The sequence below is a fragment of the Rhinopithecus roxellana genome, chromosome 2 (assembly GCF_007565055.1).
Source record: "Rhinopithecus roxellana isolate Shanxi Qingling chromosome 2, ASM756505v1, whole genome shotgun sequence".
In the NCBI taxonomy this organism is placed as follows: domain Eukaryota; kingdom Metazoa; phylum Chordata; class Mammalia; order Primates; family Cercopithecidae; genus Rhinopithecus; species Rhinopithecus roxellana.
In genome coordinates this window covers 145377170-145521348 of record NC_044550.1, presented here as the reverse complement: position 1 = coordinate 145521348, position 144179 = coordinate 145377170, and the positions used below count along the sequence as shown (strand labels likewise).

The following is a 144179-nucleotide window of genomic DNA, read 5'->3' as shown; positions in this document are numbered from 1 at the left end:
GGCCCTGCCAAGAGATGAGGAAAGGGATATAAACATGTATTCTAGTCTTTTTTTTTTTTTTTTTTTTGTACCAGTGACATTGATTCTTTCTCCTTCCTAGCAACACAGAAGCATTTTCAATTCAATATAAAAATATAATAATTCTATTTGATTGTGGCTTAAGTTGTGTTTTCTATTAACATGTGCTAAATAATTACCCGTTCACTTTCTGGTATATATTTGGATAGACTTTGTGTGTGTATGTGTTTTGAGACAGGGTCTTGCTCTGTTGCCCAGGCTAGAGTGCAGTGATATGATCATAGCTCACTGCAGCCTCGAACTCCTGGGCTTAAGTGGTCTTCTCACCTCAGCCCAAAAGAGCTGAGACTATAGATGTGTGCTACTATGCCTGATTAGTTTTTTTGCTTTTAATAGAGACAAGGTCTCACTATGTTACCCAGGCTGGTTTCAACCTTCTGTCCTCAAGTGGTCTTCCTGCCTTGGCCTCCTGAAGTACTGGGATTACAGGTATGAGCCACTGCACCCAGTGGATAGACTTTTTTTTACAGAAGAATGTCTATGATAGCTTTAAAATAGGTAAAGATTGGGGCTTTTCCTAATCCTTTCACATTTATCTTTAAGGATACATAATGAGGAAAATCTTCATGAATCTGTGGGGAACTACAAACATTTGTTTAATGAAGAATTTGTAATACTGGTGAAAAGTATAAAGGATGCCATTTCTTTGAAGTTATCAGTAATTGAGAAGTTACGGATAGAAGGAATTCAGAGATCTTCTAGTTCAGCAAGTAATTACTATTACTTAAGAAAGTAAGGCATGGAAAATTTAAGTAACCTGTTCACGTTTATGCAGCTATTAACTAGCAGTGCCTGAATGAATATCAAAATAATATAGTCCCCCAGAACCATAAGGTTTTTACAGCCTTTGCCCAAATTTATTGGTGTCTTCCTTTTTCCCTTGGCTGCTAGGAAGCCCAGTGTTAAGTTATACAAGTTGATTGTCAACTGCTGCATCCCTTAGCTCAGTTTTTCTGATACACTTATTCTCTACCACTGTCGGCCACCTTTTTCTTTTGTTGTCTCTGCATTTATTGTTAAAAGTTTGCTATAGCAGTGCTTTCTTATTATAAGCTGCCTGTTTTCCCGTTGGAAGTCAGTGAAGTGTAGAAAATAAGCATATTATCATGCTTTCTGGAACATAAATTGTAGGAGTCAAATTCCTAAGCTAACTTCAGAAATAAGACATCTCCCCCACCTTTCCCTGCCACCTACTCCTGTTACACACACACTAACAAAAATTTCAAATTATTTGTTTCCACTTACCTATCTGGAATCTATCTTCTCAACCGTGCTATCTTTTTCCCACCTGGGTTCTGGCCCTTCGTTGTAATGAAGATAAGAGTCCCGTGGATAAGCAAAAGCTGGGAACTTGCGAGAGGTGAGGACATATGAAGTCCAGGACACCTGATCCTTCCCTCCTTGGGGTCCTAACAGGGACCCTTTGAGCAGAGCAGGGTCTGAACAAATGTCTGTTAACTCATAGGAGCTGGAAGGGGAAGTAATGTAGGGAGTGAGAAATCACTGTGGTTTTAAGCTACTGAGGTTTCAGGGTTAATTTGTTACAAGAATGATTCTAACCTTTTGGGTCAAGACAAAAACTAGGGAACCTTTCCACGGAAGAACATACACTCTGGATGTTTCAGGAAATTCCAAGGGATTCTTGAATGTCCTGATACTTATCCATGGTCTCATGTTAAGAACTCCTAATCTAGAGTTCTTCTCTGCTTAGAGTCACTTTTTCCCTGACAGTTTATCTTAACAATTTTTCATTTCTTCTGATAGCACTTACTGACTACATAGAAAGGCATTGTAGCAGGATACACTGTTCTAAACTGTTAAAATGAAATGCCAAAATTATTATTCTAGAAAGAGGGTATCAGAAAGACAAATGGAAGAACCTGTTCAAACAAATGAAAATTCTAGTATTAGCAAAGCATTGTGCGGTCGGGCATGGTGACTCATACCTGTAATCCCAGCACTTTGAGAGGTTGAGCCGGGCGGATCACCTGAGGCCGGGAGTTCGAGACTAGCCTGACCAACATGGAGAAACCCCGTCTCTACTAAAAATACAGAATTAACTGGGCATGGTGACGCATGCCTGTAACCCCAGCTACTTGGGGGACTGAGTTAGGAGAATCGCTTGAACCAGGGAGGCAGAGGTTGTGGTGAGCCGAGATCACGCCACTGCACTCCAGCCTGGGCAACAAGAGCAAAACTCTGTCTCAAAAAAACAAAAAAGAAAAGTATTGTGCAACAGGGAACACTTCTACACTGCTGGTGGGAATGTAACTAGTACAACTACAATGAAAAACAGTGTGGAGATTTCCTTAAAGAACTAAAAGTAGAACTACCATTTGATCTAGCAGCCCCACTGCGGGGTATCTACCCAGAGAAAAAGTAGTCATTTTATAAAACTTGCACATACATGTTTATAGCAGTACAATTTGCAACTGCAAAAATATGGAACCAACATGAATGCCCATCAATGGAGTGGATAAAGAAACCATAGTGTATATATATACACAATGAAATACTACTAAGTCATAAAAAGGAATGAATTAATGGCATTTGCAGCAACCTGGATGAGATTGGAGACTTATTCTAAATGAAGTAACTGAGGAATGGAAAACCAAACATTGTATGTTCTCACTTATAAGTGGGAGCTAAGATATGAGGATGCAAAGGCATAAGAATGACACAATGGACTTTGGGGACTTGGAGAAAGGATGGGAAGGGGGTGAGGGATAAAAGACTACAAATTGGGTGCAGTGTATACTGCTTGGGTGGTGGATGCACCAAAATCTCACAAATCACCACTAAAGAACTCATGTAACCAAACACCTCCTGTACCCCAATAACCTATGGAAGGAAAAAAAGCATTATGCTACCATCCTTACTGAAATAAAGCAGTTTTATTCCCCCCACCAAAATGCCCTAAAAACTAATGCATATACCTTCTCAAAATTATGCCAAGTCTTAGTCTGGTGAATTCTTTAATATTAAAAACAGTATACTAATATATTCGTAAGGAAATAGTTTTTGAGGACACATTTTCCATACCGGAAGCAATCCTTTCCATTTTGTTACCCAGACAGGCTTGCCCATTTATATTGCAAACAGGCACACACTGCAGGCTCAGCTACCGACATCATTCCCTGCATGTTCCTGCCCTCCACTCCCTCCCCTTTGTTCTTATCAGAAAAGCAAATGGAATTGTTGGAGTGTCTTTACCTTGTGCAATGGTATCTGTTCAATGAGCAGATGTCTCTATTGCTTAGGCAATAGGTGCCTAACCAGGAAAAGACTTGGTGAGAATATTTAAAATCTGTCCACTTAAATTTGTTCCTAAAAGAAAACTGTTTTTACAAACCAGTAACCATATAATAATCCAATGATTTGTAAAGTAGCTTTTAAATCATTGTTTCTTGTCTCTTTCTGCTCAGGTTCTTATCCAACAATGAATAAAAACAAACCAGTTCCATCTCCCTTTATCTTACAATTTTTCATTTATTCTTATAGCACTTACTGACTACATAGAAAGCTATCTGAAGCCAGACACTTATTTTATTATATATATTTTTCTTTTCTTTCTTTTCTTTTCTTTTTTCTTTTTTTTTTTAACCTATTTACTATGTAAGTGGTCCGCCCCGGGCCCAGGTTCCATGTTCCCAGTTCCCATCACTGGGAACACATATAGGACATAAAGGAAATGTAGTGTGATTGTTTCAGAACAACACTGGGTCACCTTTTACATCAGATGCAGTTGAGCTTCAGACCAGCAGTCTCAGTTTGGGAAGAATTGGAAACAGCCCCTGTAAGACCAGGTCTTGGTGAGACAGGGAAGTGATCCTCCTCCACCTGATAGCAGGCCTGGCTCAGCTTCTTCCAGGAACAGCTCATGATGAATGTAAGAGGATCTGAGTGTGCCCTTTACAGACTGTAGGTTACATTGTTTTTAGCTTATCTTGGTAAAAAAAAAAAAAAAAAAAAATGTATACATACCCACTCTAAAACAGAGTACCTAAAGTGAAGAGATTTTTGGTTTGTTTGTTTTTTCTGAAGTTCTATGGCTAAAGTCTGTGTTATAACAAAAAGTTCACAGTAAATCTTCATTCTTAAAAATCATTATTCTTTTAACAGTGTGGAAAGGAAAGGATAAATAACTTTCAAAATAATTGCAGGTGGCAGCCCTTCCTACTCAAGAGACTACACTAAAATAGCTTGTAAAAAAAATCACTTGTACTAGAAATTAACAAATGGAATTTGCAATTAATAACACAATACCATTTATATGAGCACCCCCAAAATGGAATACTTGGGTATAAGTCTAACAAAATATGTACAAGATCAATATAAGAAAAACTAAAACTCTGAAGAAAGACATCAAAGAACTAAATTCTTGTTCATGGACAGGAAGACTCAGTATTGTCAAGATGTCAGTTCTTCCAAACTTGATCTATAGATTCAACAAGATTCCAATTAAAATTCCAGCAAGTTATTTCCTAGATATTGACAAACTGAGTCTAAAGTTTATATGGAGAGGCAAAATACCCAAAATAGCCAACACAATATTGAAGAAGAACAAAGTTGCAGGATGACACTCTCTGACTTCAGTACTTATTATAAAGCTACAGTAATCAAAATAGTGTAGTATTAGTGAAAGAATAGGCAAATCAATAGAACAGAATAGAGAGCCCAGAAATAGACCCACATAAATATAGTCAACTGATCCTTGACAAAGGGACAAAGGCAATACAATGTAAAATACTAAAAATCTCTTCAACAAATGGCGCTGGAATAACTGAACATGCACATACCAAAAAATGAATCTAGACACACCTTATATCCTTCATGAAAATTAGCTCCAAGTAGATCACAGACCTAAATGCAAAACACAAAACTGTAAGACCCCTAGAAGATAATATGTAAGATAATCTAGATGACCTTGGCTGGGCGCGGTGGCTCACGCCTGTAATCCCAGCACGTTGGGAGGCTGAAGTGGGTAGATCACAAGGTCAGGAGATCGAGACCATCCTGGCTAACACAGTGAAAACCCATCTCTACTAAAAATACAAAAAATTAGCTGGGTGTGGTGGCGGGCGCCTGTAGTCCCAGCTACTCAGGAGGCTGAGGCAGGAGAATGGCGTGAACCCATGAGGCGGAGCTTGCAGTGAGCCGAGATTGCACCACTGCACTCCAGCCTGGGTGACAGAGCGAGACTCTGTCTCAAAAAAAGATAATCTAGATGCCCTTGAGTTTGGCAATAACACTGAAGACACGATCCCTGAAAGAAAGAACTGATAAGCTGGATTTCATTGAAATCAAAATTTTATGCTCTGTGAAAGGAACTGTGAAAAAAATAAGTCACAGACTGGGAGAAAATATTTGCAAAAGACATCTGATAAATAATTGCAAGGGTGTTATCCAAAATATATAAAGAACTCTTAAAGCAACTATAAGAAAACAAACCACTCAATTAAAAAATAGGCCAAAGACTTCAACGGACTCTTCACCAAAGAAGATATACAGATGTAAACAGGCACATGGAAAGATGCTCTGCATCATATGTCATTAGGAAACTGCAAGTTGAAACAACAATTATAAATCATTACATACCTATTAGAATGGCCGTAATTCAGAATGACAAACACCAAGTGCTGGTGAACATGTGCATTAATAAGAACTCTCATTTGTTGCTGGTGAGAATGCAAAATGGTACAGGCATTTTGGAAGACAGTTTGGCAGGTACTTACAAAATGAAACATACTCTTACCATATGATCCAGTGATCATGCTCCTTGGTATTGATGCAAATGAATTGAAAACTTACATTCACACAAAAACCTACACACAAACGTTTATAGTAGCTTTATTCATAATTGCCCAAACTTGGAAGCAACCAAGATGTCCTTCAGTAGGTGAACGGATAAATAAACTGGTACATCTGGAAAATGGAATATTATTCATCACTAAAATGAGCTATCAAGCCATGAAAAGACATGGAGGAAACTTAAATACATATTACATGTGAAAGAAGCCAGTTGGAAATGGCTGTATGATTCCAACTCTGACATTTTGGAAAGAAAACCATGGAGATAGGAAAAGGATCAGTGGTTGCCAGGGGTTAAGGGGTAGGGAGGTATGAAAAGACAGAGCACAGAGGATTTTTAGGGCACTGAAACTACTCTGTATGAAACTATAACGATGGATACATGTTATTATACATTTGGCTAAACCTATAAAATGTACAACACCAAGAGTGGACCTTAATGTAATCTGTGGTCTGGGTGATAATGATATGACAATATAGGTTCTTCTGTTGTAACAAATGTGCCACTCTGGTGGGGGATGTTGATAATGGAGGAGGCTATGCCTGTGGTGGGGGGGAAGGGGTATCTGGGTAATCTCTGTATCTTCTTCTCAATTTTGTTGTGAACCTAAAACTGCTTTTAAAAATAAATGCAATAAATAATAACTTGAGTCCAAGGATGCTAAAATTTTAGGGATTTTTAATTACTAAACTATATTACTTACTGTCAGCTTCTGGCTTGGTGGCTCTGTGATAGTTTTAAAGTCTTCAATATGCTGGTGAAATAAGAAAACAGCTATTCCCATTGAATATGTGGATAACAATGAATAGCCGTGAGAACACTCTGGAAATTTAAAAGGAAAATAAGCAACATAATCATGATACCAATTTTCTTATGTGTGTGTATGGGGGCAGGGGAGGTTTGTATTTATCTTCAAATTGTTCCAATAGGTTATCCTGTTATGTCATGGTATTGTTTTATTCATAGCACTTATATGACAATGTAATTATATATTTGTATGATTCTTTATATCAAGTCTGTATCCCCCATGAGATTTTAAGTGGTACAATATTAGGGGACATAATTCTTTACTTTCGTGTATCTTTTGCCTGGCACAATACTTGGCATATTTGCATGGGGCTCCAAAATATTTTTTTACATTTTCAAAGTGTACTTTGCCTATATACGTGTGTACAAAGATTATAAGCACAAGCAAGAAGTTAAGGTTTGAAGAGGTTTGTGGAAATTGACAGGCTGTCGCTGTGGTGGGAAGACATTGCTGTACAGCAGACTTTCTGGTTGCTAACACCATCTCATTCTTCTCCCTCATTTGTAGAGAATTAGGCATATCCTGGCCTGTGAAGGAGAGTGAAGAGAGATGGGAAAACACTTAAAAAATGTAGCTTCAATGTAATTTGAAAAGTGAGAATATATTTTAGTTCCACCTGCACATAGAAATTTAAGTGTGAATCATATGCACAGTTGATAAAGACATGTTTAGCTTGCACACGCGCACACACTCCCACACACACACACACACACACACACACAGAGTACATTACCTTGGCCTTAAATAAAGTTCATAGACTTGGAAGACATATGGAATATGAAACCTGAATTCAACTTCCAGCCCCAGTACCTCCTGGGTGTGTCATCTTGGGAAAGTTATTTTAAAGCACTGTCAGTCTCAATTTCCTTATCTGTAAAATTATTTCTAGATTAACATAAGAACTAAAACTAACATCTTATTTGCTTTTTGTCTCCTTCTTCCTTATTTATTTCCTTGGTTTGGATTAATTCAGTATTTGCAATTATTCCTTTTTATCTTCACTGTTGGCTTATTAGCTATATCTTTGTGTGTGCGTATGTGTGTTTTAGTGGTTGCTCTATGATTTACAATATACATCTTTAACTTACTGCAGTCTACCTTGAAATAAAGTCATACCAATCTATGAATAGTGTAAGAATCTAACAACAATGCATGTAAATTTCCTCCCTCCTGTCCTTCATGCTATTGTAGTTATATCTTCTAAATTTCCATGCTATAAGTTTTTAATTAAATCCCATTGTGGTTAAATAACATGTTTGGTAAGACTTAAAATTATGTTGACTTTATGAGACTTGTTTTATGGCCAAGCAGATGGTCTTTATTAGTAAATATTCTAAGGGCCCTTCAAAAGAATATGTGTTTTGATATTTTTGGGTGGAAGGTACTATAATTGTCAAAAAGGTCACACTGTTTGATCACATCTTGTTGTTCACATCTTCTCTATACTTACTGATTTTTCTATTCTATTGATTATTGTGAAGGAGTGTTGTGTGGGTTTATCTTTTTCTCCTTTCAGTTCTGTCTGTCTTTGCTTCATGTATTTTGAAGCTCTGTTTTTAAATAGACGATAAATACTTAGGTTTATTATGACCTCTTGAAGAATTAAGCTCCCTTTTTTTGGAGGGGGGAGGGATGGAATCTTGCTCTGACGCCTAGGCTCGAGTGCAGTGGTGTATGATCTTGGCTCACTGAGGTCTCCACGTCCCGGGTTCAAGTGATTTTCCTGCCTCAGCCTGCTGAGTAGCTGGGATTACAGACACCCACCACCATGCCTGGATAATTTTTGTACTTTTAGTAGAGACAGGGTTTCACCATGTTGGCCAGGTTGGTCTCGAACGCCTGACCTCGAATGATCCGCCCACCTTGGCTTCCCAAAGTGCTGGGATTACAGGCATTAGCCACTGTGCCTGGTCCCAGCTCTCTTTTGATTGGTGTTGGTCTGGTATAATTTATTCCATCCTGTTACTCTTATGTGTATCTTTATAATTACAATGAATTTCACAGGCATCATATAATTGGGTCTTGCATTTTTAAATCTAATCTGACAATCTCTGCCTTTTAGTTGAAGTGTATGGACAATTTACATTTAATGTGACTATTGATACAGTTCAGTTTAAATCTACCATATTGCTATTGGCTTTAGTTTCCTTTTTTCCCTCTTTTCTGCCTTATTTTGGATTGTATACTTTTAATGATTCCATTTTATGTTTTTTGTAGATTTATGAGGCATACCTCTTTTTTTTTTTTTTTTTTTTTTTACTGATTGCTTTACAGATTAGAATACATATCTTCAACTTATCATAGTCTGCCTTCAAGTAATGTCATACCACCTTACTGTCATAAGGACCTCCTAATAGTATACTGTTTTTTCTTCTGCTAGGACTCTGCTGTTTCTTCTTCTGCTAGGACTGCTAGTACATGTTTCTTCTCTGCTAGTGCTATTATCATACATTTTATTTTACATTTGATATATACCACACAATCTAATGTATCAGGATTTTTGCATTAAGCAGTTAACTATCTATTAAAGTAATTTTAAAAATAAGAAAATATCTCATATTTAATCACATATGTTGGTCTTATAATTCCTTTGTGTAAATGCATATTTCCATCTGGCTTCATTTTCCTTCTGCCTGACAGAGTTACATTTCTTGTAGTATATTTTTTGAAAGTACTTTAACATTTCTTGTGTATAGGTCTGTTGGTGATGAATTCTTGCAGCTTTGTGTGTCTGAAAGTTTTTTTATTTTACCTTCATTTTTGTAAGTTATTTTCACTGAGCATAAATTCTAAGTTGAGAATTTTTCTCATTCAACATTTTTTTTTTTTTTAATGGAGTCTCACTCTGTTGCCCAGGCTGGAGCACAGTGGCACGATCTTGGCTCACTGCAACATTCGCCTCCTGGGTTCAAGTGATTCTTCTGCCTCAGCCTCCCAAGTAGCTGGAATTACAGACACACACCACCACACCCAGCTAATTTTTGTATTTTTAGTAGAGACAGAGTTTCACTATATTTAGCCAGGCTGGTCTCAAGCTCCTAACCTCGTGATCCACCTGCCTCGGCCTCCCAAAGTGCTGGGATTACAGGTGTGAGCCACCGCACCTGACCTCGTTCAACATTTTAAAGGTGCCATTCATTCCATTTTCTTCTGGCTTGCATAGTTGCTGATGTGAACTTTCCTATATTTTTAATCTAAGTATTTCATGTCTAAGTATCTCTGTACCCACGTGTCCTTTCTTCCTCTGGCTACTTTTAAGAATCTCTCTTTATCACTGTTTATCAAGTTTGATTATGATCTGCCTTGGTGTGGTTTTATCTAAATTTCTTTTACTGGGGTTTGTTGAACTCTTGGATCTGTGAGTTTATATTTTTCATCATATTTGGAAAAATTTTCAGTCACTATTTCTTCAAATATAATTTCTGTCTTCCTTCTTCCTCCTCTTTTTCTGGCACTCGAATTACATGTTGTGGAAAGCAGAATAATGACTCACCAAGATGTCCACACATGTTAATCCCCAGAATTTGTGAGTATATTAGATTACAGGGCAGAAAGGATCTTACAGGAAGATTATCTTGGATCATCTGGGAGGGCCCAAAGTAATCACAAGGGTCTTAAAAAGAGTAGGTTTGAGTGATGCAATGTGAGGATCCCATGCTGTTTTTGAAGATGGAGGAAGGAAGTCATAAGCCACAGAATACTGGAGTCTCTAAAAGCTGGAGAAGACAAGGAAATAGGTAGAAGTATAAAATAATTTTGTGTTATTTTAAGGGGCCAGGTTTGTCGTCATTTTTTACAGTAGCCATAGCAAACAAGTACACACATATATTAGACTGATGGATATTTTCCCACAGATCACATGGACTCTGTTTATTTCTTTTCTGTCTTTGCTTTATTTTGGATAAAATATCCAAAATATTTGTGTATTGCTTCAAGTTCACTGATCGTGTCTTTTGCTATGCCTAATCTGCTGTTAATTCCATCCAGTGTATGAGAGAGTGTCACATCTGTCCTTATTATGTTTATATCTTCATTTACATTCTTGAGCAAATTTGTATTTATATGGCTTTGTTAAGGTCATCTTGTATTCTATCAGAAAAAAAAATTTCTCATCTTCAATAGTTGTTTCATTGTTGTTATAAATTATGTCTCTTCGTTAGCAAGAGCTCTGCTTCTCAAATTTTAACCTGCTTTTAAATCACCTGCAAATCTTGTGAACGCAGATTTTCTGATTCAATAGGTATAGAGTGGAGTCTGAGATCCTATGTTTCTGACAGACTCACTGAGTGTTAAGAACTAAGTTTATTTTCAAATGTGTGGATATCCAGCTTGCTGGCTCAAGAAAAGCTCACCTTTTACACTGAAGATGTAGGGATAGTTATTGTGGTTGTAAAACAGAGACAACTTTTTAAAGAAAGATCACTATGAATTATCTTGTAAAGGAATACATTCTTACCTACTTTATTTTTTGGGTAAATCTGTAATTGTATCCAAAGTATGATCATAAAATAACATCAGTAGTATTTTTAACAAACATGGAAGAGCAACTGAGTATTCCTTTAAAAATAATCTCTTATGAGGCTATCATCTTTTTCTAACAACGTCATCATCTTTAGGATATGTTTAAAATACTGCTTGGGAGTTACCTGAGGTATGTGGGACCAATTTTTAAAATAGGCTTGATGGAATAATGGATATCTTTAGTCTTTTGAAGATAAATTTGATTTTTTGGAGGCAGTCAAGACTAGTTGGACTAACGACTGATGAATATGGTAGATTGGTAAACTGGCTATTATTATTTTGGGTTAAAAATAAGGAACACTGTAATAAAACTTATTTTGTGTTTGTGACTTATCAGTACGTTTTGTAGGAGAAGGCCCTAACCATTCTATGAACGTTTTTAAGATCATGTTCTTACTTCATGTTCTTACTTCAAAATATATTATAAAGCTACTATAGTAGCCAAAACAGCATGGTACTTGCATTAAAAAAAATGTCCAGAAATAAATCCACACATCTACAGCCAACTGATTTGCAACAAAGGTACCAAGAACACACCTTGGGGAAAGGATAGTTTTTTCAATAAGTGGTGCTGAGAAAATTAGATACCCACATGCAGAAGGATGAAACTAGACCCCTATCTCTCACCATATAACATAGTCCCCCCATCCCAGTTTTCCTTTCTGTCTTTCTTGTTTTTGTTTGTTTGTTTGTTTGTTTGTTTGTTTGTTTTTGAGACAGAGTCTCACTCTGTCGCCGAGGCTGGAGTGCAGTGGCGTGATATCGGCTCACTGCAACCTCCGCCTCTCGGGTTCCAGCAATTATCTGCCTCAGTGTCCCGAGTTACAGGTGCCACAATCACGCCCAGCTAATTTTTGTATTTTTAGTAAAGACGGGATTTTACCGTGTTGGCCAGGCTGGTCTTGAACTCTTGACCTCGTGATACACCCGCTTTGGCCTCCCAAAGTGCTAGGACTACAGGCAGGAGCCACCATACCCAGCCTCCAGTTTTCCTTTCTGAGGTGTCAGTTACTCACGGTCAACCACAGTCTGAAAATATTACATGGAAAATTTCAGAAATAAGTAATTCATAAGTTTTAAATTGCACACCCTTCTTTTTTTATTATACTTTAAGTTCTAGGATACATGTGCAGAATGTGCAAGTTTGTTACATAGGTATACATGTGCCATGGTGGTTTGCTGTACCCATCAACCTGTCATCTAGGTTTTAAGCCCCACATGCGTTAGGTATTTATCCTAATGCTATGCCTCCCCTTGTCCCCCACCAGCTGAGAGGCCCAGTGTGTGATGTTCCCCTCCCTGTGTCCATGTGTTCTCATTGTTCAACTCCCACTTATTAGTGAGAACATGCGGTGTTTGCTTTTCTGTTCCTGTGTTAGTTTGCTGAGAATGATCCTTTCCAGCTTCATCTACGTCCCTGCAAAGGACGTGAAATCATTCTTTTTTATGGCTGCATAGTATTCCATGGTGTACATGTGCCACATTTTCTTTATCCAGTCTGTCATCGATGGGCATTTGGGTTGGTTCCAAGTCTTTGCTATTGCAAATAGTGCTGCAGTAAACATACGTGTGCATGCGTCTTTATAGTAAAATGATTTATAATCCTTTGGGTATATACTTAGTAATGGGATCGCTGGGTCAAATGGTATTTCCGGTTCTAGATCCTTGAGGAATCGCCACACTGTCTTCCACAATGGTTGAACTAATTTACACTCCCATCAAGTGTAAAAGCATTTTCTCCAGCATCTGTTGTTTTCTGACTTTTTAATGATCGCCATTCTAACTGGGGTGAGATGGTATCTCATTGTGGTTTTGATTTAATTGCTCACCCATCTGAGTAGTGTGATGAAGTCTCATGCCATCCGTCAGGAACATGAATCAGCCCTTTATCCAGTGTATCTGTACTGTATATGCTACCCGCCTATTTGTCGTCAACATCGTGGTTCAATGATCCAGGATCAGTGAAGCAGATGATCTTCCTTCTGACCTATCTTCAGAGGGTCAGTAGTAGCCTAACGCTACAGCACAATGCCTACGTCATTTACTTCATTTCATCTCATCATGTAGGCCCTTTATCATCGCACTCAAGAAGGGTGAATACAGGCACAGTAAGATATTTTGAAAGAATCCACATTCACATGACTTTTATTACAGTATATTTTCATAGTTGGTTGATTTTATTATGGTTGTTAATCTCTTACTGTGCCTCACTTATAAATTTAATGTTGGTATAGGCATGTACATATGGGAAAAAGTATAGTATAAATAGGATTTAGTACTATCCATGGTTTAAGCATCCACTGGGAGTCTTGGAATGTATCCTGTTTGGAAAAGAGGGGATTACTGTATAAAAACTAACTTGAAATGGATTAAAGACTTAACTGTAAGACCTGAAACTATGGAACTAATAGAAGAAAACAGCGGAAATGTTTCATGATATTGGTCTGGGCAAGGAGTTTTTCTGACCTCAGAAGTACAGACAACAAAAGCAAACTAAAAAGCTTCTGCACAGCAAAGGAAACAATCAACAGAGTGAAGACACAGCCTACAGAATGGGAGAAAACATTTGTAAACATTTGTGACAAGAGGTTAATATCTAGAATATATACGGAACTCAAACTGTTGAGTTCAATAGCAAAAAAAAGAAACAAAACAAAAAAAAAACCCCAAAAAATCCAATTAAAAATAGGCAAAAAACCTGAATAGACATTTCTTGAAGCAAGACATTCAAATAGCCAATAAGTATATGAAAAAATACTCAACATCACTAGTCATCAGGGAACTGCAAGTCAAAATCATAATATCACCTAACTCCAGTAAGAATGGCTATTATCAAAAAGACAAAAAATAACAAGTGTTCGTGAGGATGTGGAGAAAAAAGAACCCTTACACACTGTTGGTGGGAATGTAAATTATTGTAGTAATTACGGAAAACAGTTTGGAGGTTTATCAAAAAAATAGAAATACAGCTACCACATGACCCAGCAATCCCAACAGTAGCTATTTATCAAAGGAATTGGAATCAGTATGTGAAACAGACATCTGCATGCTCATGTTTATTGCACCGCTATTCAAAAGAGCCAAGGTCAGGAATCAACTTAAGTACTCATCATCAGATGAATAGATAAAGAAAATGTGGTATATATGCACAATGGAGTACTATTTCACCATAACAAAACAGGAAATGCTGTCATTTGCAACAACATGGATGAAACTAGAGGACATTATGTTAAGCATAATAAGCTAGATAGAGAAAGACAGATACCACATGATGTCATTCATATGTGGAATCCAAAAAAGTTGATTTCATAGCAGTGGAGAGTAGAACCATGGTTATCAGAGGCTGGGGGAGAAGGGTGGGAGGTAAGGGAGGGGAAGAGATGGGGAGAAATTGGCCAACAGGTGCAAAGTTACAGTTAGATAGGTGGAATAAGTTCTGGGTCCTATTGCAAGTAGGGTAACTATAGTTAGCAATGTATATTTCAAAATCACTGGAAGAGGATTTTGAATGTTCTCACCACCAAGAAACAATAAATGTTTGAGGTGATGGTAAAGTAATTACCCTGATTTGATCATTACACAATGTATACATATATTGAAACATCAGATAGTACCCCAAAATGTGTACAATTATGAGTTGATTAAAAAAATTTAAAAAATAGTGAAGCTTATCATTATTAAGGAAAAAATAATTCAAGAATTAAGTGTTTAGGAATGTAAATCTTCAAAAATATTGTAGCTAAGTTTATTTGGATTGGAGATAGGTATCAAGAAATTAAGTAAAGAAAATTGAATTCTAATCTGAAAACATTGCCAAGCCTCGATAGGAGGTCCTGTTGCAGCACCGGGCCTGTCTTCTGGACACACAAAGTCCTCAGAGGAATGCAGGTAGCTGGAGACCCCTGGAGGAATCTTGCAGGGCTGGAGCTGTAAGAGAGTCCTATGGAACAAATAAGATAGAAACAGCTGCGACATATATTTTTTCCTTTTAGAGATCCAACCTTTTCCCAGTTACATCAAATATAACTGCCTATAAAATTTTAAATTGCTTCAATCTGAGTTTAACACCCACCTTTCCTTTCATCTCTTACCAAATAATCTTAAAGCTGTATCTAAAATTCAGTAAGAAAAATTACAATAAAAATGGGTTTTGGAGTTTTTTCTAATTATTTAATATTTCTACAGAGAATGGATAAATCACAATTTACAACTCCAGCATGAAACGATATCTTAAAGTCACACTTATGAGGAAACAAGTTAAATATACTGAACCCCCAGAGACTCTATACCATTTTTGAAATAGGCATGAGACTCATCCATTGTGATTCTTCAGATTTGGCAGAAATGTGGCAAAAGGGAATTTATTTCACATTGAAGGCTAGAGACAATTTGTTTCAACACAAGGGAAAGGGTCCTCAGGAATGAACACACTCTGATACTCTTGCTAGAATAAGATGGTGTTCACCTAATTAGACATAGTTATCAACTGAAAGTCTAGCCATCTATTTGTACATGTCCTCTACCTATTACCTAGCACACTCTTCACCCTTCTTTTTCTCTGTGCCTGGCCTTACAAAGGGTACTTCCCCAAGGAGGATTTCCTACCCCAACTGCCTAGGTAGTTAGGAGGTAGCACAGTGCCCAGTGACACAGACACTCAAAAAGGATTTGTCATATGAATGCAATAATGGAAGTCTATTTTTAAATTTTCTTTTTCAGTTTTCCAACTTAATAGGACAATTGTCCTACTCTTCTCTGACAAATATGCTGTTTTTATGATGTTCCACAGTGAGATTTAAGATCATTTCAGATTATATCAACAAAAAGTTGAGCAAACGACCACATTGAGTTCCAACAGCATATGCCATATTACTAGGGTTGGAAATTGAGAGTCTAGTGGTATTAAACCCAAGTTTTATAATTCAAAGAAACATGCTCATCTTCAGTCTTTTCCCTTTAAAACTTTTGGTTGTTACCTCCTCTTGAAAGTAGGTATTAAAATTAAAATTCTAATTAAAAAATTCTCATACCTTAGTTTTATGACACTCAAATATCTTCAGTTATCCCAAGATTGAAGAATTGCTTGTCCTTTTTTCTTTTTCTTTTTCTTTTTTTTTTCTTTTGACATAGAGTCTCACTTTGTCACCCAGGCTGCAGTGCAGTGGCGTGATCTCAGCTTACTGCAATCTCCACCTTCTGGGTTCAAGCGATTCGCCTGCCTCCGCCTCCCGAGTAGTTGGGATTACAGGTGTCCAACACCAACGCTGGCTAATTTTCTAATTTTCGTATTTTTAGTAGAGACGGGGTTTCACCATGTTGGCCAGGCTGGTCTTGAACTCCTCACCACAGGTGATCCACCCACCTCAGCCTGCCAGAGTGCTGGGATTACAGGTGTGAGCCACTGTGCCAGCCTGAATTGCTTGTCCTTTTAAATTAACTTTTTATTATAAAAGACAAACTCATTGTAGAAAATCTGTAAATGACAGAAAAAGAGAGAAGATAAAAATCATCCACGTATGAAATTGTTAATGTCTAGTGTATTTGCTTTTGATCCTTTTTCTATGTACACATTGAAATTATTCTGAATATAGTTATGTATCCTGTTTTTTCACTAGAAAATGAATCTTAAGCACTTTTTAAAATTTAAAAAACTAATACCTGTTCATAAAAATGTCTTTTATGTCCCACTCCAATCTCAAACCTTAGCAGTAACAACTTGAACTGCAAGATGTATATTCTTTTCTTTTTTTTTCTTTTAGACAGTCTTGCTCTGTTGCCCAGGATGGAGTACAGTGGCGTCATCTTGGCTCACTGCAACCTCACCTTCTCCCACCTCAAGTAATCCTCCCACCCCAGCCTCCCAGATAGCTGGGACTACAGGTGCATGCCACCATGCCCGGCTGATTTTTGTATGTTTTTGTCTTAGAGGCCAGGTTTCACCATGTTGGCCAGGCTGATCTTGAACTCCCGGGCTCAAGCAATCCTCCTGCCTTGGCCTCCCAAAGTTCTGGGATGACAGGTGTAAGCCACCACGCCCAGCCCAAGATGTGTATTTTTACATTTTTCTCTATCATAAGCATTTTGCCGTATAAAATATCCTGCAAAAAATGCCTCCAAAGACTGTATTCTATCCTACCTTACAAATATGCTATAATTGCCATCATTTATTTAACTATTCCCCTAAATGTTTCCTAATTTTTTCATACTGAAGCAACTCTTTTATTAGGCTGTATTTCTAGAAGTAGAATAAATAGGTCAAAGGGTATGACTATTTTCCAGACTCTTTTTTTTTTTTCTGGAGACAAACCATTGCTATATTGACCAGGCTGGTAACTTCTGGCCTCAAGCAATCAATCCACCCACCTCCTCCTCCCAAAGTGCTAGAACTGCAGGCATGGGTCACCACGGCCAGCGGTATTTTTCCAGACTCTTAATATCTTCAGCTATAGTACCCCTGACATAGCTGGGCCTACTTCACACTTCCATCAGCAGCATAGTGGAATGCCTATCTCAAACCTGGAGATGTCAAGTAGGCAGCTGGACATTTGAGTCTGGGATTCAAAGTGGAGAATCAAGGTTTCAATAAATAATGTTTTTTTTTTTTCTTTTTTGAAAGCCATAGGACTGAATCAGTCAGTGAATGAATATAGACAAAGAAAAGACACAGTCCTGGGATATGCCAATGTTTGGAGGTAATGGAAATGAGGAGAAACCTAAAAAAAGAGACTGAAGGCTGGGCATGGTGGCTCACACCTGTAATCTGAGCACTTTGGGAGGCTGAGGCGGATAGATCACTTGAGGCCAGGAGTTCGAGACCAGCCTAGCCAACATGGTGAAACCCCGTCTCTACTAAAAATACAAAAATTAGCCAGGTGTGGTGATGCACACCTGTAGTCCCAGCTACCAGGGAGGCTGAGGTGGAAGAATCGCTTGAACTCGGGAGGTGGAGGTTGCAGTGAGCCAAGATTGTGCACTGCACTGTAGCCAGCCTGGTGACAGAGCGAGACTCTCCCCCCGCAAAAAAAAAAAAAAAAAAGACTGAAAAGGAATAGCCACAGAGGTAGGTGGAGAACCCAGAAAGTAGAATTCTGGAAGCCAGATTCACTGTGTCAAATGCTGTTGACAGGTCAAGATGGGAACCTAAGATTGACAATTTTATTTAGCGGTATGGAAGTCAAGGACAGGGTTAGTGGAGAGAGTGACAAAAGCCTGATTGGAATGGGTTTTAGAGAAAAGGAAACAGAGGCAGCAAATACAGACAACCCCTTTGAGTTTGCTGTAAAGGGAAGTAAAGAAATGAGAAAATAAGTGAAGGATTTTTTTGTTTTTACGCATTTTGTGTGTGGTGGCGTGGTTGTGGTGTTTTAGTCTGTTTTTCTAAGATGGGAGAAATAACAGCATGTTTAAAAAAATTTAGAAATTCTGTAAATATCTTATACATTATGAAACTTAGTTAGGAAGCTTAAGGAAACCTGGAAAAGCAAACACTAATTAATTATGGGCATTTCCCAGGATACCTCCCATTAAGTGGACTCAAATTAGGGTCCCAGCATCTTCTATACTTGAAATCACTGGCCCATGATGGATGAAGAATTGCTTGGTTCTGATCAAGGCAGGCCTTATTGACCTCAAGAAGGACAAGAGGCCACAGCCGTGAGTAATTCTGTCCTGGTTATTGGATGAGGGGATTATCAGGATGGGACATCCCCCACATTGACCATCAGGAATGATTATCTGGTTGACAACACTGCCATCATCTTCTGTCTTCTAAGGGCCTCATGGGCATCTAGTATGTCATAGCTTGCATATAGTAAGTGTTCAATAATTGACATGGGCTGTCAATCCATATAGAAAATGTCATAAGGAAATTCGATCAATTTAATTCCTTGGAACTTCAAGCAGTGATGATATTAGACCATCTATCACCCAATCTCTTAATGCTCTTTTAACCTCAATGTGATCTGTCGTAGTTCCAGGAGTAATCTAGAATTCATCTTATAAAATCTCTTTTAAATAGATTTAACAAAATAGAAATAATCATACATTACGGGAGGATTCTTTAAATTGTGAACTCTTCTAGTGCATCTAAAAATAGATTTAGAAATATTTAATTTACACAATGTCCAGGAACTTATTTTTCGTTTTTTTCTTTTTTTTTTTTTTTTTTTTTTTTTTGAGATGGAGTCTTGCTCTGTCAGCCAGGCTGGAGTGCAGTGGCACAATCTTGGCTCACTGCAACCTCTACCTCCTGGGTTCAAGCGATTCTCTTGCCTCAGCCTGCTGAGTAGCTGGGACTGCAGGCACGTGCCACCACGCCCGGCTAATTTTTTGTGTTTTTACCAGAGATGGGGTTTCACCGTTTTAGCCAGTACAGTCTCCGTCTCCTGACCTCGTGATCCACCGGCCTTTGCCTCCCAAAGTGATGGGATTACAGGTATGAACCGCCGCGCCTGGCACAGGAACTTATTTCTTGTATAAAGTGTGGTACTGGTACCAAAACAGAGATATAGACCAATGAAACAACAGAGTCCTCAGAAATAATACCACACATCTATAGCCATCTGATCTTTGACAAACCTGACAAAAACAAGAAATGGGGAAAGGATTCCCTATTTAATAAATGGTGCTGGGAAAATTGGCTAGCCATAAGTAGAAAGCTGAAACTGGATCCTTTCCTTACTCCTTATACAAAAATTAATTCAAGATGGATTAGAGACTTAAATGTTAGACCTAATACCATAAAAACCCTAGAAGAAAACCTAGGTAATACCATTCAGGACATAAACATGGGAAATGACTTCATGTCTAAAACACCAAAAGCAACGGCAACAAAAGCCAAAATTGACAAATGGGATCTAATTAAACTAAAGAACTTCTGCACAGCAAAAGAAACTACCATCAGAGTGAACAGGCAACCTACAGAATGGGAGAAAATTTTTGCAATCGACTCATCTGACAAAGGGCTAATATCCAGAACCTACAAAGAACTCAAACAAATTTACAAGAAAAAAACAACCCCATCAAAAAGTGGGCAAGGGATATGAACAGACATTTCTCAAAAGAAGACATTCATACAGCCAAGAGACACATGAAAAAATGCTCGTCATCACTGGCCATTAGAGAAATGCAAATCAAAACCACAATGAGATACCATCTCACACCAGTTAGAATGGCGATCATTAAAAAGTCAGGAAACAACAGGTGCTGGAGAGGATACGGAGAAATAGGAACACTTTTACACTGTTGGTGGGATTGTAAACTAGTTCAACCATTATGGAAACCAGTAGTGGCGATTCCTCAAGGATCTAGAACTAGAAGTACCATATGACCCAGCCATCCCATTACTGGGCATATACCCAAAGGATTATAAATCATGCTGCTATAAAGACACATGCACACGTATGTTCATTGTGGCACTATTCACAATAGCAAAGACTTGGAATCAACCCAAATGTCCATCTGTGACAGACTGGATTAAGAAAATGTGGCACATATACACCATGGAATACCATGCAGCCATAAAAAAGGATGAGTTTGTGTCTTTTGTAGGGACATGGATGCAGCTGGAAACCATCATTCTCAGCAAACTATCGCAAGAACAGAAAACCAAACACCGCATGTTCTCACTCATAGGTGGGAACTGAACAATGAGATCACTCGGACTCGGGAAGGGGAACATCACACACTGGGGCCTATTATGGGGAGGGGGGAGGGGAGAGGGATTGCATTGGGAGTTATACCTGATGTAAAGGACGAGTTGATGGGTGCTGATGAGATGATGGGTGCAGCACACCAACATGACAAAAGTATACATATGTAACAAACCTGCACGTTATGCACATGTACCCTAGAACTTAAAGTATTAAAAAAAAAAAAAAGTGTGGTAAACCTGCACCTCCTTCCTTTCTCACCACCTGGGCCCACCAATCCCATATTTTGATCTCTGAGACCTTTAAGTGATGAATGGTATCATACTTATTTAGCCCTTTGCTTGGCCACAAGATAAACTAACATGAACATTCAGAATCATAATTTATCAACTTGGGTAAGAATTTTTGATGGCTCAAGAACACTTTTGTAGGGTTCAATTGTTCCCTAATGTTCAGAATGTATAGTATGCATTTGAATGAGAGGAAGTCAAATTCAAACTCTTCATTTTGAACATGAGAAATGTATTAGCTGAAAGCAATGCTTACCAGTTGGTAGCCTTAAGTTATAGCCCAAGAGCTATTTGTATTGATACATGTCTAAGAGATAAGCCAGAATTTTATCCTCCTGTCTCCAACAACAAAAACCAGGCACGCTAATGTTGTGCACTGTACAGACACTCTCAAATATTAAAGAGAGATTAGGATTACTTTAATCCACCACATCAGGACTGTCCAAAACAACTTTCTGTGATAATGAAAATGTTCTGTATCTGCAGTGTACAACACAGTCACTGGCCACATGTGGCTACTGAACACATGAAAATGTGGCTAATGCAACTGAGGAACTGAATTTATTTTGTGTAATTAATTTAAATTTAAATATCCCCATGTCACTAGTGGCTACTATATGGTAAAGCATATTGTGTGTTACTTCCTGTTGATGTAGTAATTTTCAGTAAACACAACTCTGGAAATAGGCTGTGTACTTAAATTATCAGAAGGTTCATTTATATATATACTATTTTATTATCTTTGTAGAATAGGGGAAATATGTAAAATAAACATGTATATATGAATATATACATTAAATATCTATAAGGATATATCACAAGCTTATAACATTAGTTGCCTCTGGGAAAAGAAAATGGATAGCTGGGAGCAAGGTTGAGAGAATGTTTCCTAAAAATCTGTTTGAACATTCTGAATTTAGAATCATGCGAATGTTTTATCTATTCAAGTACAATTATAAAATATAGTCAGCTTTTCGTATCCGTGGGTTCACATCTCTGATTCAACCAACATCATATTGAAAATACTCAATAAATAAAAAATTGTGTCTGTACTAAACGTAAACAGGCTTTTTTCCTTGTCATTGTTTCCTAAACAATACAGTATAACAACTACTTATGTAACATTTATATTGTGTTAGGTATTATAATAGAGATTAAAGTATCCTTGAGGATGTGTGTAGGTTATATGCAAATATGCCATTTTATATAGGAAACTTCAATATCCTTGAATTTTGATATCCCAGGGATATCCCCACAGGGTATTCCCACAGATACCAAGGGATGACTATATATATAAATTTTTTTTTTTTTGAGACGGAGTCTTGCTGTGTCGCCCAGGCTGGAGTGCAGTGGCATCATCTCGGCTCACTGCAACCTCCACCTCCTGGGTTCAAGCAATTCTTCTGCCTCAGTCTCCCGAGTAGCTGAGACTACAGTTGCACACCACCACGCCCGGCTAATTTTTGTACTTTTAATGGAGACAGGGTCTCAGCATGTTGGCCAGGCTGATCTTGAACTCCTGACCTCGTGATCCGCCCGCCTCGGCCTTCCAGAGTGCTGGGATTACAAGCATGAGCTACTGCGCCCGGCTGGGATAACTATGTTTTTGAAACTTCTGATTAATTCTAATTTTTACACCTCTCCCTGAATTTCTTTCCTACATGGTTCAAATCAATGACTGACATTTGAACAATATATTATCTTCTGGATATGTTTATACATGGTAGTAATACTTAAATATCATGTAAAAAATAGACCGGTGCGATGGCTCACGCCTGTAATCCCAGCACTTTGGGAGGCCGAGGCGGGCAGATCACAAGGTCAGGAGTTCATGACCAGCCTGGCCAATAAGGTGAAACCCCGTCTCTACTAAATATACAAAAATTACCCGGTCAAGATGGCGGGTGCCTGTAGTCTCAGCTACTCGGGAGGCTGAGAGAGGAGAGTCGCTTGAACCCGGGAGGGGAAGGTTGCAGTGAGCTAAGATCGCGCCATGGCAATCCAGCCTGGGAGACAGAGCGAGGCTACTATGTCTAAAAAACAAAACAAAATAGCCTAAAATAACAGACAAGACCTCAGCGTCCATAAAAACCTTAATGAGGACCGTGCGCAGTGGCTCACGCCTGTAATCCCAACACTTTGGGAGGCCAACGGGAGGATCACGAGGTCAAGAGATCGAGATTATCCTGGCCAACATGGTGAAACCCCATTTCTACTAAAAATACAAAAATTAGCTGTGGTGGTGCATGCCTGTCGTCTCAGCTACTCGGGAGGCTGAGGCAGGAGAATCGCTTGAACCCGGGAGGCGGAGGTTGCAGTGAGCCGAGATCGTGCCACTGCACTCCAGCCTGGCAATAGAGTGAGACACCGTCTCAAAAGAAAAAAACCCCCAAACCCCCCCACCCAAAAAACAAAAAAAAAACAACTCAATGATCCATGCCCTACCCCACCGGTCATCCTCCTGTCCCAAGAGGTCTGGGTTAGATTTAACTAACTATTCTGACTACAAATTAGGTTACTGTATAATAATATAATGAATATTTCCTTTCTACTTTTTATACAGTGTTACTTCTTTTGGGCTTTTCTGTTTAGCAGAAAGCTTCCTTGCGAGTTCAAATCCTGACTCTGCCTTTTATTGGATGAGTAGCCTCAGACACTAATATTAACTACTGTATGTTTCCTCATCTGCAAAAATGTGAATTACAGACCACATTTGATTGGCTCTTTGTGAGGATTAAATGTGTACATGTAGGCCGGGCGCGGTGGCTCATGCCTGTAATCCCAGCACTTTAGGAGGCTGAGGCAGGCAGATCATGAGGTCAGGAGATCGAGACCATCCTGGCTAACACGGTGAAACCCCGTCTCTACTAAAAATACAAAAAAAATCAGCCGGATGTGGTGGCGGGCGCCTGTAGTCTTAGGTACACCGGAGGATGAGGCAGGAGAATGGCTGAACCCAGGAGGTGGAGCTTGCAGTGAGCCAAGATTGTGCCACTGCACTCCAGCCTGGGTCACAGAGCAAGACTCTGTCTCAAAGAAAAAAAAAAAAAAAGTGTACATGTAAAACAGTACCTGGCAAACAGACCTCAAAATATTGTTAATAGCTATTATAATACTAAGAAGTATATATTTCAGTCTATTTAAAACCCTTTTCAAAGAGTTTTATTCTGGGCCTTAATGACATATACAATTCTTTCTTTTCCTGTGCAAATCATAAACTGTAGTGGTTCTACTTTCAATAGGTTTTGAATTTTGGGAGGGAATTATACCCTCTGAAAATACCAAATTACTTTGGTTTAGTTTCTCATGAAAAAGAAAATACAGTTGGAATTCCTACAGGATTAGTATAGAGTTCAATTTAGATCACAGTGCAGGCTGGCCTTAGGTTGAGGGTTTTGATGTTCCCATATTTTGCATTTTTTTCTCTAAATATACTCTCATAGACACATCTGAAACAAAACAGCCTAATTAAAATCTAGTTATGTCACAATGTACTGATAATATATATCACTAAGGAATATAACTTTCCAGATTTTGTTTTACCAAACACATATTAATAATAGTTAATATGTTAATAAACAGTATATTAATAACAGTTCTTTTTAAACTGAAACTGATTATAAAATGATTATTATGGTTTGGTTTCATAAAACCAAAAAATAGTTCTCTTTAAACTAAAACCGATTATAAAATGATTAAGAGTTATTATAGTTAGGTTTTGTATGACCAAAAAGAATCTTAAAAACTAACAGGCACACTGAATGAGTAAGAAATTCTGTCAAAAACATAGGCATAATTTTTAGGGTAAAATATATCAGATTATACAGTTTAGTTCTTAGCATATGAGGTAAAGAAGAATTTATGTTCAACAAACATTTATTTCTCAAGGGAAAAAAAATCCCAAACTAATAAATGAGTTGCCTTTATTTACATATGACATTTATTAAGGGAAAAAGTATCCTGAGGGACCAGGACCATGTTAATGTGCCAGGGAAATCAGACAGATGAAATACAATAAAACAAATGAAATTTTCTTTTTGCATAAAGCCAAGTCTAAGGATGCAAGTAAACTTAACATGCAAATATAAAGGCTATCAGACTAATCTTCTATATAAATGCCTTCCAAAATTCCATTTCAGAGACAGGAATGAAGGATTTAGGGGATACAATCTTTGAATCAACATTTTACCTTCGATTCTTTGCTTCACTGACTTCTGACAGTTTGGCAAATTGGGGGGTCATCACGTTTAAAATAAATGCTGCCAAAGCTTGACAAATGCAATCTAAGATAATACAAATTCTAAATCCTGTGCAGTTTTCTGTAGTTCCCAGCATTCTTCCTCAAAAAGTCATCAGATTTAAAACATAGGCACTCTTTAGATGGTATTTTAGCAAAAATCATTATCTAAATTATGAGATAAGGTAACACTGAAAGCCATATACCAAAAACTCAAGCCTTATGATATTTTGTTATTCACTTTGCAGTATGTGTGTGTGTGTAGGGGGATGTATGCAGGGATTAACTTTGCTTTTGAAAAATTTTGAAAATTTTTCCATCTGATCTCACGGGTTCTTTAGTATACGTTCAGGAACCTACCTCTTTGGAGTTGGATACTATAGGGCCCCAGGATAGTCCACTTAAAAACAGATCACCGGGAGCAGTGGCTCACACCTGTAATCCCAGCACTTTGGGAAGCCGAGGAGGGCGCATCACCTGAGGTCGGGAGTTCGAGACCAGCCTGACCAACATGGAGAAACCCTGTCTAAACTAAAAATACAAAATTAGCTGGGCGTGGTGGCGAATGCCTGTAATCCCAGCTACTCGGGAGGATGAGGCAGGAGAATCACTTGAATCGGGAGGCGGAGGTTGCGGTGAGCCAAGATTGTGCCATTGCACTCCAGCCTGGTCAACAAGAATGAAACTCCATTTCAAAAAAAAAAAAAAAAAATCTCCACCCCTCATCCTCCCACTGCTATGATGAAAACTGTGCACCTTATATAGTTTGGGGCCTGCTACTTACAGTGAATTAGATCCATTCTCAACCAAAGCTAAAAGTAGGTACAGATGCTTTTTGACTTACGAGGTTATGTGCCAATAAACCCATCATAAACTCAAAAATTCTTAAATGCAACCATTGTAAGTCAGGGACCACTGTATACCTCATGTTTGATAAATCCTAGATTTTAATTTTGGACAAGAAGGACTCCATCATAGATCCTTGACTGCCCCTCCTCTCTGTCCAGAATTATTTTTGTAATTATTCTCCTGCAGAGAATATTTTTCTTAAAAATGATTTATATGCTTTAATATTCAAATGCCATATGCCAAAATAGATGCAAAGAAACATTAATTTGGTAAAATAACAAGAAACCTGAGAAACTAAATATAGCGTTATTTTTGGAGAAAGAGATCCAAATTCTCTGATTTTTTTGAGACAGGATCTCACCCTGTTATCCAGGCTGGAGTGGCATGATCATAGCTCATTGCAGCCTTTACCTCTTGGGCTCAAGTGATCCTCCCACCTCGGCCTCCTAAGTAGCTGGGACTACAGGTGCTGATATGCTTTGAATCTGTGTCCCCACCAAATCTCATGCCGAATTGTAATCCCCAGTGTCGGAGGTAGGGCCTGGTGGGAGGTGACTGGATCATGGGGGCAGAGTTCTCATGAATACTTTAGCACCCTCCCCTCTTGGGTACTGTATAGCGAGTTCTCATGAGATCTGGTTGTTTACAAGAGTGGCACCTACCCTGCGCCTCTTGCTTTTCCTCTGGCTATGACTGCTTCCCCTTCGTCTTCCACCATGAATGAAGTTTCCTGAGGCCTCCCCAGAAGTAGAAGCTGCTGTTTCCTGTTCAGTCTGCAGAACCATGAGCCAATTAAAGCTCTTAAGTCTTGATTACTCAGTCTCAGGTACTTCTTTATAGCAGTGTGAGTATGGACTAGCACAGGTGAACACCACCACACCCGGCTAACTTTTTTTAGTAGAGATGAGGTCTCGCTGTGTTGTCCAGGCTGGTCTTGAACTCTCGAGCTCAAGCAATCCTCCTGCCTCGGCCTCCTAAAGTGCCGGGATTACAGGCATGAGCCACCATATCCAGCTCAAATTCTCTGATTTTAAAATTCAATGACTCTAGAAAAATTTCCTGATTCCACATAAATACTCAAATTCCTTGATATGTTGTACTCCTTTATTTCTTATTTTACATAAACAAACTTTATGTAAGTTTATCAGTGCAAAACAGAATTAGAAAAAATGGCAACATAAACCTTCAATTATTATTTAAGAATGATATGACCTCAACCAAAATCAGATTTAAAAAGAAATATCAGAAACTGGCTTTTTTTAGGGAATTCTAAAAAAAAATTACCATTTGGAATACCTGCTGCACATTAACTTTGAGGGTCGTCTTGGGAAAAAAAATGAGTTAATTATTCTTGTCTGGCTTTGTGAAATTTTTCAGAGTAATATCACTAAGAGGAAACTGGATATAATTTGGTACTTTCCCATATGGCAATGACATGAAGTAACAAATGGCAAGTGGTAAAGGGGAAGGAAGAAGAAAAAAGTATAGAGTGAATCGTAATGGGTAAAAAAACCAAGTTTTTTTTTTTTTTTTTGTAAAGAAGGGGTAAGGAATTTGAAACTTTAAGAATAGAGTATCAAATTATATATATATATATAAAAACACAATTTTCTATCTTAAAAATAAAACTGGAATGTTATTTCACTTAAAATGTACAGTATGCAAAATACTCTAACAGTAAAAAAAAAAAAAGTACACAAAAACACCAATGTAAATGCTTGTAATTTTTCCAGTAAATGAGATTTCTAGATCAAAAATCACCATTACAAACCCTTTAACCAAGGATTTATTTTTTGTTTCCAGCATTACAATTTGTAATAATTCATAAATTTCCATATCAGTACGTTTTAACACACAGATCTCACACAGGCAGTTGGGTCCACATGTTAACAACTCATTTATTCAGCAAAGAGATCACCCAGCCACCATTCTCATATAAACAATGCTCATTGCTACCCGAACATTTTAAAGTATGTTATGAGTTGTTTTGATGATGACAACTGTAGCTTTTCACCACATTTTCGATTACTGAATTGCATGTTTTTTTCACCTTGATAACTTAGGGTCAGTAGAAAGCTATTTACTTACATGTTTTGACAATATTCTATGCTAAATGCCCATTTGTAAGTGGAAGAAACTCACAGACACACTATGAACTATATTATACAAAATCATGACCATGAGTTTCAGTGAGAGATTCTGTCTCTCTTAAAGCAAGAAATATCCCACAGCTCAGATTTACATAAGTAGTGCCGCCTTTTAAATAAATTAAAAGTCAAATGCTGTCCTGCCTGTAAAATTATAAATATTTCTAAACCATTTTACAGAATTTTAAAATGTTTATAAATGCATTATCTCCCAGTAAATAAACATTATGGTAATGAACCTCATTTAAAAAAAAGTCATCACACTGGCCCATGGGAACATCTAGGACTGTACCTCCTAACATTAGAAAAATTAAACCAAATAAGGGGAAAAGAGCAAAGAAGAAAAAAGAAATTTTACAAATTGGCAACTACCATGACCTAAAAGTGTATACTGAGATGTCGTCATTCAATTCAGTAACTAAACATTTCTGGAACGAACATCTGTAGATAACTAGGCAAGGAGAGTGATTATCTTAGCACTCAGGTCAAAATCACGAAGTATGGAGAAATAATTTCCACATTCTATAAGGAAAGACAGACTTTGAAACGGAGTGGTTTAAAAACTACATACCAAGATTTAGCCAGAATGTTCAAGATTGGCAGATTCTGATGGAGTGAAATCTTCAGTGGCAACAAATTAAAAATCATGATCCTATGGATGCCACTTATTTTTACCAATGTGAAAAAAAGAAAGATGATTGCAAAGTACAGCATACACTGAACAGGTGAAATATGGGACATTATGAACAATTTAAATAACCAAAATATTCCCTATGGAAGCATAAAAACATGATTTGCAAATTGATTCAACTTGTAGTGTTTCTCTTAGATGTAAGAAGTAGTTTTAGTTCTGTGTCCTGCTGAATTGCTCTTTACATAAAAGATTTCCTTCATCTTAAAAAAAAAAAAAGGCTTCTGCATGGCACTGTGTCCTTCAGTGTAGGAGAGGAGGAAACTTTGTAGAGTGGACGGACAAACTTGTTTCCAAGGTCCCCACCCAGGTGATTCATTCCATCAAACTCACAGTATCTCCAAATCTACATGTCGAACTTCAGGATTTCGTTTCTGGAAAGAAAAATCACCACCACATTATTTGTAGCAAAATAAAATCTTGTTTCTTTTTATTCCTCTTGATCATTAGAGCCAATGAAAACATTTGCAAACTATTTCACTACAGCATACTAATAAGAGAAACAGTTGCATAAGAAAAAAAAAAGATCAATAGGTAAATAGACATACTATAAACAGTACAATAAGTAGTCCCACATTTCCTAAGTTTTTTCATGTGTTCGTTAATACAAAAATGCATTAAGGATCTAGTACGTGCCAAGCATTGCAAACCACTGGAAATATACATTTTTGTGTGGTGAAAAGAAAATCACTGCAAAGCAATAAGAATCAGAAAGAGTAAACTGACACCCACTCATTTTATATACTTCAGCAACAATCCATATATTCTTGGGCCGGGCACTGTGCTAGAAAACAGAGCTATGATTATTAAATAAGACTGTTCCTGACCCTAAGTGGCTCAGTTTAGCTAGGGAGACAAGCATAGCAGTAACCATCTACAAGTTAAAGTATTAGAGCTAATAATAAAAAGTTAACATTTATTGGGTACTTACTCAAGTATCAAGTACTGTGTTACATGTGCACATGTATGTGTGTTTTAAAAGCCTAATAACCTAATTATTATTTCCATCTTATACATGGGAAAACTGAAGTATGAAGAAATTAACTAACCTGTCTGAAGTCACACTGCTAGTAAGTGACGGAACCAGGACTGATTCCAGGCCTGACTCCAGACCTGATTCCAGACCCCAAGCTCCTATTACACTGTACTAAATAATAACACTAGGAGCAAAAATGAGACAGCCATTTTGCTCATGGGTTCTAGAAAGATTTCAATGAGGATATAATATCTAAGCTAGGTCTGCATATGGTGAGCCTTCCAGGTAGATAATGAAGAGTGTCTAGACAGAAAACACAACATCAGCAAAGTCAGACAGCCTGCAAAGTGTGCAATGGCACTATGGTATAGCTAGCACAGAAGCTGCAAAAAGGGTAGGGTTGGTAATGAGGCTGGAAAGACAGGCAGAAATCAGGTTACTAAAAATCTTATATGCTAGCTTAAGGAATTTCAATTCAGTAACAACCAATACTGTCTACTATTACATGCCTACTCTGTGCCAGGCATTGAAGTGTATATGACAATGAACTGGAAACAAACAGTATTTGCCTTCAGTGGACTTATGTTTGGTAGTGAAGTGATACGGGTAAATTAAGTAGCCAATTACAATACTCGGCTACCACAGAGCAAAGTAAAGATTTGGGGTTTCTTTTTCCTGTGAGTGCACAAAGGAAAGGCACCTAAATCAACTTGAGGGGAATTACAAATATAATAAAATGTAATATATTAATATTGAGAAGGGAGGACAGAAAGTAGTGTATAATTACACCTATCGAAGAGGAAATACTGTTAAATCAAGAGAAGAACTTTTATATAAGACTTTTATATAGAAATATGGCAGTAAATAAAGACATACTAAAAGTATTAAAAAATTATTTTATCTCTTAAAATATAAGTAATGAGGTAGGTGAGGCAGTGATAGTTATTTCTGTTATAATCTTTTCAGTTCTATTTGACTTTATAAACTTTGTGCATTATTTGATAAAAATTGCAAAAATAAATCACAAGGGGAGAAAAGTTTCTGTAAATGATTCAGTTAGGATTAATAATTCCTAGCTTAAAAAGTAATATCCTAGGACCATGTGCATACTACTCGTATTAAAAGCATCCAGTTATAAAAACAAAATCTGGCAGAATACTGGAGTTTTGCTCCAGCAAGAACACTCTATTGAGTGCACACAGGGATTTTTCTTATAACTAGTGTCGTTCAAGTGTGCCTGGGGGTACTTTCCTCTTAGATCCTAATGTGAGAATGACCAGGGACCTTTTAACAAGGAGAGTATGCTTTTGTTCTTAACCTAGGATTCCTTATTTAAAACCATTCCCTGTCTCCAGAACTCTGTAAACTCAACATGGAATTAAAAATAAAATTCTCCAAACAAAAGTGAAACTAAATTTTATCTTCCTACTCCAATCAACCCTTACCTATCCTAATATGACTTGAAAACTTTACCTGTTCATTGAAAGTTTGACATTATTCTATCTAAAAAGCACGATATAAAAAATGTGTACTAATAAAAGCTTTATCTCAAAAAAAACCCTAAAAATTGGCTCTGCTTTTAAAAATCAAATTTTCAGAGTAAACTAATCAAATTTGTAAAAATGTATGTGCACAATACAAGCACACAATATATGCTGAATGAATGAGTAAATATGATTAATAGCCTTAAAACTCAATGTTCACTGCCTAACAAGATATCATGTGTATAGCAGAAACCAGTATTTATTGAACAGAACTGAAAATCAATAACTGGTATCCAACATAAAATTTTCATTTACTTATTCAACAAATACTTTAAAATCTACTATATTCCTTACATTGCTCAATACCGATTAGGCTATTTTACACACCATGAGGATTTTATTCCAATACCTGCACAGAGTTAAAACCCAAATTACATGATTTATTTTGCAATGCTGCAGATTCATTAAAAACAATGCTATAAGAGAAACTGGAGAAACAAAGGCAAAGCAAAGAACAGAGCATTTAATTCAGACATTATTTATAAGGAATTTACAAATGCTACAGCAGTCTCCCAATGAACTAATTTCCATTAATCATCATGAACAAAAAACTTAATGGAGGGATAGGAGAAAGGTTTATCTATACTCTGAAATATAGAGATAGGACAAAAAAATGTTTAACAGATCAAAGAATTTCAAAATCATAACAAGATATATTTATATTAATTTTGTAGTTCCCATCTTGTAATACGGGAATCTACGAATTAGTCTCTATTATTTTTAACACCTTTACAAAGAACTATACAAGTTCTAGAATTTTTTTTTTTTTTTTGAGATGGAGTCTTGCTCTGTTGCCCAGGTTGAAGTACAGTGGCACCATCTCGGCTCACTGCAACCTCTGCCTCCTGGGTTCAAGCAGTTCTCCTGTCTCAGCCTCCTAAGTAGCTGGGACTATAGGCGCCTGCCACCACGCCCAGCTAGTTTTTCTATTTTTAGTAGAGACGGGGTTTCACCATATTGGTCAGGCTGGTCTTGAACTCCTGATCTCAGCTGATCCACCCACCTTGGCCTTCCAAAGTGCTGGGATTACAGGCATGAGCCACCACGCCCAGCCACAAGTTCTGGAATTTTAAGCCAAAAATATAGTCTATTTCAACACTCAATGGCATTACTCAACAGAGATGGCTCTACTGGTACAGAATTACATAAATGAGTGTGACCTTCCAAAATAATCCAGTAATAATTACAATTTAAACTTGGAAGGCAACCATGAGATACTAAAAATGAAGGAATATGCCAGTGAACAAAGTTTTAGTTTTCAAAAGAAAATCAGCTTATTTTCATGACTAGGAAAAACAATTACATTCGTGCATTCCCTTTTGGTTTAGCACCTCAACTATGAAGATGTCTTTTGACTTAAGATTAATTATGCTTTATCATCTTAGCCAAAGATGTTTCCACCTGAATGTATAGATTATACTTAACTTCCTGGTTTGAAAGACTTACATAATTCAAAAACATTATTAATGATTTAATAGCCTCTAGTTAAAGTACAAAGTTAGCTAAACAAAAACAATAAGGTCTGATTGTTATAAGAGTAAATATAGGTGAGAATGACCAATTTGTTGATTATTCTTAAATCTGGCTTCTGATTTCTTGTATCTACTAAAATGTAAAGCAAATATTTAGTCCATTATTTTCCTTGCCAGCAAAATAAAAACAAATAGAATAAAGAGCAAAATTTATTCAATCTTGTGCTACCTTGCACAAAAATAACCATCGTCTCACATTTTATATAGATTAGATGTTCACAAAGTGCAGTTCAAAGACTGCTGGGGTCCTGAGACCTTTTTAGGGGGACTCTAAGGTCAGAACTATTTTCAGAGTAACTCTAAGACATTCTTTGCTTTTTTTTTTTTTACTATGCTGACATTTCCTGATGGCATAAAAACAATGGTGGGTAAAACTGCTTGCACCTTTGCACAATTCAAGGCAAATGGCATCAAACCATACCAGTAGTCATTGTCTCTACTGTCCCACACTGGACATAAAAAAGAAAAAAAGCCGGTTTCATTTTTAAAAGTCTTTCATGAAATAGCAAATGTATCCATTTTACAAGGATAACCTCAACCCTCGAGTTCACTTTTAAAATCCTGTGACAAAATGGAAAGTATGTAAAAGTACTTCTGTGATTGCTTGAGTTGTGAGCTGAATAAACTGCTTTTTAATCTAGAATATATTTTTATTTGAAAGATTAACAAACTCGGTTTATTCAAATTTGGGTATTTGGCAGGCATCTTCTAAAAAATGAACAAAATGAGTCTTATTTCAAGGAAAATAACAGTATTTGTTGCTAATGATAAAATGCAAGCTTTTAAGTGAAAATTTAAGTTGAAAAACATACCCACCCCATTAGCCTGAGAGTGTACCCATATTTAGAAATGTATCAACATCTGAAAGATCTACGTACCTCAGTGAACCAGTATTTTCCAGAATATTAATTCATAATGTTATAGAATCATGGGGAAAGGATTCATTCAGAGTATAAAGATAGACCAAAAGATTTTAATATAACAGTGTATAGTAGAGAATTAATCTTACCCAAAGGGAGGTTTGGCTTTTGTTCTCCATAACCGGGAGGGAATTTCTAGGCCCTTGACATGTCCTGCCTAAGAGTGTCTTTGTTTATCTGGGGGCATTAGACACCAGACAGTCTAACAATGTGATATATGATGGGGGCCTTTGACCACACAGTATCTGCTCCACCTCTAGAGGGGCTAGAGACAAAAGGTCAGCCACTTAGGCAGTCAACTATGGAGCCTCAATAAAATCTCTGGTCAAGTCTCAGATGAGCTTCCTGGTTGGCAACACGTCATGCTACTGTCAAACTTCACTGCCAGGAGAGTAACACTGTACATTACAGAGAAAAGACAACTGAAACGTCATGTTTGGAACTTTCCTGGACCCTGCCCTATGCACTTCTTCTGTTGGCTGATTTCAATCAGTATCCCTTCCCTGTAATAAACCAAACCATACTGGGTATAACATGATTTGGTGAGTTCTAAGAGTACTAGTGAATTATCAAACCTGAAGTGCTCTAGGGAACCTCCTGAACTCACAGTTGGTATGAGAAGGAAGGACAGTCTTGTAGACTGTGCCCCCTACCTTCACAAGTAGCATATGAAAAGAGAGTATCACAATTATCTCAAAAGGCTATAGGAACAGTTCTCCTTTTCTTTCATATTCTTTGACCAAACAATCAAATCACTACGACAGAAGGAGAAGCAGATATGGGACTGTAGCTGTCTTCTACTAAGTCAGGCATAAGAAACTTTTGCAAAAATGTGAAATATCACTCTTCTAACTATGTTTTTTCATTTTGGAAAATATAACCATTTATATAAAAATGTGGGCTTGGCGTGGTGGCTCACGCCTGTAATCCCAGCACTTTGGGAGGCTGGGGTGGGCAAATCACAAGGTCAGGAGTTCAAGACCAGCCTGGCCAACACAGTGAAACCCCATCTCTACTAAAACTACAAAAAAAAAAAAAAATAGCCAGGCATGGTGGTGGGTGACTGTTATCCCAGCTACTCGGGAGGCTGAGGCAGGAGAATCCCTTGAACCTGGGAGGTGGAGGTTGCGGTGAGCTGAGATCATGCCACTGCATTCCAGCCTGGGTGACAGTGCGCGACTCCGTCTCAACGGAAAAAAAAAAAAAAAAATGTGGCCGGGTGGGGTGGCTCACTCCTGTAATTCCAGCACTTTGGGAGGCCAAGACAGGCGGATCACTTGAGGTCAAGAGTTCGATACCAGCCTGGCCAACATGGTGAAACGTCATCTCTGCTAAAAATACAAAAATTAGCCGGGCATGGTGGTGGGCACCTGTAGTCCCAGCTACTCGGGAGGCTGAGGCAGGAAAATTGCTTGAACCCAGGAGGCAGAGGATGCAGTGAGCCCAGATCGTGCCACCGCACTCCAGCCTAGGCAACAGAGTAAGACTCTATCTTAGTTAAAAGAAGTTATTTGTATTAAATAGGTGTATGTTTTTAAAAGTAAATTATAAATATTTAAAAATTTATCTACTTTCATGTATGATTTGGTAAATATCAATAACTATAACTCAAATAAATAAAATCTCTGTGGGGTCTGCAATAATTTTTAAAAATGGAAGACTCTTAAGATCAAAATATTTGAGAAATGCTCATCTAGAAACTTCAAAAATTGTCAGATAAAGCTCATGAACTATAATATTAACAAAATCTTATTTGAAGTACTTGTATTAATCTAATCAGATATCCAGATTCTCAAAGGAAAACTTATAGAGATGGAAGTTTTTTCCTTCCATTTTTTACAAAATTAAAGAATGGTCAATATCAACTGAAGAAAAAGCACTGCCTTCAACAAACTATATACATTAAAGATCATTTACAAGTTTTTATTCATTGCAAACAGAATTCAAATGCCAATAAATGGCAATTTGAGAACACTGAGACATTTTAAAAGACAACCTGATCCAGATCAGGTAGTATTTCAGTAACATAACCAATAAATTACAATAACCTCCAACTGAATAGAAACAAACAAAAACAGAAAATAATTTCAAATGGATTAAAAGCAAGATACACATTCTATTTTTTCTAGCTTTTGACAAGAGTCTAAAGTTTCCTTTTCATCTTTCTCTAGGAACTTTCAAAATGCTTATTTAATAACAAACAACAAAAATCCTTTGACTATTTTAGAAACTAAGCAGGCAGCATAAAATAGTGGTTAAAAGTGTTCCAATCACAATTTCCCTATTTCCTTGGGTAAATTATTCAACTTCTCTAAACCAGTCATTTTCTTGCTTATAAATACCTACACATTGTGGAATTATGAGTGGGTTAAAGCATGCATGTGATAGATGCATTTAGTGTCTGCTGTAGATTAAGTACTCAAAAAAATAGCTGCCATTATCATTATGTTATTTTTATGAATACATCTTACTTTCAGTTCCTTCTCAAGTCTATCTACTTCAGCTCCTAAAGTATCAATAATATTTTCTCCATGTTTAAGCATAAAGGTCTCTAGTTCTTCAGGAGTTTTCACTTCTTGAATTTCCTATAAAGAAAATGAAAACAGGAAAATAAATTTTTTAAAAACCATAGTGGTACACTGATGACTCCTTAAAAAAAAAAAACCTTATAACAAACATCATTACGTTTAGTGAACATTTTTAAAACTTAAAGCCACGGGCAATGGATTACCTATTTCCAAAACAATTCAGATCAAGAAAATTGAGTACAATACTACACAGAGGTAGCACTACAAAATTACTGGGGAAATAATATAGTCAATAAATAGTGTTAGAATAATTACTTTCCTATAAGAAAAAAAAATTTAATCCCTATCTCAGACCATTAAAATAGTCGAAGTGGATGAAAGACATAAGGGTAAAAAACAAACCATAAAACTACTAGAAGAGAAGATAATATTTTTATGATAATGGGATATGGAAGGATTTTTCATGCAAAAGAATAAAAAGCACAGAGGAAAAGATTACAAATCTGACATTAAAATTTAAAATCATATTAAATCTTTTGTATAACAAGAAAAGGAAGCTACAAACTGGAAAAAAATAATTGCATATATACAAGTAAGAATTAGTATCCAGGATATTAAAAATAAAGAGCTTTCCAGGAGTTTAAGACAAGCCTGGACAAGATGGTGAAACCCCGTCTCTACTAAAAATACAAAAATTAGCCGGGTGTGGTGGCGGGCACCTGTAATTCCAGCTACTTGGGAGGCTGAATTGCTTGAACCTGGAAGCAGAGGTTGCAGTGAGCTGAGATCGCGCCACTGCACTCCAGCCTGGGCGACAGAGCAAGACTCTATCAAAAAATAATAATACCATACAATAAAATAAAGAGCTTTCAAATCTATAAGTGCAATACAAATGAACTTAAAACATGGAAAATCAGGCCGGGTGTGGTTGCTCACGCCTGTAATCCCAGCACTTTGGGAGGCTGAAGTGGGCAGATCACGAGGTCAGGAGATCAAGACCATCCTGGCTAACACAGTGAAATCTCGTCTCTACTAAAAATACAAAAAATTATCCAGGCGTGGTGGCGGGCACCTGTAGTCCCAGCTACTCGGGAGGCTGAGGCAGGAGAATGGCGTGAACCCGGGAGGCGGAGCTTGCAGTGAGCCAAGATTGGGTCAGGGCACTCCAGCCTGGGCAACAGAGCGAGACTCCGTCTCAAGAAATAAATAAATAAAACAAAAATAGAAAGAAAAATCAGGGAGCAATGTAGAGGAAATCCCACTGGTCAATGAACTTCAATGTTTATTAACCTCAGTGCTCCAAGAAATAAAATTAGAACAAGATACTATTTCACACCTATGAAACTGGCAAAAATTTAATAACTCTATCAATACAATCATGTAAGAATATGAAGCAAGAACTTTGATATGCAATGATGGAAGTTAAATTGACACACTTTGGAAAATAATTTGGTAAGACCTAGGCAAGCTGAAGATAAGTATACCCAATGGCTCACCTATTTAAAGCTATCTATATATATACCATACTAAAGAAACTTTCATATATGTGAACAAGGAAACGTGAGAATGCAATCATGGCATTGTTTGTTTTTTTTTTTTTTTTGATGGAGTCTCGCTCTGTTGCCCAGGCTGGAGTGCAGTGGCGTGATCTCGGCTCACTGCAACCTCTGCCTCCCAGGTTCAAGCGATTCTCCTGCTTCAGCCTGCTGAGTAGCTGGGACGACAGGCATGTACCACCATGCCCAGATAATTTTTGTCTTTTTAGTAGAGACGGTGTTTCACCATGTGGGCCAGGATGGTCTCAATCTCAATCTCTTGACCTTGTGATCCGCCCACCTCAGCCTTCCAAAGTGCTGGGATTACAGGCGTGAGCCACCGAGCCCGGCCATGGCATTGTTTCTAATAGTAATACAAATGTCTATCAACTGGAGAAAAAATAAATTTAAATCACAGCATATTCATAGGATGAAATACTCTGTAACAATGAAAAATTGACTAGAGATATATAAATTAACATGGAAGAATCTAAAAAATATGTTACTATGCAAATTGTAGAGATGCATACAGTAAGGTACCATTTATACCAATTTTTAAACATTCAAAATGTTACACATTATACTAAAAAATGCTGAAAAGTATAAAAATCTGAATGGAAAAGACAGGTACCAAATTCAGCATAATGTTTAATTCTAGGGGACGGAAGAAGAAGAAGAAGATCTAGAAAGAGAAAATGGGGGCTTGAACTGTTTTTGCAATGATTTCTTTTTTTAAGACCTTAAGCAAACACACTGCAACCAAAATGTTAAGATTTGACAGGGGCAAGTGGTAACATCTGTGCTGTTCATTATATTCTCTTTTATAAATTCTCTTTTAAACTATTCTTAATAAAAAATTGATTCTGGAGTCAGGCAGATTTAAATTCATATATGACTCCATCTCTATGACACTACAATTTCAGGGAAGTTACTTAATTTCTCTGTGTCTCAATTTCTATATATGTTAAAACAAAAATGTTATTTCATTGTTGAAATAACAGGGTAGTTGAAGGTAAATTAGATTTAAAAAGATTAAATGCACATAGCAAGCACTTAATAGTAAGTTTTTTCTGCTGCTGTCTCCTCTGCACGCCTCCATAGTAAATATAAAGGTCTCTGTTAAATTTTGGAACCTAACAAGTTGAGAGCTAAAGTGTCTTTAAGATCTATAAAAAAATTTCATTTTGTTTACCTTAAAAGTATTTTTCTAACCCTCAGTTATGTAAGAAAATGAGAAACAAACTTACTTGTAACATTTGGTCAAAATCTTGTTTTTCCAAATATGATCTTGTAACAACTCGCCCATCAAAATCTACTTCTGCCTTAAATCTTACTTTACCTAATCCCAGATCTGTGGCTTTAACATCATGAATTGCCCTGCAATCAATAACAATGCATACAAATTTATTTATACATACATACACATATATATACTTTAATAGCACAAAGGCTTGAATTACTGGTTTTTTCCCTACTAGTTACGAGAATGGACTAAGACGGCTTCAGAGCATTCACCATTAAGTACCACCTAACATTTTCTAAGGTCTGTCCATTTAGCTTTTTTTTGGCATGGTATCACACAAAGGTGCAAACTTAACAAATATTATTTTATGGTAATTTACACATATGAGTTATAAAGCTTGTGTATTAAAAATTCATTAACTCTGCTGGCCGCAGTGGCTCGTGCCTATAATCCCACCACTTTGGGAGGCAGAGGCAGGAGGATCACCTGAGGTCAGGAGTTTGAGACCAGCCCGGCCAACAAACTCTGTCTCTACTAAAACTACAAAAATTAGTCAGGCGTGGGGGTGCATGCCTGTAATCCCAGCTACTAGAGCGGCTGAGGCAGGAGAATCGCTTGAACCCGGGAGGCAGAGGTTGCAGTGAGCCCAGATTGTGCCACTGCACTCCAGCCTGGGCAACAAAGTGAGACTCTGTCTCAAAAAAAAATAATAAAAATAATAATAATTATATATATATATATATATATATATTCATTAACTCTAAATCACTTTTCTAAAATATCATGTTATCTCATAAGCCTTTGCTCCCATATATCCATTTAACAATTTCCTAAATGCCATATAAAAATTTGTTTTAATTTATAATGGTGTTTTAGAGTACATTAACCAATTGTATGTTCACTAGCTTCTTTAAAAGTCTTCATACAATGCTGTGAAGTTCTCTATTAGAATGAGGTTAATAGTAACTGCCACATGGGACTGATGTGAGGAATAATGAGCTAATACATATATAAAATGTTTAATATAGTACGAACTATAAGGCAGGCATTTAATCAATGGCTTTCATAGGTGGATAGGGTGACATCTTTATTTTACAGATGATAAAACCATCCCAGAGGGGCATTAAGTGACTTGCTCAAGGTAATTCAGCTAGTAAACAGCAGACTAGGACTCCCCAGCCCAGCTCCTCAGATATCCAAGCCCAGTAGTCTTTGCATCATACCCTTCTGCCTCCCAGACAGGAAAGCAGATACTCAAGCATAGCTACTTTTCATTCCTCCTGCTCTAACCCTCAGGAGTCAATCTTCCCTAGAAACTATTGAGAAATTCTCTTCTTTCTACATTGATCACTGTAAGCTCTTTTCTGTACAGCTATATAAGAAATACTAAAACACTCTGAATTCTGAGGACATACAGATCTACTAGAAAAGCAAGCCTAAGTAAGACTCCAAGTATTCTTAAAACATTAGACCCTAATTTCTGAGCAATCCTGAGCAAGTTACTAAACACTGAGTCCAAAATTTTTTATCCATATAAAGAACCTATATTTTAATCAACCATCAAGGGTGAAATAAGAATTAATGTTTTAATATTTATAAAGTTACATGTGCTCAAGTTAAAACAAAACTTGTTCAGATTGGCCGCAAGAGGCTGTATCATTTATTCTTTTTTTTATTTCCTCTCGTGGTAACTCACAGAACATATTTATTCATTTTAAAAAATCATTTTTACTTTAGTTTTCACAGAGTATTAATACATTTCATTATTTGGCTGGTATGTAAATAGCAACTAATAAATATATTTAGATATACTTTTTCCTTATGTTCTTACATATAACTAACAACAGACAGATAACTGTTTGGAGGGCTCCCAATGATTAATCCTTGCGTCTATACACAAGCCCTTCTGTGACCCCCACTCCCTGAATGTGGGCTATATCCTACCAAATATGGCAAAGATATCATTTCCAAGATCAGGTGACTCATCTGTGACTTTTGTCTTGTTCACACTCACTCTCTATTGCTTCATCAGCTTACACTCTTTGATTAAGCAAGCTGCCATGCTGAAGAGGCCCATTTGGCAAGGAGGTAAATCTTGCCAACAATCATGTGAGTAAGGTTAGAAGCAGCCCCTTCCCCAGGAGATGGCTGTAATTCCAGTCAACACCTTGATTACAGTCTGTGAGAAACCCTGAAGTCGAAGACCCAGATAAGCTGTGCCCTGACTCCTGACTCACAGAAACTATAAGATGACAATATGTTGTTTAAACAACTAAGTTTTGAGCCAATCTGTCACACAGCAGTAGGTAACTAATATACTGTTTAAAAAATTGTATGAATTTTCTGGATTACTAACGTATTTTTTCCAATAATTGAAACCACAGATTTTCACTCTTCCAGAAAATTTCGAATTTGCTGGTCTTTCAGTTTATAGCTCTTTTTTAGACACTACTTATTAAACAATATATGCAAAATTATAAACATGTTTGTACCAACAACAGAACACCAAAATATATGATGCCAAAACTGAGAAGAAATGAAGGGAGAAACAGATAATACAACAACAATAACTACAGGCTTCAATACTTTCAATAATGGATACAGGCCGGGTGCAGTGCTCACACCTAGCACTTTGGGAGGCCGAGGCAGGTGGATCACCTGAGGTCAGGAGTTTGAAATCAGCCTGGCCAAATGGCCAGTGATGAAACCTCGTCTCTCCGGAGTTTGAGACCAGCCTGGCCAACATGGCCAGTGGTGAAACCTCGTCTCTACTAAAAATACAAAAATTAGCTGGGCATGGTGGCAAGCACCTGTAATCCTAGCTACTTGGGAGGGTGAGGCAGGAGAATCACTTGAACCTGGGAGGCAGAGGTTGCAGTGAGTCAAGATTGTGCCACTGCACTCCAGCCTGGGCAACAAGAACAAAACTCCATTAAAAAAAAGGATAGAACAATAGAGCAAGAAAGATAATTAGGGAAATTGAAGTCACTATAAACCAATTAAACCTAACAACCATGTACAGAACACTCTATACAACAACAGCAGAATATATATTCTTCTCAAGTGCATATGAATATTATCCAAGACTATATGTAAGGCCATAAAACAAACCCTCAGTTAATTTAAAAGGACAGAAATAATATAAAATATGTTCTTTGACCACAATAGAACAAAATAATAAATCAATAATGGAAAGAAATCTGTGCAACTCACAACTACGTAAAAATTAAGTAACATACTTTCCTAAATAACTGAAAAGAATAAAAAAAAATTAGAAAATACTATTAGATGAATGAAGATGGCACAATATATGGAAATGTATGGAATGCAGAGAAAGCAACATTTAAAGGAAAATTTGTAGCTGTAATTGTCTATTTTAAGAAAGAAGAAACATCAACTTAAAAGCTTAACCTTAAGAAACTGGAAAAAGAGCAAACTAAACCAAAAGCAAGCAGATGAAAAAAATAATAAAGATTAAAGCAGAAATTCATGAAAAAGAAAATAGAAAAACAACAGAGAAAGTCAATTAAACCAAAAGCTGGTTCTTTAGAAAGATCAAGAAAATGAACAAACCTTTCGCTAAACTGATGAAGAAAAGAGAAGATTCAAATTACAGAAATGAAAGATGAGACATCTGTACCAAAACTAAAGAAATAAAATGGATTACAAAGGAATATTATAAATAGCTGTATACCAACAAATTAGGTAAATTAGAAGTAAAAGACAAATTCCTAGAATACAAGCTACTTAAACGAAGTCAAGAAGAAATAGACAATCTGAACATATCCATAACAAGAGACAGAATTACGAATCAAAAAACTACCCACACAGCAACACATCCAGATAGTTGAATTCTACCATTTAAAGAAGCTGACATCAATTATTCACAAACTCTTCCAAAAAAATAGGAGAGAACATTTTCCAACTCATTCTCTGAAGCCAGTATTATCTTAATACCAAAACGAGACAAAAACATCACAAGGAAAGGATATTAATTTGGATTATCTCACATTATGTTACTAAATCTAATACTGATTTTCAGAATGCTCAACTTCTAATCTTTTTTTTTTTTTTTTAAGAGACAGGGTTTTGCTATGCTGCCCAGGCTACAGTGCAGTAAGTGGCTATTCACAGACATGATCAGACATGGTCATTGCACACTAGCCTCAAACTCTTGGCCTCAAGTGATCCTCCTGCCTCAGCCTCCCAAGTAACTGGAACTATAGGCGTGTGCCACTGTGCCCATCTCTCAATTTCTAATCTTGTTCCAATGAGATAGTTACTTTTCTAGATTAAACATATAGGGCGCAGAATATAAATCTAGTAATCATTAATATGTTTTACTAATTCAGATACGCAGGTCATTTTTAAAAGATTTAACTTAAAGATTTCAAGTATAACACACCAAAAAATCTTATTTTAAAGTTTGAAAAAATATATAACAAGTTAGTAGAAAACTGGGTTTTTAAAGATTTGTTCTTTCATTTCATTATAAAACCACAATGCTGCTGGAATTTCACTGAAAAGCACTATTAGAATTCTATATCTCTTCTTCTGATTATCTCCTAAGTCTCCAATCTTTAGTTTTAAAAATTTAAAAGAGAAAGATTATAAGAAAAATATTTAAAAATAAGTTAAAACAAAATCTATTTTCAAAATAAATATAAATTATATTTAATTTGGTAATCATTTCTCAATGAACAAAAATCTTTTTAAATTTGTAATTGCAATGCAAATATAAGGCAACTCTACAGGTTCCATATTAAGTATTTCCACATTAAGAAGACAACTACTTTAAAGATTCAATGCCATCCCACCAAGCTACCAATGACTTTCTTAACAGAATTGGAAAAAACTAAAGTTCATATGGAACCAAAAAAGAGCCCGCATTGCCAAGACAATCCTAAGCCAAAAGAACAAAGCAGGAGGCATCATGCTACCTGACTTCAAACTATACTACAAGGCTACAGTAATCAAAACAACATGGTACTGGTACCAAAACAGAGATATAGACCAATGGAACAGAACAGAGTCCTCAGAAATAATACCACACATCTACGAACATCTGATCTTTGACAAACCTGACAAAAACAAGAAATGGGGAAAGGATTCCCTATTTAATAAATGGTGCCAGGAAAACTGGCTAGCCATATGTAGAAAGCTGAAACTGGATCCCTTCCTTACACCGTATGCAAAAATTAATTCAAGATGGATTAAAGACTTAAATGTTAGACCTAAAACCATAAAAACCCTAGAAAACCTAAGCAATACATTCAGGACATAGGCATGGGCAAGGACTTCATGTCTAAAACACCAAAAGCAATGAGAACAAAAGCCAAAATTGACAAATGGGATCTAATTAAACTAAAGAGCTTCTGCACGGCAAAAGAAACTACCATCAGAGTGAACAGGCAACCTACAGAATGGGAGAAAACTTTTGCAATCTTCTCATCTGACAAAGGGCTAATATCCAAAATCTACAAAGAACTCAAACAAATTTACAAGAAAAAAACAACTCCATCAAAAAGTGGGTAAAGGATATGAACAGACACTTCTCAAAAGAAGACATTTATGCAGCCAACAGACACATGAAAAAATGCTCATCATCACTCGCCATCAGAGAAATGCAAATCAAAACCACAATGAGATACCATCTCACACCAGTTAGAATGGCAATCATTAAAAAGTCAGGAAACGACAGGTGCTGGAGAGGATGTGGAGAAATAAGAACACTTTTACACTGTTGGTGGGACCGTAAACTAGTTCAACCATTGTGGAAGACAGGGTGGCGATTCCTCAAGGATCTAAAACTAGAAATACCATTTAACCCAGCCATCCCATTATGGGGTATATACCCAAAGGATTATAAGTCATGCTGCTATAAAGACACATGCACCCATATGTTTACTGTGGCACTATTCACAATAGCAAAGATTTGGAAACACCCCACATGTCCATCAATGATAGACTGGATTAAGAAAATGTGGCACATATACACCATGGAATACTATGCAGCCATAAAAAAGGATGAGTTCATGTCCTCTGTAGGGACATGGATGAAGCTGGAAACCATCATTCTCAGCAAACTATCGCAAGGACAGAAAACCAAACACCGCATGTTCTCACTCATAGGTGGGAATTGAACAAAGAGAACCCTTGGACACAGGAAGGGAAACATGACACACTGGGGCCTGTCATGGGGTCGAGGGAGAGGGATAGCATTGGGGGATATACCTAATGTAAATGACGAGTTAATGGGTGCAGCACACCAACATGGAACATGTATACATATGTAACAAACCTGCACATTGTGCACATGTACCCTAGAACTTAAAGTATAATAATAAAAAAATAAATAAAAAAAGAAGACAACTACTTTGCAAACTTCTATCCTCATTATATCAACTTACTGTTCCTTATTCTAAAAATTAGAAGTATAGAAAATTTAAAAGGAAACTTACAAGGAGTTTCCTAAGTGTATTCCTTTTTCCTTCCAGGATTATAATTCTGAAAAGTTACAGACTAAAAAGTTCTGAAGACCAGGAATCCAAAACTTCCTCTGGAAGTATTTACAAACAAAGCATTTCTGTTTTTAAATATGTTTTTGTAAGCCTTAACAGGATTACTGGAATAAGGCTGACCTTACTGATGGGTCATTCTCCAGGAGTTCAGTGAGCCGTTGTACTTGTTCTGGCTGGATGGACCGCCCTAAGAGTGCTTCTGTGTTAGTGTAGATGAGGAATGCTGAGACCACGCCTAATAAGGTGCCCACACCCAAAGAACCTAGGCTGTCATACAGTGGATTGCCTAAATAAAGCACATAAAAAAAATCAGTAAATTAACATTTTATATTATTTCAGTGAACTTTATAGAGAGCAAAGAACCAGAACCGGAAATCAAGGCACTTGAAATTTATTCCTAATTTCTTTAATTACTTCCTTTAATGACTCCTAATAGTTTTAATATATTTTAATATACTACAAAATGAGGATGCTACAACTTGCTTCCATAAGAGCATTATGTGACATAATTAAGATCTACTTGTACCTGTCATTACATATGTGAAGTTTCTGAGCACAGACACACCAATACAAAAAAATGACATAATGAGGAGTCCATTTCTTTTAGATGTATCAGTAGCACTTTTCCTACACCAGACAGACAAAATAACAGTAAAATCAAAAGCTGAAAGAAACCATTTTCTGTGTCTTCTTCCTACTAATGTTCTGTAAGAGAATTAAGCCCTACAGAAAATCATATGGGTGACTCTCTTCTCATCCAACCAAGGATGATATATAGCTAGTATCATTCTAGATACAAAGGAAAGAACTTAATTCATTACATGCCGTAGGTGCCTCAATGTGGTACTTCTCAAAGTGTGGTTCCTGGACCAGCAGCATCACTTGAAAACTTGGTAGAAAAGCAGATTCTCAGACCTCATTTCAGGCCTCTGAATAAAAAATTCTGGATGTGGGTTTCAGCATTCTGTGTTTCCCCAAGCCCTGCAGGTGATTCTGATTCTAATATTTGCCTTAGGTTGTCAGGGCTTCTCTCCCAGAACCAATGAGAAAGGCTGATTTATCATCTATGAATGTATAAGTAATATTTATATAACAGACACCAATAAATACATTTTAAATCTTTATAATAAATTTTACACACGGCTTTTATGACTACAAGTCTTTTTATTCCAAAGATGAAATGTCATCAATATATTTAACTCTTTAATGCTTGACAAAACATATATTTTGCTAAGCTATAACACTAAAAAGCAAACTCGTTTATCTATACTAAGTGTTAAAAATGATCCACTTGTAAAACATTATCCATTAGAAGTTTTGTAATTATAGAGCTCAAAATCAAATACTGCTCTTTAGAAATCCAAATTTAAAGTTATTTTTATTTAAATATATACATTCATGTACTCTTACAGAAATCACAGGAATATTAGCTGAAAGAAAATACCTTTTTAAAGAAAACTTTTATGTCTTGGCATGTTATTTAATTTGAATAAATTAGCTAATTAAGAAAAATTTAATTCATGTAAAATACATTACATAGTTTTGTAAGTTTGATCTGACTGGTTTCTGTTATTATGTAAAAGAAAATAAATTATTCAAAGTTGAATTCTGCATCAAGTCACACTTTTCTCAAGCCTAAAATTTTGCTAGTAATTTATGTTCAAAAACAGTCTAAAACTAAATGGTCAACCAGAAAAGCAATCAATACTTTTACAAATATTTTGGATCACAATAAACATCAGAGAATGCTGGTTTGGTCTTAAAATGCACACTCAGAATGAGAAAGAAGTATTCATATTTCAGACTATTTGAAGAAACCCTGCAGAATTGTGGAAGCTTGTCACCTAAAATTATTTTAAATATGTAAGGACAAATACAGAAGAATGGAAGAAGTTCCTTTCCAAGAGAATTCCAACTTCATAAATTGAGTCTTTTCATGCTAAATGGTTCTTTGTTTTAGAAAATAAAAATAAAATAGAATTTCTGTCTTTTCATTTACCTGTATTGTATTGGCCCTCAAAACACTTAATTAGCTACCAAAATGAGGACAGAACCAACTTAAAGAAAGAGGAAGGCAACAGTAGTTATTATTGGCATTAAGGGTGGAAAAAGACAAATGAACAAGAGCCACAATATATGGTAAGTCCTCATTTATGTTGTCAATAGTTTCTTAGAACTGCGACTTTATAGGGAACAACATATGACAAAACCAATTTTACCATAAGCTAACCAATACAAACAACAGTTGAGGTCTGGCGGGGCGCAGTGGCTCATGCCTGTAATCCCAACACTTTGGAAGGCCAAGGTGGGAGGATCACCCGAGGTCGGGAGTTTCAGATCAGCCTGACCAATATGGAGAAAACCCGTTTCTACTAAAAATACAAAACTAGCTGGGTGTGGTGGCGCATGCCTGTAATCCCAGCTACTCGCGAGGCTGAGGCAGGAGAATCGCTTCAACCCGGGAGGTGGAGGTTGCAGTGAGCCGAGATCGCGCCATTGCACTCCAGCCTAGGCAACAAGAGCAAAATTCCGTCTCAAAAAAAAAAAAAAAAAAAAAAAAAGAGTTAAGTTCCTATGGCATATTTCTGGTCACAAAAACATTACTCAACTTCTAAGACCCAAAACATGTCTAATATTGAACACCAAAATAAATGTGGGCTATAAGTACATTTTAAAGAATTAATGAAAACTATGTAAAATAAGTATTTACCCAATTTTTGGTGAATCAGTGAGTATCGGCAATAGTGGTGGTGGTGGGTTAAATCAAAGAATAAAGTTTGCAAAGTGAAAATTGTAAGGAACACCTATTACCACCACATAATTCAAAAACAAACAACCACAACCATGGGGGCTTGCTGAGCGCTTTCATACATCAGTTATTGTCCTCTATCTGTCTGGCTATCACCTACTTGAGCCTATCCTAGCAGCTCATGACACAAGAAGGAACCAGACCTGGCCAGGATGCCATCCCATGGCAGGCCACACTTACACACACCCCCACACTCACTCAGAATGGGACTATTTAGACACCCCAGTTCACTGACCATGCACAGCATTGTGATGTGGGAGGTAGTCGGAGTGTCCAAAGAAAACCCACGCAGGTAAAGGGAGAATGAACAAACTCCACAGAGATGGTGGCCTCAGTTAGGAATTGTTATTGTTCGCAACAACATTATAACAAAATCAAGTTGAACAAAACAATGTTATTTTAGGATCTATGTATATTTGTTTGGAACTTTAGAGTTTATTAAAATTCATCTTTTCTTAATAAACCTATGAGGTTACCAAGGCAAATATTATCCACACTTTTATAGGTAAATAAAAAGTTCACAGTGACTGCACAATTTTTAAAGTCACAGCTAGAAAGACTTACAGCATTACAGAAATCCTCTACAAATAGCCTTATTTCTAATTTAGAGACATTTTTAATTCAAATAAACCTGAATACTTCTGCTGACCAAATCTTATACAAGTCAGTGATTAGTATGGAATTAATATTTAACAATTTATTGGTTTAATATTATTCAATGATATAAGAGAAAATTCCCACATATTAGAGAATTATTTAAGTAGGACAAATCACCTGTAATTTAAGAAATATTTACCTGTTATAGAAGTAAGGCCCATGCAAGTGGCAGCTATTATAACTCCCAAGACTGCAGCAGTATCCTCCAATAATATCACATTTGTACTAGGATCACGACTTTCCATTACTTAGTCATTGGGGAAGAGACAAGAAAAATAAATTTCTAAAATTTTAACTTGATCTTACCAGGTAACATTTTAATAAGTATCCATTTAAAATCAAGATATAAATTAAGATAAAAGTGTATGAGAGATTATGATTTTAAAAACCTTGTTCAGGCCGGGCGCTGTGGCTCAAGCCTGTAATCCCAGCACTTTGGGAGGCTGAGACAGGCAGATCACGAGGTCAGGAGATCGAGACCATCCTGGCTAACACGGTGAAACCCCGTCTCTACTAAAAAAAAAATACAAAAAAACTAGCCGGGCGACGTGGTGGGCGCCTGTAGTCCCAGCTACTTGGGAGGCTGAGGCAGGAGAATGGCATAAACCCAGGAGGCGGGGCTTGCAGTGAGCTGAGATCCGGCCATTGCACTCCAGCCTGGGTGGCAGAGCGAGACCCCGTCTCAAAAAAAAAAAAAAAAAAAAAAAAAACCTTGTTCAATGCAAACATAATTTCTTGGCTTAAATGTCAACAATAACTGATACATAAAGTTAAATTACTTTCTCAAGTTATTTAACCATATAAAGCAATACCTTAGTTCACTTAAGTCAAATCCAAATATAAAGTATCCATGTTCAAATTTCTACACTACTTTTCTTTTTAATAAGGGCTGAAAGATATGTAGGAGCCACATAGGGATGATATTTAGACATGTTTTGTACATATCTATTAGGAACAAAGCAATAACAGTATTAAGTAATTTTAAGCAAATAAGGGAGGTGAAATAAACACCTGGTTTCTAAAATACATACCATACTTGTAAAATGTCATTCCTTTGGCCCGAGCATTCCTACGAAGCTCATTTACAGCAACAAGAAGTGTTGCTAAAAGAAAAGCATTCATATCAGCAAGACAGAAACTTCATGCCTCCAAACTTTAAAGATGGCATCTCAAAAGATAAACAAATAAGCACAACATTTTAAAACTAGGGTTGGCAATAAGGAAAAGTTCTATGTTAATTAGTTGTTATCAATTAATCATTATAATAAAATGAACCCCATAATTCTAAACCATAATAATTAAATACAATTACTAATAACAACAGCTTTAGTTTATTGAAGAGCTGCTATTTGGCAGCACCACACTAACCACAATCATTTTTGAGCCTCCCAATCTTTTGAGACAGGTGGTGTTATAACCATTTTACAGACTTTCAAAGATGAGGGGCCCCATAAACATATACAGTTAGGATCTGTCAATAAAAAATAATCTTAATTTTAAAAATAGATGAAGGGAACATCATACACAGAAAGTTACAATGTTTCAGAAGTAAACATGAGCACAGCAGTGAATCAGGCAGTTTTATACTGATATTAGCAGTTCTCTGTCATCATACTGCTATAGCTGTGTATTTCAAAAACGTTGAAATATTTGTATCACAAGAGCCTGGCTTCTTCTGATGAACACTCTTAAGTGCAAATTTGTTAAAGTTCAGTTTAGTTATGCTTTTTATATTCGCTTTCAAATGTTTTGAGTATTATGATACTCAAAAACGAAACATACTTTCCCTTTAAAATAAGTAAAATAATTATTTATCCAATTTTTAGTGAATCAGCAAGTAACGGCAACAGTAGTGGTATTGGGTTCAATCAAGGAATAACGTTTACAAAGTGAAAATTGTAAGGAACACCTCTTACCACCACATAGTTTAAAAATAACCACAAATATGGTGGGCTTGCTAAGCACTTTCATGCCACATCAGTTATTGTCCTGCATCTATCTGACTGTCACCTACTTGAGCCTATCCTAGCAGCTCAGGACACAAGAAGAAACGAGCCCTGGCCAGGATGCCATCCCATGGCAGGGCGCACTTACACACACCCCCACAGCTATCCATTACAGAAACAACCACAGTACATCATACAAAGACTTTACTCCCTAAAAGTAGAGAAAGCTTAGATGACTATTCCCACACTTACTTTTCTTTAATCAACAGAACTTAGCAAACTCTAATATGAACAGTTGAATACATATTACTATATTAAGAATAGAGACATACTTTGTGACAGCACATACCTCCTTCAGATACTAATGATCCTGCTAAAATACAATATGCCTAGAAAAGAAATATTAAAACAAAGCATAAATTAAGTACTTCCCATCACAATTGTTCATACAGAAAGTCCGTAATGTCTAAAACAAAAACATGAATTCAAATCTAAGCCAGACAATAAGGTTACTCATGGAAAACAACTCAAATGAGGACAATGAGATATGAACTCAAATATTTGATATCAGAGGTTCTAGACAACAGATACAGTAAGATCCACATCCAAACTCAAGTAACTTCTAGATTTTGCTTGGATGCCTAACACCAAGAAAATCCTGATTCAGAAAGGTAAGTAGTTACAAACAGTAACCAATTTTTGGTTTTTTGGTAACACCACATTCCCTGCAATTCCAGGACACTCTTCAATTAAAGATGGTAAGAAAAGCTTTAGCCTGGGGTGTGTTTAAAAAAAAAAAAAAAAAAAAAAAAAAAAGTTAACCTAGCAACACATTTTTTTAATTTTATTTTAATGAAATTCAAACCAAACATCTACAGAATTTTCAACAATGTTTAGAACCCTAGGCTTTCCTAAAATAGAGATCTGAAAACTTTGAACATAGTCCAACACTATTTTAAAAAGGGCGATAGTCTAATGGAAACCCCATTTAGTTACTGAAAGGCACAAGAGCTTTTAGAAGTTTTAAAACTTATACACAACTGAAAATTTAACTAATTACCTAATCTCTAACTCCAGAGACTGCTTTGCCTCTATAAAGTGACACTGAACAAATTAGAAGAATGCTAGGACAAAGAAGTACCCACAAAGTGGCCAAATCTTTTCAGAATGGAGGAAATACATTTCTTTCTTTTAATGATATGAAATGTATTATGGTAAGAAACTAGTCAATTAAAACTATAGAAAACTAAAGAATAACAAATAAGCCTAGTTTAATGGGCTTGTTATTAAGTAGATTTGCATGATATAACAATATATTAAAAAACTAGACAGAATGATTCTGTCTAGTTCTGACTACAACCCAAAATAGAGAAGAAAATAGGTGCAAGTATCCCCGCAATCCAAAAGGAGGTGTTATACCATCTATTCAGGCCTTGCACAGAAGGTAGCCCAAACCTGGGGCCTCTACCCACTAGACTACATTCTAGTCCGCATCCTCTAGACAACATAAGAAAAGTTGAAATTGAGGAGGCCAAAAATGAAGATTTCTTTGGTGAAAGCTGTTGATGTGTGTACCCTGGATATCGGATATCACAGCAAACTGTCTGATGAATACCTGAGTGATACATCCATATGCAAGCCTACTAACTGATACTGGCTGTACCAGCAGAGTAGATCACTGTGCTTGAGAAAAAACCTGTACTCCCACAGAAAGTGTGTTAAACATGTCTGTTTTAACACACAGGTCCCTAGGAGTCTTTCATAAGGAGATCAACTGCTCAAAGGGCATTCTTTCCAAATGCAAGACCACTTCAGCACTGTCTGGAACTACACCATGAGATGCAGAAGCTGAGAGGGTATGCTATGTGACCAATTTGGGCAGCCATAGCCAGAGCAGCCAAGCAGGGTAATCTCCAAGAAGTACCCAAGAAAAAAAAAAAAAGACAGCTTTAAACATCTACAAAGGCCAGAGGAAACCAATGCAAAATAACATTGTACTCAGTAAAGTAGTATGTTTTTAATCCCCTATCCCAACCTTCAACACTGCCTAGGGAATAGGAGAGAGGAGCAGAAGCCCTAGAGGGGATCATACGGGTGATCACCCTGCTATCCTCCCATTCCCCCAGTGCAGGCTTCCTACCTGAAGGAAGCCCAGGATGAGGGAAAATAGAAACTTTAACTTTAAATATAGTTCCAACTTAAGACAATTACATGGGTCTGGATATTTTAATTACTGAAATGAGATTATTCTTGGGACCAAAAGTGAACAGAGGTTTTCTTGTTCTTCAACAGTAACTGGAGAAATTAATGGAACTGCCCAAGATTTTAACCAAGGAACAGGGCTTGATAATCGGTACCTACAGAGATCCTGTTCAACATCATTGAATCTTATGGATTTAGAGGTTATGTCCAGTCACGTTCTAAAAAATAAACTACAGATACATAATCCTATATTACATAGTCAAGAAGGTATATGTCATTCCCCTTCTTTAACACCAATATGACAAAGGCCTTCTACTGTACACAATCACTAAGTCATAAAGACATCAAAATTGAGGAGAAAAAAAGAGGATTACCCATAGAAGGGATTCTATTGGTTGAGGATGAAGCAATCCCATGACTCCATGGTACCAAGATAGTCCCGCACCCATCATGAAAATACCAACACCACTAATTAGCGAAGAAATATAGCGCATATTTGAAAATCCGTACCTGAAAAATAGAAAAGAATATAGTTCACAAGAAATACAAATGGTTTCTTTTAAAATATTGACCTTAATAGGAAAATGAAAAAGACTAAGAATATCAAGATGTTATCATTTTATATTTCAGTAAGATGTTAAGTGCCAAACTTGAAAAGCAATATGGAAAGTGGAAAAAACCTGTAAGATCTTTGAAAATACATAAAAATAAAGTGAATACCATCTAATTCAGCTTTTTTCTGATCTCTTTTCCAAATAGCTTATTTTGATTTAGAGAGCTACTTTACTATTGTGTACCACAGATCCTGGTAAAATTAATCTTTTAAAAAATGCATTCAGATGTTTAATGAACAGGGTAACATTTAAATTTCCCTGTAATGTAGCTTCTAATTGAATATTTCCATCTTTTTGTGCAGCCAGTCTATGATTTATATTACCTATAATTTGATGCTGGATACAGAAGTTTACAACACATAATTTATTGCTGGTTCTGAACGGGTTAGCACACAGCAACTTTCAACTATTACTAGAACTAAGATCTTCAGTTTTCTGGGTGTTTTCATGATGTTAAAATCTTAATTATTTTTCAAGCATGCTTTATCAATATGTATATTATTTTGTATTATTGTAAGTTCTGACACAATACTTAGTATTAAAGGTGTTCAAAAATATATTAATAACATACTAGAGGAGGAAAAGAATCACTCATTAATAAAAATATTTCCTGGAAAATTTAGTCCCAAACCCAAACTGAGTGGGACTCTTCTGAGAAATACAAATTTAAACAAGAATTCTTTTTTTTTTTTTTGAGATGGAGTTTCGCTCTTGTTGCCCAGGCGGGAGTGCAATGGTGTGATCTTGGCTCACTGCAACCTCCGCGATTCTCCCACCTCAGTCTCCCAAGTAGCTGGGATTACAGGCATGCGCCAGCACGCCCAGCTAATTTTGTATTTTTAGTAGAGACGGGGATTCTCCATGTTGGTCAGGCTGGTCTCGAACTCCGAACCTCAAGCGATCTGCCCACCTCGGCCTCCCAAAGTGCTGGGATTACAGGCGTGGGCCACTGCACCCGCCTTTTTTTTTTTTTTTTTTTTTTTTTTTTGAGACAGAGTTTTATTCTTGTTGCACAGGCTGGAGTGCAATGCCGCGATCTTGGCTCACTGCAACCTCTGTCTCCTGGGTTCAAGCAACTCTCCTGCCTCAGCCTTCTGAGTAGCTGGAATTACAGGCATGTGCCACCACGCCCAGCTAATTTTTCGTATTTTTAATAGAGATGGGGTTTCTCCATGTTGGTCAGGCTGGTCTCGAACTCCCGACCTTAGGTAATCCACCTGCCACAGCCTCCCAAAGTGCTGGGATTACAGGTGTAAGCCACTGCACCCAGCTTTAAACAAGAATTCTTAATCAAACTGCTCTTGGAATTCCTTTTCGCAAAGATGTAATCCTGCCATGGAAGTAATTCCCAGTTTATAGATGTGACAATGTGACAATCAGCTCACTCAGAAAAATTTACTTTCTTCTAAAGTTTCCTCCCAAAGTAATATAGAATATATATTTACGTTAAAGTAAATTAAGATCTAAAATAAATGGTATTACTTACACTTTAGGTGATTTCAAGGAATTATTAACTTCTTATTGAAAATTTTAATTATATAGATCTAAACTGTCCAATATGACGAGCCACAAGCCACATGTGGCAATTTAAATTTAAATAAATTAAAACTAAATATAGTTTAAAATTTAGTTCTTCAGTTGTACTGGCCATATTTCACGTGCTCAATAGTTACATGTAGTCAGCTACTACCATACTGGACAGATATAAAATATTTTCATCATTGCAGAAAATTCTGTTGGGCAGCACTAAAGTAGACTATAAAAATACCTTGAGAAGAAATCTTCACAACCGAAAATGTAAAATTTGTACCTTCTGTTTTTAAATCTTTTGTATATAAAACTTGCGAAGAAAAAAAAATTTTTTCTTAAGATGGTAAAATACTGTAATGATGTGTAATTAACACACTAGAGAGCTATTCTCTATACCAGCTTATTGATAGTTACAAAACATTCAAATATATTATTTATAGGAAAACAGTAGTATTGCTTTCAAGAAAAGAAAGGCATTTCTAAAGAACAGAGGTAGACTCCTTTACAGAAATAAAAGTGCATTTTTGGCCTTAAGATTTATCAAATTATATTACTGAAGCTAGTCTTAAAATGATGCTTGTGGAATTCAAAAGAGGTTATGTTAACAGAAGCAATAGAAAAAAATCTCTGTATCAAATAATGGCTATGATTCAAAATAATACATTCTAAAAAGTATACTCACTTTACAAATAAATAATTCTGATATATTCACAAAATACTATTTCCAAATCACAACAGGAAGATTAAAATACGTGTGTATGTAATAGAAGTTACCATCAAAATTTTAGATTGGGCAGCCTATGAGTCTAAATCTAGAATATATGTTTCCTTGGACCAAAATAAAACAGACTTCTAAGATCAAAATATGTGCTTTATTATTATCAAATATGGAGAAAACAAGATCTCCATGCTGTGCTACAAAGCATAAAAATAACTTAAACTCCATTTTGAAATTATACCTTGAATTTACTTTGACACAGTGGTAAGTTCTGCATTTTAGATACTATAGTGGAAGAAATGACCAAATCTTTAACAAACTGCAGGTACATAAATGGCAGGAGATTTCTGAAATTTAGTTATTTCAATGACTTATTGCCAAAACAAACAAAAACAAAATAAGGCAATGTCCTTACGGATGAGAAGGATCTGGTGTTTGAACAGACTTACGGATGCCCAATGCTAGTAAACCCTATGAAGAAGAAGAAAAAAAGGTGAATAATCATTAGCAAGATGGAGAGTATAATATGGTAAAGCCACTGTGGAGGGTGCAGGCTGACAATGACAAAGAAACACTCAACATATGCATGTCCAATGGCCCAGCAATTCTGGTTTCTAGCACTTACCTTAGAAAAATAAAGATGAACTCAAAGGGGTTCAAAACACCATTGTTTATAAAGATGAGAAACATGAAAGCAACCTAAAAAAAATCCATCAATTGGGAATGACAAAATAAATGATAAACCATATATTACTTCTACAGTAGGTTAAAAAAATAGGGTTAGAGAAGAGCTTTCTATACTGACACGGATAAAGCTCCTAGACATACCATTAAGTAGAAGAAGAGAAAAAAGCAAGTTAGGAACAGTATGTACAGTACAGAACTTATGCTTTGTAGTTTTTATAAACTAGATATAATGTAAAGCACAAAAAAGGTTAAAAAGAACAAGCATGTAACTATGTTTATATCTCTGAAGAGAGGCAAAAATTAAGGTAGCCTGTAATATTTGACTTTTTACAGGAAGAATAACTTGCATAGCTGTACAAGTAAAAGATAATAAAAACTTTAAACTATATATATTGTATATGGGCACATACATTTCTATTAAAGCTGCAAAACCATGCACAGGAATTATATATCACATTCTTTTCTTTCCTTCCTTTCTTACTCGCTCTCCTCTGTCTCACTTGCCTTCATCATTTCTTCCTTCTTTCTTTCATTTCCACTTAGGTGGTTTTTAAAGTTTTGTCCTTTGTTAAAGAGTTATCCACTGGAACTTCTCAATAGCATTATGCTTGTCCCTATTAAGTTCTTTCCATCCAAATCTGATGTGAATCTAGAAGTCACATCATAAGACTACCTTATTAGAACTATTTGATAAAAATACAAAGTCTCTGAGTGAATTCCCTATGTAATTTTAGTTGATTAATCTGAGGCTTTTCCTTTTTTCAGCATCATATCAAATAATCAGATAAGTAAAGTTTCTAGATAATGACTTCTTCATAGATGACGTTTCCCTTAGGTTCCAAGAAATTTAATAGAAACATTTTTTCTAATAAAAAAATAGAGATTAAACAAACTTGAAAATATTAATACAAATATATTTTTAGGTCTTAATATTGGAAATCCTATCCTAAATACACAGAAATTATTCCTAAATACACAGAATATTATAAGCTTTTACCAATGGATTCCATGGGAAAAGGGAGCAAACCACCTAAAATATACATGATTTTTCAGGGAATTAAACTAAGAGAATAAGAGTAAATTCAAAGGAAGATATAACTCTCTTACACCCTGTTATGGTTTGGCTGTGTCCCCACCCAAATCTCATCTTCAATTCCCACATGTTGTGGGACCTGGTAGGAGGTAACTGAATCATGGGGGCAGGTCTTTCCCTTGCTGTTCTTGTGCTAGTGAATACGTCTTATGAGATCTGATGGTTTTAAAAAAAGGAGTTTCCTTGCACAAGCTCTCTTCTCTTGTCTTGCCACCACGTGTACGTGCCTTTCACCTTCTGCCATGATTGTGAGGCTTCCCTAGCCATGTGAAATTGTAAGTCCATTAAACTTCTTTTTTTTTTGTAAATTGCCCAGTCTTGGGTATGTCTTTATCAGCAACATGAAAACAGAATAATACAGTAAATTGGTACCAGCAGAGTGGGGTGCTGCTCTATATACCCGAAAATGTGGAATCAACTTTGGAACTGGGTAACAGGCAGGGGTTGGAACAGTTTGGAGGGTTCAGAAAAAGATAGGAAAACGTGAGAAAGTTTGGAATTTCCTACAGACTTGTTGAATGACTCTGCCCAAAATGCTGACAGCGACATGGACAATAAAGTCCAGGCTGAGGTGGTCTCAGATGGAAATGAGGAACTTGTTGGAAACTGCAGCAAAGGTGACTCTTGTTATGTTTTAATCAAAGAGACTGGTAGCATTTTGCCCCTGCCCTAGAGATTTGTGGAACTTTGAACTTGAGAGAGATGCTTTAGAGTGTCTAGCGGGAGAAATTTCTAAGCAGCAAAGCATTCAAGAGGTGATTTGTGTGCTATTAAAGGAATTCAGTTTTTTTGTTTTTTGTTTTTTTTTTGAGGCAAAGTCTCACTGTTGCCAGGCTGGAGTGCAGTGGCACGATCTTGGCTTACTACAACCTCTGCCTCCCAGGTTCAAGCGATTACCCTGCCTCAGACTCCCAAGTAACTGGGAATATAGGCAAGCACCACCACTCCCAGTTAATTTTTGTATTTTTAGTAGAGACGGGGTTTCACCATGTTGGCCAGGATGGTCTCGATTTCTTCACCTCATGATCCACCCACCTCAGCCTCCCAAAGTGCTGGGATTACAGGCATGAGCCACCATGCCCAGCCCAGGCATTTACTTTTAAAATGGAAACAGCATAAAAGTTTCAAAAATTTGCAGCCTTATAATTCAATAGAAAAGAAAATCCCATATTCTGAGGAGAAATTCAAGCCGGCTGCAGAAATTTGCGTAAGTAATGAGGAGCTGAATGTTCATCACCAAGAAAAGGGGGAACATGTCTCTAGGACATGTCAGAGACCTTTGTGGCAGCTCTTTGAATCACAGGCCTGGAGGTTTAGGAAGAAAAAGTGGTTTTGTGGGCTGGGCCTAGGGTCCCTCTGCTGTGTGCAGTCTGGGAACTTAGTGCCTTGCATCCCAGCTGCTCCAGCTGTGACTAAAAGGGCCAAGGTACAGCTCCAGCTATTGCTTTAGAAGGTGGAAGCCCCAAGCCATGGCAGCTTCGACGTGGTGTTGGGCCTGTGGGTGCACAGAAGTCAAGAAGTAAGGTTTGGAAATCTCAGAGGATATATGGGAAACACCTGGATGCCCAGGCAGAAGTTTGCTACAAGGGCGGGACTCTCATGGACAACCTCTGCTAGGGCAGTGCTTAAGAGAAATGTGGGGTCAGGGCCCCCACACAGAATCCCTACTGGGGCACCACCTAGCGGAGCTGTGAGCAGAGGGCCACTGCCCTCCATACCCCAGAATGATAGATCCACTGACAGCTTGCACAGTCCACCTGGAAAAGCCACAGACACTCAATGCCAGCCCCTGAAAGCAGCCATGAGGCGGCTACATCCTGCAAAGCTACAGACGCGGAGCTGCCCAAGGCTGTGGGAGCCCATCTTTTGCATCAGCATGACTTGGAGGTGAGACATGGAGTCAAAGGAGATCATTTTGGAGCTTTAAGAATTGACTGCCCCTCTGGATTTTGGACTTGCATGGGGCCTGTAGCCCCTTTGTTTTGGCCAATGTCTCCCTTTTGGAATGGCTATTATTTACCCAATGCCTGTACCTTCATTGTATCCAGGAAGTAACTAACCTGCTTTTGATTTTACAGGTTCATAGGCAGAAGGGACTTGCCTTGTCTTGGATGACACTTTGGATGGACTTTTGAGTTAATGCTGAAATGAGTTAAGACTTTGGGGGACTGTTAGGAAGGCATGAGTGGTTTTGAAATGTGAGGACATGAGATTCAGGAGGGGCTAGGGGCAGAAAGATATGGTTCGGCTGTGTCCCCACCCAAATCTCTTCTTGAATTCACATATGTTGTGGGAGGGACCTAGTGGGAGGTAATTGAATCATGGGGGCGAGTCTTTCCTGTGCTGTTCTCGTGAGAATAAGTCTCATGAGATCTGATGGTTTTAAAAAGGGTAGTTTCCCTGCACAAGCTGTCTTCTCTTGTCTGCTGACATGTGAGACCTGTCTTTCACCTTCCACTGTGATTGTGAGGCTGCCCTAACCACAATTAAACTTCTTTTTTTGTAAATTGCCTGGTCTTGGATATGTTTTTATCAGCAGCGTGAAAATGGACTAATATACACCTGTACATTAAAAGTGACAGTCATTATTAATTCACATTATGTGTATATATGTATACATAGATATATATTTTTATTATTTTAAAACTATTCAATAAACATTCAATTATTTTAAAAATCCTTAATATTCAGTTGGCTGTGCAATGAAGTGTGAGATACCGTCAACTATTTTATAAACTGAATATGGACCATATTTATTAGTTCTAACAAAAATGAGACCACCCCTACCAGTTCTCCTTAAAAGGTAAGAGAGAGGAGGGATTGCATTGGGGAGTTATACATGATATAAATGATGAATTGATGGGTGCTGACGAGTTGATGGGTGCAGCACACCAACATGGCACAAATATACATATGTAACAAACCTGCACGTTATGCACATGTACCCTAGAACTTAAAAGTATAATAAAAAATAAATAAATAAATAAATAAAAAATCAAAAAAAAAAAAAGGTAAGATAGAATCAGTTATATTTGATATGTATCCTTCCAGACCTTTTTCTACACATTTACAACATAATCTCTATTAGTTACATATATATAACCTACAGAGCATTTGTTTAGTTTGCAGCATAATGAACATTAACATCTATTAGCTAAGAAGTACTGTAAATGCTCTCTACTCCATGATCACCCTTCACCTTTCTGGTGTTCCTTAAGTATCATACTATCCAGCATCTGCATAATGGTACCTCAGAAGAGCTTTCTAGTTGTTTCACGTGCATATAATCTGTTTACAGAAGACAGAAAGAACCACGTCTTCTTCTAAACACTTGCTACATTGCAAACTCAGGTGCTCAATAAATTCATCTGAGTTGATATTAAATGATATGAAGTGCATGATTTAACAGAAAAGTTTTCCAAAATGAACGGTAACAGAAATTGTAAGGCTAGCAATTTTAAGTGAAACCCTGTCTCTACTGCAAATACAAAAAAATTAGCCGGGCATGGTGGCAGGCGCCTGTAGTCCCAGGTACTCAGGAAGCTGAGGCAGGAGAACGGCGTGAACTCGGGAGGCGGAGCTTGCAATAAGCCGAGATCACACCATTGTACTCCAGCCTGGGTGACAGAGCAAGACTCTGTCTAAATAAATAAATAAATAAATAACTACATTATAATTAGAGACACAGGTCTAATTTAAAAGTTGAACGTACTTAAGTCTCTCAAGAAGTGAGGAAAAAATATGGCATAAAAAATATTATGATGAATTAAAAATTTTAAAATATTATAGATCTTGAAAGAAACAACTTTCTGAAATACAATTTCCATCTATTCAGAAAGGTCCAGTTGAAATATTTTTCATCAAAGCCTTTTTGAAAACTCTAATTGAGACATACTCTTCGTCCAAGAATTTTCAAATCACTTGATATCATATGGTCTCAAACTTTCATTTACCTCTTGTCTTGTTGTTCAATCTTCTACAAAAATTCGTTTGTTTTTCTGGTTCCAAAATTAATACATTCTCATTGTAAAGAAATTCAAGTAGTAAAGAAAAGAACTATTTAAGAGTCTGGAGTATATTTCGGACTGTCTTTATACATATCTGTATATACTTTTTAACATTCCTTTGAGAATATTTTTGTGCTGGATTTCAAGGAGAAGGTTGTATGTACTTAAACATACGACCACAATCTATAATGTCTTTTTGCACTTTGTTTTATGAAAATTTTCTAACATGCGGATGGATGGATGGATGGATGGATGGACAGACAGAATAATTTTTAAAATCTGATAGAACTTTTTTTTTTTTTTTGAGACAGAGTCTCACTCTGTTGCCCAGGCTGGAATGCAATGGCACAATCTTGGCTCACTGCAACCTCCAACTCCCAGGTTCAAGCAATTCTCCTGCCTCAGCCTCCTGAGTAGCTGGGATTACAGGCGCGTGCCACCACACCCAACTAATTTTGTATTTTTAGTAGAGATGGGGTTTTGCCATGTTGGTCAGGCTGGTCTTGAACTCCCGACCTCAGGTGATCTGCCTGCCTCGGCCTCCCAAAGTGCTGGGATTACAGGCATGAGTCACTGTGCCCGGCCCTGATAGAACATTTTTAAAAACTCAAATCATCCATCATTAAGCTTTAACAATTATAAATATGTAAGCAAATATGTTTTATTTCATCCATATCTACTCCCTCATGAATATTTTGAAGTAAATTCCAAGCATCGTACCATTTCATCTTTAAATATTTTGGATGAATCTCTTTAAAAACTAGGCTTTTTAGAAAATACAGCCACAAGACTATTATCAGACTTTTAAAAATCAATACTAATTCCTGGCCAGGTGCGGGGGCTCACGCCTGTAATCCCAACACTTTGGGAGGCCGAGGCGGGTGGATCACGAGGTCAGGAGAGCAAGACCATATCGAGACCATCCTGGCTAACACGGTGAAACCCCATCTCTATGAAGAATACAAAAAATTAGCTGGGCATGGTGGCGAGCGCCTGTAGTCCCAGCTACTTGGGAGGCTGAGGCAAGAGAATGGCATGAACCCGGGAGGCGGAGCTTGTAGTGAGCCGAGATCATGCCACTGCACTCCAGTCTGGGCGACAGAGCGAGACTCCATCTCAAAAAAAAAATAAAAATAAAAATAAATAAACTAATTCCTTACTGTTATCAAATATCTACTAAGTAATCACATTTCCTTATAGGGAGAATTTTTTTGAGGTAAAATTCACATACAATGAAATGCACAAATCCTGAATGTACAGTTTTTCTTGTTTTTGTTTTGAGATGTCTAGTTCTGTTGCCCAGGCTGGAGTACAGTGGTGCCATCTTGACTCACTGCAACCTCTGCCTCCCGGGTTCAAGTGATTCTCCTGTTTCAGTCTCCTGAGTAGCTGGGATTACAGACATGTGCCACCACGCTCAGCTAATTTTTTTGTATTTTTAGTAGAGACGGGGATTTCACCGTATTGGCCAGGCTGGTCTCGAACTCCTGACCTCCAGTCATCTGCCTACCTCGGCCTCCCAAAGTGCTGGAATTAGAGGCATGAGCTACTGTACCCGGCCCAGAATGTACAGTTCTGTTTGTTAACAAATACACATACCCTTGAAATATATATTTCTATGAAGACACAGAACCTTTCCATCACTCCCAAAAAGCTCCCTGTGCCGCTTTCCTCCCCCACATCAGAAGCAACTATTTTTCCAGTTTTTTTAAACTATTAAAAATTAAAGTTCCTTGCTGGAGATACATCTATGTTGCCAGTCAGAAAAGTAGTTCTTTCTCTTTTATTGCCAGATAATATTCCATTGTATCAATTTGTTTATCTGCTGTACTGCTGAAAAACATTTGGGCTGATTCCAATTTTTTCAGCCATTATAAGTAAAACTGCTATAAACATTCCTTTTTTTTTTTTTTTTTTTTTTTGAGACCGAGTCACTCTTGTCGCCCAGGCTGGAGTACAGTGGTGCAATTTCAGCTCACAGCAACCCCCGCCTCCCGGGTTCAAGCGATTCTCCTGCCTCAGCCTCCCGAGTAGCTGGGATTACAGCGACCCACCACCATGCCCAGCTAATTTTTGTACTTTTAGTAGAGACGGGGTTTCACCATCTTGGCCAGGCTGGTCTCGAATTCCTGACCTCAGATGATCCGCCCGCCTTGGCCTCCCAAAGTGCTGGGATTACAGACGTGAGCCACCGCGCCCAGCCAACATTCTTATACAAATCTTTTGGGACCATTCATTCCCACTTCCCTTGGGTAAATACTTAGAAGTGGAATAGGTGGGTCACAGGATAAGCATATGTTTACAGGCCGCTCCCAGATGTTTTCCAGAGTGGTTGTACCATTTTATTAATACACTCCACCAGCAATGTCTGGGAGATCTGGCTGCTCCACATCTTCACCAAAATTTGGCTGTCAGGGTTTTTACCTATAGCCATTATAGTGGATATGCAGAGATGTCTTGTGGTATTAATATACATTTCCTGATCATTAATGGTGTTAGCACTTTTTCAGGTGTCCACTAGCCACCATTCATGTTTCCTTATTTGTGAAGTACCTGTTCAAATCTTTATCCTTAGGGGGAAAAAACTGGGTTCTCATTTTATTACTGAATCATGGAAGTTCTTAATTCTGGATACCAGTCCCCTCTCAGAATGCTTTGTGAATATTTTCTCCCAATCTATGCCTATTTATTTCCTTAAGGATGTCTTTCAATGAGCAAAAGTTTTTAATTTTGATGAAGTTTAATTTGTAAATCTTTTTATTTTACGATATTGTTTCTGTGTCCTATTTATGAAATCACTGCCTACCATGTCTAAAAGATACTCTCCTAGGTTTTCTTCTAGAAATCTTCATAGTTTTAACTTTTATATTTGGACTATGATCCATTTCAAACTTGTATACAATGTGTGAAGTAGGAGTCAAGGTCCTTTTTCTCCTCATATGGATCCAATTTTTCCAACATTATTTGTTTTAAAAGTTTCATTTCTTCACTCAACTGCTTTGATGCCTTTGCCAAAAGTCACAGGCCATGGAAATGTGGCTCTGTTGTTGGATCAATTCTGTTCCACTGATTTGTCAATCCTTATGCCAGTAACTCACTGTCCTAATTTCTATAGGTTTATAATGTCTTGAAGTTCTCCAAATTTCTTGTTTCAAGGTTGCTTTGAATATTGCAGGTTCTTTGCATGTCCATATAAATTTTGGAATTTATTCAGTTTGTCAATTGTACAGAAAAGTTTGTTCATATTATGAATGGGATTCCATTATATCTGTAAATCAATTTAGGGAGATTTAACAGATCTATGACATCCAATCTACAAATGCGCTATTACATCTCTCCATTTATTTAAGTTTTAATTTCTCTCAGCAACATTTTATGACTTTCAGCGTAAAGGTCTTGTATGTCTTTTGCTAGATTTATCTCTAAGTATTTAATATTTTGTGACACTACTTTACATGGAATTTATTAAAATTTCCTTCTCCATTTATTTGCTGATAGTAGAAATGCAATTAATTTCTTCATATTAACTTACTGATTTTGAATGTTAAACCAACTTTACACTCCTGAAATCTTACCTAATTATGATGTAATATCATTTTTATATGTATCATATTTATATATTTATATAATTCAATCTGATTATATTTTAAGGAGTTTTGCATCTGTGTTCATGAGGAATAACTGGTCTGTAGGGTTTTTTTCTCTCGTAATGACTTTATAAAATTTTGGGATCAGGGCCTCATTAAAGCAGTAGAAAACATTTCATTCTCTATTTCTGAAAGCTTGTGTACTCAGTATTGTTTCTTCCCCAAATGCTTGACAGAATACTCTTGATACTGTTACATAAGTTACCGAGGCTTCTTCCTTTTTTTTCTATCTTTTTTGTCTGTGGCTTTAGTAAGAATGTTTTCTGCTGTTACATACTCAGGTTCACTGACTTTTACTTGCAGTGTCTAATCTGCTGTTAATTCTATACAGTGAATTTTTCTTATCAAATTTTTTTTTAGCTCTAAAAGTTTCATTTGGCTTATTTTTCATACCTTTGATTTCTCATGTTCATATTTTCCTTTCAATACATAACTGTACTTGAAGTAGCTGTTTAATATCCTTGTCTGCGAATTCTATCATCTATTAAGCCTGCTTATGACTGATTTTTCTCCTGGTTATGAGTCAAATTTTCCTGCTTCTTATACTGGCTATTAGTCTTTTTATTGGATGCTAAACACTGTGAATGTTATACTGAGTGTTTGGATTTTGCTGCCTTTATTAAAGAATGTGAGGCTTTGTCCTGGCAAGTGATTATTTCAAGATTGGCTTGATCCTTTAGAACTTTTAGCAAGATTTGTTAGGGAGGATTCTAGAACAGCCTTTACGTTAAGAAGAATTTAGCCATACTCCTAAGGCGAGCCTTCTACTGGCCTCGATAATGAGAACTCTCTTACCTCGGCTAGTCAGAACTTGAAGGTATCCTAGCTTTGCGTGAGCACTGGGAATTAGTCAATTACTGCTCCCTGCTGGTTCTCTGCCAAGATTCATGCTCACATCTTAGACATGTGTAACTTAACATTCAGCAAACATTCAATTCAAGGAAATCCCTATGTAGACCTCTATAGCTTTTTGTCTTTGTAGCTCCCTCCTCTGTGGAACTCTGCCTTGTAAGTTCTAGCCACCTCAGATGCCCTGAACACTGATTTCTGTCTTCTCAACTCAATGAGACTGTTATTTCCCATCCTGCTCCACTATCCCGAATATGCCTTCAAGCAAAAAGCCACAGAGATCATAGAGTTCAAGTAATTTGTTTCTTATCTCTCAGGGATCATGGTCTTATGCTGCTATTGTCCAATATACTGTCTAATTTTTTAGTTGTTTATGGCAAAAGATTAAATTCAATTCCTGTTAGTCTGTCATGGGTGAAAGCAGAAGTTCTGAACATAATATTTTGCAACTTGATTTTTTACTCAATTTATCATGGTTATTATTCCAGGTCAGTACACAGATATCTACTACATTCTTTTTAAATGCCTGAATAGCATAGAGTATGAACGCTTAAACATTGTCTTCAATGTTTGAAATAAAAACTAATATTGAAACTAGTAACATCATACATATCTCCTTGCCATATGGACAAATATTTCTGTATTTCAACTTTCCTCGATAAGCTTACAAGAAAATAGAGATTATAAGTTATATATCTCCCCCATCTCCTCTCCTCCCACTGCATGCCACAGTTGAATGGTAAAATTTTATAGAGACGGTATGTATTAAGTATATATTGAGTATAAAAATTAAGTTCAAGGTAAATACTTAGTACTAATGGCAAATGCTTATCTTCTTTCCTTACTTTTATGAAGGGTTTTAATCCATCTGATTTGACAGTGAGTGAGACAAGTTCTCAGGCTTAATTTTTAATTAATATTGCTCTCCTTGCTCCTTATCTTCGTATTATTTTTATCCTTGTCTTAAATATTCTTATTTTACCTGTGTCTTTCATTGAAGTTCTCCCAAATCCGTTTTTATATAACAGGACTAAAAATAAGTAAATATTGAAAAGGTATCTTCTTAATATACCTTTCTCTTTAAAATGTAACAGTGATGCACACACAGAAATTTTTATTATATTCTTACAAAAGGTTTGGGTTTCTAGTTTTCACAATTTGGGCCACAGGGGGTTTAAACGGTATTTTAATTTTATTAATACAAAAACTTTTCTCCATTTGCAAAGCCAAGGAAAGTAATTCAAATTATGAATCTAATATGAAAGCATTTTAACCGATTACATATGATTTTACATCTTTATTCCAAAAGCTTAAATTCAAGGACTATTACAGTCATTGAGAACTCATATTCAGAGACCAGATTTCTGCTCAGTGACTGATAACGTTATACTTCACATTCCATTGTCAGAGGTTCTTAAAGCATCCTGCTTTAAAATACTATGATTAAATTTCTATGCACTTCATTGCTGAAAAGTAAACTTTTATTTTCTCCCACAAGCCAACTACTAGAATCATTCAGTTTTAAAATAGATCAACTTTTAGATTAAAGCCTAAAACTATTACTTCAAAATTGATTTATAAAAAAGCTTTAGTCCTCACCTGATTACAAGTATCAGATAATGAGTGTATAGCTTCTGAGAACATACTTGCTGAACCGGTATAAATCCAGGCAAGAAATTTAAAGAAGCAGTTTAATCCATTGCTAGAAGAGAAAGAGAATACAATTTAGCATAGGTTTGGATAAAAATTTAAGCCAAAAGCATACTCAATCGGCTGTATATACCCCTATACTAGATTCTGTTGAAAGTAAAATTAGGCTAAGCACAGTGGCTCACACCTATAATGCCAACATTTTAAGAGGCTGAGGTGGGAGGATGGCTTGAGGACAGGAGTTCAAGACCAGGCTGGGCAACAAAGTAAGACCCCATCTCTATAAAATTTTTTTAAAAAACTTAGTCTGGTGTGGTGGTACACGCCTGTAGTCCTATCTACTTGGGAGGCTGAGTTGGGAAGATCATCTGAGCCCAGGAGTTCGAGGCTGTACTACACTCCAGCCTAGGCAACAGAGTGAGACCCCGTCTCTAAAAAACAACAACTGCAACAAAAACAAGTACAATTAAAAGAATCCCTAGCCTTAAAAAACTTTCTGTTTAGGTAACAAGAGTAAAAATTTGAAAAAATACAAATTATGTACTGTTAAGAGGCATGCTATGTGTAAACAAATTACTTAAGTGTACTTTGAAGACTGGTGAGAAAAGAGGGTCTTCTATATTTGGACAAGATAAAATTTAAAAGACAATTATGTGTTTTAGGTAGATAAAAGCAGATCTGCACCTGATACTGTCCAGTGGGCCAGTGTCAAAGGCAAGATTTCAGTGAAAGTCTGTTTACTTAAGGGGGCAGATGCCAGAGGTGACTCTAAGCAGTCTCAGAGTCATACTAGAAGAAGCTAGATGCCAAAATAAACACAGTTAACTCTGAGGAAGCTAGCTGCTCAGATACCAACAGTAATGACTAATATGATTTATCTCAGACGTTATGCTAGTGAGTTACCATGTTATATTACAAGTCTGTTATACAAATATTAACACCCCCATGAACTGTATGTCCCCTTTTAGCTACCCCTTTCCCATCTCCTCCACCTCAGATAACGTCTTAAAAACATCATATTTATTCTAGCTGTCAGTTTTCATCTTGTCAATACCACCTACCATTCCATACTACTAAATTCCTGGAAACATTTTAGTATTTCTCTTAACTTCCTGAGAGCATCTGACACTATTTTCTTCTTTTTTAAAACAATGTTTATTTATTTTATTCATTTTTTAAATTTATAATTTAAGTTTTGGGATACCTGTGCAGAATGTGCAGGTTTGTTACATAGGTATACATGTGCCATGGTGGTTTGCTGCACCCATCAGCCCGTCATCTACATTAGGTATTTCTCCTAATGCTATCCCTCCCCTAGCCACCCACCCCCCAATAAGCCCCAGTGTGTGATATTCCCCTCTCTGTGCCCATGTGTTCTCATTGTTCAACTCCCACTTATGAGTGAGAACATGTGGTGTTTGGTTTTCTGTTCTTGTGTTAGTTTGCTGAGAATTATGGTTTCCAGCTTCATCCATGTCCCTACAAAGGACATGAACTCATCCTTTTTTATGGCTGCATATTATCCCATGGTGTATATGTGCCAGATTTTCTTTATCCAATCTATCACTGATGGGCATCTGGGTTGGCTCCAAGTCTGCTAGCGTGAATAGTGCTGCAATAAACATACATGTGCATGTGTCTTTATAGTAGAATGGGACTGCTGAATCAAATGGTATTTCCGGTTCTAGATCCTGGAGGAATCGCCACGCTGTCTTCCGCAATGGTTGAACTAATTTACACTCTCATCAACAGTGTAAAAGTTTTCCTATTTCTCCACATCCTCTCCAGCATCTGCTGTTTCCTGACTTTTTAATGATCGCCATTCTAACTGGCGTGAGATAGAATCTCATTGTGGTTTTGATTTGCATTTCTCTAATGACCAGTGATGATGACCATTTTTTCATGTTTGTTGGCTGCATAAATATCTTTTTTGAGAAGTGCCTGTTCATATACTTCACCCACTTTTTGATGCGGTTGTTTGTTATTTTTTCTTGTAAATTTGTTTAAGTTCCTTGTAGAGTCTAGATATTAGCCCTTTGTCAGATGGATAGATTGCAAAAATTTTCTCCCATTCTATAGGTTGCCTGCTCTGTTCACTCTGATAATAGTTTATTTTGCTGTGCAGAAGTTCTTTAGTTTAATTAAAACCCATTTGTCAATTTTGGCTTTTGTTCCCATTGCTTTTGGTGTGTTAGACATGAAGTCTCTGCCCATGCGTATGTCCTGAATGGTATTGTCCAGGTTTTCTTCTAGGGTTTTTATGGTTTTAGGTCTTATGTTTAAGTCTTTAATCCATTTTGAGTTAATTTTTGTATAAGGTATAAGGAAGGGGTCCAGTTTCAGTTTTCTGCATATGGCTTGCCAGTTTTCCCAACACCATTTATTAAATAGGGAATCCTTTCCCCATTGCTTTTGTCAGGTTTGTCAAAGACTGGATGGTTGTAGATGTTCAGCGTTATGTCTGAGGCCTCGGTTCTGTTACATTGGTCTATATATCTGTTGATATTGGTACCATGCTCTTTTGGTTACGGTAGCCTTGTAGTATAGTTTGAAGTCAGTTGGCGTGATGCCTCCAGCTTTGTTCTTTTGGCTTAGGATTGTCTTGGCTATACAGGCTCTTTTTTGGTTCCATATAAAATTTAAAGTAGTTTTTTTCTATTCTGTGAAGAAAGTCAACGGTAGCTTGATGGGGATAGCATTGATTCCATTAATTACTTTGGGCAGTATGGCCATTTTCACAATATTGATTCTTCCTATCCATGAGCATGGAATGTTTTTCCATTTCTTTGTGTCCTCTCTTATTCCCTTGAGCAGTGGTTTGTAGTTCTCCTTGAAGAGGTCCTTCACATCCCTTGTAAGTTAGATTCCTAGGTATTTTACTCTCTTTGTAGCAACTGTGAATGGGAGTTCACTCATGATTTGGCTCTCTGTTGGCCTATTATTGGTATATAGGAATGCTTTTGAGTTTTGCACATTGATTTTGTATCCTGAGACTTTGCTGAAGTTGCTTATCAGCTTAAGGAGATTCTGGGCTGAGATGATGGGGTTTTCTAAATATACAATCATGTCATCTGCAAACAGAGACAACTTAACTTCCTCTCTTCCTATATGAATACCCTTTATTTATTTCTCTTGCCTGATTGCCCTGGCCAGAGCTTCCTATACTATGTTGAACAGGAGTGGTAAGAGAGAGCATCCTTGTCTTGTGCCACTTTTCAAAGGGAATGCTTCCAGCTATTGCCCATTCAGTATGATATTGGCTGTGGGTTTGTCATAAATAGCTCTTATTATTTTGAGATATGTTCCACCAATACCTAGTTTAAGATGAGAGTTTTTAGCATGAGGCAGTGATGAATTTTATCAAAGGCCTTTTCTGCATCTATTGAGATAATCATGTGGTTTTTGTAATTGGTTCTGTTTTAGTAATGGATTACATTTATTATTCTGCAAATGTTGAACCAGTCTTGCCTTCCAGGGATGAAGCCAACTTGATGGTGGTCGATAAGCTTTTTGATGTGCTGCTGGATTTGCTTTCCCAGTATTTTATTGAGGATTTCTGCATCGATGTTCATCAAGGATATTGGCCTGAAATTTTCTTTTTTTGTTTTTCTCTGCCAGGTTTTGGTATCTGGATGATGCTGGCCTCATAAAATGAGTTGAGGAAGAGTCCCTCTTTTCCTATTGTTTGGAATAGTTTCAGAAGGAATGGTACCAGCATCTCTTTGTACCTCTGGTAGAATTTGGCTGTGAATCCATCTGGTCCTGGGCTTTTTGCTTTTCAGTTGATAGGCTATTTATTACTGCCTCAATTTCAGAACTTGTTATTCGTCTGTTCAGGGATTCAACTTCTTCCTGGTTTAGTCTTGGGAGAGTGTGTGTGTCCAGGAATTTATCCATTTCTTCTAGATCTTCTAGTTTATTTGTGTAGAGGTGTTTACAGTATTCTCAATGGTAGTTTGTATTTCTGTGGGATCAGTGGTGACATCCCCTTTATCACTTTTCATTGTTGTCTATTTGATTCTCCTCTCTTTTCCTTTTTATTAGTCTGGCTAGTGGTCCATCTATTTTGTTAATCTTTTCAAAAAACCAGCTCCTGGATTCACTGTTTTTTTAAAGGGTTTTTTGTGTCTCTATCTCCTTCTATTCTGCTCTGATCTTAGTTATTTCTTGTCTTCTGCTAGCTTTTGAATTTGTTTACTCTTGTTTCTCTAGTTCTTTTCATTGTGATGTTAGGGTGTTGATTTTAGATTTTTCCCACTTTCTCCTGTGGGTATTTACTGCTATAAATTCTCCTCTAAACACTGCTTTAGCTATGTCCCAAAGATTCTGGCACACTGTGTCTTTATTCTCATTGGTGTCAAGGAACTTATTTATTTCTGTCTTAATTTAGTTATTTACCCAGTAGTCATTCAGGAGCAGGTTGTTCAGTTTCGATGTAGTTGTGTGGTTTTCAGTGAGTTTCTTAATCCTGAGTTCTCATTTGATTGCACTACGGTCTGAGAGACTGTTTGTTTTGATTTCTGTTCTTTTGCATTTGCTGAGGAGTGTTTTACATCCAATTATGTGGTCAATATTAGAATAAGAGTGACGTGGTGCTGAGAAGAATGTAAATTCTGTTGACTTGGGGTGGAGAGTTCTGTAGATGTCTATTAGGTCCACTTGGTCCAGAACTGAGTTCAAGTCCTGAATATCCTTGTTAATTTTGCCTTGTTGGTCCATCTAATATTGACAATGGTGGGGGTTAAAGTCTCCCACTATTACTGTGTGGGAGTCTAAGTCTTTCTATGTAGGTCTGTAAGAACTTGCTTTATGAATCTGGGTGCTCCTGTATTGGGTGCATATATATTTAGGACAGTTAGCTCTTCTTTTGCACTGATCTCTTTACGACTATGTAATGACCTTTGTCTTTTTTGATCTTCTTTGGCTTAAAATCTGTTTTATCAGACACTAGGAATGCAACCCTTCTTTTTTTTTTTGTTTTTTTTTTGTTTTTTTGCTTTCCATTTGCTTGGTAAATATTCCTGAATCCCTTTATTTTGAGCCTATGGGTGTCTTTGCACGTCAGATGGGTCTCCTGCATACAGCACACGAATGGGTCTTGACTCTTTATCCAATTTGCCAGTCTGTGTCTTTTAACTGGGGCATTTAGCCCTTTTCTATTTAAGATTAATATTATTATGTGTGAATTTGATCCTGTCATTATGATGCTAGCTGGTTACTGTGCTCATTACTTGATGCAGTTTCTTTATAGTGTCGATGATCTTTACAATTTGGTATGTTTTTGCAGTGGCTGGTATCAATTTTTCCTTTCCATATTTAGTACTTCCCTTCAGAAGCTCTTGTAAGGCAGGACTGGTGGTTATAAAATCTCTCAACATTTGCTTGTCTGTAAAAGATTTTTCTTCTCCTTCGCTTATGAAGCTTAGTTTGGCTGGATATGAAATTCTGGGTTAAAAATTCTTTTCTTTAAGAATGTTGAATATTGGCCCCCACTCTCTTCTGGCTTGTAGGATTTCTGCATAGAGATCTGCTGTTAGTCTGGTGGGCTTCCCTTTGTGGATAACCCGATCTTTCTTTTGGCTGCCCTTAACATTTTTTCCTTCATTTCAACCTTGATGAATCTGATGATTATGTGACTTGAGGTTGCTCTTCTTGAGGACTGTCTTTGTGGTGTTCTCTGTATTTCCTGAATTTGAATGTTGGCCTGTCTTGCTAGGTTGAGGAAGTTCTCCTGGATAATCTCCTGAAGAGTGTTTTCCAACTTGGTTCCATTCTCCCGGTCACTTTCACGTACACCAACCAAACGTAGGTTTTGTCTTTTCACATATTCCCATATTTCTTGTAGGTTTTGTTCATTCTTTTTCATTTTTTTCTCTAATCTTATCTTCATGCTTTATTTCATTAAGTTGATCTTCAATCTCTTATATCCTTTCTTCTGCTTGATTGATTTGGCTATTGATACTTGTGCATGCTTCACAAAGTTCTCGTGCTGTGTTTTTCGGCCTATCAGGTCATTTATGTTCTTCTCTAACTGGTTATTCTAGTTAGCAATTTCTCTACCCTTTTTCAAGGTTCTTAGCTTTCTTGCATTGGGGTGGAACATGCTCCTTTAGCTTGGAGGAGTTTGTTATTACCCACTTTCTGAAGCCTACTTCTGTCAATTCGTCAAACTCATTCTCTGTCCAGTTTTGTTCCCTTGCTGGCAAGGAGTTGTGATCCTTTGGAGGGGAAGAAACATTCTGGTTTTTGGAATTTTCAGCCTTTTTGCACTGCTTTTTCCTCATCTTCGTGGATTTATCTAACTTTGGTCTTTGATGTTGGTGACATTCAGATGGGGTTTTTGTGTGGACATCCTTTTTGTTGAGGTTGATGCTATTCCTTTATGTTTGTTAGTTTTCTTTCTAATAGTCAGGCCCCTCTGCTGCAGGCCTGCTGGAGTTTGCTGGAGGTCCACTACAGACCCTGTTTGCCTGGGTATCAACAGCAGAGGCTGCAGAAGAGCAAAGATTGCCGCCTGTTCCTTCCTCTGGAAGCTTCATCCCAGATGGAAACCCGCCAGATGACAGCTGGAGCTCTCCTGTATGAGGGGTCTGTTGATCCCTGCTGGGAGGTGTCACCCCATCAGAAGGCATGGGGGTCAGGGACCCACTTGAGGAGGCAGTCTGTCCCTTAGCAGAGCTCGAGTGCTGTGCTGGGATATCCACTGCTCTCTTCAGAGCCAGCAGGCAGGAACATTTAAGTCTGCTGCCACAAGTTTAAGTCCTACCCCCAAGTTTTCTGTCCCAGAGAGATGGGAGTTTTATCTATAACCCCCTGACTGGGGCTGCTGGGCCTTTCTTTCAGAGATGCCCTGCTCAGAGAGGAGGAATCTAGAGAGGCAGTCTGGCTACAGCAACTTTGCCGAGCTATGGTCGGCTCTGTACAGTTTGAACTTCCTGATGGCTTTGTTTACACTGTGACGGGAAAACCACCTACTCAAGCCTCAGTAATTGTGGCCTCCAAACCCCCACCCCTGCTCCACCAAACTCAAGTATCCCATGTCAACTTCAGACTGCTGTGCTGGCAGCCAGAATTTCAAGCCAGTGAATCTTAGCTTTCTGGGCTCCGTGGGTGTGAGATGGGCTGAACTAGACCACTTGGCTCTCTGGTTTCAGCCCCCTTTCCAAGGGAGTAAAAGGTTCTGTCTCTCTGGCATTCCAGGCACCACTGGAGTATTAAAAAAAACTAGTCTAGCTAGCTTGGTGTCTGCCCAAATGGCCGCCCAGTTTTGTGCTTGAAACCCTAAGGCCCTGGTGGTGTAGGCACCCGAGGCAATCTCCTGGTCTTCAGGTTGTGAAGACCATGGGAAAAGCATAGTATCTGGGCTGGAACGCACCGTTCCTCACAGCACAGTCCCTCATGGCTTCCCTTGGCTAAGGGAGGGAGTTCCCTGACCCCTTGTGCTTCCCTCGTGAGGCAATGCCCCACACTGCTTCAGGTCACCCTCCATGGGCTTGCACCCACTGTCTGACCAGTCCCAATGAGATGAGCCAGGTACCTCAGTTGGAAATGCAGAAGTTACTCACCTTCTGCATGGATCTTGCTGGGAGATGCAGACAGGAACTGTTCCTATCCAGCCATCTTGCCAGACACCCCCTGGCTAGCTATTTATTTTATTTTTTAAAGACAGGGTCTTTTTCTTGCCCACGTTGGAGTACAGTGGTGTAATCACAGATTACCGTAGCCTTAAACTCCTGGGCTCAAATGATTCTCCTGCTTCAGCTTCCTGAGTAGGTCTACAGGCGCACATCACCCACCATGCCCAGCCAATTAAAAAAAATTTTTTTATAGGTACAAGATCTCACTATGTTGCCCATGGTGGTCTTAAACTCCTGAACTCAAGTAATCCTCCTGCCTCAGCCTCTCAAAGCCTGGGATTCCAGGTGCAAGCCTGTACCAGGCCTGCTATTTTCTTAAAACATGTGTGCCTGTGGTCCCAGCTACTCGGGAGGCTGAGGCAGGAGAATCACTTGAACCTGGGAGGCAGAGGTTGCAGTGAGCCGAGATTGCGCCACTGCACTCCAGCCTGGTGACAGAGTGAGACTCCGTCTCACACACACAAAACAAACAAACAAACACTGTCTTCCCTTGGCTTTCATGACACTCCTTGATGTGGTTTGGCTCTGTGTCCCCCAGAAAATCTCATCTTGTAGCTCCTATAATTCCCACATGTTTTGGGAGGGACCCAGTGGGAGATGACTGAAGCATCAGGGTGGGTCTTTCCAGTGCTGTTCTCGTGACAGTGAATGAACTTACGAGATGTGATGGTTTTTAAAAACGGGAGTTACCCTGCACAAGCTCTATTTGTCTGCTGCCATCCACGTAAGACATGACTTGCTCCTCTCTGCCTTCCACCATGATTGTGAGGCTTCCCCAGCCACAGGAACTGTAAGTCCAATTAAATCTCTTCCTTTCATAAATTGCCCTATCTCAGGTATGTCTTTATCAGCAGCATGAAAATGGACTAATACACTCCTGGTTTTCTTTCTACTTTTTTCCTTACTCCTCCTCAATCTCCTCTGCAGGCACTTTTTCCTGCACCTTTTTCTTAATGTTAACATTCCTCAAGGAATTCTTCCTGAGAGCTTTTTATTCCTCATACTATTTATACATACATTCCTCAGGTGATCTTTACTTTTATGGCTTTAATTATCACCTACATACTAAAAACTATCAACTCCATATCTCTAACCCAGATTTCTCTCCTGAGCTTCAGACCAATATATATTAACAATACTTCTTAAGTACATATCTTAGAGCAGGTACTATGTTAAGCACTTTTCATACATACATCCCTCCAATGAGAAAAGCTATAATCACTATCCCTGTATTACTAGTGAAAAGAACCCTGTTGACTATCTTCACCTGGGTGCCCTAAACACACCACCAGCTCAAATATGAACTCATCATTTTCTCTGCTCCCACCCTGCTCCTCCTTTCAGTGTTCTCCTCAGTGAATGGCACATTATTTACACCAACTGTACAAGCCAGAAACCTGGTCACTATCCTTGAACATACCTTCAAAGAAGTTGAAGCTGTCCATGTCTATCCGTACCACCACCATTTCTAGTTATGACATCATTAACCCTTGTCTGTATTATAAATGCCTTCCTCTAGTTTAGTGTCCCTCCAATTCTTAAAGAATTACGTATTATATCTTCATATTTTCAGATCATATCACACTATCTGATATTTTACATATATACTTAAAAATAAAAGAACTAATGAATTACTGAATGATTTCATACATCCTAAAATAAATTAATCAGAAAAATAGATAAAAGGTGAAAAAAACAATAGAAATCAAGAAGGTAGAGGGGAAAAGGGGGAGGCAAGGCTGGGCTCAGTGGCTCACACCTGTAATCCCAGCACTTTAGGCTGAGGTGGGCAGATCAAGAGGTCAGGAGATCAAGACCATCCTGGCCAACACGGTGAAACCCCATCTCTACTAAAAATACAAAAATTAGCTAGGCATGATGGCGTGAGCCTGTAATTCTAGCTATTTGGGAGGCTGATGCAGGAGAATGACTTGAACCCGGGAGGCAGAGATTTCAGTGAGTTGAGATTGCACCACCACACTCCAGTCTGGCGACAGAGCAAGACTCTGTCTCCAAAAGAAAAACAGAGGAGGCAAAAATAACAATTATGTTCTTCTGAGATAAGTGGAACAAAGATAATAAGCACAAAGAGCTGTAGCTGTAACCCAGGTTGGTTTAGCTACTCTAAAAATAACCTCGGCCAATCTAACTTCTTTAAACAAGACTTCTATCAACTCCAATAAAAATAAGAAAGGATTTTCAGGTAGCAACTATTCTTAGATCTAACTACATCAAAAATATACAGAGAATGAGCATGGGTGTCTATATGAATTCATGCTCTTTCCCCATCACTTTACTGACAATAATAAAGACTTACTCAATTTCCTCCTAAAACAAAATAAACCTCAAACTCTATAGCTAGTACTAGGTAATAAGTTTACATATTCATGGATATACACATTTAAAAGAATATATTCTATTTCACAAAGCTTATTTTTCAGTACTTACATGCAAATTGCGACCATCACCACTTTTCCTGGTCCCTTAAAAAACACCGATGCCGTTCTGGAGCGTGGCTGTAAAAAAACAAAAACTTTTTTTAATACCTCCAAAATTTTGCAGAGAAGCACTATAACTGGTGGCTTTGACAGACCAGAAAATGTTCCTCTATCAAAACTTCTGAATTACGTTACTTATTTTTCTCTAGAAGTTCTTGTTTAGAAAGTGGAAAGATTAAAACAGACAGCATATCTGGGTCTCTTTCCAGAATCTTGTTTATTTTGTTTTCTTGTCATTCGTGTCCTGCCTTCTTCCAGAAGGGATCTGAGTTGGCTATATAAAAACTAGTAATACAGTAGAAAAATGCACTGAGCTGAAATTCATATGTTCTAAGAATGTGTGAAATCAGACACCCCAAATTCTGTATTGACCTGCCTTCAGAGCTAAGCGAAAAACTACACAGGGATAAACCTTGTCCATGTGGTCTCAACTTTTACTTCGATTTGTAAGCCGTAAACTCTAACTATGGGTCTAGATTTCTGAATTATACTGTTTATTGATAACAAACAGAATGTATGTTTTATTATAATAAGAATATATTGTATTCTTTGGTTGAATAGAGAAAAAACTCAATGAAATTATTATGGGAATAACAGAATGCTGCTTAAGGTAAAAAATAAGATTTCTTTAGAAGAAAGGTTTGGGAACTCATGGGAGGGGCAAAACAGGGAAAGGAAATGAGATCTTTAAGATCAGAATAAGAAAAAATAAGAAAAAAAATAAGGAAAAAGATTCACTGGGTTCAAACCACTCTAATAAAGAAGGCTGCAGAAAAAGGGAAGATATGTTGGTAGTAACTAGGAATAATGATAAGGCACAAGGACTCTAACAAGAGAATAAAAATCTGGAAAAATAAGAGATCACAAGGAGCCAGGATCCAAAACCCGCCTGGGAAGCATCCTGTAAAAGTTACTCAAAAATTCCATAATCAGGCCAGGCGCAGTGGCTCATGCCTGTAATCCTAGCACTTTGGGAGGCCAAGATGGGCAGACTGCTTGAGCTCAGGAGTTTGAGACCAGTTTGGACAACATGGTAAAATCCCATCTCTACTAAAATACAAAAAAATCAGTCGGGTGTGGTGGTGGGTGCCTGTAATCCCAGCTACTCAGGAGGCTGAGGCATGAGAATCTCTTGAACTCGGGAGGCAGAGGTTGCAGTGAGCCAAGTGGGCAACATAGCAAGACTCTGTCTCAAAAATAAAATAAAATAAATTAAATTAAATATTAAAAAATTCCATAATCAGAGCAATTGGAGAACTGCCCCTTTTTGAAGACCAGGACAGCAAAATGTTAGAAATTAATGAAACTGGACAGCCAATATCTATTTTTTCTATTTTTATATATCTTTGAAAACATTCACAATAAACAAGGTTCTTTAATATTGGTACAAGTACAGAAAATTTGGATAGATTTCAGACAGAACTACCAGGAAAAGGAGCATAAATTGTTCAAAGCATTACTGATGCATTTCAAGGTGATACTATTGTGGAGTTAAATATATTAAGCAGAGATAAAGGTACTTCCAATTTTCTGAAGTACTATTCAAGAAACTCATCAATTAGAAATAGAAGGCAAGGCATGGGAAAGTAGAAATACATTGAAGGGGGAATTATTATACAAGAAATTAAGTACCAGAGAGGCAGACCCAGAACATTGTGATTTCATATATCTCACTGGAGTTCTCATGAGTTAAGAATATATTGGAAAAACAAGTGTCTGGGTCAGAAATAACAACAACAACAACAAAAAGAACAAGGCATTTAATTTGTGCAAACAGGATTAGTTTAATTTGTGCAAACAGGATTAGCCTTATGTTTTAGAGAAGGAAAGCAACCATCTTCAGTGGGAGAACACCATCCCTAAAGGGAACAGGGGTACAGTAGAGGGAAATGAAATACTAATTTTATCCTAATGTCCCTGCAGAAAAGGTTGTAATAGCAAAAAAATTTGATTCAAAACATGGAATATTCAAAAGCTGACCAATATTAATCTTCTAAAGGCCTGAAGTAACAAGAGATTTCATAAGTCAACCGCTACTATTAGAAAATCTGGTGAGGATGATTCTCCATGTGAAACAGATGTGAAGGCTCGAGGAGTGAATCTTCCCAGGAGGCAGGTCTCACCAGCATAAGTTATCCCAGCACAAGAGGCAATGGCAGTAGCCCTTTAGGCATGAGAGTGAAAATGCTGGCTCACAAGACATATGAAGGCTCTACCAGAGGACAGTTCACATCTTCAGGGCAGCACTGGGGTGCCAGAAATGCAGGGATCAAAGGGGAAATGGAAATTAAGAGGTCTTGAAGATAATAAATGGAAAAGGAAAGCATATCAAATAAGACTTGCCTAAAATTATCATCACTGCCAATGTCTAAACTTTGCAAAAGGGGTGCAATGTCTCAAATGCCACTAGAGAGAAAAAAAACGTGCATAGGTAGCTTTTTATCCAAATATGACATTAACTTCTTAACAGGAGATCCCTCCCAGTCAAGTTTAAATGGAAAGTCAACTTGGCCATAGACTGCCTGGCATCTTAAAGGTGCTGGGGACTTTGGTAAATCATTTCAGTTGAGTGGTGGAGTTGAAAGCCCAATTGGATTAGGTTCAGGAGAAAATAAGAGGTAGAATAGTAAAGGCAAACTTTCTATATGTGTCCCAATATTAATTTTCTTCTAGTAGGAAGGAAAGCAGAGTATTTTGTCACATGTATAGATGAGTTAGTAAATTTGGTGATGAAAAGATGAGGTACTTTTATGAAATTACACCTATTTGTTCAATAAAATATGAAACAAGGCAAGAGCTGAAGAGTAAAGAGTGAGGCTGTTGGGAAGAAAGAAAAAGATACACAATAGCTATTTTAAAGAGTGGGAAGGTAAACATACTCTGGAAGTTTAGTAAGACTGTCAAATAATATTGAGTATCCGTTGATTCTGTATAGTCATATAATGAAGAAAGAACAATCACACTGGCTGGGTAATTTTCTTCTCGAAGGGCTAACCTTCTTGGATACAAGCACAGAGGTGGCAGTCTGAATGCTGGACCAGAGTCAGGAGCAGAAAGAGAGAGGCTAAAGAAAATTAAGAGTGTGTATGACAGATATAAATCTCACCAAAACCTAAGAAAATAAAGTCTTCTTCCTCATTTATATCTACATGCTTAAGGTTCATAACATAGTCATGACTTTAAAGAAAACTTACATACGAATGTTTTAAATTTCAAGAAAACCAGGCCGGGTGCGGTGGCTCATGCCTGTAATCCCAACACTTTGGGAGGCCGAGGCAGGTGGATCACCTGGGGTCAGAAGTTCAAGACCAGCCTAGCTAACATGGTGAAACCCTGTCTCTACTAAAAATAAAAAAATTAGCTGGGCAGGGTAGCGTGCCTGTGGTCCCAGCTACTCGGGAGGCTGAGGCAGGAGAATCGTTCAAACCTGGGAGGCAGAGATTGCAGTGAGCCGAGATCGCGCCACTGCACTCCAGCCTGGGCAACAAAAGCGAAAACTCCACCTCAAAAAAAAAAAGGAAAATCAGAAATGAATGAATAGACTGTAATTCAGTGAACTACAATGTACTCAAGAAAATCTTAGACTGAGATCACAGACATGCTAGAATTTTACAATGGACTGATATTAGAATTTTGCGGTACAACGCACACATACACATTATTACAAAGATATCCTTACCTTGGTATTTCCCAAGAAATCTCTGTACTCTCTTAATATTTTTTGGTTTCTAAATAGCCCTGTAAGAATAACAAAATAAATTCAGGTCACAGATATTCTCACTAGTCACAGTTTAGATTAACATGATATTCTCTTTAGGACTATGTTAAATATGCTCTACAAGCTAAGAGCAAAAATATTAAGTTATAAAAAATTTGGATTTCTAACCTGATTTAGAAATGGGGAGAGGATTTAAATAGACATTTCTCCAAAGATTATATAGAAACCACCAACAAGCATATGGAAAGATGCTCAACATCACTAATCATCAGAGAAAGACATATGAAAACCACAATGAGATATCACCTCACATCCATTAGGATGGCTACTATTAAAAAAACAAGAAACAGAAAATAACAAGTATTGGCAACGTGTCAAAACTGGAACCTTTGGGCAATGATGGCAGGAATGTAAAATGGTGCAATTGCTATGGAAAAAAATATGAAGGTTCCTAAAAAAAATTTTAACACAGAATTACCATATAATCCAGCAATCCTACTTCTGGACATATGTCCAAAAGAATAGAAAGTTGGGGCCTCAAAAAGCTATTCACATGCCCGTGTTCATAGCAGCAGTAGTCACAACAGTCAAGAGGTGAAGCAATCCAAATGTCCACGGATGGATGAATGAATGGATAAACAAAATGTGGTATAAACATATGATAATGGAGTATTATTTAGCCTTGAAAAAGGAAGGAAATCCTGTCACATGCAACAACGTGGATAAACCCTGAGGACACTATGCTAAGTGAAATAAGCCCATCTCAAAAGGACAAACACTGTATGATTCTACTTACATGAGGTATCTAAAGTATTCAAGTTATAGAAACAAAAAGCAGAATGGTGGTTGCCAGGGACCGGGGGGAGGCAGGGAAATGGTAGGTAGTTATTTAATGGGTATAGTGCTTCAGTTTTGCAATATGAAAAATCTCTGAAGATCTGTTTCACAACAATGTGAATACACTTACACACTTATGAACTGTACCTTTACAAACGGTTAAGAGGGTAAATTTTGGGCTATGTGTTTTTTACCACAATAAAAAAGGAGGCAGGAGAATCTGGATTTGCAATGAGATAAAGGCAGTTTGGAAAGATTCTTTTCTCAATATTACCTTTAAAAAAGTTAATTAAGCCTGATATAAAAACAAAAGTCCTTCATTTTTACCTCAAAGTTGAAAAATATAAGAGAGAGTGTTTTTCTATTACTGTGTTTTCTCAAATTTTTGTATTATAAAAAAATCCTTTAACTTTTATTTACAAGGCTACTCATGGTATCATTTTAACAGCAAAAGATGAGAAACGTCCTATGGGGGAATGACTGAATAAATTATGGTATATCAAAAAATAGAGTATTACAAAATAAAGAAATATCTTTATTTACTGCTATGGCATAGTCCTCAGGACAGAGTTAAGTAAAATAAGCAGGAGCAGCTCGGCGTGGTGGCTCACGCCTGTAATCCCAGCACTTTGGGAGGCCAAGGCAGGCGGATCACAAGGTCAGGAGATCGAGACCATCCTGGCTAACACGGTGAAACACAGTCTCTACTAAAAATACAAAAAATTAGACAGGCATGGTGGCATGCGCCTGTAGTCCCAGCTACTTGGGAGGCTGAGGCAGGAGAATTGCTTGAACCCGGGAGGTGGAGGCTGCAGTGAGCCGAGATCGCGCCACTGCACTCCAGCCTGGGCCACAGAGCGAGACTCCATCTCAAAAAAAAAAAGCAAGAGCAGAAAGTATGTATAGTATGCCTTATTTATGAAGGGTATGGAGTTTAATACAAATGTGTATGTTTATTTTCTTTTTAAATATTATTTTTATTTTTAAATTTTGGGTAGGGAAAAGGGTCTCGCTAATGTTGCCCAGGCTGGTCTCAAAAACTCCTGGTCTGAAGTGATCCTCCGACTTCAGCCTCCCAATGTCCTGGGATTATAGGCATGAGCCATGGAACCTGGCTTTATTTTCTTATATTTTAAGTACTAAAAAAAACACCAAAAACTAATTTTTAAAACAGTTACTTATACAAGAGAGAGGACTTAGAATGGAAAGGACAGAGATGGAAGCTACAGTTCTCTGAAACATCTGTTCTGTAGGTTTGACTAAGAAATCATGTAAATTTTTAGGCAATTATAAAATAAAAACAAACTTATTTTTAAAAATCAGAAGCAAAATGAAACAAATGAGCCTAACTGTATATCTACTGATGGTATTTCTATATAGAAAAATTTTAAGTGACTTTATATAACACAGAAATTGAAGTATGCATCTCTAGTGGGATATATATACTAAAGATACAAAGGAAAGCAAAGAAATCTAAAATTACATTGCTAGTATTAATACTGTTATTTGAAACTACACTTTATTCTCTATGTGTGTAGAGACATAGAATAAATCATGTAATTACTTTAACTTGATTTTATTTTCCAGTAAAAGTGGCTCATTTTAGAAATAGTTGATTACCACCCCAGGATAGGAAACGTACAAGATGAGTCTGAAACATATTATTCCTGAAAGTAAGGATGCCATGATACTAGAGTTATGACAAAGGGACTTAGGAGCCAACTGAGGCGCTTCCATTGATCAACATCAGGACAGTTTGACCACTGCTACTTTGTTCTATTCCTTGCATGTTTTCTTCTCCCTCTTCTCTCTTCCTATCCCCCTGCTCCCCTCTTGGTAGTGAACTCCTGTACTCTCAAGAAACTCTCTCCATCCCTTTTCTTCCTGGGTTATCGACCATAATTGTCTCACAATTTCCACTTTGAAATTTTGCCAACTCATCTGAAGAAGGAAATATTGTCATTTCTAAGCCTTGGTCCCATGCAGAACTGAGATAATCAAATAGTTTAGAGTCCTCCTAAATATTTATACTCCAAGGCTTCTCGTTTCATATCCTTCCAGTTTCATAACTTCTTATCAGGTTACTAGTAACAAAAATAAAATAAAATGGGGTGGAAACCTAATGAAACCATTGAAATAGGGTTGGCAAACTTTTTTTCCAAGAGGACTAGTGACATGGTTTGGACCTGCGTCCCCATCCAAATCTCACGTCAAATTGAAATCCAGTTGTTGGAGGGGGAGCCTGGTGGGGGGATAACTGGGTCATGGGGGTGAATTCTCATGAATGATTTAGCAATATCCCTCTTGGTACTGTCCTCATGACAGGTGAGTTCATTGTCATGAGATCTGGTCATTTAAAAGTGTGAGGCACTCCCCCATCCCTCTCTTGCTCCTGCTATGTAAGATACCTGTTCCCTCTTTGCCTTCCACCAAGATTGGAAGCTTCCTGAGGCTCCCCAGAAGCTTCTATGCTTCCTGTACAGCCTGCAGAACTCTGAGCTAATTAAACCTCTTTTCTTTATAACCAGTCTCAGGTATTTCTTTATACCAATGCAAGAACTGACTAATACAGCTAGGTAGCAAATATTTTATGCTTTGGAGGCCAAGAGATAATATAAAGAATATGATAAAGGTATAATAAGAAATAACTACAAATTTCCATGAAATTTTTTGACAAAATTTAAAATATAATAAAAATATGTGAATGCAATTCTTTGTAACACAGGTCTACTAATCAGAAGAACAGAATACTTTTTGGGGAGATGATAGGATAAAATATTTCACTTAATTGGAATTCAGTTAGTATTCCTTATCATCAAAATTAATTGCAAATATTCATCTACTGATGATGATCTAATATTTTACTATTTCATCTTGAAAATCTTATAGGTAAGTACTGCCAAATACTGATATAAATCTATAAACGTGATTTTAAATAACTATATTCATAGCTTTGAAAGCATTTATAGAATTATATGAATTCTTGTTGATATTTGCCTTTTAGCATCTTGTTACATTAAGGACTAATCACTTCCAATTGAAGTTAGGAGAAAGCTGCTAAACTGCACAATTCAATGGATTTTGAAACATGCAAGTTTCCTCTGCACTTGCATGGAAATCTGAAAAACATTTCTGGTTGGGCTTGGAAAATATATCTGCTGCAGATGTCTTCTGCTGTTTTTTTAATGTGTTCATTCTTTTATTGTCCATTGTTTTAACCTGACTGAATACATGATCCACAAGAGCACTGTACTCCTGGCAATTATTAGAACATGGATTTTGCACGGTAGAAAACATTTAACACCAGTCTATGGGGTGCTGCACTGCTTTCTATAAAGTTCAAAATAAAGATTTATTTTCAAACAAGTGACTCTGGTTTATTTCATACATGACATTTTTTTTTGTAGAAAAAAATAAAGCTGTACAACTGCATAAATATAAAATTCTTCCACCATGAAAATGGTTAAAACATTCATAAAGACACACCATCAGCATGTGATGCCTCCAGAAAGGAAAAAAGGAAAGTAAAATAAAATGTACAAAGCAAATTAATTAGGCCTGTTACTAGCCAAAGTGATGGGCAAATTCAGATCTCAGACAAAGCTTTAGAGCATACTAGAGGACAAAGGAAGAGATGTCAAGACAGCATTCAAAACAAGCACAACACAACTCATCACCTTTTTGTGTTTTTCTGTAGCATCACTTAAAATTTAAAGGGCAGTTCCCTCATGACAAACCCCCGTCCGAGTCCCAGGAGAAAAAATAATAATAAAGTAAGACCTAACGCCACAGGAAAAGACTACGGAGCATGTTAAAAATGCTCATTGGGTAGGTTTCAAGATGGCCCAATAGCAACAACTCCAGTCTGCAGCTCCCAGCGTGAGTGACACAGAAGACGGGTGATTTCTGCATTTCCAACTGAGGTACCTGGTTCATCTCACTGGGGCTTCTCAGACAGTGGGTGCAGCACACGGACCAGGGTGGGGCATCGCCTTCCCTGGGAAGCACAAGGGGTCTGGGAATTCCCTTTCCTAGCAAAGGGAAGCTGTGATGGATGGTGCCTGGAAAATCGGGACACTCTCACCCTAATACTGTGCTTTTCCAACAGCCTTAGCAAACAGAACACCAGGAGATTATATCCCACCCCTGGCTCGGAGGGTCCCACACCCACAGAGCCTGACTCACTGCTAGCACAGCAATCTGAGATAAAACTGCAAGGTGGCGAGGCTGGGGGAGGCATCCGCCATTGCTGAGGCTTGAGTAGGTAAACAAAGCTGCCAGGAAGCTCAAACTGGGTGGAGCCCACCCCAGCTCAGGGAGGCCTGCCTGCCTCTGTAGACTCCACTTCTGGGGGCAGAGCATAGCTGAAAAAAAGGCAGCAGAAACTTCTGTAGACTTAAACGTCCCTGTGGGACAGCTTTGAAGAGAGTAGTGGTTCTCCCAGCACGCAGCTGGAGATCTGAGAGCAGAGAAAATGCCTCCTCAAGAGGGTCCCTGACCCCCTAGCAGCCTAACTGGGAGACACCTCCCAGTAGGGGCCAACTGACACCTCATACAGCCAAGTGCCCCTCTGAAACAAAGTTTCTAGAGGAAGGATCAGGCAGCAACATCTGCCAATCTGCAATATTTGCTATTCTGCAGCCTCCGCTGGTGATACCCAGGCAAACAGGGTCTGGAGTGGACCTCCAGCAAAATCCAACAGACCTGCAGCTAAGTGTCCTGTTAGAAGGAAAACTAACAAACAGAAAGGATATCCACACCAAAACCCCATCTGTACATCACCATCATCAAAGACCAAAGGTTGATAAAACCACAAAGATGGGGAAAAACCAGAGCAGAAAAGCTGAAAATTCTAACAATCAGAGTGCCTCTTCTCCTCCAAAGGAACACAGCTCCTCGCCAGCAACGGAACAAAGCTGGATGGAGAATGATTTTAACAAGTTGAGAGAAGGAGGCTTCAGATGATCAGTAATAACAAACTTCTCCACGCTAAAGGAGGATGTTTGAACCCATCACAAAGAAGCTAAAAACCTTGAAAAAAGATTAGACAAATGGTTAACTGTAATAAACAGTGTAGAGAAGTCCTTAAATGACCTGATGGAGCTGAAAATCATAGCACGAGAATTATGTGACACATGCACAAGCTTCAGCAGCTAATTTGATCAAGTAGAAGAAAGGGTATCAGTGATTGAAGATCAAATGAATGAAATGAAGTGAAAAGAGAAGCTGAGAGAAAAAAAGAGTAAAAAGAAACGACCAAAGCCTCCAAGAAATACGGGACTATGTGAAAAGACCAAATCTACGTCTGATTGGTGTACCTGAAAGTGATGAGGAGAATGGAACCAAGCTGGAAAACACTCTTCAGGATATTACCCAGGAGAACTTCCCCAACCTAGCAAGGCAGGTCAACATTCAAATTCAGGAAATACAGAGAACGCCACAAAGATACTCCTTGAGAAGAGCAACTCCAAGACACATATTTCTCAGATTCACCAAAGCTGAAATGAAGGAAAAAATGTTAAGGGCAGTCAGAGAGAAAGGTCAGGTTATCCACAAAGGGAAGCCCATTGGACTAACAGCAGATCTCTCAGCAGAAACTCTACAAAGTCAGAAAAGAATGAGGGCTAATATTCAATATTCTTAAAGAAAAGAATTTTCAATCCAGAATTTCATATCCAGACAAAATGAGCTTCATAAATGAAGGCGAAATAAAATCCTTTACAGACAAACAAATGCTCAGAGATTCTGTCATCACCAGGCCTACCTTACAAAAGCTCCTGAAGGAAGTACTAAACATGGAAAGAACAACTAGTACGAGCCACTGCAAAAACATGCCAAATTGTAAAGACCATCAATACTAGGAAGAAACTGCATCAAATAACGAGCAAAATAACTAGCTAACATCATAATGACAGGATCTAATTCACACATGACAATATTAACCTTAAATGTAAATGGGCTAAATTAAATAATTGGGCTCCAATTAAAAGACACAGACTGGCAAACTGGATAAAGAGTCAAGACCCATCAGTGTGCTGTATTCAGGAGACCCATCTCACGTGCAGAGACACACATAGGCTCAAAATAAAGGGATGGAGGAAGATCTACCAAGCAAATGGAAAACAAAAAAAAGCAGGGGTTGCAATCCTACTCTCTGATAAAACAGACTTTAAACCAGCAAAGATCAAAGCAGACAAAGAAGGCCATTATATAATGGTAAAAGGATCAACGCAACAAGAAGAGCTAACTATCCTAAATATATATGCACCCAATACAGGAGCACCCAGATTCATAAAGCAAGTCCTTAGAGACCTACAAAGAGACTAGACTCCCACACAATAATAATAGGAGACTTTAGCACCCCACTGTCAACATTAGGCAGATCAAAGAGACAGAAAGTTAACAAGGATATCCAGGAATTGAACTCAGCTCTGCACCAAGTGGACCTAATAGACATCTACAGAACTCTCCACCCCAAATCAACAGAATATATATTCTTCTCAGCACCACATCACACTTATTCAAAAACTGACCACATAGCTGAAGTAAAGCACTCCTCAGCAAATGTAAAAGAACAGAAACTATAACAAACTGTCTCTCAGACCCCAGTGCAATCAAACTAGAACTCAGGATTAAGAAACTCAATCAAAATCACTCAACTACATGGAAACTGAATAACCTGCTCCTGAATGATTACTGGGTACATAACGAAATGAAGGCAGAAATAAAGATGTTCTCTGAAACCAATGAGAACAAAGATACAGAATCTCTGGGACACATTGAAAGCAGTGTGTAGAGGGAAATTTATAGCACTAAATGTCCACAAGAGAAAGCAGGAAAGATCTAAAATGGGACACCCTAACATCACAATTAAAAGAACTAGAGAAGCAAGAGCAAACACATTCAAAAGATAGCAGAAGAGAAGAAATAACTAAGGTCAGAGCAGAACTGAAGGAGATAGAGACACAAAAAACCCTTCAAAAAATCAATGAATCCAGGAGCTGTTTTTTGAAAACATCAGCAAAATGGATAGACCGCTAGCAAGACTAATAAAGAAGAAAAGACAGAAGAATCAAATAGATGCAATAAAAAATGATAAAGGGGATATCACCACAGAAATACAAACTATCTACCATCAGAGAATACTATAAACACCTTTATGCAAATAAACTAGAAAATCTAGAAGAAATGGATAATTCCTGGACACTTACACTCTCCCAAGACTAAACCAAGAAGAAGTTGAATCCCTGAATAGACCAATAACAGGCTCTGAAATTGAGGCAATAATTAATAGCCTACCAACCAAAAACAGTCCAGGACCCCATGGATTCACAGTCGAATTCTACCAGAGGTACAAAGAGAAGCTGGTACCATTCCTTCTGAAACTATTCCAATCAATAGGAAAAGAGGGAATCCTCCCTAATTCATTTTCTGAGGCCAACATCATCCTGATACCAAAGCCTGGCAGAGACACAACAAAAAAAGAGAATTCTAGACCAATATCCCTGATGAACATCGTTGCAAAAATCCTCAATAAAATACTGGCAAACTGAATCCAGCAGCACATCAAAAAGCTTATCCACCATGATTAAGTTGGCTTCATCCCTGGGATGCAAGGCTGGTTCAACATAAGCAAATCATTAAATGTAATCCATCATATAAACAGAACCAAAGACAAAAACCACATGATTATCTCAATAGATGCAGAAAACGCCTTCGATAAAATCTAAAGCCCTTCATGCTAAAAACTCTCAATAAACTAGGTATTGATGGGACATATCTAAAAATAATAAGAGCTATTTATGACAAACCCACAGCCAATCATACTGAATGGGCAAAAACTGGAAGCACTCCCTTTAAAAACTGGCAGAAGACAGGGATGCCCTCTCTTACCACTCCTATTCAACATAGTGTTGAAAGTTCAAGCCACGGCAATCAGGCAAGAGAAAGAAATAAAGGGTATTCAATTAGGAAAAGAGGAAATCAAATTGTTCCTGTTTGCAGATGACATGATTCTATATTCAGAAAACACCATCGTCTCAGCCCAAAATCTCCTTAAGCTAATAAGCAACTTCAGCAAAGTCTCAGGATAGAAAAATCAATGTGCAAAAATCACAAGAATTCCTATATACCAATAACAGACAGAGAGCCAAATCATGAGTGAACTCCCATTTACAATTGCTTCAAAGAGAATAAAATACCTAGGAATCTAACTTACAAGGGATGTGAAGGACCTCTTCAAGGAGAACTAAAAAACACTGTTCAACAAGATAAAAGAGGACACAAACAAGTGGAAGAACATTCCATGCTCATGGATAGGAAGAATCAATATTGTGAAAATGGCCATACTGCCCAAGTTAATTTATAGATTCACTGCCATCCCCATCAAACTACCAATGACTCGCTTCACAGAATTGGAAAAAACTACTTTAAGTTCATATGGAAACAAAAAAGAGCCCGCATTGCCAAGACAATCCTAAGTCAAAAGAACAAAGCTAGAGGCATCCCCCTACCTGACTTCAAACTAACTACAAGGCTACAGTAACCAAAACAGCATGGTACTGGTACCAAAACAGAGAGATAGACCAATGGAACAGAACAGAGCCCTCAGAAATAATACCACACATCTACAACCATCTGATCTTTGACAAACCTGACAAACACAAGAAATGGGGAAAGGATTCCCTATTTAATAAATGGTGCCGGGAAAACTGGCTAGCCATATGTAGAAAGCTGACACTGGATCCCTTCCTTACACCTTATACAAAAATTAATTCAAGATGGATTAGAGACTTAAATGTTAGCCCTAAAACCATAAAAACCCTAGAAGAAACCTAGGCAATATCATTCAGGACATAGGCATGGGCAAGGACTTCATGACTAAAACACCAAAAGCAATGGGAACAAAAGCCAGAATTGACAAATGGGATCTAATTAAACTAAACAGCTTCTGCACAGCAAAAGAAACTGCCATCAGAGTGAACAGGCAACCTGCAGAATGGGAGAAAATTTTTGCAATCTACCCATTCTACCCATCTGACAAAGGGCTAATATCCAGAACCTACAAAGAACTCAAACAAATCTACAGGAAAAAATCAAACAACCCCATCAAAAGTGGGCAAAGGATATGAACAGACTATTCTCAAAAGAAGACATTTATGCAGCCAACGTACACATGAAAAAATGCTTATCATCACTGGCCATCAGAGAAATGCAAATCAAAACCACAATGAGAGATACCATCTCATACCAGTTAGAATGGCGATCATTAAAAAGTCAGGAAACAGCAGATGCTGGAGAGGATGTGGAGAAACAGGAACACTTTTACACTGTTGGTGGGACTGCAAACTAGTTCAACCATTGTGGAAGACAGTGTGGTGATTCCTCAAGGATCTAGAACTAGAAATACCATTTGACCCAGCCATCCCATTACTGGACATATACCCAAAGGATTATAAATCATGCATCTATAAAGACACATGCACAAGTATGTTTGTTGCAGCACTATTCACTATAGCAAAGACTTGGAACCAACCCACATGTCCATCAATGATAGATTGGATTAAGAATATGTGGCACATATACACCATGGAATACTATGTAGCCATAAAAAAGGATGAGTTCATGTCCTTTGTAGGGACATGGATGAAACTAGAAAACCATCATTCTCAGCAAACTATCGCAAGGACAGAAAACCAAATACCACATGTTCTCACTCATAGGTGGGAATTGAACAATGAGAACACTTGGACACAGGAAGGGGAACATGACACACCGGGGCCTGTCGTGGGGTGGGAGGAGGGGGAAGGGATGGCATTGGGGGATATACCTAATATAAATGATGAGTTGACGGTTGCAGCACAACAGCATGGCGCATGTATACATATGTAACAAACCTGCACATTGTGCACATGTACCCTAGAACGTTAAGTATAATTAAAAAAAAGAGTGATAACCATAACAGATTAAAACACATTGATATATTTTTTAAAAATGCTCAATGATGGGCCATTATCTTTGAAAGAGCAAAAATAAATAAATAAATAAACCATGCCAGTTTTATTCCCATTGAATATTTATACCTTGGACAGCAAACCCTGCTCACATAAATTACAAAACAGATACGATAAAACATGGGTTGAAAAACGACCAGAGTATGCACCTATAGTACTGTACACTAAATAAAATATAGGAGGCAATACTTAGAGGCCAGAAACACTCCTTACAAGTCACTTATGAAATCATAATTTACAGTAAAAATTAGCACATCCCAAGGCTCAATTTTTCTTGTCACTTACAGTAGAATATTTTGTTGCTATTGCTACACTTTAGTTTACATTAACTACATTCTAACCGATAAATGCAGAAAGCAAGTGTAAAGCACATAGATTATGCTTTAAGTGTAGGTCCCATACGTATGACAGTTTTGTTCAAGACTAACAGATTTTTGCATCTTTTTTTAAACTTATTAAATGGCTAGTGGGAAAGATTTGTGCTTGTGATCAGCTCTTAACTTCAATTTTTACATCAAGGGATCCCTGAAAACCATCTTTCTCACTGTGCCCAATGTTCTCACCATACGCTTTACACTCTATGCAAATTTCAGTGTCCATGGTAAGGTTGGTGAACTGTACAGCAAGGAGGGGATGCAGGTATTTGGGCTGCAGGAGTTTGCCATAGCAGAGATAATTCTGCAGAGGAAAACCAAGGTAGGTGCCCAGTCCAAAATACTCCACATTTCCATCTTTATCCTTATCTTCCTCTCACTAGCCAGTGCACTGAATAGGAAAGACATACTCATTATACTTCATCACTGGGTAAGTCTCCAAGAACTCACTCTCGGGAGGCTTAGGTTTGAAGCCTAGAACTTGCTTGAGCTTTATAATAACACACAGTTTTGTAGCCATAAGTTTCGTCATTTCATCCAGAGCAATTTCCCAGTCACTCAAGCTTGAATCTGCAGAACTTTCGCTCACCTCATTCATGATTAAAGTCTCCTTGTTCACTGGGCACATTGTCACAATCTTCAAAAATCATGTCATCCTTCTGGGCTGAATCTTTGCACTTTTCCAGGAACCTAACTACGTTCAGCACATACGCCTCACAGTGCTTGCGATCATTAGGATGAAAGGCAGTTTCAGTCTTCTGGATCTGAGATATCTGTGTTAATCCTGGTGGGGTCCTGATATGTGGTCCTGATATGTGGGCTTCAGTTCACTGATGGTGAGCAGCACCACTTGGATGATTCCGACGAAGATGCCATCCAGGCAGCCATAACATATTATGTAGAACAGAAGGATCTTAAACCAACTGCCACCGGTCCTGCCCCAAAACTCCTTCTTCTCTGAGTTCCAGATGAATTTCTTCCAACTGCCCTCCTCCTTGGCTTTCCTGCAGGTCATGGCAACGGTGGGTCAGCAGCTGCCGCAGTCGGAAGGGCAGGTGGCTTCGGGACGCACCCTGGCGCTCTCTGACGCGTTGCTCGTTGTCTCTGGCCTGGCTCTCCGCAGACAGGACACGCCACTGCCACTGCGGATCTGAGTGCTTCTGTTAAACTTCTAACAGCATGGGAAGTACATAAAGCTGACTGACATTTAATTCAAACAATGAATCTACTGTTGAAATGACTTTACAGCAGAGTAAGTTTTGTATTTAAACACTGCTTTCCCCTGTATTTTTACATTGAATGCATTAAGAAATATAAGGTCTGCAGCAAAAGCTAATTTTCTAAGCCATTCAGTGTTTGATAATAGTGGTTGACAGGTAGGTCTTCTTACTCAGAAAAATTTCAGTTTTGAATTTTTCAATCCTGAGCTCAAAAAATGGCAGTAAAACTGCTAAACCACTGAAATGCAGTGTAGATGGACAAGTCAGGATAATCAGCTTCTATTTCTTTCAGTGGTTAAGTCCACAAGTTCAAAGGTGATACTACTGGTTCAATAGCAAACAAGAGATTTAAGTATTTTCCACAAAGTTCCTACTCATGACAAATATTTTCTGCGAAGCATCTACCAATGAAAAGGCTTTAAACATCTTATGTTTTCACAAGCTTTATAAATTTGTCCAACTAAGGCTTTTTCTGCTCTACACATATTTTTACCACCACCATCTAGGTAAGACATCTTAGGTAAGATTCCACATCAGGTTTACTGAATTAGTATTTTCACATCTTCTTTGAAAATATTCTTGTGTCACTGGGCGCAGTGGCTCACACCTGTAATCCCAGCACTTTGAGAGGACAAGGTGGGAGGATCATAAGGTCAGGAGATCGAGACCATCCTGACTAACATGGTGAAACTCCATCTCTACTAAAAATACAAAAAAAAAACTAGCTGGGCATGGTGGCACACATCTGTAATCCCAGCTACTCGGGAGACTGAGGCAGGAGAATCGCTTGAACCCAGGAGGCGGAGGTTGCAGTGAGCTGAGATAATGCCACTGCACTCCAGCCTGGCGACACAGCGAGACTCCGTCTCAAAAACAAAACAAACAAACAAAAAAAATTCTTGCCTGTGGTTGTTCCACACAGACTATTCACAAAGGGTAATTCTTCAGTCTCTTCAAACTCAGCACTCACTCCTCAAATAGTATTGGTACATAGGTCAACTTATCAAGAGCCAAGGAAGATCATTCAAAATCATTTGCCTTGCTTTCTAATTGACTACTGCTGTCTGTCCCCAGCGTCCTCAACTCTTGAAGCAACTAGTCTTGTCTAAAGACTACTGTCCTGGATATATTTCTTCAGCTGCTCAAATTAAACAGGACTTAATTTACTTGTCATTAGAAAACTACTTTCTTTGCTTGACTAATAAGCCACTCAGAAATCACAACTTTGGTTGCAGCCTCATTTTCATTTTCTATTTTTGTGAACAAATTCTGCTGTAATAGATTCCATCTTAAATTTTCTAGTTTTTCTGACTATTACACTCCTGTGAATTAGGAATACTATCATGATTGATTAATCTAGTAATGTCAACATATATTATATTCTTTTAACTCAGCTATGGTGTCACTGCATAGTAGGCACAGTACTTTGCCATCTAATTCAATAAAAAATAATCCATGCTCAACTGTGACTTAAAAGCACAACACTAGATGTCTACTTTTCTTACTCACCAGATAGGCATGCACTCATACATAAAAAAAAAAAGAGGTCATGTACAAGGATACCTATGACATTTGAAATAACTATTGAATTATAACTGTTACTGAATTATAGTATACTGAGCAGCAGTGCAAAGTGACAGGAGCACCACATGTGGTCTCTGTTGGAGCTACTCAACTCTGCTGTTGATATGCAAAGGCAGCCATAGACAATATGTAAATAAAAGATCATGGCTACATCCCAATAAAATTTTATTTGTGGACTCTGAAATTTAAATTTCATTTAATTTTCATCTGTCACAAAATATTGTTATTCTTTTGCTTTTTTGTCAGTCATTAAAATATGAAAACCACTCTTGGCTTATAAACTATACATAAACAGGCGGTGGACCAGAGTTGTTCCATGGGCCATAGTTTGTCAACTCTGGCTACTGAAGACAGATTCCGTAACACCAGCAAAAGTTATTTATTAAGAGCCAGGGACATAGGTTGTTGTAAGCTATCTAGGAAGCCATCCTCTATTAAAATTGATTACACTAAAATCCAAAACTATAAACAAAAAAACCCCACAGAGTTGACAGGCAATTTTAGAATTAGACTTGCTAGAAATAAACAATGTGTGGACACTGACCCTGATGTAGAATGCCGAAGGAACCGTTATGCTCTCTTTGGTTAAAGGGCCTTAGGTTAAAAATAGGGTGATAAGAAAGATTAAAATGAACTGGCAGTCAGTTCATGTTGGAAAAACTAAATTGCAATGCACTGTCAAGAAACCAAAAGAGAAGGTGAAAAAAAAAAAGGAACAAACTTAGGGCTTTCAACAGCCATGCAAGGCAAACTTTATTAACTTCTCAAACCCTAGGCAAGTGCAGTCCCTTTCTAATACTAATAAAAATCAATGTCGTTGATAAGAAGTATGAACACTAAAAAATAAATTGTTCTATCAAATCAGAAAAGGGAATAGCAGCAATCATACTGTTCTGAGAAACCCTCACGATGCTCAATAAAATCTGTTAGTCATTTAACAGATAAAGTTGGCCTGATTATCAAAGAAAAATATGTATACATTTTTCATAAATACTAGCACATAGATCTCTACTTTAATTCTCACACATTACCATATATAAGTGCCCAATAGTAAAAGAACTATATAACTGCACTGGCAATATCTAATTCCCCAATGGAATATGCCCTATCTGATTGTATCCCATATTAGCACCTGTATTACCTATAAAGAAACTCAATGGCAACCATTAACTGAATAGTATATCAGAATTTCCAGGACTACCTGTCCCTGGTATGTATTTCTTCCATTGAAAGTAAATACTCCACTTCTGTAAATTTAAGTGCAGCTCTCTTTAGCATATCTGTGGATAAAGATAGTCAGCTAAGCATGGTGGTATACACCTGTAGTCCTGGCTACTCAGGACGCTGAGGCAGGATGATCACTTGAGCCCAGGAGTTCAAGGCTATAATTCACTATGATTGCACCTGAGAATAGCCACTGTATTCCAGCCTGGGCAACACAGTGAGACCCCATCTCTTAAAAAAAAAAAAAAAGATAATCAACAACTTTTTCTGACACCAAAAATCCTTTGATACTAGGATTCACTGTCTCCTTCAAACTTTTGAAAATGCCAAACCAATGATTTTAAAAACTTGGATTTTACAAGGAAAACTACACTTATTCAACATCTAGATGATTTAATGTTATATATTCCAGGTCACAAGAATCTCAAATATACTCCTTATTCCTCCTGACTAGATTAGCTGAAAGGAGACACGCCATTTTCAATTTTGCCAAGAAAGGAATCATCAACAGAAGGTCAATCACTTTCTTTGTCAGAATTAAAGCTATTCGAGAACATCCTAGATCTTCAACCAAAGGGCAAATGAGAGGATTATTAAGACTGACAGCTTACTACCGGCAATGGATAGTTAACTTTTCTAAAACAGTTCAACCAACACCATCACATGAACTAACTAAAACAGACATCCTGACCTTTTAATATATACTGGAATATTTATAAATAAAATGATACAATGTCTGGACCTGGTTTCAAAGTAATCCAGTAGAATGAAGGTTAGTGAGAGGGATATACATTAAACAAGGCTGGCCATGTGTTGATAGCTGTAAAGCCAGATGATGGGCATTAAAAGGTTATTATACTTTTCTCTGCGCTTCTGAATATGTTTGAAATTCCCCTACTAAAAAGAGGGAAAACCAAATTTCAAGATAGACTGTTAGAAAATATTTAGAACAAATAAAACTAACGTGGTTAGATTTTGGTTAAAATCCACCAAAAACTTATTTAAATCAATTTTAAAAGACACACAATCTAATAGAAAAGTGAACAAAACATATAAAAATTATTACAGAAGAACTAAGAAAAACCAATACACATAGAAGATAATCAACCTCAGTAGCAGTCAGAGATATTCAAAATTAAACGAGGTACCATCTGTTGCCCATCAAATACACAAAAAAGTTAAAATCTTGTTAATATCCAGCATGGGCAAGGGTATGAAAAAATAGTCACACTCATACACTGTGATTGTAAATGTAAACTGGTACCATATTTCCTTCAGAGAGTAATTCTTTAGGATCTATCAAATTTTTAAATACCTATGCCATTTGATCCTAAAATTATACTACTAACACTCAATCCTACGTAAATATTCACAATTATCTAACATGTTAAAAAAATAAGAATATTTATTGATGTCTTCTTTGTAACTGAAAAACCGAAGAACATAAATCTTGCTACATCCATACAATGGGGTACTATACAACTGTTGAAAAGAATGAGGTATATTTCTATATGTAGATATGGAAAACAGTTATGATTACACCAGTATCTATAAAGAGCAAGATGTACAACAATATGTATGGTATCATCCCATTTATGTCTTTGTTGCCCAGGGTGGTCTCAAACTCCTGGGCTCAAGTGATCCCCCCACCTCAGCCTCCTGAGTAGCTGGGATTACAGGCAAGTAGCTGGGACTACAGACATGTGCCACCACACCTGGCTCCTAAGAGTCTTACTTGCATATACATTTCAAACACCAAGTACAGCTTCTTGTTCATAGTGGGTACTGGATAAATACCTGCTGAATTAATTAATGTAGCTGAGTTAATAGACCTTTCTGTAAAAAAGCAATTGCTATGATATGGCTCTGTGTCCACACCCAAGTCTCATCTCGAATTATAATAGCCATAATCACCACGTACTGAGGACAGGACATGGTGGGAAGTGACTGGATCATGGGGACGGTCTCCCCCATACTGTTCTTGCGATACTTAGTTCTCGAGATGTGATGGTTTTATAAGTGTTTGACGGTTCCTCTTACACATAAGCTGTCTCTCGCCTGACACCATGTTAAGACGTGCCTGCTTCTCCTTGCGCCATGATTGTAAGCTTCCTGAGGCCTCTCCAGTTATGTGGAACTGTGAGTCAGTTAAATCTCCTTTGTTTATAAACTACCCAGTCTTGGGTAGTATCTTTGTAGTAGTGTGAAAACAGACTAATACAGCAATTACTTCCTATTCTATCACTTTTATAACAAGTATAATCTTCAAACCAGATGATAAGTTCTGATAGTTATATGCCTTATAAAAATGATAAACTGTAGCTTCTCTTCCTCTCATCATCTTCAAAAAGCTATATAGGAGAAAACAAAAACACAGTTCCTGTTTTTGTGAAATAATTGAATCCCAAAACGGAAACTAGTATTTGCTGGAAGCAACAGAGCCTAGGCCAACAGGTATGCTAGCACTAGAGAGTTCTTACAGGCACAGTTCTCACCTACAAGTTACTTTTCAATTAACTTGACTTTAAATTGAATATACTTACTTTCTCTGTATTCTATTTCTGCTTCCTTACGCAATTTTTTCTCTCTGGCAAGAGCTTCAGGGCTTCCCCAAACTTCCAAAGATCTGTCATACACACATGGTCACCACAAGGAACAATTTTAATGACCTTATTGACATCACATTTAAATCTAAATTCTCTAATGAGAATCTTAAAACAAAGCATAAGATGCTTTCAGAGAAACATAAAGAACTTAAGGAACTTTTCCAAATGAAATCTAAAGAATTAGAGTAAATTCAACAGCAAATTTTCTTACACATTATGACATATATTTAGTTAATGAGTACATATTAGTAACTCACAAATATACAAATTTGCAAATACAAAACTATTGTTTTTAAAAAGTCATTTAAAACATTCTGGATCTGTCTAAAATCTATTTTTATTAATCCAAAATTTGGCTTGCACTTTTATTCTGAAAGAACTATGTTCTTACTTTGCCTCCACATCTGATCTCAAGTATACAGTAAAAGACTCAGTATCTTCATGGGGACTTCGTCGTCTGATTTTTCGAAGTTGTTCTAGATCACTAGAGAAAGAAACATGTTGAATTCATTCAGACAAAGTGCATATAGTTTATATACTTAAAGAGGATTACTACGGGCAGATAAAAGCAACAACACTGATCCCCATCTTAGAGGAATATAGATGTGAATGGCTTTTAAAGATCAGTTTAAACATGACATTTTGTATACAAAAAATATTCTAGAGACAGTGAAAAAAAATTACTCTTGATGCTCAGTGTAGACACCACAATATAATATGTAGAGATTCAATTCCCTCACCAATGCTTATATTTTTATCTGCTATGGGCACACCACTGCCATCTCTAATATATGGGAAAAAAAGTGAAAAGTTAGGTAATGCATGGGGGCTCATTCCCAGCACTTTGGGAAGCCGAAGCAGGTGGATCACCTGAGGTCAGGAGTTCGAGATCAGCCTGCTCAACATGGTGAAACCCCGTCTCCACTAAAAAAAAATACAAAAATTAGCTGGGTGTAGTGGTGCCTGCCTGTAGTCCCAGCTACTCAGGAGGCTGAGGCAGGAGAATAGCTTGAATCCAGGAGGCAGAGGTTACAGTGAGCCAAGATCATGCCACTGTACTTCAGCCTGGAGACAAAGCAAGACTCCGTCTCGGCCGGGCGCGGTGGCTCAAGCCTGTAATCCCAGCACTTTGGGAGGCCGAGACGGGCGGATCACGAGGTCAGGAGATCGAGACCATCCCGGCTAATATGGTGAAACCCCGTCTCTACTAAAAATACAAAAAACTAGCCGGGCGAGGTGGCGGGCGCCTGTAGTCCCAGCTACTTGGGAGGCTGAGGCAGGAGAATGGTGTAAACCCAGGAGGCGGAGCTTGCAGTGAGCTGAGATCCGGCCACTGCACTCCAGCCTGGGCGACAGAGCGAGACTCCGTCTCAATTAAAAAAAAAAAAAAAAAAAAAAAAAGACTCCGTCTCAAAAAAAAAGTGAAAAATAGGCAAGGTGTGGTAGCTCACACCTGTGATCCCAGCACTTTGGGAGGCTGAGGTGGGTGGATCACTTGATGTCAGGAGTTCGAGACTAGCCTGTGCAACCTGCAAAACCCCGTCTCTACAAAAAATACAAAAATTAGCCAGGTGTGGTGGCACACAGCCGTAGTCCCAGCTACTCGGGAGGCTGAGGTCAGAGAATCACTGGAGCGTAAGGAGGTAGAGGCTGCAGTGAGCCACGACTGTGCCACTGCACTCCAGCCTGGGCAACAGAGTGAGACCCTGTCTTTAAAAAAAAAAAAAAAGAAGAAGAAAGAACATGGATTAGAATATCATCCCTCTACTTAAGAATGTAAGTTAAAAATTTACAGTCATTATTGGTTTATATGTAGATTAATACTAAGTGGTAATATCTATTCAAAGGTATGAAGTCATAAAGAGTATATGTCAATTACATGTTATTTATTTTCCTTTCCTTTCTTAAATTCTGAAAGGCTTACATATTCATCAAGTCACTGCTAAATAGTCATTCTATATTTAATCATGGATCTTCCTACAGAAATTTTGTAAAAGCAATGAAATAAGCTATAAATAAAAAGTCTGTGACTATGTCATGTTATCAAGTTCTAGAAATTAAACCTAGATTTAAAAAACATCAATAGCCATCACATGTTAGTAAAAATGTATGGATCAGCTTTCAAAAGATACATATTCTAGTTCTCCCTGTCACTGACTCACTTAAATGAGCTGGGTCAATCACTAACATCTTATATTATGTTCATCCTGGCCTACTAAAGTGGAGACAGCAATGCCTAATCCACTTAATTCACAAAATTTTTGTGAGAACTAAATCAAGATTATAATTGGTTGTTGATGTAATAGTTATAGAAGTTAAAAATTATAGGAATACCTATTTCTTGATATATACCAAAGTGGCTGTGACAATGAGGAAGACTGAAGAAAAGATCATCTGATTTCTTTAACTGGCACACAAAGGAAGGAGAAAAGTTTAAATCTGTGACTAACATAATTTCAATAAATATAAATATGAGAAATTAATAATAACAGATATTGGAAAGTAGTAAAAATAATTTATATTCAACAGAAACCACAGTTGGGAGCATGAATATAAATTTAACTCTAAATTAAGTACTCAACTCTGCTGGCCAAAAAACCAAAAAAGTCAAACATACAAATATGCAAATAATCTTACTGAGAATTCTGTCACATACCAATGACTTAAAATTTAACTCCTATGGAGAGGTTTTGAAGAACTTACCATTGTGGGTTTAAGAAACTAAGAAAGACTAGAATTGCTAATGCTGGGGCAGGATTCAGTTTAGTTTGCTAATAATTTTTAACATTTTTGACTGAATAAAAATATTTCTTCATTTTAAGGAGCCAGTAGCAAATGTTCCATATATGGATGGTAGCAGGTAACACACTCTAATAAAGGAAAAGTTATTTAGATTATTTAGATATGGCACATGGCTACATTTTTTTTTAAATTACCTGGATTTGAGGCAGAACTCATTTATTGCTCTGACTCCAGTGATGAAATTATTCTGAGTGTACTTTGATCCATACTCCCTTTTCTTAAGGACTGCTTTAACTAAACAAAAAAGAGGAAAACATAATAAATATGCACACTGAAAATCACATGTGAAGATGAATATAGGCTGATATTTAAGAGGCTTCACGAAGGTAATTTCACAGAAAACTGATCTTTTTCACTGAATGACATCAGAGAAAAAATTACCCAAGTGCAGAATAGGATGAAATTGCATTTGTAGCCATCTAGTTTTTGTCTCTATAGATCATCTATAACTGATGCCAAAATGTCAACCTCTGCCTAAAGAACACCTTGAATAGGTATTACTGGTCTGTCTAAATAATATTAGTAAAATTTAAATTGCTTAGAGTCTAAATGAAAATGAACTGAAGTTTCGATAAAAAATTACAGAGTATTGGGAGGCTGAGGCAGGTGGATGACTTGAGATCAGGAGTTTGAGACCAGCCTGGCCAACATGGTGAAACTCTGTCTCTACTAAAAAAATACAAAAATTGGCCAGGTGTGGTGGTAGGTGCCTGTAATCCCAGCTTCTCAGGAGGCTGAGGCATGAGAATCACTTGAACCTGGAAGGCAGAGGTGGCAGTGAGACAGATCATGCCACTGTACTCCAGCCTAGGCTACAAAGTCAGACTCTGTCCAAAAAAAAAAAAAAATTACAGAGTAGTTGAGTGCTTTTCAAATTGTGAGGTGAAATCAGCATTTCATACAAAGCAGAACTATAAAGTAATTAAAGACTACTACATATAAGTACTTTTTTGTGAAAACCTTTGTTTCATTTACATATACTAATTTACATGTATACTAGTTGCTAATTAGTATTTCTTACGTGGGTTGCAGTCATAAAAGTTTAAAGTCACTAGACCATTTCACATAATGTAATACAACTAAAGAAAAGGATGGAATAATTTCATCAGTTAAAAATTACAAAAAAATTCATTACAGATTATAAGTTAAATATTGCCTTCTAATAAATTGTTTTCTATTGTCAATTATCAAACTGCTCATAAAAAGGCCAGCGACACCAACACCAATACCAGTTTGGCATCAATTATAGTCTGTGAGTTAAAAATTACAGAACATTGGTCTATGTTAATAAATCATTATAAGGTGAGACTTTTGGTCAAATGATACAGATAAATAAGCAAATACCTTAAGTGCAAGAGCAAAATAACAAACTCATGTGTTCTATTTCAAATTGTCACCTATTCACTTCATGTTCTATTCTCACATTTATTATTTCACAATTTTCTGTTCTACTTCCAAGTTGAAAGAGCAAATTCAGCCTAAGATTACCTATCACTACAGTGGGTAAAAAGACTCCTAAAATAATACATACTTACATTAAATGCACAAACATTGGGTAATAAGAATATTTCAGAAATAAAGTTCAATAAAAAAATCAAAACCTTATCTGAAAAAAATACATAAAGGAAATACAGATTTTTTTTTTTTCTGCATGAGTTTCAGGTCTCTAAACTGCCTTTTACATTTAAAAAAAGTTTTTTTATTTTAAATGTCTTCCAAATAGGTAAAAAATCCTGGCCCAGGTTATTAATGATGAAGATGAGGATGATAATGATAATCATGGCTGCTATAACAACATTAGTTAATTGACTGTCTACCATGTGTTAATCAAAGTTACCCTAGAAAAGAAGTCTCATTTTCAAGCACCACATTATAGGGGAGAAAACTAAGCCTCAGAGAAGTCAAGTAAATTGCCCAAGGTCAGCCAGCTGGTAAGAACTGGAGTCACAAATTTAGTCCAGTTTTGTCTGATGCCAAAGCCACAGTGCTATTAATGATAGAGTTGCTGCCTCCATGAAACAGCTGCTTTGGAGATGAGAACCATAGCCTGTTAAACAGAAAAGAGCTACAAATGGGAATTCCTTCAATTTCTCCCAGAAAAGAAAGTCAGACAAGAACGGCCAAACTCTACCTGGATTTGAATAAGCAGTAGCTGAAAGGTGTGGGCCTCTTGTTCTTTAATTGCATTACTCTTCTAAAACTGATAATGCAATTGATGATTCTTATTTGCCATTATTCCTTTCTTTGGGCTTTTGAAAAAATTTGTGACAAAAATGCAAAATAAATTTAATGGAAAATTACTTTAATATGTAAGAGAATAAATCCTTATGGTCAATCTATTTAAATAAAAGCAAAAATAAACTATACTCTTAGAATAATATAACTATGAAGACCTCTACATAAACCAATGTTATATATTTAATTCAAAACATTTCTGTAATAAAAAATAGGATAAAATATATTTACCTCTTACTTGGAGAGGTTCTTGCTTAAGTGGAGCTTTGAGTTCTGCACCTATATCTTCTGCTGTAAAGTTTATTAAAACAAGTTTACACTGAACAACTGCTTTCACACAAATCTATAAACTTAATTAATATTAGCCAATGTAATATAGCAATGCATAAAAACGACAACGTATCATAGACCATGTTGGATTCATCTTAAGAATGTAAGAGTAGTTAAACATTACAATAGCTATTTATCTCATTAGCAGATTAAAGAGAACTGTACAATCATTTCAGAAGCTAAAGAAAAAGCATTTAATACAATTCAACATCCATGCAAATCTCAAACGCTTTTAGAAAATTAGGACAAAAATGGCCGGGCGCGGTGGCTCAAGCCTGTAATTCCAGCACTTTGGGAGGCCGAGACGGGTGGATCACGAGGTCAGGAGATCGAGACCATCCTGGCTAACACGGTGAAACCCCATCTCTACTAAAAAATACAAAAAACTAGCCGGGCGAGGTGGCGGGCGCCTGTAGTCCCAGCTACTCGGGAAGGCAGGAGAATGGCGTGAACCCGGGAGGCGGAGCTTGCAGTGAGCTGAGATCCGGTCACTGCACTCCAGCCCGGGCGACAGAGCGAGACTCCTGTCTCAAAAAAAAAAAAAAAGAAAATTAGGACAAAAAGGAATTTAAAGGGTAAAACAAACCTACAACAAACATTGTCTTTAATGGTGAACGTTTAAATGCATTTTTAAATTAAGGAACAAAAGAATGCGCAGTTCTTCCATTTAAAACTGTACAGAGATACCATTCAATGAATAAAGAAGGATTATCAAGTGGGACTGGGACAACTCTACAACCCTATACCTACAAAAAAATGCATTAAATAAGAAAAATTTGAATCTACTTCCCCCCATAAAGAAAAAACAATTACAGGTAGATTAATTAATTATTTAAATGTTAAGGTATTTACATGCCTCATAGTAGACAATATAGAAAACTTTTATGGTACAGAAAGATTTCTTAAACAAGATATAAACAACACAAGAAAAACTGGATAAATTTCTGCTAAATTAAAACTCAGAAAAACTTTATTAAATAATCCCATAAAAAACAGAAAAAAGAAAGGCCTCAAACTGAGAGAAGATATTTCCAACAAACAGAATCAACAAAAGTAATCAAGAATATTTAAATAAGTCCTCTAGATCAAGAAAATGACAATCCATTAGAAAAAAATAGGAAGGACAATCTTGCAGAGAAAAGGATATACAAATAACCAATAAACATTTGAAAAAATGTCTGCCTCATCATTTAATAGAGTCCAAATGAAATCACAAGATGCTATTTTATAACCATCAGATCAAGAAAAAGGAAAATATGACAATATCTAATATTGGCAAGGGTATGGCACAATGAAAACGCATACACTGCTGGTGGAAATATAAACGGGCACAATACCTTGGTAAACAAGTAGGCATTATCTACTATAGTTGAACACAGGCATAAATTATGACCCAGCAATTCTTCTAGGTCAATATATTTGGCTTCAAGGAACTCTTGCACGAGGGCACAAGGACAGAGGTACGTGAGTGTTCAGAGTACTGCCCATTAGCAAAATAATAGATAGATAGATAGAGAGATAGAACATGTTATATTCATACAACATTTCATACAGCAATGAATAATAACAAACATAATAATGGCCATCTTTCTCTGAGCTTTTACTGTGTGCTAAGTACTAATCTAAGCATGTATCAACTCATTTAACTTATACAACATCCCTGAGCAGTATGTGCTATAATTATCTCCAAGAAAATTAATGAACCAGACACACACACCAATAAGATAAATCTTAGCAACTAAATTTAATGAAAGAAGTAAATCACAAAAGAACACATACAATAAGCTATCACAATGAAGTTCACAAACAAGCAAAAATAAACAATCAGGGCTATATACAAATGTACAAAGCTATTTCCTTTTTTTTCACATGGATACATAGGACAAATGGAGATGTGAGGATGTGATCAAGACAGTGAAGTTCTTAGCTTGAGTAGTAAATTCCAAGGTTTGATTTTATGTTTTTTAACATATATGCATTATAATATCCTTTTGTATGTATCAAATACATTGTAAAAGTCTCACCCTTAAAACAGTTTCCATTATATTTATATCCTCATTCAATTAATATTTCAGAGTTTATGAAGAGTGGCTACATTTACTAAGTATTTAACATGTGCCATGTACTGTCCTATGCACTTTACAAATTATTTCATTTAATTGTCCCAAAATTGCTCTGAGTGAAAATACTATTATCTTCATCTTATGAGGAAACTGAGACACAGAGATTATTATAACTTCCCCCAAAGTCACAGAGCCAGTTTTCCTTATTATGAGGAAACTGCGGGATAGAAAGGTTTTGTAAATTCTCCCATAGTCACACAGCTAGTATTTTAAACATGGAGGTACAGTTATTTTGATTACTCTATACTCTTAACCACTTTCCTGTATTGCCTGTGTTTAGAACAATATTTAATTTTATGTGTAGGTATTTGTGTATTTTTCTAGGGGGTAAAGAAGGAGTAGATAATGGATTACCAACATGCAGATCACTGGAACCTCCTGAAAACAGCAGTTTCTGGACAAGAATGGGAATGGACACAGTAGTTGAGGAGAAAATAGGAGATTAAATGGAAGCAGTATTTGGACTTTCAGCAGGAGCTGAAAAAGAGAATCAATCAAGGAAAGGTTGACTGCATTTTACATAGAGATGGGAATGATGCAATAACCATGAAGAAAATATAAAGTAGGCTAACAGAATAATCCCAAAAGCAAAGTCCTTGAGCAGATGAGATAGTAGGGGACTCAGAATATAAGTCTCTGAAAACATGGAATGAAACAGAAATTAACTAATTCCACATATGTAGATTATGAGTTCATTTAAATGATATGGAACACCACTAAGTCTGACTACTTAACTGTGGTACATTTGTACTTCTGACATCTTATTGTTTTCAGTTTACCATTTTGTTTTCTTTGCTTTTATTTTTATTTCGCTTTTCCTGCCATCTCTTAGATTGAAAAAGTTTTCTATATTGTCCTCCCAATTGCTATTTAGAATTTCCAAGACTATATTTCTATTGTTTAACATTATTTTTCTTTAAAAAAAACTTTTTATTATTAATTTGTTGGGTTTTTGGTTACATTTGCTTTTATATTTTAATTTTTTTATTTTTAATTTTTATGGGTACATAGTAGGTTTATATACTTATGGGGTACATGAGGTATTTTGAAACAGGCATACAAAGTGTAATAATCACATCAGGGTAAATGGGGCATCGATCACCTCAAATATTTATCTTTTGTGTTACAAACAACTCAATTATACTTTTAGTTGTTTTTAAATGTACAATAAATTATTGCTGACTGCAGTGACCCTGTTGTGCTATCAAACACTAGATCTTATTCATTCTATCTAATTGTAGTTTTGTACCCATTAACCATCCTCACTCTCCACCTCCCACTATTTTTCCCAGTCCCTAGTTGCCATCATTCTTCTCTCTCTCTCCATGAATTTACTTGTTTTAATTTTAGCTCCACAAATAAGTGAGAACATGCCCTTTTCCTTTCTGTGCCTGCCTTATTTCACTTAAGGTAACAACCTCCAGTTCCATCCGTATTGCTGCAAATGACAGGATCTTACTCTTTTTCATGCCTAAATAATACTCCATTGTATACATAGACTACATTTTCCTTATCCATTCATTTGCTGATGGACACTTAGTTTGCTTCCAAATCTTGGCTATTGTGAACAGTGCTGCAATAAACATGGGAATGCAGATAGCTCTTCTGATATGCCGATTTCCTTTTTTTTTTTTTTTGAGAGGGAGTCTCACTCTGTCGCCAGGCTGGAGTGCAGTGGCACGATCTCAGCTCACCGCAACCTCCACCTCCTGGGTTCAAGCGATTCTCCTGTCTCAGCCTCCTTAGTAGGTGGGACTACAGGCATGTGCCACCACACCCGGCTAATTTTTTGTATGATTTCCTTTCTTTTAGGAATATACCTAGTAGTGGAATTGCTGGTAGTTCTATTTTTGGTTTTTTGAGGGTCCTCCAAATTGGTCTTCATAGTAGCTGTACTAATTTACATTCCCACCAATAATGTACAAGAGTTCTCTTGTCTCCACTTCCTCACCAGCATTTGTTATTGCCTGTCTTTTGGATAAAAGCCCTTTGAACCGGAGTGAGATGATATCTCATTATTGTTTTGATTTGCACTTCTCTGATGATCAGTGATGTTGAGCACTTTTTCATATACCTTTTTGCCACTTGCATATTTTCTTTTGAAAACGTCTCTTGAGATCTTTTGCCCACATTTTAATCAGATTATTAGATTTTTTTCCCCCTAGAGTTATTTAAGTTCCTTATATATTCTGGTGAGATTGACAGTTTACAAATATTTTCTCCCATTTTGTGGGTTGTCTCTTCATTTTGTTGACTGTTGCCTTTGCTGTGCAGAAGCCTTTTAACTTGATGTGACCCCATTTGCCCATTTTTGCTCTGGTTGCCTTTGCTTGTGGGATCTAACTCAAGAAATCTTTGCCCAGCCCAGTGTCCTGGAGAGTTTCCCCCAATGTTTTCTTTAAGTAGTTTCATCATTCAAGGTCTTAGATTTCAGTTTTAATCCATTTTTATTTGATTTTGTATATGGCGAGAGAAGGGGTCTAGTTTCATGCTTCTGCATATGGATATCCAATTTTCCCCAGCATCATTTGTTGAACAGACACTCCTTTCCCCAATGTATGTTTCTGGCACATCTGTCGAAAATGAGTTCACTGTGTATCTATGGATTCACTTATGGGCTCCATATTCTGTTCCATCGGTTTATGTGTTTGTCTCTATGCCAGTAAAACAGCACAAAGGATTTAGGGTTAGTAACCTAAACCTATGCTGTTTAGATTATTAAAGCCCTGTAGTACAATTTGAAGTCAGGTAATATAATTCCTCCACAGTTTTTTCTTGTTGCCCAGAAAGCAAAGGTGGGTAGGGGGTGATTTGGAATAATACCTGGGAAAGAGTAAGAGGAAAAATAAATGTTTCTCTAGAATTTCATAGTGATCTAAATGTCTTCCATCATACTATTATTATTATTTTTTTAAGGGTCAGGATATTGCTATGTCACTCAGGCTGTAGTGCAGTGGCGAGATCATAGCTCACTGCCATCTCCAACTCCTGGGCTCAAGTGATCCCACCTTAGCTTCTCTAGTAGCTGGGACAAGAGGTGAACACTATCACACCAAGCTAATTTTTAAATTTTTTGTAGAGATGAGGTCTCACTATGTTGCCCAGCCTGGTCTCAAACTCCTGGGCTCAAGCGATCCTCCCACCTCAGCTTCTCAAAGTGCTGGGAGTACAGGCCTGAGTTACTGAGCCTGGTTATAGTACCTCAGCCACTGAGCCTGGTTGATTATAGTTTTAGCATTTAATATTAAAAGAAAGTTTACTGTTTTATTATCAATAGTTTTACCAGGACATTTTATCCATTTCTTGTTCATCGTTGTCTGTTGGATATCTCATCCCTTCTGTAACTCAGGGTTTCTTCTGCATCTTGCAGGAGTACATGCTTTAAGAGTTTTTGTTTGTTTGTTTGCTTGTTTGTTTTTTAATGTGGAGGGGTTGATTAGTAAAATGACTCTAATCTTTGGGAGATGAAGATGGTTAACAGATTAAAAAAATAGAGTAAGACTTACTATTTGATAGTACATTAGGGTGACTATAGTCAGCAATAACTTAATTGCATATTTTAAAATAACTTACAGAATGTAATTGGTTTATAAATCAAAGGATAAATGCTTGAGGGGATGGATACCCCATTCTCCATCATGTGTTTCTTTCACATTGCATGCCTGTATCAAAACAGCTCATGTACTCCATATATACACCTATTATGTACCTCCCAAAATTTTAGAAAATAAGTTTTTTTTAAAATGACATTCATCTTTATATGTATGATAACATTCCTATTTTTACCTTCACTTTATAAGGATTATTTAGATCACTATAAAATTCTAGAGTAGCATTCATTTTTTCCTCTTACTCTTTCCTGGATATTACTCCAAATCACTCCCCCATCTTTGCTTTCTGCATATTTTTGCAGGTAAAAAGTCTACCTCAGTAGAACAACAATTAGGCTGATAGTATTCTGATTTTTCTCTTTGTCAGCTTTTAAGTTGGGTTGTTTCGTGTTTTGGTTTTTAAATCTGTGGTTTCTCTACAAAGTGTCTGGGGTGGATTTCTTTTTATTTATCCTGCTTGGTACTCAAAACATATTTTTGATCTGAGAATTCCTGTTTTTCTCAAATTCTAAAACATTCTAATCCATTATCTCTTCATATATCGATTCCTCGCCATTTCTCTACCTATTAAATGTAGGCTAGAGCTGCATGCTCTTAAATGCTTTCAATTTTTGGAAAATCTTTTTGCCTTCCTATGTGCCTTCAGACTGAATTTCAATTTGCTAACTTTCCTACTGACAATGACTATTTAGTTTACTACATTTTTACTTCAGTGGCTACGCTTTCATTTCTAAGATTTTTAATTGTCTCCTTTTCCTAATTATTTGCTCTGGTTTTATTTCTGCAAGTTTGTGTTTCAAAACTCCCTGTCATTTTTAATGATTATGAGTCCTTCATTTAACCTTTTGAGAACATTAAACTTATTTTAAAGCAATTGAAGCTGTTATTTTAGCTTCATCTGGAATTAATTCACATTTGTTGATTCTGTTGGCTTTCGTAGCATTAGGATTCTTCATGTACTTTGAAATTTCAGAGTTCACCATCTTACCCTGAATACAGGGTATATCCTTCATTCTCCTCTTCACATTCTTGTGCTCAGAGTTCAGTCTAATACCTCTATGCAGAACTCATATTGCCAGTTTGATCTCACATTGCCAGTTTGAAATTCCTTCCCCTCAAGCCAGTCTCTAAGCCAGGAAACAGCAGGTTTCAGTTCCTGGTTCATATGGTTTGGCTCTGTGTCCCCATCCAAATCTCACCTTGAATTATAATCCCCATAATCCCCATGTGTGAAGGGCAGGACCAGGAGGAGGTAATCCGATCATGTGGCAATTTCTCCCATGCTGTTCTCATGATAGTGAGTGAATCTCATGAGATCTGATGGTTTTCTAAGTGTCTTGCATTTCCCATTTGCACTCATTCTCCTTCCTGCCAGCCTGTGAAGAGGTGCCTTCTGCCATGATTTTAAGTTTCCTGAGGCCTCCCCAGTCACGTGGAACTGTGAGTCAATTAAACCTCTTTTCTTCATAAATCACCCAGGCTCAGGTATTTCTTCATAGCAGCAGGAGAATGGACTAGTACATTGGTCTTCTCCTTGCCTCCCTAGACCTACAGCCTCCTATAAGACACAGTCTTGGGTAGCAACTGGAATTAGCTATTTTCAGCCTTCTTCTATGGGGGTGGGTGGATAAGTTCAAATAGTGAGTCTGACTCCAGTACCTTGCTATTCACGTAGCACATGTAGCACATTACTCCAAACAAGCCAGACTCCTAGCTGCCACTTCCAGGTTACAGACCCAGAGTCCAGAAGCTTCTGTTCCATTTCTTTGATATAACATGTCTTTTTTTAGTCCAACTGTGTCTTCAATTTTCTCTTTTTATACTTTATTATTCAAATGAGTGGTTAGAAGAACAGGTGCCTCAAAGCATGTATTCACAATACCACTGTGATCAGAAGTTCTGCCTATCCATTGAGTTACCTCTTTCAAAGCTTATGTGAAGCAATTAAATGCCAATATATTAAGCACTAACAAAAGCAAAGCCCTATTTGAAATAAAAGCAAAATATTTTACACGTAATTCTTAGTATATTTCTTGGCAATTGTTTTGCAGTGAAAACCACTTGGAAAATGACTAAATACTGTGTGTGTGCTTATTTTATCTTTTTTTTTTGAGACAGGATCTTGCTGTGTCGCCCAGGCTGGAGTGTGGCACAATTAGGGCTCACTGCAGCCTCAACCTGTTGGGCTCAAGTGATCCTCCCGTCTCAATCTCCCGAGTAGCTGGGACTACAAGCACATGCCAACACACCTGGATAATTATTTTTTGTAGAGACAGTGTCTCCCCATGTTACCCAGGCTGGTCTCAAACTCCTGACCTCAAGGAATCCTTCACCTTGGCCTCCCAAAGTGCCAGATTGCAGGTGTGAGCCACTGCACTTGACCAAAATACAGAATGTTTTGATACCTAAAGCATGTACAGAAAATCTAAAAAGACTTTAAGTATTTGTCAAATCCTAAGTAGGTTATGATGTCATACTGGTAAACTGAAGATAAGCTTAAAAACACTTCTATTTACTAACTACATTTGACCTTGAAAAGTTAAATTATTATTATTTTATTTTTGTCTGGCTACACAGCAAGCAAATTCTAAACTATCTTTATCTGTAGAATCTATATATCCATTTCTTACAATTTAGTTTTGGGAAACAGAGAGCAGGGCAGAGAAGAGTGAAGGGAAAAAGGTAGAATAATACATTTTCAAAACTTACCTAATGTCCAAACAACTGATAGCTACTGTCAAAAATTTCAGAAACAATGGTAGTTTCTACAATGCTCAAATTTATTCAACTAAATCACATAAAATGAGTTGCTCTAAGCTATGTATTTCTGGATATTCTTCTCACTACAAACTGTCTAGATGTTACTAAATATATAGTGTTATACAGCACAAACAAGAATGCTAGTAAACGGCTTAAACACATGTATGAATACTTAATTTACATAGCACCAACTTAATAAACTCACACTGCATCACTGGAGTAGAATCTTTATGATTTCAATCAGTAACCAAACATTCTATCCATGAATATCTCTAGACATTTGTTTTAAGCTCAAACCCAACGCTGGCTGTTTGCCACACATCTGCTGTCATTAGCAAAATTAAAACTAATTTTACCAAAATTTAACACATCTGAATGCTCCTTAAAAACTTAAGGATTCCTTAGCAAGTCTCTGCTTCTTAATGAGCCGTTCCTGACTTCATCATGTGATTTGAATTATTCAAAACTTAATCTCAAATCCTTAAATATACAAATTACCTTTCAATCAAGCAATTACTTGCTCTCTATCTGATGGCTAACAAGGTCTAATGTGGCCTAAGCAAGTACTGAAAAATTGAGCCCAAAATATAACTGTCAATAAACAATACATTTCTAATATAAGAAAATAAACTAACATTTTTATTCCAGTCAGCAGAGAAAAAAGAAACTTAATCATGGATCTCAATTTGAAAGATTCTGAATGGTGGAACCATATTAAATATTTTCCCCTTTGTCTATGTTCACCTCTGCAGAGCATTATAACATATTTTACCCTTAATTATATTATTTCATCCCTATTTCTTTTCCCTTAACTATGTTCTAATAAACATGCTTATTTCTGGAACTTAGGGACTCATTACACTCTGCATTCTTTCATTGCATAAAATCACTCTTAATCAATATTTACCCCAGCAGTTCTCCATCACCACAAAAGAAAGAGAAGAAATTGCACAGGTAAACCCAAAGGGAGGATGAGGCTTAGGAAAAATAATGAAAACAAGGAACCATTAAAATATATACAGGTTTCTCAAGGAACCTGTAAAATCTTCCCCTGTGAAAGACATCTAACTAAAGGAAAAATGGTCTTGAAATGTTTATTACTCTTCAAACACTGTCTTCTCCTGACACCAGATAGTATGGTTTTTCTCCAGCCACTCCTTCTCAAGTCTTCTTTGCAGGCTCCTCTTCTACCTGTCCCTCACCCATGTGGGGGATTTTACACTAGAAGATCTCTTCTCACTCTAAACACTCCCCGCACTGTCTCAAACAGACCCGTGGTTTCAGTTACCATGTATGTATAGGTAAAAACTCCTAAATCTTTAGCTCCAGGTTAGAACACTAAGCATTCACTCACTTATAAATATTTACTATGTCCCTACTATCAGCAAGGCACTGAGGTTCATGTTGTCATGGAGCTTGCAAACATGTAGGTAATGAGGAAATAAATAAAATATTGAAAACATCAATCAGGAGTAAGTGCTACCTATGCCGAAAATTAAATTAGGGTAGTATTAAAGACTTACTGGGTAGCTACTTTAGGTTGAGTGACTTTAAAATGTCTCTATGCAGAGGTGACATTTAAACTGAGATATGAATGACCGAAAGAGGTTAAGCCATGCGAAGAAGGGCACCTTGGAAAGAGAAAGCAACTAGAGCAAAGGCCCTATAACAATAAGCTTGCCATTTTCTCAGAACCAAAAGGAGAGTGCTTTGGCTGAAACATAATGAACAAGCAAGAGAGTAGTAGAAGGAAATAAAGAGGAATATGGAAGCCAGATCAGCTAGAGAGAACTCTGAGAGTCAGATTAATAAATTTTAATTTTATTCTAGCAATCGTGACTTTGTTCTATGGGTAACTAGAAGCCAATGGAGAGTTTTAATTAAAAAAGTGACATGATATGTTTTTAAAAAGACCACATTTGTTATGTGAAAAATGAACTACAGAAGAACAAGAATGGAAACAGAGATCCCAGGGAGAATATCACCACAGTAAATCAGACAAGAGATAATGATGGCTTGAAGTAGGATACTAGTTGTGTTAAGACGCGTGATGTCTTTTTTTTTTTTTTTTTTTTTTTTTTTTTTTTTGAGATGGAGTCTTGCTTTGTCGCCCAGGTTAGAGTGCAGTGGCGCGATCTCAGCTCGCTGCAATCCCTCCCTACTGGTTTCAAGCAATTTTCCTGCCTCAGCCTCCTAAGTAGCTAGGACTATAGGTGATTGCCACCATGCCCGGCTGATTTTTTGTATTTTTAGTAGAGATGGGGTTTCACCAGGTTAGCCAGGATGGTCTTCATCTCATGACCTCGTGATTGGCCCACCTCGGCCTCCCAAAGTGCTGAGATTACAGGCATGAGCCACCACGCCCAACCTGATGTGTGACATCTTAACAGATGATGCAGTGACTAGTAGATTCACTGGATAACCAACTGCCTACTGGTCACTGCATCATCTGTTAAGATCTTCCATAGGCATCTATAATTCGGATGTCCAAACCAAGCCATCATCATCATCTCATTAAAATATCCTCCAACTCGGTACTCCTAATTTCCTAATTTTAGAAATTATTGAAATCCTCTAGACAATTGGCCAAACAGTAACCAAGCACTGCCCTTGGCTTGACCCCCTTCTTCATCCCCCAGACTCAATTACTAAGTCCTAATTATTCAGCTCCTAGATCTCTTAAGGTCATCTACTCCTTTAAAAAAAAAAAGCATTACCATTATCCTAGTCCAGAACTCCATTTGTACTACTACTTTCAATCTCCCTCCTTTGCAATATGTTTGCCATTTTGTAACTAGTTATCTTTCTAAAACCTTAAATCTGATCAAGTATCTCCCCTGTTGGGAACAGGACCCCCAAAATCTGGCCATAAATGGCCCCAAAACTGGCCATAAACAAAATCTCTGCAGCACTGTGACATGTTCATGGTGGCCATAACGCTCCATGCTGGAAGGTTGTGGGTTTACTGGAATGAGGACAAGGAACACCTGGCCCACCCAGGGCGAAAACCACTTAAAGGCATTCTTAAGCCACAAACAAGAGCATCAGTGATCTGTGCCTTAAGGACATGCTCCTTCTGCAGTTAACTAGCCCAGCGTACTCCTTTAATTCGGTCCATCCCTTCATTTCCCATAAGGGATACTTTTAGTTAATCGAATATCTATAGAAACAATGCTAATGACTGGCTTGCTGTTAATAAACACGTGGGTAAATCTCTGTTCGGGGCTCTCAGCTCTGAAGGCTGTGAAACCCCTGATTTCCCACTTCACACCTTTATATTTCTGTGTGTGGGTCTTTAATTCCTCCAGTGCCGCTGGGTTAGGGTCTCTCCGACCGAGCTGGTCTTGGCACTCCCCTACTTGTATTAATAATACTCTGTTATTCCCACTACCTACAAAACAAAGTCCAAACTCCTGAACAAGAGTCCGATCTGACCACTGCTTGACTCTTGCCATTTTCTCAGAACATGGCTGAGAAAAAGGGAGACTGCTTTGGCTGACACATAATGAGTAAGCAAGAGAGTGGTAGAAAAAAAATTAAAAGGAATATGGAAGATGGATTACCTTCTCTTGTACTTTCAATGCTACCAACACCACCAAATCCTCTACTCACTATTCCAGGAATTTTACCTCCTTTTTCCACCATTCACCACACCAATACCTACTTTTGTGTGTGTGTGTGTGTGTGTGTGTGTGTGTGTGTGTGTGTGTGTGTGTGTTTGAGACAGGGTCTCACTCTGTTGCCCAGGCTAGAGTGCAGAGGCACTATCATGGCTCACTGCAACCTTGACTTCTCAGGCTCAGGTGACCCTCCCACCTCAACCTCCTGAGTAGCTGGGACTACAGGTGTACACAATGCCCAGATAATTTTTGTATCTTTTGTAGAGACAAGAGTTTCACCATCTTGCTCAGGCTGGTCTCAAACCCACCTTGGCCTCCCAAAGTGCTAGGATTTCAGGTGTGAGCCACCACACCTGGCCAATACCTACTTTTCTTTCATGTCTCCAAGTAGGTATCATTTCCTTATGGAAAGCTTTCCTAACCACTCAAAACTTGGTTAAGTGCCTCTCCTATGTGCCCCTGCAGCACAATGAATTTCCCCTATCACAGTCTGGTTATCCCTCAGTATTTGTTGGGGATTGGTTCCAGGACCTCCCTATAGATACCAAAATCCATGGATGCTCAAGTCCACCTTATAAAATGGTACAGTATTTGCATATAAACCTATGAACATCCTCCCATGTACTTTAAGTCATTTCTAGATAACTTATAATACCTAATTCAATGCAAATGCTAAGTAAACCATTGTTATATTGTATTGTTTAGGAAACAATGACAAGAAAAAATGTCTGCATATGTTCAGTACAGATGCAGCCATCCATTTCCCCCCCAAATCCTTTGATCCTTGTTTGGCTGAATCCACAGATGCAGAACATATGAATACAGGGCTAAATGTTACAATACAATATTTGTTTGCTTAATTTTCTGCTTTAGTATCAGCTCTGAGTCATTCTCATTTTCTGTCATATAAAAAGTGCTCAATAAATACTTCTTAAGTAAATTAATGAATAAAGGACTTCCTTTAATGCTTCCTTTTATTGTACCTCAAGCAAAATCTTTTTAAATGCATTGTTAGTCTAGCAAAAAATTATATGAAAACGGCAAAAATGAAGTGAAAGTAGAACCTCTACAGAATAAACGAACACATCAAAGCCAGCTCTCCCTTGATTTCTATTGAAGCTTGGATTCTTTGAGCTTATTTCTACCTCCAGACCTACAAGGGACATGGAAGACCAGAGAATAAGACTAGGTTGTGCCCAAGATAAGGAGTCTAACAGGGGACACTGAAGTAAAAAGCCACAGCCATGGAATCACTATGAACTAGAAATAAATAATACACATAGAAGGGAACAGCAAGGAAACTGGCCTGTCTGTATTTTGGTGTTAAATAGTGGGGAAGAAAAAACTACTCCTCTGAAAATCCTACAGACAAGTGAACCCTAACACAAGTATACATCTGAATTCACAATGTAAATCTCAAGCAGAGAACTGAATTTAATGTGGTCCCAATAATGCTACTGGAGAGTAGCATATAAAAGCAAAAACAAATCCTTCCAGGCAGAAAGTCATTTTCAGTCCAGATAAACATCAAATACTTTCAAGATGCAAAAACATCATGGAAAATGAACAACTCACAGTTATAAAACACAGTTATGACATCACGAATAAGAGCAAAAAAGGTAAGAAAAGGATCATATAGTGAGAAACAAAAAGATTTCATATAGCAGAATTTTCTGTTAAAAATATAAAATAGTTATGTTTAATGTATCTAATAAAAGGTAAGTCTGAAAATACAACCAAAGAATTAAAGACCAACCAAGCAAGGTAAAAAACAATTTCTAAAAATGAAAAATATGGCCGGTATGGTGGCTCACCCCTGTAATGCCAGCATTTTGGAAGGCTGAGGCAGGAGGATTGCTTGAGCCCAGGACTTCAAGACCAGCCTGGGCAACACAGAGAGACCTTGTCTCTACAAAATACAAAAATAAATTAGCTGGGCATGGCAGCACACACCTGTTTTCTCAGCTACTTGGGGGGCTGAGGTAGGTCGAGCCCATGAGGTCGAGGCTGCAGCAAACCATGATCACACCACTGTACTCCAGCCTGGGCAACAGAATGAGACTTGGTCTCAAGATAGATATATATATAGATATATATATCTATATCTATATATATACACACACACACTATATACACACACACATATATATACACACATGCACATATATATATATAATCATTTAAGTTAAAAACCCAACATACATAATCAACCAGCATATTTGAGACAACTAAAGAGGAAATTAGTGATTCTGGTAGACCTGAGGAAATAATACAGAATGCAGGCCAGAAAGGTAAAGAAATAGAAAATATGATAGAGAGGTTTAGAGACATGAAAAACATAAGATGATGTAACATATTTCTAACTGAAGTTCCAGAAGAAGATAATACAGAAACGGGAAGATGTAATATCTGAAGGGATAATAAGAGAACTGTAGAATTCCAGAATTGTAGAAAAATATCCATCTTCAGATCTAGGAAGCCCAACAAATCTCAAGTAGAATAAATACAAAGAGATACATACCTAGTTACTTCATAATAAAACTGCCATTTATACCAAAGAAAAAGACTTTCAAATTAAAGTTAATCAAATTTTAAAATGCTGTCAAATAGAAAAGATACACAAACAAAGGCATCTGACTTCTCAACAATTAGTGGAAGCCAAAAGACAATTGAGTAACATCTTAAATGTGCCTTTCCCACAAAAGATCCTCACCTAAACGAACTTCTATAGGATGCACATCAGACAGAAAGATTAGATATAAGAAAAGGTGGCTAACAAAGACTCTGAATAAATCTAAGCAAACAACAACGTATATTTTATAGCAGAGAAAGAGCAGAACAGACAGAAAATATTAGCCAACAAACAGTACATAAGTTGGAGGAGGCGATCAGAATTAAAGCACTCTAAAGCTTTTGTGTTTTTCAGAAGGAAAGTAAATTTATCAATTAACTTTAGTCTTTGAAGTATAGACACAGAGTCTGAAACTTTCAAATGAAAGAAAGAGAATATTGGAGAGGAGATAATGGAATGATGAAAAAAAAAAGGCAAAAAAGGAATTTAAGAAAACAGCACAGAGAAACATGATAAAATGGTAGAAATAAGTTTAACTATATCAGTGATCACAGTAAATGTAAACTGCCTAAACTTCCAGTTAAAAGACATAGATGATCGTATTAAGACAAAACAGTTAAAATCAAAGGATGGGAAAATAGTAACCAAAAGAAATGTAGTGGAGAGGTCACTAAAGTAAAAGAGTAGCTGCACAATGATAGAGGGTATAATTCATCAGTGTTATGTAATAATTCTAAATATGTATGCATCTAATGACAGCCTCAAATTATAAAAAGCAAAAATTTGCAGAATCATAAAAAAAAGACCATCAAATCTACCATGAGACTCTGATACTCCAACATCTCCCTTGGTAATAAAGAATTTTTAAAACTGGACAAAGATTTGTATTGAACACTAAAAATAAGAATTGATGTGTATAAACACCACACCAGCAATTAAAAATACACATTATTTTCAAGACAGGAAAATCATTTAGAAAAACTGACTAACTGCTAAACCAAAATGTTACACTCAACAAATTTCAAGACTGAATCAATACAGACCACAGTTTGTGAAAAACATTTAATACAAAAAGATAAACAAAAATTCCATCTATCTGTAAATTTAAAATGATACTTTAACAACTAAAAAGTCATAGAAGAATCACAATAGAAATAAGAATACATTTAGAATTATAAATAATAAAAATATTATATATCAAAACTGTGGGATGTGTTATGGCTTAAATGTCTATTTCAGAAAGGAAGGAAGGGTTAATATTAATAAACTAAGTATCTAACTGACAATAACAGAATAACAGAACCAAAAAACAAGAGATGCTAGTGAGGCTGCAGAGAAAAGTCAATACTTAATACACTGCTAGTGGGAATGTAAGTTAGTTCAGCCACTGTGGAAAGCAGTTTGGAGATTCTCAAAGAACTCCAGCAATCCCATTAGAGAGTGTATATCAAAAAGTAATAAATTATTCTACCAAAAAGACACATGCACTCGGTGTTCATTGCAGCAATATTCACAATTGCAAAGACTTGGAATCAACCTAGGTGTCCATCAATGGTGTACTGGATAAAGAATATATGGTACATACACACCATGGAATACCATGCAGCCACAAAAAGGAATGAATTATGTCCCTTGCAGCAACATGCATGTAGCTAGAGGCCATTATCCTAAGCAAATTAACAAAGAAAACAAAAAACCAAGTACCACACATTCTCACTTATAACTAGGAACTAAACACTAGGTACACATGAACATAAAGACAGCAAAAATAGGTACTGGGGACTACTAGATGAGGCAGAGAGAGAAAGGGCAGCAATGGTTGAAAAACTATTCGGTACTATGCTCACTATCTGGGTGATGAGATCAAGTGTACCCCACACCTCATCATCAAACAAAATACCCATGTAACAAGCCCGTCACATGTACCCTCCTGTATCTAAATAAAAGTTGAAGTTATAAAACAATAAAACAGAGAAAAAAATAATGACAGAACAAACACAAAAAAAAGACAGCAAGGAGGCTATAATTAAAAAGCAAAAATTGATGATATAGGATACAAACATATAATGGTTCAAAGTAAAAAAAATTACTTGGAAAAATAATAAAAGACAAACCTCTGGGAAGACTAGTCAAGAAAATAAAACAAATATTAGGAATGAAAAAAGGACACAACTACATATGCTATTGAGAGTAAACAGGGAATATTATTATACACCTTATACCAATAAATTAAAAATTTAGTTTAAGTAGATAAGTAGATAGTTTTTCATAGAAAACTGAGTCAAAAAGAAACAGAAAAAATAAAGAAATTAAACAAGTGGTTTAATAGTTCCCACAAAGAAAACATCAGTCCAGACAGTATTATAAGTAAGTTCTATCAAACATTCAGGGAACAAATAATTTCACACAAACTATTCCAGTATACAGAAAAAAATACATTTAAAAAATTTATACATACCTGTTTCAAATGACGGTACTTTTTCCACTCTGAGAGTTTGTGACCCCTGTCCTTCTTTCTGAACATTTGTGGAGTAAAACTTTACTTGACTCAGTGTACCAATATATGGATGAGTACAGGGAACCACGTTTGAAAAGCTTCCAAATGTCACTAAATTCTGCCACTCTAAAAGAAAAAACATATATACTTTAATTTCAAACCAACTCCCAGCTGCACAATTGCCAAGTCACCCTCTCCAGAGGAGGTGTTTCACTGCTTCTAGGTACACAGGAAATACATTTTGTAAAGAAAAATTAGTGACAACATTCTAATTTTCTCTAACCTGTAAACTTATTTGGAAATTTTTAAAAATATTAAAAAATCAAATAAAATATTTATGCTAGTCAGCTATTTTGAAAGGTATATAGTACATAATAGATACCCTTTATTTTGCATGCTAGTTGCAAGCTAAAAAAATTTTGGTATAATTACTTTTCAGAATAAAGGACTCTGGGAGGGAAGGTCAGGAAGACTTCCTACACAAAATTATCCTGTGTCCTTCTTCCACTAGCTAAAGATTTATTCCTCTTTCATTTCACAATCAATAAGTGAATTATATTATTCATTCATACTGTCACCGATTTTTTAATCAGATAATTAGATCAACATTTGGTGAGATGCCTCAGTATATGGGGAATTTTAATTGAGTGAAGAATAGAAGACTAATTACAAAGCACTTCAGCTGCTTCATCTGGGTTTACTGTGAGCTTTGAAGGGCTCAAATACAGAAGGAAAATATATTGCACAATTTACCCAAGTACAAGAAAACCAAATTTGTCTCTATTTTCCTGTGACCCTCCTTCTCTTTTATTTTTTACTATGAGTACTGAGAATTCCTCTTTTTGAAAGAACCCAAACACCCAATCTAGCTAATATTCATATATTTTGTAAAGTTTTAGGTGAAATCAAATTACATCATTACAGATAGTCAAGTTTTTCCAAGGATGGAGGGTTGAGCATTTAAGAGTTGAAACTTTTTTAACTGCTTAATAATGATCTTCCAAAAATGTTAATTCATGTATTGTGTGTGCAGATATATGCATTCTGAAAAAAAAGCCATTTCTTAATGGCTCAGAGAATTCATCAGGAACATAAATTATTAATGTTGAAGATAATATGAAGAGCACAAAGGGCATAAGGGAACATAAGTATTCACTCAAGTTTCAGGCCTAGAACTTACTTCCTTGAAAAAGTTTCTGATGTCAACTGATTCTTTTACTTATTTGGGAAACTGTTGAAGGCCTAGAATGTTTTTGGTCATTTGTGTCTATTTTTTAAAGGGTCAGTAAAGCAAATATAACAGAAGATTCCTACACATTAAAATATGCTGCCTACTAGCAAAAATAATTAGTAAATATGGGCTAAAGCAGATTTTCATAGGAAACACACTCCAGAAAAGCATCTTCTTCATCCTGGCCACTGGTGTTCCGACTGTTCAGCCCTATTCAAAATATCTTCTGTAATTATTACCTGACATAGACAACATGCCACTTTTTTTTTCACACACTGATGAAATACTTTCATAGAATTTGTGCTAAGATGTTTAAAGAGGGATTACTCCACAGTTTAAAAGTCCTTCCTTGGAAGATGACCCATTTCCATGACTTGATGCTAGATTTTTTGCAACGTTCTCCTTTGTTTCTAAAACGTTACAGAAAATCTCAAACATATGCAAAGGCAGAAAAATCAGCACAATAAACTGCCATGTACTCATTGCCTACTTTCAACAATGATCAACTCATGGTCAATTTCATCTCCTCTCTACCTGCACCAATATTAATTTGAAGCAAATCTCAGACATAATTTCATCCATAAATATGTCAGTATGTATTTATAAGAGACAAAAACTTTAAAAGAACCATAACACCATTAGCAGAAATTTTTTTAAAATCCTTAATATCATCAAATATTCTCAATTTCAAATTTCCAGTTGTTACAAATGTTATAATTTTTTTCCAGTGTCTACGTGAATAGATTCAGACAAGTTTACATATTGGGACTAATTGAGATGTCTTTTAAGTCTCTTTTTTTTTTTTTTTTTTGAGACGGAGTCTCGCTCTGTCGCCCAGGCTGGAGTGCAGTGGCCAGATCTCAGCTCACTGCAAGCTCCGCCTCCCGGGTTCACGCCATTCTCCTGCCTCAGCCTTCTGAGTAGCTGGGACTACAGGCGCCTGCCACCTCACCCGGCTAGTTTTTTGTATTTTTTAGTAGAGACGAGGTTTCACCGTGTTAGCCAGGATGGTCTCGATCTCCTGACCTCGTGATCCACCCGTCTCGGCCTCCCAAAGTGCTGGGATTACAGGCTTGAGCCACCGCGCCCGGCCTAAGTCTCTTTTAAGCTACAGAATGTCTGCTTTTTTTTGTTTTGTTTTGTTTTGTTTTGTTCTGTTTAACTGCAATTTTTATGTTGAAAAAGCCAGGTTGTTTGTCCTGAATTTTTGTCCTGGTGATTTCCCAGGCTGAATTTTGCTGACTGAATTCCTATGGTATTGTTTAGCCCATTCTTCTATATGTTCTATAAATCAATGGCTGTAAAGGCTTTATCTAACTTCAGGCTCTTTTTATTAGGTCAACACTACTTTGTTAAGTGGTGATGAGTTTTTTTATCAGGAACCACACAGTAACTGGTTGATTTATTTGGGATGATAATGTCTACTGTTCTTCAATGCCTAGAATCATTTATTCATTAGGTGGTTACAAAACAATACTAATTTTATTACTCCTTCATTTACTACTCAGAATACTTCTACAAAGAGAAAATATCCGTCATTTATTGGTTATTCAGAAAAGTAGTTCATATAGGAAAGTCAGACTAAATGCTTCTTTCCCTTTATTTACCAGTTCTCAAAATAATACATTAATTACCCAAGGTCCTGTAATAGTGACACATTTTTAATTTGTGTGTATATCATTAAAACTTCATAAATTTAAACATTACTTGGCATTTTTCAATCTAGTTTAGTCATCATCCTGACTAATAATGCTCAAACTGTTCTATTTTGGGCCAGTAGAGGTCTCTTAAAAATTGACTCCCAAGTGCTTTTGACACTATCCTCATAATCTTTGAAAGCTTTCTTGCTGGCTGTTTTGAAAAGTCCTTAATTTTTAACACCAGTAGAAATTCAGGTATTAGCAACTTTAGAAGTACACATCTGGCATTAATACGAGACAGAAAATGGCACATACATTTACCACCTTTAACACTGTATATTATAACAACTATACTAGAGCACATTTAACTCAATAAAACAAATATAATACCTAACACATAGCAATAGAAACACAACCACTGGTTAAAGAATTACTAAATTCCGCAGGGTGCAGTGGCTCACGCCTGTAATCCCAGCACTTTAGGAGGCCAAGGTGGGTGTATCACAAGGTCAGGCGTTTCAGATCAGCCTGGCCAACATAGTGAAACCCCGTCTCTACTAAAAATACAAAAAATAAGCCAGATGTGGTGGTGGGCGCCTATAATCCCAGCTATGCAGAAGGCTGAGGCAGGAGAATTGCTTGAACCCGGGAGGCAGAGGTTGCAGTGAGCCAAGATCGTGCCATTCTATTCCAGCCCGGGTGACAGTGTAAGACTCCATCTCAAAACAAAACAAAAAAAAAACAACAACAAAAAAAGAATTACTGAATTCATTAATTCTAGTAAGCAGAGAGACAGAATGAAAAATATTACCCACCACTGATACTCTTTTTTCAAGGAAACTTCTAAACAACCTACATATGGAAGTCTTTACCCTGGCACTTACTATTCTACTGGCCTGGACCAGAACTGTGTAAATACGGGCTATGTCTTCAAGACTGCAGAGCTCCTGGTATCCTATCATCAGTCTATTCAGAACAGCCACACTTCTCTGTGTTTATTTTATTCTCATGGCCTTTGTAGCTAATGACCTAACGGCCACTGCCAGTGATCACTACTTGTCCTCTCTATCCAATCTGGTTTGTCACCTACCACTTACTCTGGCTTCCAGAGAAAATCTGATCATCATTTTTAGGCTACGAATAACAACAAAAAGACACTCCTTTTCTCTCACAAAAACTGACAACTCAGTCTACTGTATGTGTTGCTTCCGCAACAACAACTAAAAATAAACAAAAAGATTTCTTGCAATGTGAGTTTATTTCCGGCTAACTTCAGAGACAAAGTCAAGCTTGCAGCCTGTCTTCCAGATTTCAATCTCCTTACTTAAGAGACTATTTCAGTAATTATTTTCCAAAATTTCTAAGGCAGTGATATATGAAAGCTAAACAGCTGTTAAAGAGGTTACTAAGAGGTTATATAACCTTTTAAAGAAGTTATTAAGTATGAATTTAAAATACATAATATAGAACACAAAAATTGTTCCTCATAGTTTTATTCATCGCAGGAAAAAACAGAAACAACTCAAATGTTCCCTAATAGAACAATGATTAAGTTACTGCAGGTCCCTATACTTTTATTATGTATTCATTAAAAACTTTTAATAACAAGGAAAAACACTCATGCTATAATGTTGCATGAAAAAAAGCAGGAGACTTGTACAGTATGATTTCAACTACTAAAAATGTGGTGAAATATCTGGATTATGTATAGTTTTTACTTTATACCTTATACTTTCCTGTATTTAAAAAAATGCCCATAATAATAAAAAAAAACCTAAGAATATATCAATTGCTAAATCATCTGAAACTTCATCAAGGTCTTATTAATATCATCATCACAATTTGTAATACAGTCTACCATTAACAGATTGACTATCTCTGGTTTACTTTAATCCTTTCAGCTAGCCAAAACTAAAGGAAAATCCTTTTTATCCTTAATCACGTAGCAAGCAAAAGTGTGATCTGGATGGAGTAGCTCAGTCTAGAAGATCACTGCTGATGTAACTTTTCTCCAGACCAGAGTAAAAAACAGAAAATCTCTTTTTGAGTTAGGAAACAATAGATGACGACAACTTCCTGGACTGCATCTTGACATACATCTCTACTGCCTTGCTTAATTCTATTTTTTTTCCATTTTTATTTATTTTTGAGATAGCGTCTCACTCCGTCATCCAGGCTGGAGGGTAGTGGCATGATCTCAACTCACTGCAACCTCTACCTCCCGAGTTCAAGCGATTCTCCCACCTCAGCCTCCCGAGTAGCTGGGATTACAGGCATGTGCCACCACGCCTGACTAATTTTTGTATTTTTAGCAGAGATGGGGTTTCACCATGTGGGCCAGACTGGTCTTGAACTCCTAACCTCAGGTGATCCACCCTCCTTGGCCTCCCAAAGTGCTGGGATTACAGGTGTGAGCCACCGCATCCAGCTGTGTTTTTCTGAGACAGGGTGTCGCTCTGTCACCCAGGCTGGGGCAGTGGTGCAATCATGGTTCACTGCAGCCTCAACCTCCCCGGCCTCAGGTGGTCTTCCCTACCTCAGCCTCCTGAGTAGCTGGGACCACAGGTGCATGCCACCCTACCTGGCTAAATTTTTTTTTTTTTTTGTAGAGATGGGATTTTGCCATGTTGCCCCAAACTCCTGAACTCAAGTGATCTACCTACCTTGGCCTCCCAAATTTTGCTGGGATTACAGGCATGAGCCACCATGCCTGGCCAAGAGTGATATTTTAAAAACACTCCTCTTTTTCTAAGCCTATGGCTTAAAATACTCAAATTTCCACCAGGTGCAGTGGCTCATGCCTGTAATCCCAGGACTTTGGGAGGCCAAGGCAGACAGATCACCTGAGGTCAGGAGTTCAAGACCAACCTGACCAACATGGTGAAATCCCGTCTCTACTAAAAATACAAAAATCAGCCAGGCATGGTGGCTAACACCTGTAATCCCAGCTACTCGGGAGGCTGAGGCAGGAGAATCACTTGAACCCAGGAGGCGGAGGTTGCAGTGAGCCGAGATCCGCCACTGCACTCCAGCTTGGGCAACAAGAGCGAAACTCCATCTCAAAAAAAAACAAAAAATGAAAAAACTCAATTTTATTTTCATACCACCCCACCATACCCTAGACACAACAGGTTTCTTTCTGCTCCTTAAAACTATTTGTCTGGGCCAGTCGCAGTGACACACCTGTAATCCCAGCACTTTGGGAGGCCGAGATGGGTGGAATGCTTGAGCTCAGGAGTTCAAGACCAGCCTGGGTAACATGGTGAAACCCAGTCTGTAACAAAAATACAAAAATTAGCTGGGCATGGTAGCGTTAGCCTGTGGTCCCAGCTACTCAGAAAGCTGACGTGGGAGGATCACTGGAGCCCGGGCAGTCAAGGCTGCAGTGAGCTGTGATCGTGCCAGTGCACTCTAGCCTGGGTGACAGAGCAAGACCCTTTCTCAAAAATACATACATATATACATACTGGTCTGATCTTTACAGTTCCTCTTTATTCTTCCCAAATTGCTCTTTCTCCCAGACCTTCACATGGCTTGCTCATTTTCATTTTTCATGCCTAGGCTCAGTCATCGCCTCAGAAAAGTTGGAGTCCCAGGCCATGTTATCTAATGAACTAGCCTGTCCTGGCTACTTTCTAGCCCATCGTCCTGTCTCTTCTGTGGCACTTTAAATATATTTACTTCTGGTGGAAGAAAGGTGGAAACCAACTACCTTGTTCAGCACTACACTATTAGCAATGATAACGCCTGGCATCCAATGCTGATTCTCATTCACAACAACTCTAGGAGGCACATACTACAGTTAGCTTCATTTTAAGTACAATAAATTCTATAATGAACTTGATCTGCATAGAATCTTTCTGTCGGCCTGCCCAAATGGTCTGTTTGTTTGTTTGCTTTTTTTTTTTTTTTTTTTTTGAGACGGAGTTTTGCTCTTGTTGCCCAGGCTGGAGTACAACGGCGCGACCTCGGCTTACTGCAGCCTCCGCCTCCTGGGTTCAAGCAATTCTCTTGCCTCAGCCTCCCAAGTAGCTGTCATTACAGGTGCCCACCACCATGCCCAGCTAATTTTTGTATTTTCAGTAGAGATGAGCTTTTACCATGTTGGCCATGCTGGTCTTTTATAACTGTCAATACTCTCAGTTATTTAAAGAGTTTGAGGAGGAGGAGGGACCTCTGCTGGGGATAAAAGTTAAAGTCTCAGTCTACTTTTCTTATGCACACCAACATGGCACAAGTATACATATGTAACAAACCTGCACGTTATGCACATGTACCCTAGAACTTAAAGTATAATAAAAATAAATAAATAAATAAATAAATAAAAATAAATAAATACCAGCAGATTAGAGACAATAATAAGAGTATGTTTGATTTCTATTTTCTATTTAAAAATTAGACTTTTATTAATTTCAGTGTTCATCTAGTATACTTAAGTGTCTTCCCCTCTCAAATGTTTGCCAAATGAGGCCAGCTGTAAATACATGAAAAAAAGAAATATGTGCTCTATCCTAACCCAAAGAACTTTTTACAAAAAAGGATATACTTACTACAGAAACTAAGTAACATTTTTATTCTTTAGAAGTATATGTCTACTGTAGATCATTTGTAAAACACAAATTAAAAAATTTTAGACATGAAAACTCACTGTTAATATCACAGTATATATTTTTACTGTATTTTTCTACAGTTTTTACCTAGTAACACAAGAGTACTTTCCATGTCACTATTATTCTGAATTATAACCTCTTTTTTTATTTTTATTTTTTGAGATGGAGTTTCACTCTTGTCACCCAGGCTGGAGTGCAGTGGCGCAATCTCAGCTCACGGCAACCTCCGCCTCCTGGGTTCAAGTGATTCTTCTGCCTCGGTCTCCCAAGTAGCTGGGATTACAGGTGCCCGCCACCACGCCCAGCTAATTTTTAAATTTTTGGTAGAGATGGGGTTTCACCATGTTGGCCAGGCTGGTCTCGAACTCCCTGACCTCAGGTGATCCACCCACCTCGGCCTCCCAAAGTGCTGGGATTACAGGAATGAGCCACCATACCCAGCCCTGAATTATAAGTTTTTAAAAAATGGTTGTAAATATCACCAGCCCATAATAAATGTATCATAATATATTTCAGTTTCCAACTCTCCATAACTATAAACTACCAATTTATTACTATAATAAACTTCTGCAAACATTTTAATATGTATCTGATTATTTCTTTAAAGTAAATCCTTTTGAGTAAAAACTGTTAGGTCAGAGGGCATAAACCTTTTAAGTTTTCAATCAGTAGTTAAGAGAGTTCCTGTTTTCCCACACCCTCAATATGGGGTATTATCATTATGAAAAATTCGGCAAAAATGCGATAGGCAGTGAGAAGTAAAACCCTTTAAAGTCTCTGTTTTTTAGTAAGTATGGAACATTTTTGCATTTTTATTGACCACTTGAACAACTTTATGAACTTCGTATTCAATTCCTTTGTCCATTTTCCTACTGGAATGTATACTGGTTTGTAAAAATTCTTTATAACTTAAAGATACTAACTCTACACTATCTAATTGAGTAGTCACTGTTTACTGAGCACTTACAATGTGGTTAGTCTGAACTGTGATGTGCTGTAAGTGTAAAACACTCACTGGGTTTTCAAATGTCCATCAATGACAGACTGGATTAAGAAAATATGGCACATATACACCATGGAATACTATGCAGCCATAAGAAAGGATGAGTTCATATCCTTTGTAGGGACATGGATGAAGCTGGAAACCATCATTCTCAGCAAACTATCACAAGAACAGAAAACCAAACACTGCATGTTCTCACTCATAGGTGGGAACTGAACAATAAGAACACTTGAACACAGGAAGGGGAACATGACACACGGGGGCCTGTCATGGGGTGGGAGGAGAGGGAAGGGATGGCATTGGGGGATATACCTAATGTAAATGACGAGTTGAGGGTGCAGCACAACAACATGGCACATGTATACATATGTAACAAACCTGCACGTTGTGCACATGTACCCTAGAACTTAGAGTATAATTTAAAAAAAAAAAGCCAAAAAAAAAAGAATTTAAAAAAAAAAAACCTCACTGGGTTTTAAAGACAGTATAAAAAGACGATGTAAAATACTTCAATAATTTGGATATTGATTACATGCTGAAATATTTTGAATATACTTGATAAAATAGTATTAAATTTTAATTTTATTATTAAAATATATTTTCATTATTGAAATTAAATCTAGAATATATTAAAATTAATCTTTAATTTTTTTATTATGGCTATCAGACAACTCAAAATTACAAACAGGGCTCTCATATTTCTTTTAGACAGTTTCTATTTTGCCTTTAAAGGCATTTCTCATTTTTAAGTATTCAAGCAATCCCTCAAGGTTTCCTCCTCTTCTTATGCTTTATAAGTTTTTCCCAGCCACAGGCATTTTAGAAGCATAAACTAAACCTTACTTCTAGACAAATAAAAACATCTGTTTTTAGATTTTCTTTCTCCAAAAGTTCTTCAAATAGTCTTCTCACATGCATCCAATTTAAATAGTACTCTTTTTCTAAATGATTTTTAAATTTTGCCATAATAATGGTTGCCCTTTTAAGAAATGCTTCACAAAGTTACTTTTAAAAACCTACTAAGCATTTTTTTTTTTTTTTTTTTTTTTTTTGAGGCGGAGTCTCGCTCTGTCGCCCGGACTGGAGTGCAGTGGCCAGATCTCAGCTCACTGCAAGCTCCGCCTCCCGGGTTTACGCCATTCTCCTGCCTCAGCCTCCCGAGTAGCTGGGACTACAGGCGTCCGCCACCTCGCCCGGCTAGTTTTTTTTGTATTTTTAGTAGAGACGGGGTTTCACCGTGTTAGCCAGGATGGTCTCGATCTCCTGACCTCGTGATCCGCCCGTCTCGGCCTCCCAAAGTGCTGGGATTACAGGCTTGAGCCACCACGCCCGGCCCCTACTAAGCATTTTTAAGTGTGAAAAAACATTTTAATTTTTTGTAGTAATAAACATTCCAAACAACTTTGCAAAGTCATTTTGACCACTAAGATAGGTAATAATTATCTGTGTTTCACAGACAGATGAGACAAAGAATACATAATTTTCAACATGATGACGGCTACACAGAAGAGGGATTACAAATTACACTGTTTCTACTCCTTTTTGTCAACACTTAAAGGGCAGTTTACACTAAATTTAACAGCCACTGTAATTTCAGTGTAAAATGCCAAAATTGCTTGGTCAATAGAAACAACTGTGCTAAAAACTTACTTGGGCATTCTGGAGATTATTCATTTTTATTTTTCTTTCTTTTTTTTTTTTTTTTTTTTTTTTTGAGACAGGGTCTCACTCTGTCACCCAGGCTAGAGTGCACAGGCATGCTTAAGGCTCACTGCAGCCTCAACTTCCTGGGCTCAAGCGATCCTCCCACCTCTGCCTCCTGAGTACAGGCTAGGATTACAGGCACGTGTCACCAAACCAGGCTAATTTTCTGTAGAGAGGCGGTTTTGCCATGTTGCCCGGGCTGGTCTGAACTCCTGGGCTGAAGCGATCCACCCACCTCAGCGTGCTAAGGTTTACAATCCTCCTGAGGATTACAAGCATGAGCCACTGCACCCAGCCGACGATTCATTTTGTCCACAAGAGAAGTTGCCAATATGGAAAAACTCAACAGTTAGACTTTTCTATCACTACCAAAAAACCCTGGGAATAGTGCTGTTAAAATTTATCCGTTTGAAATTTTAAGAGTCAGCTTTTACATTTATTGCAAATAAAAGATACGAATATATTCTAATTTATATGCACAGCACAGTTATTATAGCTTATATTACATAAAATCTCGAATGACTGCAATTTCCAACTTCTTTCAGGAGGTCACAAACATGCTACGGGTTTTTTCAAACATGATATGTTTTTAGAGACAGGTCTCACTATATTGCCCAGGCTAGCCTAGAACTACTGGGCTCAAAAGATCTGCCTGCCTCAGCCTCCCCAGTAGCTGGACTACAGGAGCGCACCACCACGCATGGCTTCAAACATGAATGTTTCGGTAAATACTCTCTGCATCCTAAGAATGGAGGGATTAGATTAAGGGTGGACTTAGTTCTGTCTTCTCCCTCAGAGTTCCTATCAGTTCTCAGTGTCAAGCAATGTGTGTCAAGCTACGGCAAAAAGGAAGGTAAGCCTGATTAGAAGTTCAATGTTATTTTGGAAACTCTTAAACCATTTAAATTTGAGTCAGAAAAGAATGTTGAAAGAGATGAAAATTCTCTTCAACCACCTTTTTTTCTGGGTTACAACTGACACCTTTTCACCAAAAAGACTGCTCAGCCGAACTGAAGAGTTCCTTTGTTTTTCGGCCCCAAACTGGGTTCATTCAATGATCGTCGGATACTTTCGTACTTCTTCCGAAAGATCCGTATTGAGTAGCACTCCTCCTTCCTTTTAGAAAATTTAAGAAAATAAGTTGGGAGTATAAGAAAAAGAACAGGCCAAGAAAATCTCAACCTAGGATTAAATAAATGAAGGTGCACTGGAAAGCTCCAAAGACCCTGGAACTTTGCGGAGTCCGCATATCCAACCGCGGAGGTGAGTCACCGCGGGACACCGCGATGCTCAATTAACATTTTCTTTGGTAAAAAGCAGTAGGCTTCAGAGGTTCAATCCGGCCCGCGAGATGCCCACAAGTTCCCGCGGGGGGCATGCTAGGGCTGCAGGAGGCATCAGAGTCAGGGAGACCTGTCAGGACACCCGCGGGACTGCGCAGGGTGAACTGGAAAGGCGGAGGCCGGAAAGGAAGGTTCTGAGGTTGGCGAAAGGCAAGCGGGGGACCTGCCCCAGGCGAGGCGCCGAACCCATCCTGGCCCTCCAATTCGGCTTCTACGGAGCCAGCGGCCAGCGCGGGACACTCACCCTGGCGGTCGCTGGGGCCACGGGCCGCCGCCCTGCATCGCAGACGGAGCCGGCACAAGGAGGACCAGCTACATCTGTGGGCCGCGACGGCGGCGGCCAAGCCTGGTAACATCCTGGCGGGGCAGAGGCCCCTACTCGGACACCGCCTCCTGCCTCTGCGCCGCCACCGACACCGACTGACTCCATAGACCGTACATCAGCGAACACTGATATCTTCGCCGCCACAGGCTGCCTCAGTGACGCGGAAACGGCGGCGTCATTTAGCGACGCCTGCCGTGAAGCAGCGGAAGTGACGTAACGCGTTGAACACCAATAAGGAGGCCTTCCCTCCCAGGGACCCAGACCCCCAAAGAGGGGAGGGCGTGGCCGCAGGGGAAGTTAGGTGTCCGCCGTCTTCTTTTGCACCTGTACTTTTGCGCTTGCTTGGAAATCATCACGTAAACTGTTTACATCTTGGTCAGCCAGGAAAGCTGTCCTTTGGGAGTTCTGTCTACTTATTCCTTTTTTCTGGACTCGAAGCCGGGACCATGGTTTCGGAAATGGGAGGAAAGATGGGAAGGATGGACGCAGGTTTTCTGAGCCTCTCTACCTAGAGCCTGCCAGAATAAACTCAAGTTGGAGCCAACATGTCCAGTAATCTCCGAACCTCTGCTACGTACATCGTTCTCCTTGTTAACACCAGTGTGTATCCAGTATCATAAAGGCAAATACACACTTCGGAATCAGCTACTTGCCCTACTAATCTGTGAACCTCAGATTTTTGCCTGTAACATAATAAGAGGTTTTATATGTTCATGACATGTTAGGGTAAACGGAGGTATGGAGACTTCGAAACAGTCTGGTGCCAGGGAGAAAGAAAGAAAGTATCCACGTTAACTGTTTCTCTCTGCCATGCTCATTCAGCTCTTACCTCAAACTCAAGAGAGGCCTTCCTTGACCACCCTAGCTATGGTAGGCCTGGTCATTCTCTACCCCGCTGTCCTATATAATTTTCTTCAAAATGCTTATCACTATTTGAGATTATGTGTTTTTTGTTTTTGTTTTTTGTCTATTTTGTGTCCTAGAATAGAAAATAAGCATCATGATGCTGTAATCTTGTCTATTTTGTACATGGCTGTATAAAGAGGCTAAAACAATGCCTGGCAAAAATAAATTGAATGGAATGTATGGTGGTTTGTTTTAAAGTTAATCTGAGTCGCCTATCTATATTACTGCAAAATAACTATCTCAGGGGGAAATTTAGTATGTCCTTAATTTTAAAAAAAACAAGTCTTTTATACTAATTAAGTATAACCAAATGAGGAAAGTGAAGAAATTATCGTAAGAATGGTAAGCAAATTTAATTTCCTATGACAAACATAACTTAAAATATTCAGTGGACAAACATTAGAAAAAGATGTCCCATAAATGTAGGCTCAGTATTACTTAAAAAGTCTGAATATTACTGGAAAGTTACTTTCCCTTTCTTGTAATAGATTTTAATAGAAATTCAACATTATGAAGTAAAAATACATAAAAGCTTACCTCTTATTTTATGGTAACTGTGTGCAGACATCTATTAACTTTTATGGATAATTATTTTTGAACAAAACTAATCTCATATTTTGGATTCTTAAAATGGCTCTGGTTTCAACTGTCATTTTAGGCAAGCCTGATCAGAACTTCTCAGGTTTTATTTTTAATTTGTAGGATAGGATTATTTTTGTTTACCTGTATGTTCTAATCATTTTTAGAAGAAAATGTTTCTTTTGTGATACAAAACTTTTTTAAAAAAATACATTTTGTGCAGAGTTCTTAATTTCCATAACGGCCCACCTGATGTGTAAAATATAATGTTGGTGGCACAGTAAAATTTCACCATGTGTTAATTTTTTCCTGTCCTTCTTTTTCCTGGTATAGTTGAGGTGTAACTTGACTTAGACACTACTATTTGTTGTAAACCACCAGTACCCTTGATTTGCCAAATAAGTTTGAAGAACAAAGTGTATCATTCTGTGTTACCTTGTTTAACCTTCACATTGCTGTGTCACATAATAAAGCCTTAACAGACTTGGATTAAAATAACTCTGCAGTTGTCTTGGTATTTATACCTACATATCATGATATACTTATCCTTTTGGAAAGTCTTTGAAACTTCCCCAAGTGCTAAAACTTAAGATAATGTCAGTTTTAGAGTTCCTCAGGGGAATTTCCTTTGACCCTAAATCCCATCCTTACCAAGAGACTTTGCTTTTATGCTCCATTTGAGACACATTCAGCGTTGCCTATACAAAACAGGTAAGATTCTAGTATCATAGGGCTTATTTTCTATTGGAAGAGGCAGCAAATTTATAAATGAACATATTGATAATTTAAAACAGTAATAGCAACGGTAGTAATATTAATCATTTACTAATTGCCAGGCCCTCTATGTACACTGTCTGATTCATAATACCTTAAATAAGTTATAGATAGATGGAGAAACCAAGGCACAAAGATCTTGCTCTTAAACACCACTCTTTCTAAGTCAGTGGGTACTTGCCTTTGGAAGAAAATGTGAGGTCTTCTCAAAAGACTCGAATGAAAATGTGGTGTTTCTATTTTTTTTTTTCTGGGATGTACGTTAAAAGAGAATTTCCCCAGATATTTTTTACATCATTTTATGTGATCAACGTGGTGTAAAACTGTCTGAGTTTCATGAGGATTCATGATATAAATAGATGCCTAAATATAGGGCACTTTATTAAGTCAGATAGAAATAGAAGTAGGAAAGGAGTGAAGTGTCATTTGATTATTACCATATACCATGATTCCTGCAAGGTTTTCCATTAACTCTGAAGAAGTTCCAGCATCTTTCAGAAATTTGCTTGTGCAATTGAGCTGACTACTATTCCTTGGTTTCATCCTGTCTATAGCTTTGAGAAAATAATTCTGATCTTGAGATAAACTTGGCTGGTTATCTGGAAAACTGACTTAGATAATCCATTACAAAATAAAGTAAGTGGCTCTATCATGAGGCTTACCAAGAACACAAGTTTAATTTTGAACACACACATATTTGTTGTCATCATGTTTTGGGGATTTTTTTCTTTGCCTCTAGGAGTGGGGAAGGAGGGAGCTTGCCCACCTGAACACTTCAATAAGAAAATGGCCCAGTCTGGCCACCATGGCAAAACTTTTTCTCTACTAAAAATACAAAAATCAACTGAGCGTAGTGGCACACACCTGTAATCCCAGCTACTCAGGAGGCTGAGGCACAAGAATCACTTGAACCCAGCACACGGGGGTTGCAGTGAGCTGAGATTATACCACTGCACTCCAAGGTGGGCGACAAAGTGAGACTCTGTTTCGGGAAAAAAAAAAAAAAAAAAAAAAAAAAACAAGAAAGAAAATGGCTTATAGCCAGGTGCTGGTGACTCATGCCTGTAAATGCCAGCACTTTGGGAGGCTAAGGCAAGAGGCCAGAAGTTTAAGACCAGCCTGGGCAACACGATGAGATCCCATCTGTACCAAACAAAAAAAAAAACAAAACAAAACACAAAACAGAAGTGGCTTATACATGGGTAAAAAGAATTATCTGGTCAAACCCTCTTTCTCCTATACAACAATGGTCAGAAGCAATAAGGGTCTGCACAGACACATTTGGCCTGTAAACGCAAAAATGCAAAAGAAATGAAACATGCAGTTGATATGGTTTCTGACCAGGTTGCTAATCCTCATCTCCATTTTTCAGAGAGGTGAAAGGTTTTTCCACAGTTCACTTAGCAAGAATGTCATAGAAGATGGAATCAGACTCAGGTCCTCTAACTCCAAATCAATTTACATGGCCGAGTGAGCACTGTAGAGAAGGAAGGAGTGGCTTGTTCTTACAGGTGTTCCCTCTGACATTATCCTATGAAATTACTTGTGGGATTTTTTTTATCACAATTATCTTGTCAAACAGCTATTTAGTATTCCACTACCATTAAACTTAGGTTCACTCTTTGCCACTTTCATCCAAGAAAAGGAGAATGATTTCTCCAATGATAACTGTATTCCTGGATCGTAGCTCTCATTCAACACTTCTTAGCTTCTCCAGTAAAAGCTCCTGCAATTTACCTGGTATGGTGAAGAAAAAATTACATATACACACATGCACACACACCTTTTCCTCAGAGGGTAGTGAACAAGATTCAGATTACAGCTGGAATAATTGAGTTATTAAATACTCCTGGAAACAAGAGACTGACTGTTTGGTAACCTTTATCCTTGAGAGGAATTAAGCTGAGACAGAGCATGGAGATGTAATACTTTTAGAGAGGGTAATATTTGTGAAGAGTCAATTCTTTCCCCAAAGCCACAGGTGGAGGCAGCAAGAGAAAAGTCTTACTAGGTTTTTTAAAATTTAACTTTTTATTGAAGTCTAATACACAGAAGAAAACACATAAAGCCACAGCTGTAAGAATTATCACTAGTGAACAAAAACTGTGTAGCCACTACCCCACTATACAGCAGATGCACCTGACAGCAGTAACAACCATACTCTGAGAATGACCCTGTGATCTAAAATGAGTGTGTGCTCAGAATCACAAATTAACGAATCAGGAGTGACTAACCCTGAGTTTCACTCCTTATCTATGCAGGACATCTGAACCCCCAGCGCATCCCTTACAACACAGGCAATACAGGGGATCAAGGTCCTTTGCTTTGGGTTAAATGGAGGTTGCTAGGTGGAGTGTGCTAAACGAAAATGCTATATAAACTGCATGCTTTTTACAAACAGTAGTGGTTCTTCCGTTCAGCCTACCACCACTGGACCATCCCTATATATAAGTTTCCCCAATAAACCCAAGTCTTGTTCACTGTCTACACGCCTTCTTTGGCCTCTCGGACACAGTGCCATTCCTACTGGAGTCACCAGGGGTCTGGCATGACACCAGCATTGCTAGCTTCCTAGAATCCTCTTCTGGTCACTACTCTTCTACCCTGCAAGTATACCATTAATCCTGCTTCTAAGAACATAGATTAATTTTGTCTGTTTAGGGACTTTATGTGCATTAATTGTACAGTATGTGCTCTTTTGTGTTTGGCATCTTTATTTCAACATTACGTTTGTGGGATTTGTCCATACTGCTATGTTCATTCTTACTGCAAAAAGGATTCCATTGTGTTAATATCCCACAATTTATCCATTCTACTATTAATGAACATTTGGGTAGTTTCCAGTTGGGGCTATTAACAAATTATGGTGGACACAGGTATGCATTTCTGATGAATATATTCCTAGGACTGAAATTACTGGGTCATAGAGCATGCAAACTCCTAGCTTTAGCAATTACTAACTTTTCCAAGTGCTTGTACCAGTATACACTCTCAATAGTATATGAAAGTTCTATTTGCTCACAACTGCACCAACATTTGCTTCTCTTTTTTTAACTCCCAATGTCACTCCACCTGATCTATTTTATTTTAACCATTATAGTGAAAGTGGTGTGGCACTGTCATTTTAATTTGCATTTCCTTGAGAATAAACGAAGTTGGATGCCTTTTCAAATGTATATTAGCCATTTGGATCTCCTCTTTTTCTCCTATTCAAGACTATTGCCTACCTTTCTTTTAGGTATCTGTGCTTTTTGTACTGATTTCTTTCTTTTATTTTTCTGCATTTGTTTTCTTTGCAAATGAGGAAAAACAGTTTATTAAGTTATGTAGTCATTTTTTTTCAATTGCCAAAGAAATGACATATCACTATCAGACATATGTATGTGTGTGTATATATATATACCTGCAGCTAGTTCTTACTGAATAATTACAATGTCTTTTTTTCATTGTTTTTTTTTTTTGTTTTATTTTGAATGCTTACAATGTAAAAGGGACAACGTATATATCCTTTAACCCTGTATCTACTTTATCATTTAGTTTTATTGTCTAAGACATTTTACACTGAAGAAACAACAAGAAGTAAAGCTTACACAATTTCTCATGTCACATATCAAGTTAGTATCAAAAACTGACTGAAAGGATTCCAAAAATCTGTGCCTAACCACACTCCCCATATCTTCTGTATTGATCTACTCATCTTCTATCAATATGTAATTACATTATTAACCTCATCTAGGTCATATAAAGCACATCTATCCCATCTACTTTAATTCTATGTATTGAAGTCACCAAATTTGTAATACCAGCCGTGACATGACCACAGATCTACAGAACACTTTGTATCTCCAACTGGAGGTTTAGTAGATGTCTAAAACTCAGCATCATTCCCTTCACCTAAAGTTTTTTTCTCCTCATCCTCCCTAGGTTAGTAAACAACACCATCATCTACCAGTTCTAAAGTTAACAAAAAAACCTGCCATCCTCAGAGCTTGCAGTGAGCCGAGATCGCACCACTGCACTCCAGCCTGGGCGACAGAGCGAGACTCCGTCTCCAAAAAACAAAAAAAAAAACAAAAAAAATTGCTGCCATCCTTTATTCTTTCACTTTCTAGTTTACTTTCATCAGCAAGTCTTACCAATAATACTACCTTCGAATGATCTTCCAATACAATCATTTCTGATCATTTCTACTTCTCACATGCAGGTCCAAGGGATCACTGTCCCTTGCCTGACTAACTACAATAGTGTCCTAATTGCTTTCTTATTTTTATTTTTTGAAGAATAACATATATACAGTAAACTATAAAAATGTGAAGCATATAGCTATATGAATTATGTATTTATCAAGTGTCAAGATAAAGAAAACTCAGCATTCCTAAAGCTTCCCCATGTCACTTCTCAAGCATCCTAAAAATAAAAAGAAAAAAAAATCCTTTCTTTCTACAGAGGTACCTACTATTTTACCGTTAATCACCATAGACAAGTTTTTACTGCTTTTGAACTTTAGAATTGAACCATACAGTTTGTACTCATTGCTACCTAATTTCAATCACCATGTTAATCACCATGTTGAGACTGGTCCATACTCTTTCACATAGCAAGTGTGCCTTATTTTCTATTATTATGCAGTATCCATCCAATTGTATGATTATAGCACGAATTTTAGCATTTTGGAAATTCAGATCATTTCCAGGCTTTGGCTATTAAGAAGTAGCAGCTAACATTATTACATGTTTTTTTCTTCCTTCCTTGGTAGAAAAACAGGCTCTTTAACATTTTTAATAAACCTCTCACAAACTGCTGCTCCTAGATTACAAAAGGTCAAAGCCAATTCCTTGAATCTGAACTTCAAGTCACCATAATAGAAACCGGAGCTGCTGCACCTTACATTCTGAAAGGTACCTCAACAAAAGCCCAGTAAGGACTCTTTAAAACTTCTCGTATTTAAGAAGATCCCTCTTTCCTTCCAATGCCTATGGACAATAATAAAAGGAGAATCTTAAGGGATCTCCTATTGAGTTTGAGAAATTTAATGATTCCAAACTGCAGCCTTAAATATTTCTGTAGAGACTCCAAGAAATTATCTCTCCCTTGTCTCCACTCCCACTGGCTTCCTCAAGCACAGATGCCTGGGACCCTGTATGACTAGTCAGTATTACCAGTACCATCATTATGCTTCTCTAAAGGGCTACTAGTGAAAGAAGCTGCTTTAATTTATTTTAGTTTTTACCAATCTTCAGTCCTTAGAAAAGTCTTATTAAAAAAAAAAAAAGGGTGGGGGAGGTGGTTAACTGTTCTAAGGCATTCAACAAGAGAAAATAGGTATCTTTTATGAAAAGGACTTTCAAGTTAAGTCCACAGTTTAACTGAAATAACTTTACGGAAAAGTCTCCACATAAAACTCTTAACACCTTACCCCTGGCAGCCGGATGGATGGGATCTATATATATCACGTCTCTTAAAATGCTCTCACAGAAACGGTAATAACATACTCTTAACTTCCTTAAGTCAAATCCACATTCGGCCGCGCTGCAACCTGCAGATTTAGCTGAAGGGGAAACAATAAAGGTCCTGCCGGACAGCCATGAGCAGCCCTGGTGCTGCTCCCCGGTTGCCCCCGAGCCGAGAAGCGAAGGCCACGCTGGGAATGTCGTCCTCGGAGGCAGAGTACGGGGAAGGGATGGTTCTGAGCAGGTGGGCATCATGGAGGCTCCAGATTCTCGTGTAGCAGTCCTGGCCCACTGCCACCACGATTCCCTCTTCCTCGTGCACATGCAGGGGCAGATAGGCGGACTCATTCACGTGACCTTCGTACTGCCTTATACATTTAGTGGCCCTCAGATCCCACAGCTTGATCTTTCCAGTCATGTCTGACGCCATCAGGCATTGCTCTTCTTGGAGGATTTGCACAGAGGTCACTGCAGAGTCATGGAACAGGCGAGTGGCCCTGCACCCCTTGCCTCGATTTCTACAACGCAGATCAATGGCAAAGATCTCCCCGGAGCGACAGCCATTAAACAGCAAAGGAGCCGTACTAGCAAACTGCTGGGCCAAGACATCACTGCTGGCACTAAATGACTGCTGGTGTCCCGTCGCCACGTTGGTCAACAGGACCTGCTGAGACAAGCCTGCACTAAAGCAGTGATATGCCCGGGTGTTGAGGGACCAGGCACAGGACCAGGCCTCAGGGATCTGGAAACTGCAGAGCATGCCAGGCTGGTTTCCTCTTGTGTGAACACTTAAGAATCGCGACGCTGGGAGCAGCACCGCACAGCTTGGAGCATCTGTAATTCCCTCGAAGCACAGCAGAATGTGAGAGTCCAACTGGTTCAGCGAGGCCCAGCACAGGGACTTCACCTTCCGGTTGGGGACGTAGAGGTTTCTGAGCACGTACACGTGGAATGAAGGGATCTTCAGAGTTCGCAGGCTGATAATGCCGTACTTGGAGCCTTCGACTTCAACCTGGTTCACTACGAAGAGCTGGTCGCTGTTGGTACTCGCCAGAATGAAGTTAAATCGGTCGGTCGCCAAAGAGGAGGGATCCAAGCTCCGAATCTGGATATTTTTCCTCTCCATGCAGCTCACACGCAGCTCGTTGGCTAAACGGGAGTAACTGGTGACGTTGAGGAAACCTAGCTGGCTTTTTCGGAGCATGGAAGATGCATTAAATCCCATTCTGGCTACCTTTTTCTGCTTGGCCTCTTCCTCGAGGAGTCGCAGCCTTTCAGCCTCCATTTCTTCCTACGGGCTGTTGCTCGTGACAGGAAATTCTGCAGGATGTTCTTCTCCGTGACAGGAAGTTCCGTCCAGGCGTGAACGGAAGTGTTGCTAATTTTCATCCTCCGTATTCTGGGAGCAAGTCCTTTGTTGCAGATGTGTATTGCAAATCTCTTTTCCTACTCTGTGGGTTATCGTATTCTCTCAGTGGCGTCTTGATGAAAGTTCCTGATGTTAAATTTTTTCCTTTCTCTTTTTGAGACAGGGTCTTGCTCTTTCACCCAGGCTGGAGTCCAGTGGCCCAACCACGACTCACTGCAGCCTGGAACTCCTGGGCTCAAGTGATTCTCCTACTTCTGCCCTACGTAGCTGGGACTATGGGTTCAAGACACCACGCCTGGCTAATTTTTTTGTAAAGATGAGGTCTCCTTGCGTTGCCGATGCTGGTCTGGAACTCGAGCTCGAGCAGCCTGTCCGCCTCAGCCTCCCAAAGTGCTGGGATTACAAGCATGAGCCCACCGCGCCCTGCCTGTATTTCTTAATTTTTTATTTTTTATTTTAAGATGGAGTCTCGCTGTGTCACCCAGGCTGGAGTACAGTGGCGCGATCTCGGCTCACTGCAAGTTCCGCCTTCCGCATTCACGCCATTCTCCTGCCTCAGCCTCCCGAGTGGCTGGGACTACAGGTGCCCGCCACCATGCCTGGTTAATGTGTTTATATTTTTAGTAGAGACGGGGTTTCACCATATTAGGTAGGATGGTCTCAATCTCCTGACCTCGTGATCCGCTCGCCTCA

The 144179-nt window shown here is 37.6% G+C and overlaps 2 protein-coding genes and 1 pseudogene across 2 annotated transcripts; all 3 read right to left on the bottom strand.

Moving 5' to 3' along the window:
* Positions 1–28004: 28004 nt before the first annotated feature.
* On the bottom strand, positions 28005–134618 carry SLC30A9 (solute carrier family 30 member 9). The gene is made up of 18 exons (XM_010384874.2): positions 134328–134618; positions 122514–122678; positions 105271–105330; positions 102939–103038; positions 100394–100486; positions 99940–100022; positions 82106–82164; positions 78377–78444; positions 68241–68343; positions 56774–56829; positions 53871–54006; positions 51644–51683; positions 50380–50451; positions 49488–49595; positions 46003–46168; positions 39366–39495; positions 36527–36640; positions 28005–29457 (listed from the first exon to the last, which is right to left on the bottom strand). Exons 1-18 carry the CDS (start codon positions 134437–134439, stop codon positions 29413–29415), a joined length of 1710 nt encoding a protein of 569 aa, XP_010383176.1. The 5' UTR covers positions 134440–134618; the 3' UTR covers positions 28005–29412.
* Positions 93043–94587, bottom strand: LOC104679328 (annotated as a pseudogene).
* A 4059-nt stretch (positions 134619–138677) lies between the features above and the next one.
* On the bottom strand, positions 138678–143704 carry DCAF4L1 (DDB1 and CUL4 associated factor 4 like 1). The gene has a single exon (XM_010384853.2). The coding sequence runs from the start codon at positions 143400–143402 to the stop codon at positions 142212–142214; it is 1191 nt and encodes a 396-aa protein (XP_010383155.2). The 5' UTR covers positions 143403–143704; the 3' UTR covers positions 138678–142211.
* Positions 143705–144179: the final 475 nt, after the last annotated feature.

Coding starts and splice junctions, on each gene's coding strand:
- DCAF4L1 (XM_010384853.2), bottom strand. CDS start 143,402: ATGGAGGCTGAAAGGCTGCGACTCCTCGAGGAAGAGGCCAAGCAGAAA.
- SLC30A9 (XM_010384874.2), bottom strand. CDS start 134,439: ATGTTACCAGGCTTGGCCGCCGCCGTCGCGGCCCACAGATGTAGCTGG. Junction 122,679..134,327: donor TGGCCCCAGCGACCGCCAGG/GTGAGTGTCCCG, acceptor TTTTTCTTTTAG/AGTGGCAGAATTTAGTGACA. Junction 82,165..99,939: donor AGAAATAGAATACAGAGAAA/GTAAGTATATTC, acceptor TTATTCTTACAG/GGCTATTTAGAAACCAAAAA.